General features: G+C 35.6%; 14 protein-coding genes, 1 long non-coding RNA gene and 3 pseudogenes across 17 annotated transcripts; 12 read left to right on the top strand and 6 right to left on the bottom strand.

The window, feature by feature from the left end:
• Positions 1-2,463: 2,463 nt before the first annotated feature.
• Positions 2,464-5,140, top strand: LOC120136331 (rRNA-processing protein FCF1 homolog). Its single transcript, XM_039152394.1, has 8 exons — positions 2,464-2,681; positions 2,772-2,837; positions 2,966-3,071; positions 3,283-3,325; positions 3,460-3,532; positions 3,829-3,916; positions 4,616-4,751; positions 4,834-5,140. The coding sequence occupies exons 1-8, from the start codon at positions 2,611-2,613 to the stop codon at positions 4,845-4,847; spliced, it is 597 nt and encodes a 198-aa protein (XP_039008325.1). The 5' UTR covers positions 2,464-2,610; the 3' UTR covers positions 4,848-5,140.
• A 5,548-nt stretch (positions 5,141-10,688) lies between these two features.
• Positions 10,689-12,331, top strand: LOC120136308 (annotated as a pseudogene).
• A 1,283-nt stretch (positions 12,332-13,614) lies between these two features.
• Positions 13,615-15,258, bottom strand: LOC120136330 (delta(8)-fatty-acid desaturase 2-like). Of its 3 annotated transcripts, none has more exons than XM_039152393.1 (2): positions 14,580-15,254; positions 13,618-14,411 (listed from the first exon to the last, which is right to left on the bottom strand). In XM_039152393.1, the coding sequence occupies exons 1-2, from the start codon at positions 15,121-15,123 to the stop codon at positions 13,777-13,779; spliced, it is 1,179 nt and encodes a 392-aa protein (XP_039008324.1). In that variant the 5' UTR covers positions 15,124-15,254; the 3' UTR covers positions 13,618-13,776. The 3 variants fall into 3 exon arrangements, with proteins under 3 accessions (XP_039008322.1, XP_039008324.1, XP_039008323.1); XM_039152392.1 differs by having other exon boundaries at positions 13,618-14,416; positions 14,585-15,254; XM_039152391.1 differs by having other exon boundaries at positions 13,615-15,258.
• Positions 15,259-17,176: 1,918 nt separating this feature from the next.
• LOC120136307 lies at positions 17,177-20,647 on the top strand (annotated as a pseudogene).
• An 18,934-nt stretch (positions 20,648-39,581) lies between these two features.
• Positions 39,582-40,562, top strand: LOC120136305 (uncharacterized protein At2g29880-like). Its single transcript, XM_039152375.1, has 2 exons — positions 39,582-39,953; positions 40,050-40,562. Exons 1-2 carry the CDS (start codon positions 39,582-39,584, stop codon positions 40,560-40,562), a joined length of 885 nt encoding a protein of 294 aa, XP_039008306.1.
• Positions 40,563-43,475: 2,913 nt separating this feature from the next.
• LOC120136315 (late embryogenesis abundant protein Lea14-A-like) lies at positions 43,476-44,080 on the bottom strand. The gene is made up of 2 exons (XM_039152380.1): positions 43,803-44,080; positions 43,476-43,728 (listed from the first exon to the last, which is right to left on the bottom strand). The coding sequence occupies exons 1-2, from the start codon at positions 44,006-44,008 to the stop codon at positions 43,479-43,481; spliced, it is 456 nt and encodes a 151-aa protein (XP_039008311.1). The 5' UTR covers positions 44,009-44,080; the 3' UTR covers positions 43,476-43,478.
• A 17,543-nt stretch (positions 44,081-61,623) lies between these two features.
• Positions 61,624-63,599, bottom strand: LOC120136316 (probable WRKY transcription factor 43). Its single transcript, XM_039152381.1, has 2 exons — positions 63,103-63,599; positions 61,624-61,919 (listed from the first exon to the last, which is right to left on the bottom strand). The coding sequence occupies exons 1-2, from the start codon at positions 63,504-63,506 to the stop codon at positions 61,742-61,744; spliced, it is 582 nt and encodes a 193-aa protein (XP_039008312.1). The 5' UTR covers positions 63,507-63,599; the 3' UTR covers positions 61,624-61,741.
• A 953-nt stretch (positions 63,600-64,552) lies between these two features.
• LOC120136317 (pentatricopeptide repeat-containing protein At3g61520, mitochondrial-like) lies at positions 64,553-65,450 on the top strand. The gene is made up of 2 exons (XM_039152382.1): positions 64,553-64,812; positions 64,961-65,450. The coding sequence occupies exon 2, from the start codon at positions 65,057-65,059 to the stop codon at positions 65,432-65,434; it is 378 nt and encodes a 125-aa protein (XP_039008313.1). The 5' UTR covers positions 64,553-64,812; positions 64,961-65,056; the 3' UTR covers positions 65,435-65,450.
• Positions 65,451-65,795: 345 nt separating this feature from the next.
• Positions 65,796-67,326, bottom strand: LOC120136298 (WRKY transcription factor 22-like). Its single transcript, XM_039152369.1, has 3 exons — positions 66,796-67,326; positions 66,581-66,691; positions 65,796-66,476 (listed from the first exon to the last, which is right to left on the bottom strand). The coding sequence occupies exons 1-3, from the start codon at positions 67,209-67,211 to the stop codon at positions 65,999-66,001; spliced, it is 1,005 nt and encodes a 334-aa protein (XP_039008300.1). The 5' UTR covers positions 67,212-67,326; the 3' UTR covers positions 65,796-65,998.
• Positions 67,327-78,771: 11,445 nt separating this feature from the next.
• Positions 78,772-80,644, top strand: LOC120136326 (uncharacterized protein At1g01500-like). Its single transcript, XM_039152388.1, has 2 exons — positions 78,772-79,527; positions 80,243-80,644. The coding sequence occupies exons 1-2, from the start codon at positions 78,859-78,861 to the stop codon at positions 80,471-80,473; spliced, it is 900 nt and encodes a 299-aa protein (XP_039008319.1). The 5' UTR covers positions 78,772-78,858; the 3' UTR covers positions 80,474-80,644.
• A 2,260-nt stretch (positions 80,645-82,904) lies between these two features.
• LOC120136304 (C-terminal binding protein AN-like) lies at positions 82,905-85,797 on the top strand. The gene is made up of 7 exons (XM_039152374.1): positions 82,905-83,261; positions 83,355-83,485; positions 84,051-84,372; positions 84,414-84,481; positions 84,539-84,586; positions 85,169-85,282; positions 85,654-85,797. The coding sequence occupies exons 1-7, from the start codon at positions 83,147-83,149 to the stop codon at positions 85,726-85,728; spliced, it is 873 nt and encodes a 290-aa protein (XP_039008305.1). The 5' UTR covers positions 82,905-83,146; the 3' UTR covers positions 85,729-85,797.
• Positions 85,798-86,418: 621 nt separating this feature from the next.
• Positions 86,419-92,739, bottom strand: LOC120136328. Its single transcript, XM_039152389.1, has 12 exons — positions 92,534-92,739; positions 92,280-92,345; positions 91,918-92,141; positions 91,719-91,817; positions 91,419-91,615; positions 90,984-91,177; positions 90,681-90,789; positions 90,255-90,553; positions 89,068-89,409; positions 88,735-88,816; positions 87,042-88,631; positions 86,419-86,757 (listed from the first exon to the last, which is right to left on the bottom strand). The coding sequence occupies exons 3-12, from the start codon at positions 91,983-91,985 to the stop codon at positions 86,591-86,593; spliced, it is 3,147 nt and encodes a 1,048-aa protein (XP_039008320.1). The 5' UTR covers positions 91,986-92,141; positions 92,280-92,345; positions 92,534-92,739; the 3' UTR covers positions 86,419-86,590.
• A 1,086-nt stretch (positions 92,740-93,825) lies between these two features.
• On the top strand, positions 93,826-98,692 carry LOC120136329 (CAAX prenyl protease 1 homolog). Its single transcript, XM_039152390.1, has 14 exons — positions 93,826-93,904; positions 94,583-94,730; positions 94,844-94,928; positions 95,006-95,101; positions 95,201-95,266; positions 95,415-95,513; positions 95,662-95,775; positions 95,883-95,993; positions 96,347-96,409; positions 97,015-97,107; positions 97,705-97,818; positions 98,003-98,074; positions 98,168-98,233; positions 98,414-98,692. The coding sequence occupies exons 1-14, from the start codon at positions 93,874-93,876 to the stop codon at positions 98,528-98,530; spliced, it is 1,275 nt and encodes a 424-aa protein (XP_039008321.1). The 5' UTR covers positions 93,826-93,873; the 3' UTR covers positions 98,531-98,692.
• A 24-nt stretch (positions 98,693-98,716) lies between these two features.
• On the top strand, positions 98,717-101,613 carry LOC120136303 (probable serine/threonine-protein kinase At1g01540). Its single transcript, XM_039152373.1, has 7 exons — positions 98,717-98,724; positions 99,593-99,904; positions 99,995-100,117; positions 100,242-100,412; positions 100,488-100,594; positions 101,241-101,263; positions 101,350-101,613. The coding sequence occupies exons 1-7, from the start codon at positions 98,717-98,719 to the stop codon at positions 101,593-101,595; spliced, it is 990 nt and encodes a 329-aa protein (XP_039008304.1). The 3' UTR covers positions 101,596-101,613.
• Positions 101,614-106,984: 5,371 nt separating this feature from the next.
• LOC120136327 lies at positions 106,985-108,511 on the top strand (annotated as a pseudogene).
• Positions 108,512-113,250: 4,739 nt separating this feature from the next.
• LOC120136301 lies at positions 113,251-115,992 on the top strand. The gene is made up of 3 exons (XM_039152372.1): positions 113,251-114,195; positions 115,125-115,667; positions 115,749-115,992. Exons 1-3 carry the CDS (start codon positions 113,689-113,691, stop codon positions 115,851-115,853), a joined length of 1,155 nt encoding a protein of 384 aa, XP_039008303.1. The 5' UTR covers positions 113,251-113,688; the 3' UTR covers positions 115,854-115,992.
• A 6,092-nt stretch (positions 115,993-122,084) lies between these two features.
• LOC120136319 (ferric reduction oxidase 2-like) lies at positions 122,085-125,747 on the top strand. Its single transcript, XM_039152383.1, has 7 exons — positions 122,085-122,244; positions 122,330-122,624; positions 122,704-122,938; positions 123,966-124,293; positions 124,374-125,315; positions 125,416-125,578; positions 125,616-125,747. The coding sequence occupies exons 1-6, from the start codon at positions 122,085-122,087 to the stop codon at positions 125,553-125,555; spliced, it is 2,100 nt and encodes a 699-aa protein (XP_039008314.1). The 3' UTR covers positions 125,556-125,578; positions 125,616-125,747.
• Positions 125,748-140,592: 14,845 nt separating this feature from the next.
• On the bottom strand, positions 140,593-141,333 carry LOC120136299. Its single transcript, XR_005517329.1, has 3 exons — positions 141,236-141,333; positions 140,855-140,919; positions 140,593-140,645 (listed from the first exon to the last, which is right to left on the bottom strand). It is a non-coding gene; the product is annotated as an uncharacterized LOC120136299 (long non-coding RNA).
• Positions 141,334-143,294: the final 1,961 nt, after the last annotated feature.

Below are 143,294 nucleotides of genomic sequence, written 5' to 3'. Positions count from 1 at the left end.
ATTCAAGAGGGAATAATTGAAACAAAGTATGTGAAGACAATGAATCAGCAGGCAGACATTCTAACAAAAGCTTTGGGAGTTCAACAACATGAATATTTGTGTTTCAAGTTGGGGTTAATTAATATCTTTAACCACCAACTTGAGGGGGAGTGTTAGTTGTCAGATATTTAGTTAGTTAAGCTGTTGGTAATTAGTTAGATTGCTGTTGTTAATTAGTTAGTTTGTTAGTGAGGTTAGTAACTGTTAGTGGCTGTATATAAAGGCTTTAGTTTTGTAAACTGATTATTATGATGAATAAAATAGTTGGAGCACGTTTTCTTTAAATATGCCTTTTTAACAATAAACATATATTGTTTTATAACTAATATTTCAAATGATAATTATGAATTCAATTAATGGGTACGGTTATAATTTTTTGTTTTGTAAATATTATTAGTGGCTGTTGCAATCAAGGTGTATAGATTTTGTTAACGATGCAACCATATTGTGGATCCAATTAAATGACGAATTAATTGTTGCGGAGATAAGCTCCATTGCATGTCTCGAACTGGACGACATAATTTCCACTGCTATGCGATACCCTACCCTTGCCGACAGTGATATCGGTTCAACTGTCACCATTTTATTTATTAATTTATCGATCAATTTTCCTCTAAATACCAATGTCCAGTTCACAAGTAATCTGCTTTTTTTCTCTCTCTTTCGTATTTTTCCCTTTTTTTCTCTCATATAAATAATTTTTATTTTGAGTATATATAAATCTAAATGAATTGTATTAATTTTAAGAGATAACACAATGTTTATTTTTTGATTACATCAATTAAATCAAAATTAATTTTAAAATAATAACTATAATCATAATACAATAAATATATTTTATATTTTTAAACATTTTTTACTAATTAATTGTAATGTGTTTGTTTTACATCAATATCTGCGACATAACATTCTTATTTCATTCGGGTAATACTTTTATTTGAAAACGATGGGATTTAATTCAGACAATGGCAAAATGGATGGTTGAAAGAGAAGTTAGATGAACATTGCTAAGTTCAAAAAGTTCGATAATTAGATGAAGCATTGCCGTTAAGAAAGATACGTAAACAGAGGGATTGGCGCAAAAACCGGAGATTTCTGAGCGACAGAGACAAACAGCGCCGTATCGACAGTTTCCGCAGATCAGACACCATAATATCAAGACAAGAAAATTTAAAACCAATAAAGAAAATATAATTAAAAAAATGATTTTAAAACCGATATCTGATTGGTTGCTCAGAGCCTTCACTAATCGGTTCTGGGTAAATAATACTACTGTTGTTTTACAACTGTTTAGCAGACGCGAATCAGTCAGAAAAAAATGGAGGAAGCCCACGTCGTAGTCCGTGCCGATTTGGCCACATGCAAATACTGACCTTGACTTGATACTATGCCATTGCCGTTTGCCAGCTTGCTCCGAGTTTTACCGAAGTTGCTAAACTGTCATTTGTTCATTTACTAGCTGCCTACAAATTGACACCAGCCTTCTTGTTATTGGTGCAAACTGCTATCTACTGCCGCTGCGCCAGTGCTGACTGCCGAGGCCCGAGGAAGGGAGGAACTAGCTTTGGGCACTTACCTCGGTTACCAGCCGATACCTCAAATGAGATCAACTGGAATGTTACCAAGTGTCCGATATTGTCACACGTCGAATGAGATAGTTCTCAGCTAGCATATGGGCTTGATCACTCCATTTTATTACTCTGTTCAAGGCCATTGCCACAAACCCAACGACCCAAGACCTCTTAAACATTTGTTACTCTTGATGGGAATAAAAAAGTTATAGTGGTTATTCACGGTTAATTTTCTTTGATTTCGAAAGAAAATCGTAACTGATTATTTAGTGACCAATCGTTGTTTGAACTTTTTATCTCTATAAGGAGAAAAAAGAGGAATGAGTAATTTTTTTTCTTCTAAATTTTTCTCTTAATCTTGGTCGAAAGATTTTATAATAATTTTTAATGTTGGTGTCAATTGTATGATCATGATGACTACTCATAAATTGGTAGATCTAATAGATACAAACGATTGAAAATATATTTTGACTCTGACAGATCCAATAATCATGTCAAAGATAATGTAAAGAGATCGCAACTTCTTGAAAAGTATCAAGCTGGTAAGTCTCTATGTTTTGAGATATTATCATGAGCTTCAACTACGTTTACGTATGAATTCTCCAGAGGTTTGAGCCCTTTCTGCCTTCTTCTTCTTTATCAATTTATTAAAAAAAATTAAACAGAAACTACCTTATAATCACATGTGTATATATATATATATATTAATATTTGAAAAATTAAAACCATTTATCCGTTGCCATTTCCCGTTACCTAAAAGCCCAAACGGCCGAACTCAACCCAAGTTGAATACAAAAGAGAAAGAAAACCCCCGATTGTCGACGTAGCCCAAAATCGATTTATTCTTATAAACCCAAAACCAGCACTGTGCCCTTGCCGCCTTCTTCTATATCAGTTTTCAGCCTCCTTTGCGGGAATTCTCTGAATTGTGCTGAAGGGTTGCCATTCAGCTTCGAGGTTTCTGGGCGCCTTTTGTTTTTACGATCCTTGATTCGCAGCAATGGGAAGAGCAAAAAAAGCACCTAAAGTTGCTCGCATGAAGAAGATGGTCACTCAAAAAGCTATTAAAAAGCAAGTTTTTTAATCCTCTTTTGTTTCTCTATTTTGCTTTAATAAACGTTTTAAATCATGAGAATCAACTGTTTTTATGTAAAATTTCAGCTACAAGGAGCAAGTTTTGAACCCAAACAGGAAAGACCTGACCAAGGAAAAGCTCCCCAGAAACGTGTAAGCTTTACTTATATTGTTTTATGCTGTTTCTAGTTCTTCTCTACATTTTTTTGTTATGGTTTTGTTTTAAAGTTTTAACACTTTATGGATTCCTTACCAATTTCGTTAATTGATATTTGAACCAGGCCGAATGTTTCTTCTGCCCTTTTCTTTACACACAATACCTCCTTGGGACCGCCTTATCGTGTTTTGGTTGACACCAACTTCATCAATTTCTCCATTCAGAACAAAGTAAGTGTTCTAGTTGTTGTCCGCTTCAATTTACTGTACTGTTTAATTTTATATGATAATGGAAAACATGGATATTTTATATAACGTTTATAATCCTCTTCCAAAGTAAAAAGAAATTGTAATGCTAATTTAATCTGCCTGCCCTTTTCTTATGATTGCTTTTGTGTTGTCATTGTAACTTCTTAACATCTTTTTTTTTTTCCTTTGGTAGTTGGACCTGGACAAGGGAATGATGGACTGCTTATATGCGAAATGTGAGTTATGGAGTCGATTTTCGTTTGAACATTACTTTGAATACATGTTCTATTTTTCTTTATTGCTGATTCTGTCCTTTTTACAAAATTGTTCCTTGTTTATTTCTGAAGCTGTATATTCTTTGAATATGAAGGTACTCCTTGCATCACAGATTGTGTGATGGCTGAGCTTGAAAAGTTGGGCACCAAATACCGGGTGGCTCTGAGGTAAAGTCTCCATTCCTTTATTATGCAATACCCCTTTGCAGGTTTATCTGACCAAATGCATCTAAATATTAACACACAGACACACACACTCTCTCTCTCTTAAATTTGGCCCTAATATTTGAAACCTTGATTCATTATTTTCTACTGCAGTATGTGACTTATTTACAGTTATTTCTGAGCTTCTTTTGTTGAATATTTTGTTTTATTTAGATAATGTCAATGTCTATCTCTTTGAATTCGCCACTCTTATTTTCCGTTGTATTAGCTAATATATGTTCTAACTCTGTCTCTTTCAGGATTGCTAAGGATCCTCGTTTTGAAAGATTGCCGTGTATTCATAAAGGAACTTATGCTGATGACTGTATTGTTGAGAGAGTTACACAGGCATGAACTTCGAGCATAATTCCATTCTCACCATGGGGCATTTGTTATCCAAAAAAAAGAGAGAGAGAGAGAGAGAGAAATCAGTAGATTTGTTTGATATGTGTCCATGAAATGTATACTTGATGTTTTGCCCTATAAACACAGGGCACTGCAGTTTTGCATCATGGATAGTTAGAACTTATAACAAATCAAGAATGACTCCTACCAACCATTTTAGGGGAAAAAATGATCTGAAGTATCTCTATCTTACTTTGGAACTATGGACTTTTTAGGATGTAAACTTCTGGACTTGTCCTCAAAGTATCTTCCTGTCATTTGTAGCTAGTGCAACTGATAGTCTATCTACATGAAAACTTTAGCGGTAAGACTGATTATTAACGATGGTTTGCCATAACATCTTGGGACCTCTGGTATCTTGTATATGACATAACTTCAAGTCTGCTGCATACTTACTGTTCATAGTTATATTCCAGAAGTTTGTCTGGCTAAGCATAGTACTTTTTCATGTTTCATTCATTTATTATTTTCAGTAAAGGTTTGGATCTGGAATTATGTTAATAAGACATGCATTTTGTTATTTGAATTTATAACTATTTTCCTTTCCTCTTTGTTTTTTTTTATTTGTATTTTCTTTAAATCTGAAGTTTATTCATTCTGCATATTGTTATTTTTATCAACTAAATGTTTCAATGGAAACAGCACAAATGCTTTATTGTTGCTACATGTGATCGGGACTTGAAGCGAAGGATTCGTAAGGTTCCTGGTGTGCCGATCATGTATATCACTCAGCACAAGTATTCAATAGAACGACTTCCTGAAGCAACTATTGGTGGAGGTAGGCTACATAAATACTGTTTTCATTATGATTTTCTTCTTTTATATGTTACTTATTTTTGGGATTTCTATTTTATTTGCAGCTCCAAGATTTTGACATTATAGTAGCAGTGGTCTCCGAATTCTATTTTGTACGAGATGTCAGGCTTCAAGATAGTTGATCCTATGTAGCAAGCACTACTCCCAGTGTTTCATTTATCTTTTTTCCTTTTTAACATAGTGCATGCCTTTGGTAGTTGATTTTAATGGGTGATAGTATGAGAGGTGTTTACAATTCTAGCTTTTTTAATGACAATTGTATCTGAGTTTGCTAATGTCCCCACATTCTTCATCCACCTCTCAAAAACTCATTTTAATCTTCAGTAAAACAGGCTTAATTATTCTCCTTTCTCTCGCGGTAATCCTTGGATTAATCTTACCCTGGTCCGGCCTGTGCCGATCAATGTTCTCTAACTCGAAAATGACATCTTCCCTCTCCACATGGTGGGACTATTCTTTGGCCCCGCTTTTTCATTGCCAAAAATGGTGCCATAATTGTCTGTGCCGTCAGCCAACCCTGCCTTTTCTCAACAATTGGTGGATCAGTATTACCAGACAAAAGCACCAAATGCAAGTCCTTTTAATAGCTGAGGATTATGATACTCTTTGTGACTTAGATGAACATTTGTCGGATTTCAATCAGATCCGGATCGGTTTTTATCCGATTCGGTTTTTTCTCATAGAAAAAAAAACCGGTTTATAAAATAACCGGTTCGGTTTTTAACCGGTTTGGAGGGCCAGATATCCTAACCGGTGTAACCGGTTTCGGTTTTAAAAAAACCGGTTATAAAAAAACCGATTTTAATATTCCAGATTGCTCATAGGGAATCGATTCCCCCCAAGGGGGTACCGATTCCTCACTGAATGGTTTGGCTCCGAGATTTCCAGAATGCTCGGAGGGAACCGATTCCCCCATAGGGGGTACCGATTCCCCCCTATTCAACGGTCGAAATATTTGAATTTTACACTTAGGGAACCGATTCCTTATGAGAGGAAACCGATTCCCTATGAGAGGGTACCGATTCCCCCACGCTCCAAGCATTTTTATTAAATGTTTTCACACTTAAACGGCTATATTATCTTCATTAATTATCACTAACGTTCAGAAGTGATTCAAGGTGTATTTAAGCAAGCTTAGAAGCCATTGATCAAAGACAAGAAACATCAAGCAACTAGAATCAAGAGAGAATCAAAGAGAAAGCATCAAACATCAAGTTCGATAAATTCAAATACTTAATTGAAATACTTAATTAACTCAACATAATTGAAATACTTAAATACTTCCAAGTTTGATAAATTCAAATACTTAAAAACTTCCAAGTTCGATAAATTCAAATACTTAAAAACTTCAAGTTCGATAATTGAAACAAAGTTTACGATAATTGAAATAAAGTTATAAAATAAACTACATTGCCATCTCTTCTTCATCATCTTCGCCTTCTTCGTTTGGAGGGGATATTCCAAGTTCGACTTCTTCAATGTGTAAGTTTGCTTCCAAATCGGTATCAATTGCATCTTCTAGGGTGGTGATATGTTGCTTACGAGCCGCTCCATCCAAATAATCCTTTAAACAAATGCATACTTCCACCGACTCGGGACTTAGTCTTGATCTCCGTTGCGATATAACCCTGCCACTAACAGAAAAAGCGGATTCCGAAGCTACCGTAGAAGCTTGGACGGTTAGTAAATCACGGGCCATGGCGGCTAGAATCGGAAACTGTGCTTCCTTTTCTTTCCACCAAGCCAAAATATCCAAACTTTCAAACTCTTCAAATGTCATTTTTGATAGAAAATCGCATGACATGTAATTTCTCAACTCGCTACTTGGGGTGGTAGTACGTGATCGTTTGGATTGGGAATTTACAAGAGTGTTAAAAAGATTCAAATTTATGTTACTTGGACGTCTACTAGATGATTCTGCATTCATTCTCATTTGATCGTGTATTACACTACTTGATCCGTATTTAGTTAAATAAATTGCAAACATGTCTCGAAAACATTTGTTAAAATAATTTATTTGGTTTTGGACAAAGTTGGGTTCATCATCGGTTAGATTAAAAGCAAACGCAATTTGTTCAATTAATGTTTCAACCCCACCAACATTTAACGTTGGGTTTAAAGCGGCGGCACAAGTAAAAATGGGGGGAATCTCCTCAAAATATTTTAAAAGTTTTTCCTTCATTGCAAAGCCAATTTCTTGAAAAACTTCGGTTTCAAATTCAAAGTCATTTAGTCGGGTAGCCAACAAAAATATTTGATTAAGAACCAACGGGCTAGTAGGGTAATAAACACCGGATAAAAAAGTTGTTGCATTTTTAAAAACCTCAAGCAAATCGGTTATTTTGGCTATAGTTTCCCAACTCGAATCCGGATAAATGTTTGGGACATGACCCCTCTCGAAAAGCCGATCGTGAAATGTTTGCAATGTTTCCCTTTGCCTCAAGGCAGTATGCATCATCATCCAAGTTGAGTTCCAACGAGTTGGACAATCCAAATTAGGACCCAAAGCTTTTTTATTAACGGACTTACAAAATCGTTTATAATCATTTAGTCTTTTGTTGTTGTTACAAAGAACCGATTTTATCATTGTTTTAAATTCTAATCTAATCGGCTCAAAAACCTCCAAACCGGCTTGCACGGATAAATTAATTATGTGTACAACGCAACGGGTATGAAAAAACGCACCGTCTAAAATCGGTGAAAGTAATATTTTCAATCTTGGAACCGCGTTTGTATTATTCGATGCATTATCAAATGATATAGAAAAAACTTTATTTTCTAATTTATAAAGACAAATTACCCTTTTTAAAAGTGTAAATAAATTAGCACCGGTATGCGGCTCACCGAATAATTCAAACGCGATTGTTCTTTTCATCATTTGCCAATTATCTTGATCTAACCAATGTGACGTAACGGCTAAAAAAGAATTTCCGGTATTATGAGGAGAACTCCAAACGTCACATGTAAGCGACACACCATAACGGTGTTCTTGGAATCCTAAAATCATTTTTTCCCTCGCCGTATGCCACATTTTTATAGCATCTCTTCTAAGGGTAGTACGACTTACTTGAGTATAAAGTGGTTGCATTAGTTGTTGAATTGTTATCGTGAAATCTTCATCATCAAAGTGGTCGAACGGCAATGCTTTTGTAATCACGAACTTTGTAAACGCTTCTCGTAATTTTTCGTTGTCGTAAACAAAAACACCACCTTGCGGTGTAAGATTCGATTGACTATGATCTGATCTTGAGCGAAGTGCCTTGCATGATTTTGTCAAATGGTTCTTCAACGTTGTGTTTCCTTCCGATGCAAGAAACTTTAGACAAAGTTTACAACGCGCCCTCCTCGAGCCATTTGACATCTCACATAAATCGTAGTGATCCCAAATGTCTTTGTTTCGAGTGTGTTCGATCACTCTCACGACTTCAAGGTTTTCCCCGACGGAAGATTCAGCCGTGTTACTCATGATGAACAAAAAATTACAAAAGTAAGATTTGAGAGATGTTTAAGTGTTGTGTAATAAGATTTGAGAAATTTGTAATCAACCAAATACATCCCCAACCTATTTATACATGTTTAGGGTGGTAAAATGGTAATTTTTTAAAGAAAAAAACGGTCACAAAACCCTCCCAACGGCTATATTAACGGCTAGTTTTTTAAACCCAGACCGGTTTTTTTTTCCGGATAAAAACCAGTTTTTTAACCGGTTTTTTTCAAACCGGTTTTTTATCCGGTAAAAAAACCGGTCTAGGTTTTTTTCTCCAAACCGGTTAAAATAACCGGTTTTAAAAAAATCCGATCCGATTAAAAAAAAACCGGTTTTTCCCAAATCCGGTTTCGGATATTTTTTTCGTAAAATCGGATATTCGGATTTTTTGTGCCCCTCTAATTGTGAGGTTGATGAAAAAGGCCACTCGATTCACAATTGGAAAACCTTTATCACTTCTAACCTGCAGAACAAAGTAGAACCCCAATGTTCATATGCTTCTATGGTCTCAGATGGCACATGGTTTAATTAGAAGATGACCATTTCTTCATCAATCAGAGCAAGGTCAAATTAGAATGGGCTTTTGCAAACGTGGTCAATCAAGTTTTTGTCACAATTTTCAATTTTGCCTTGAGATTGTGCAAATAGAATGCTTGTTGTTGTGTAGAGTCCGTGTTTGTAATCTATGCGTTTGTGGATGGGGCAGAAAAAAAGGCTAAATAGTACTTTTGCGTTAGCCAGGAATCGATCCTGGGTCTATTGCTTAAAGACAATTATCTTAACCGTTGGATTAGAAAGAGTATAGGCTGAAGTCCAAATTTATATGTTTTATTCTCAAAATTATTTCTCGATAAACACTGTAAATAAATGTCGGACAATAGTGAACAAACGGGACTTAATCATATTATTATGTTAAAGTCACTAATAAATTTATTTATCGGTTGTGATGACTGATGGATTTCATTATATATAAAAAACGAAATAGTAGAATCATATTTGATTGAACATTCCTGCTGCTAATAAATGAATTATTTTTTAATATTTTATTGTCTCGTTTTTTGCTCTTCAAGAAGCTAGATTACATCTATTGAATGAGCACGGTTGTTGTTTTCATCTTCTTTGTGGCTTTTTTGCAGATGTTTTTACCATGTTCAGTGATGGACACATCCCCAGATTCCTTCTTGGATGGTAGAGATCATTTGGTATTTAGAGAATTGAGATACTTGAAAGAGATGGGTGGGTTGGATTTTGGTGAAGATGTCATTTTGGAACCCTGTAAGCTTTTACAGAGATTTCAGAGAGAAAATAAACAAGTGAATTTGGAATCTTCATCTGCTCTCAACTGTAGCCAACACCTGTTCCAATATAAAGCCTCAACTTGTATTGGTTAGTGAAAATAATTCTTTCATTTTTTTTGTTATTTGATTTTTTCCCATGCTCTGCTATTTATGATATATGTTTTCAAAAATTTTACTCGAAGGTGTTTGCTATCTATCGGTTGATCCACAATATTTGCTAACGGATAATATTTGTTTATTGGCAGGTTCCCGGTGTGCCGATTATGTATATCACTCTGACTCAGCACAAGTATTCGATAGAACGACTTCCCGAAGCAACCATTGGTGGAGGTAGGCTACATAATACTGTTGCCATTTCTTTTATAGGTTACTTATTTTTGGGATTTTTATTTTATTTGCAGCTCCAAGATTTTGACATTATAGTAGCAGTGATCTCCGAATTCTATTTTGATACGAGATGTCAAAGGCTTCAAGATAGTTGATCTTATGTTGCAAGCACCTACTCCCAGCGTTTTATTTATCTTTTCCCTTTTTATATTAACAAAGTGCAGGTCTTTGATAGTTGATCTTAATGGGTGATACTATGAGAGGTGTTCACCATTCTAACTTTTTTTAATGACAATTGTAGTCAAGTTTCTTACTAAGATAATCTGAGTTTTCTAATCTCCCCACATTCTTCATCGAGCTCTCAAACACTCATTTCAATCTTCAGTAAAACAGGCGTAATTATTCTCCTGTCTCGTGGTAATCCTTGGATTATTCTTACCCTTGGCCGGCATGCCCCAGTCCATGTTCCCTCTCCACTTGGCAGGACTATTCTTTGGCCGAAGCCACTTTGTTCGTTGCCAAAAATGCTACCATAATTATCTGTGCCGTCAGCCAACCTTACTTGTCTTTTCTCAACTATCGGTTGATCAGTATTACAAGACAAAAGCACCAAGAGCAAACAATGTTCATTTCTTCACCTCTATCAATCAGATCAAAGTCAAAGTATAATGGGTTTTCACAAATGTGATCAATCAAGTTTTTGTCACACTTTTCAATTTTTCCTTGAGATTACAGACAAATAGAATGCCTGTTGTTGTGTAAAGTCTGTTTTGTAATAGATTCGTAGATGGATGGGGCAGAAAAATGGGTAGTGATAGTGTTAAGTGGTTGTGTAAAAAATAACACGAAAGCATAACTTGCGTTTGCCGGGAGTCGAACCCGGATCTATTGCTTGAAGGCAATAACGAACTACAAACGCTGTTGCTTGGTTTCCAAATTAATAGAATATATTGTTAGAACTTGTTCTCGATAAACACTGCAGATAAATGTCGGGCAATCGTGAACAAACTGATCTTAATCACCCTTAGCATATTATTATATTAAAGTCATTAATAAATTATTTTTTGGTTTTGATACTGAAGGATTTTATTTTAAATTTATAGAAAAAATAGAATCAGATTCGATTGAACCAGTGATTCTCCATCCTGCTATTTATGATACGTATATTTCAAAAAATTTACTCGAAGGTGTTCGCTGATCTATTGGTCGATCTACAACAATTGCTAATGGTGACCATTGCAAATGCATTGAGAGAGACTGGTTGTGAAATTCATGTAAAATAAATAGCACTAAGCCCTGGAAACTTCATCATATGTGAGTTCAACTGTTTTCTTTTTTAGTTTTTATATTACAATTCTGGTCGTTACTAGATATCTACAGTGGTTAACTTAGTGCTTATTGATGTTTGGAGAGTAATAACAGTGACTATAACAAAACCTTAATGTGTTCTATTTTTTTCCTTGGAAGGTCTACTACCTTGAAGATGGTCCTCTGCACAATGTATGTGAAAACATTGGAGTTCCGGTCACCATTCTTAATCACGATAAGATTGGTGTCGATTGGCTCAAGTAAGTTGGTTTTTTTTTGTAATCTCAGTCGATTACACTTTCAGTATCTAATTATGCCATTTGATGTATCAATCTGCAGCTATGGTGGCATACTTGTTGGCTCTGTTTAGGCCAGGAGTGTTTTTCCAAAGGTAAGATATGTTCTATTTCATCTGCAAGAAAAACTTCCTCTTACCTAATTCATCTTATGTTTTCCCTCTTCCCTAATCCATTCTCTTCCAGTTTTCCCTGTAGATTCTTCTTAGTCTCGGTGAAGAAGACTGTTTTACTATAGCTACAAACAAACTGCAATTGTTTTTAAGTACATGTTTGAATTTTGGCTGCTGTTCAGATAAAATACTTGTTTTTAAAATTTTCATTTGGCTACACCTTTTATGTACTGCTTTCAGAAGTTTAAGAATGCTTCAGCGTATGCTGAAGACACAAATATTCTTTGTTTGATCTATGCTGGAGACACAAATATGCTTTGTTTGATCCTTTTACTATGATAATTTTACTTATTTCACCGGAAATGTTACTTGTCTGAGTCAATTCACATGAACGAGTTTACTTGTTATAGTTTTATGCAGGAACCTTTTAAATCTCTTCCACTTATATGGAACATGCATGAAAGAGCTCCTGCTGATCGTTAAAGACAATACGCTTCAGCAGGGCAGATTGAGCTTCTGAACGAATGGAAAAAAGTTTTCAATGGTGCTACCGTTGTTGTCTTCCCATACTATGCCTTAAGGACATAGTTTTCTAGCTTCTCTCAATCCATTCCACATGGGGAAGTAACCGACCTTCTGATAAATGGGCTCGTTCCTTGAGGAGCCATCATTTCCAGAAATTTTGATAGAAGCCATGTCCCATGGAGAACCAATTGTAGCACCAGATCTCACCAATATCAGGAAATATGTAAGCTTCTAATGCTCTTTATGCAAATTACCCATTTTGTGTTGACAATAACAATCAGGACGATAACAGGGTAAAAATATCTTTTCCCTAAGGAGAATATTAGTTTTCTGACGCATCATATTGCAAATGATATCGTAGGCAAAATTATCGCCATTGGCACTGAATGTTGGTTCAATAGGGAGAGGAACTGAAAACATGAATATTAGTGTTCTGCTGGAAAATGTTCTGAAGCTTCCATTAGAAGTTGCACCTCTTAAAGCTGTCATGGAACTTCCTATTTATGAAGTTGCGGAGACATCATTGTTAGGCACCGTCGAAAAGTGCGGGTATGGTAATGCTCTATACTTTTGGGCTCAAATGGTTACAGATCCAAGAAACAGCTTGGAGCAGGACTTCTGGTCATTTTGTGATGCTATCTATAAATGCTGGAAATTGCAAACAAGAGCTTTAAAGTTTATCAATAATTTCAAATGCAAATGCATGGAATTGTACAAATTACATAAATATATTTACTGTACTGGCATATTTGCTTGCCTCATTTACCATTCCATTGCAGATTTGCATTCTCTATACTCTTGAGAGGATGAAATTTGAATTTTTTGCCAGAAGATGGAGGCACGGGGTCTGTCATGCGGAGTTGGGCTGTTCCGACAAAGTCCTTTCTCGAGTTTGTTATGTTTTCATGGTAATATTTGTTGCACAATTAATGGTTGTCTGCATAAGCTGTTTAAACAATGCCAAATTTTTTAGCTGTCTCCTTTGCAGGATGTTTGTGAATGCATTAGATGCCCAAATGTATGACGAGCATCATCAAAGTATAAATTAAATGTGTTATTAAAATTAATCTCAAATCACTAGGCGAGGTTATGGCCGATTCTTAGCACCCAAAAAAACAATGGTTATGGCCATCAACAGGTGAGGTCTGGCAAGGTGTACTCGATCGAGAGAGAAACCTTCACAACCGACAGAAAGAGAAGGAAGCAAAAAAAAGTAAGGATAAACAAGAAAAGAGGCATAAACACCGTCAAAAGGCATTAGGAAAGTATGTGAATCCCCTTCCAGAAGAAGAAATGGAATAAATTCAATACTAGTAACATAAAAATAACTTCACATGGTAGTATTTTTTTTAATTAGCGTTAAGCTTCTGGTCATTGTATCTTCATTTCTGTCTCAAATTGTATGCTAATGTTATCTGGTGGAGATACAGAAAACCAAGGTAGAAAAGCTGGATTGGTATGAATAAGATTATATATTTATTTTTATAAAATAAAAGCAGAGCACAAATCAAGCTTGGTTGGTTGTCTAAAAAGCAAGGATTTTTCACCCTAAACACAGCAAACAAAAAGAAAATTTTGAGTTTCAGACCGAGAAAAATATCCCCTCTGCAAGAAACTAATCCACCTCAAGCCCTCAACCATGAGTATTGACAGCTTCCCACAACAAATTTTTCGGAGCCGGGTTGCTTAGGTCCCTCGCCTGCAGGGCCGCAGTTCTCAAAGTCCTTATCGTCGACACATTCGCATCCCAAAACGACAAGCTCCTGTAAGGCAAATTATGCTTCTTGCAAAGTTCCTTCACCACTGGAGAAACCTTCCTTAATTGGCATCGAGGCAACCTGGGGAACAAATGATGCTCCAACTGGAATTGCAAACCACCAAAGAACCAATCCATCCAGGAAGAGCAAGCAATGTCCAATGTCCCACTCGTTTGCTTCTCGAACCAGTCGTTTCCACTTGGAGGTCCAACATATACATTTGCAGAGAAATGATTCAAACAGAATTGGATATGTTGAATGGATGTAACAGCGAAGCTTGCGAGGACGAACATGATCCGTTCTGGCCAATTGGGTAGATAAGAAACCAAGAGAGGGAACCAAGTCCAAAACACAAGGATCCCCATTATGTTTAAAGCTCTATCCGGGACTTGCCGGCTTGGTGAAAACAATAGCAATAATGTTTGCAAATATAAGTTCACCCTCGCCACACACGTAACAGGGTAAAACGTCCAATGCTGATAACTGATGAGAAACCTTGCCAGCGGATCGAAATTCAACTTCCTTCCGTAAAAGCAAGACCATAAGGAATTGAAAAACGTCGAAGAGACTGCGAAAACCGGGATATGTTGAAGGTCGGGATCGTAATCGAGGCTGTTGCAGGCAATGTGGTGAGCATTGTGAGTCCATTTCCACCAGGCAATGCTGATTCCGGTCAAACAATTCCCGGTGATTATCTGAGCGAGCTTGTTGTAACCACGGCTAGCCATTACCTGATAATGACCGGAATCATGACCGACGTACGTACTTTGCATCCACAGCATACCCAAAACCATAGCCGAACCCAGATGAGCCCACACGCTTTCGCATATCAAAACGCCGTAAAGAACAACGACAAACATTATAGCTACGGATGCTAATGAACAAAACGCCACATGCCCTTTCTTTTCGAACATACCCGCTTTGGAAAACTCGGAGACGAGCCTTCTGTAATCCTTGGACACCTCCGAGACCTTGAAATCTTCGAGATAATACCCAGTGAAGAACTTATCGAGATATTGCCAAGCGGTTCCAGGGTGATAAGCTATGAACGCATCAGTAACATCCTGGCCAGCCAGATTCAGAAGCGGGATCTCACCGCCGGGATGTTCTTTAGCCCAATCGGATACATTGTAAACTTTACCCTGGATTGAGATCCACAAATCTCCAGGCTTGCTGTGTTGTTTCAGCTCGTCGGCGGTAATGTACATTCTGTCAGCCTCCATTGATCTTGAAAAAGAAACCCCAGAATGCAAATCAAAAATAAAAAGAAGGGATTAACAAAAGGTATCGAATTGTTTCGAACGAAACAGCCCCATTGACAGGGGATTCAGAATCGGTTTTTTTATCTAAACCCTCCTAACCCAATGCTTCAACCGATTCTGGTTTATAAAAACAAATTAATGGGGCAATTTATAGAGTCTTTTCTTTTCTTTTGACAGCGAAGGCCACGCTGTTGAGGGCTAAATACGATAAAGCATTTGAATCCTTAGTGATTTACAGTTTTACCATCATCAGAATTGTAACTAGTCCAGAATTTTGTTTTTCCAGGGACAAGATTTGTGGGCCATGTTGGTGTTATTGAACGGCTGTGATCCGCTTTGGTGATGTGAAGATATTTTGGGGAGCGGTGAGATGGAGTGCTTTGGGCCTCGCAGCTTTTTGAAGAAATTTACTGTCCTTTTCCCTGTCATTGTTGCACAATTGATAGACAATATTTCTTGTTTTCTTACAAACTTTTAAAAAAGCAAACAGAAAATAAGTACTATTATTATAATATTTTATCAGACTATATATATGTGTCTGGTCTAACTAGTAATTTATGTGGTTAACTTTTTATTATACATTATTTTTTGCTTAATATTTTACACATTTTGTTTTAATTTTTATATTTAAACATTTTTGCTAAATTATTTTTAAAAAAATAAATTAGTTGAAATATAAAAAAATAATAATCATATTTTAAAATTAAAATTAATTATTTTATCATTTCTTATCACATCATTAATAAATTTTTAAAAAATATCTTATCCTTATTTAAATGTTATTATCATCTTTTATTTTTATAGATTTTAATATATATTTTTATTATTTTATAACGTGACTGAAAATAATGAAAAGAGCATCAATATTTTAACAAAAATAAAATAAAGTGGTTATTCTATAATATTTTGATCATTTAAAAAAGTCAGAGATAAAAAATACACGATAAAAATTTAAAAAATTACTATTAAACTTATAAAGTTTGTGGCATATTGTGTTTTATAATTAACTACTGATATCTAATTTATCTATTGATTAATCTAAATCGAATTTTATGGAGACTTATTATAAGGGTGACTTTCTAAACTAATTTATTAGAATTAAAATCTCTAGTCTTAAGAAATTTAGCGTCTTATCCTAAATTACCAACATATTAGTTTATGTTATATTATTTATTAGTTGGTTTTGGTAAACATGTAAGGTGAAAGCAAAGTAAAGAAGCATAGTAGCTTTAAAAAAAGTTTATTTTTTTGTTTGTTTTGGAGAAAAAAAAAAGAAACGAGGCGCGTCAGTAGGGTGTCGGGGCAGCAGATTACGGTAAGGGAGGGAAGGCGGGAGATGAGAGGCTTAGAAACTAGAAAGATGTGGTAGTGCCTCCGACTACACGTAACTACTAATTTTGGTTTAGATCAAAGGGAAAGGAATAGTGGTGAACCGACAGTGTTGTCATTTTGGTTTTTAACAAGGGTAAAACGTGAGGATCTTACATTATTAGTCAGAGTCGGGTCATAGCAATCTTGATAACCGCGCGCTCTGAAGATGGACCACTCCTGCTCTACCCCTAAACCACTCCCACTCCACAACCACTCTCAATCCCATCGCCTTTAACCAACACACCGTTTTTGTAATGGCGCAATAACCTCCGCTACATGTGGCTGCTCAATAACATGCATAAAACCAATGAACCCCTTCACCAATGATCCATTACCATTGCGCAGGATTTGCACTTAAGCCCCCCCGCATGGGGTTTATCCCAACCATTTAAACTCACATTACCAGGTACCGGATCCTGCTGTACACGCTCAAGAGTCCTACTAACTGAACTATCCTATCAACCTCCTGCGAACATGGTACATTTCAAGAGTAGATGCTCCAAATAATCACTCGCAACCTTCAATTTTCTTCTGAAATTGTTATGCTTCGAGAGGCAGAGTGAAACAAATTCAGAGAGAACATTAATATTTTATCTAAAGTCCAGGGGTTAAAATAAAAATTAATACACACAAGTATAATGTCATGCTTATTGGAGCTGATATGGCTATGTACATATTTAATTTTAGTACGTTTTCATGGGTTTTTATGTTATATTCGTTATGTGCATACAAATTTCATTAGTTTGTTAGTGACTGCTACTTACTTGATTGTGTCCTTATATTTTGTAGTGTTTGGGAGGCAGAGAATAATTTTCATTAAAAGAATATGCATAAGCTCTTTTCTCTGTTCTTCTTTCACCTTTGAGTTCTATTGTCATATATTCTTAATCTGTTTAGCGTTGACAGAGCTTTACTGAGTTGAGCAAAATAAGCAATGAACTGAATGACAACATAAAAGATATAAGACATCCAAAAGGAGTTGAATAGACTGGAGGATATGAAAGATTGATTGCCACATCGGAGAAGGAAAATGCTCATTTTAAGGTTGGCACTTGCCTTGTTAAATTTGTTGCCATTGTTTTTGTCAATGAAAAATACATTGATCTTTGATATTAAAATCCTTAATTCACTTCCTCTTAATTCCTCTTATAGATGGAGAGGAATGAATTAGAGGCTGCTCTGAAAAGTAGCAAGAAATCTTCAACTGACAATAATGATCCCATTCCTTCCGAAACTCTGGTAAATATCGAGCTTGATATGCATGGGATATATGCTGTGCAAGTTCTTTCTTTCATTTCTTCCTTCCTCGCCTTCTTTCTTTCTTTTGCATGCACCCACATGTTGCAGTGGCAGAATTTGATCCATGTAGAAATTTGGTATTGTTGCTATTTTTGTGCCATTTTACCGGAGTATTGGAGGAAGGTAGATTCAACTGAAAGTTTTCCCGGAAAGAAAGAGATGGAACTGTCGCTGCAGAAATTGGAAAAAGATTTGAAAGAAACACGCCGTGAAAAGGACAAAGCTTTTCAAGAATCGACTCGACTTAAGCAGCATTTGTTAGAAAAGGTTGCAGGTCCCTGAACTTTATGGAACTTGTGGTGGAAATTTAACCTTATACATCTACAAGTTGCTTATGTATGACCTTTACCAAAGTGTATATCATAGAGCTAGCATATTCATTGCTTAATCTTGTTCCTCATGACTGGTTGATATTACCATACTTCATTCCCCCATCCTCGTTGGGAGAAAAGTGGAAGAAGAAAAGAAGAATTCTTGACATCTGATTCTTGTAAGTTAAATGTTCTAGTCTTGATTTTGGACATCTGATTCTTGTATGTTAAAGATTCTAGTTTTGATTTTTTAACTTCTTTCTTGATGTTATATTTTGTGATAGTTTTAGTTGAATAAGGGTATGGCTGCTTGCTATTATAAGAAAATACAAAAAAAAGAAAAGAATTACCAGCGTGGTTGTCTAACATTCCATCTTTCTTTAGGATCGACTTCTACTTTCTATTCCATGTTCTAAAGTTTATGAGGATCATGTATCGTATACGTAGTTTCTTACAATTTCTGCAGTCAAAATTGAGGATCGATTCTTTTGATGCAATATTTTCTAGGAATCTGAGGTATCAGAAAAAAAATGGATGAAGATGGCAAAATTATAGAAGAACTTCGTGAAAGCAATGAATATCAAAGAGCTCAAATTGCACATTTGGAGGAAGTAAAGCTGATGAACAACACTGAAATTCAGAAGTCAAAGGAAATTATTGATGATCTGAATAAGGAACTTACTAACTGTAATAGAACCATAGTTGCAAAAAATGTTAAGCTACTGAATCTCGAAACTGCCCTTGGCCGGTACTATGCTGAAATTGAAGCAAAGGTAAGAAATATCCTTGGTATTGTGAGTGCATAAACTTTCTCAAAATCTGTGGGTGAATGGATAGAACTCTGATCTTAATGCCCCAATTATTCTGTTACAGGAGCATTTGGATCGAGATTTGGCTCTGGCAAGATAAAAATCAGCTAGACTGACAGGTCTTCTGAAAGTATTGTCTGCCCTCCTTTTCTTGTTAATTACTTCTCTACATAAATGGATTCAGTAAAAAATGGGGTTACATATTTTTGCCTGTTTGATGGCATGGCATCTTCTTATTCTGTATTCAAATGTCAAAAGCCAAATGTGTTGATGTCAGAAAGCTCTTCCCTACTTTTCCTTTCTGGTTACCTATGCCTTCTCCAGGATGCAGATGAACGTGCAGAATTCTCAAAGAAGGAAAAGGAAGAAATTCTAGCGAAGCTTTCACAAACTGAAAGAATGATAGCAGAAGGTAAAACCAGAGTAAACAAGCTTCAGGAAGATAATGGAAAACTAAGGCGTGCTCTTGAGCAGAGCATGACAAGGCTTAACAGAATGTGGACTCTGATTATCTTGTTGACAGGTTAGACATTCTACTATAAAACCTGCTTAACTATAAATATAGCTGTTAACTGATACTAACTAATTTCACTACTTAATATCATTGGTTTATCATATTATCTTATATACATATATAATTTGTGTCACTGAATGATTGGACCGTAACTTTTTTCCCTCTATTTTTTGAGTTTGAAACTGCTATTTTCTCTAAATAATTAATTGTTTTTGGAGGCGTATTGTGATCAAACTACTCGTGACCTACTTCCAGAGAAACCACAGCAAAGAGGTATAATGGTTCAAGTTTTGTAAAAGAACTAGAAAACCAAATTTCCCTGCTCAAAATCCTTGGTTCTAATGCTGGAAAATAATTGCTCGCGGGTTAAAATAGATTCCTTCTCCTGCTCTGATATGAATTCTAGGTTCTGGATCTTATGGTTCGGATGCTGGGGTTCTCAGATGAAGACAAGCAAAGGATAGGTGTTGCTCAACATGGTGCTGGAAAAGTTGTTGTTCGGGGTGTTTTGGGTCTACCTGGAGGTTTGCTTGGTGGCATTTTGGGCGGAAGTTCGGCTAATGTACCTGCAAATATAGCCCCTGATAACAAGGTTTTTTTCTTTGGCACTTAGTTAGAACTGATTGATTTCTTTGAACAAATAATCTTTTCTATTTAGCTGTTTCGATCATTAGTGAAAGTGGTTGAAATTTGGTTTCGCCCTGCACGTATTAATATGATCACGCTCCAAGTTAAGAGCACTGTGACCTAATATGTCAACCAGTGGTTCCCTGAAAACCCATTGCAATTTCCACGATCCATGACACATGAAAATCACCATTGTATTCAAAGTCATCCATGATTATGATTAATATACTTGGAAAATCCAAGAGTTTCAACCATCTTTTTCTCCTCAGTCTATTGCAGATCTGTGGGTTGATTTTCTGCTCAAGGAAGCCGAAGAAAGAGAAGTGAGGGGATCGGCAGAAGATGCTAGTAGATCCAGCTTAAGACCTTAATGAAAGAATTCCCAATGCTGCGGGGCCTAGTTCATCTGTATCCGACCAAACAACTGCTGGTTCTGATTTCTCGAGGACTGATTTTCGGCAACCTGAACACTCGGATTTAGAATTCTCAACCTTTCCCCTCACATCATCACAGAGAGTACTAGCCGTCTATCAATACTATTACCAAGACACTAGAGTTTGTCAGATGATGTAATTATTTTTTGTCGATAATATGTAGCCATGCATGATAAAATTCACTTGCATCAATTCTTTCATATACCTTTATTATAAAATAAAATCATATACTTGAAATGGGAAGATATTCTTCCATTATTCAGTATTTCATGCATGTTCATAAAGGCCAAATTTATTTGAAAATGGATCTTTGCGACGGCCTGACGGGTAATTCGGTTGGTTAAAAAGAACACAAACATGGCTGCAAATTATTCATTTCAAAATTTGAGTTAGCACCCTAAACTAAATTCGTGTTTTGCAAATAAAGCTCCCGACAATTAGGCAATTTTACTTAAAAATCACCCTAAAAATCAAATATCCTCAATCTAACACCCATTCCCCATTATTTTCCAAACCAACACCCTTTCTCACAGTGTGGACCGAAGGCGAGTTACCGGGGGTGCGCCTTCACGGGATTTGCCGATGTGAAGGGAAGGTACGTTTCAGGAGGCGCCTTCCGGGGGATTCAACTGATGTGGCACCACGGTAGAAAGCACGTTACAGGGATGTGCCTTCCAAAGGCGTGTTTGGGGGCACACGCTTTTGCTCTGGTTCAAAGTGGTTTTATACATTTTAGGGTTTAGGGTTGACATATGGTTTAGGGGTTTTAGGGGTTTAAGGTTAGTGGTTTTTGGTTTGATTTTCTTTTAGGGTTTTTGAAATTCATAGGATCAAGGGTCTTTTAATGTTTTTTAGGTTGGAGTGATTTAAGGTTTTTTTATGTTAAAGTGGTTTAGGGTCTTTTAGGTGAGAGTGGTTTAGGGTCTTTTAGGTTACTATGGTTTAGGGTTTTTAGGTTAAAGTGGTTTTGGGGTTTAGGATAAAGTGGTTTTGGGTTTAAGGTTAAATTAAAATGAAAATGTTAATCACATGAAGAAAAAGGTAACTGCAATTTTTTTTAGAAAATACACATACATTGAAAAATATTAGAAAATACAATTACATTGAAATATTAGAAACAAGCACATACATTGAAATATTAGAAAAACACATACATTAAAATAGTAGAAAAACACGTACAATATTGAAATATTAGAAAAGCACAAGTATAGAAAATACAATTACATAAGTAAGGGTTAAATGTTAAGTGATGATAAAAGATCTGGACAATTTTTCCTATTGTGGCCTAGGTTTCTGCAATGACCACATCTTTTATGTTCTCTTGAGCTCTCCCGAATATCTATATCACAATGAATTCAAGTGAGTTTTGGACGACCTAAGTCCCTCAATAGTAACAGATCTGATACAATTGCAAGCCAAGTTTAAATCTCATCTGGGTCTTTTTCGTTACCTATGGGGGGAGACTCAAATTTATATATCTTGAATACTTGTGAAAGTTGGTATACGGGATCAACATAACTTTTGTAGTCCAAATGAGAATGTGAGCAAGCTGCTATCACATGAGAGCATGGATATTTGAGTGCTTGAAAGAAACCATAATCTGAAAGAGTTAGCTTCAATCCCTTGAAAAGGATGTGACATTTCTGTAACATGAAATAATTCACGAGTGTGAGAAATATTTGTTACCAACATCCTATTTGATACTATAACTTTTTTCTATAAATCTGCTACTGCTCTTGGGTGATAAATATGATCGTTCTGCATTCAAGTAAGAGCTTGTCCCTGAGCTTTGCAAATAGTTGACCCAAATAAAAATAAGTCATTTTGACCAATGCCTTGACTGGTAAATGATGTGCCCCCTTTAAGGTTGAATTCATAGTTTCAACCAAGTTGGTTTTCATTTTACCATATCGATACCCTCTGTCATAAGCATTTTTCCACATTTCTTTGTTGATGTCTATAATGTGCTCGCACTCTTTCTTGTTTAGCCAAACATTTATTGTAGCATAGACTCAAACCTTTGAGGTAAGAGTTCGTAACCTAAGCCATAAGACATATGCAATAGTTAGTGTGAAGTAGAAATAAATAAAATGAAAATGAATGAAAAACAAAATTGAAAAAAGTTAACATACCCATCCGCACGACTAATTGACTTTTATCATTCTTCTTGTATTTTATGTAGTAGTTTGCAGTAATATGCCAGACACAATAATGATGTTGAACATGTGGGGGTTTCCATATTGGACCCAAAGAGTTCATTGCTGCTTTGATCCCAACTTCTTGGTCTGAAATGATGCATATGTGTTCCATTGTGACAACATGTAAACGTAAATTTTTAGGATAAAAGCCCAAGATTAAGTGTTTTTTCCTTTAACGAGGACAAACACAACAAGAAGAATATTGTGGTTACCATCTTGGATAACAACCAATAATAAAACTTGCTTGTATTTTCCATACAAGTGCCATCAATTTGGACAACTAGTTTGCAATATTTCATCGCATTAATACACTGAAGGTAACTCCAAAAAACACGATAGAATTGGCATCGATCTCGAACCACCAGATCATTCTCGTAATGATGTTAAATTTCGAACTCAACTATTGTCCCATGATTCAGTCTTTGTATAACTTTAAACCAACTGGGTAGCTTGCTGTAAGAGGAATCTCACTCGCCATGAAACTTGACAATGGAATGACAAACTATTGTCAATGGGGAACTGTTCACGTAAACATCTATTATGTTTGATGGGACGAGAAACTATGGCATGGCAGAGATTATTTGACAATGGTGAAAGCACTTTTTGTATGACGCGCCTTCCCTTTTCCCTAGAGATTTTCTGTATTTTTAAGTTAATAATAACCATAAATGATGTTCCCCGTCGGGGAATTATTCACGTCAACACCTATTATGTTTGATAGAACGAGACATTATGTCATGGCAGAGATTAACTGACAAAGGTATAAGCGCTTCTAGGATATGTCTTCCCTTTTCGTCAAAGATTCTCTACATTTTTTAGTTAATAATAACCTTAAATGATGTTCCCCGTCGGGGAACTATTCATGTCAAAATATATTATGTTTGTGGTCCTAATCTTCTCTTTTCGCCAGAGTTTCTCTTATCACATCGCCTCAAAATAAAAACGGTAAAATAATAATATACAATTTGAGATAATTTGGCCAGAAGAGTTTCCACACACACACACACACACACACACACACACACACACACACACACACACACACACACACACACACACACACACACACACACACACATATATATATATATATAAGATTATGTTTCTGGTCTTAACTTTCTAAAGTCCTCATTGTGTTTCTGGTTCTAACTTTCAAAATTCTCATTTTGTTTGTGGTCATCACTTCCCAACTTTTCATTAAGTTTATTTGGACCAAAACTAATATCAGTATGTCATCCAATATATGCTTATCTGATCTCCCAAATGACATATTGTCTGAGATTTTACGATGCGCTGTCGGGAATGATATTGACGATTTCTTATATATTCGCTTAACTTGGTGGGATTTTTGTTTGGCTAAAAAGTCCAACTTAGTTTTTGCAAAATCTAAATTGTATTCGTACCCATTAAAACCTTTGGATCGTTCGCAACACTTGTTTTTACAAAAAGCTTTTATTTTAAAAAAATTCTCATGCACTTTATAGAGAAGGTATATTTGAGTGTTCTACGAAATATTATGTGAATGTTCACGTTGGTTGTAAGATTTTGAAAGAAGCATCTACGATGGGTACAACAGAGGCAACATATGTATTGGGAATACAATTGCTTCATTTAGAGGGGAGGTTTCGAGAATGATATAAGATGTTAGAGAATCTTCTTCCAATGCATGATATGCAGAACCAAGAAGCATTGGAATATTATCGAAAAATCACTTTAACGATGATTAGCAAAATTCCCTCAATTGCAACCATCATTAAGGATGAGACACATATATGCAAATGTTTTGCAATTGTTAAGGGTTGTTTTTTTTTTTGGAAAAATGAAAGTAATATGATAATTGATTTTGTTAATCGTATGATTAGAAGAAATGTAATTTAAGTTTCTATTGTAATGTCAATTTCAATGTACATTTTAATTTGAATATAAATTTTAATTAGGAGCAATGTATTTTAATGTTCCTGATAATGCTTCTAAAGTAAGGTAATGTATTGTAATATCATATAATTAACATTTAACAAACACAAATACACTTATTTCAAAATAAAAAAAAATTAAACATTTAACAACCATAAAGACAAATTAAAAATAAAAAAATCATTAAATATTTAACAAATATAAACAAATATTAAAAACATTACATAAAAATATTAACGTTCAAATGGATCAAGAGTTCCACAGGGCGGTGGTTGTCTATTTCACTGAGGATTTCTTCGTAAAACTTCATGTTGACTCTCCCCATCTTCACTATCATCATCATCATCGATATTTTCTTGATTTGACACAGATGACGATGAAGGCCCTCTGTAAAATAACGACCCCGGAGGAGTATTATTAACTATCCCACTACTCAAAGAAAATTGTGAAAATTGCGAAAACATTGACATCGATGTCTACGATCCATACGGAGGTGGAGGTGTTTGTGAATGAGGATCACCACCCGCCAAATAAGAAACATATGAACCATATGTTGGATCAGTAAGCATAGCCATATAAAATCCTCCATGGGGTGTCATAAAATCATGCGGGCTTGGCATGTATCCCTGTGGTAGTGGCATATGAACTGTTGGGTTGGGCATGTACCCCTGCGACAGTGGCATATGAACTAGTGGTTGGGCATATACCCATGTAGGCTCATAATCAGTGGAGATAATGTATGTTGTGATTGTTCTGGTGGTGCTATTGATGCCAAACCGAAAACGTATGCTCTCCATCCATGAGTTAAGGGATAGTGAGATTGTCACAATGGACGTCTATCTCAACATCGATAAATTCTCACCCCTCGTGCTTCCTCAAGAATGAAGAATGACTTTCCGTTTTCATTAAACCACTCCACATAGTCATTTGAAAACCATATAACTATTTTTAACGTAAAACTATCGATGGAGCAAGTGTTGATACCTGTTCTCCCAAATCGCAATCCAGTCTCTATGCTTCATCACCAGTGGACCTCTTATTTTCATCGTATGTCTATGTTATGCATATTGTCCAAATTCATAGATGCTCCAGGAATATATTGACAAAACTGATGGAGCACACGATCAATTGGATGTAACTCGACAATTACATAACATATAAGAGGCGCAACTAACATCCATATATCTAATGGCCCAATCAAGTGAGGTAAGTTACATGCCTTTATTTCATCACTCACATATAGTATCCATTGAAACTAAAACATAAATATATATTTCTTTTCAAAATAATATTCTCATTATATAAAGCAAATTAAATAAAATTATTCAAATTTAAAGACGTTTCTCTAACCCAGTTTTTTTATCACTAAGTAAATGAATATCTTCTAGTTCACTACGGATATCTCTGTGATTCTTTCTTTTTACCGAACATCTATTTAATATAATATAAATATTATTTCATTATTTACTTAAAAATATTTAAATCAAAATTTAATATTGAAATTACCTTAATAATAGCGGGAATACATATGACTCACTCACGATCGGGCATAAAAAAGGCATGCGAAACTACGCCAATGATTGGAGAAGCAGGAGACAATCACCGATAGTAGTTTTACTATAATTTGTTGCACAACACATTTCTCTAAAGAGAAAAGCTAAAAGTGCGGAGCCCTAAATTTATTTGTTTGTTTCTTCAAAATCAATAAGGTGACGTAATCACATACAATGCACTTGGTTGCCAGATTTGTTGGACATTAATATTCCTCCAATTATTTGTAGTATATATGCCCGATCACATACTTTTACTTCATCCTCATAAGCATTTTCATTTAAATATTCAAAATTGGCTTTTAGCCATGATAATGATATCTGACCACCATTGAACTCTACCAGAGAAACTCCAAGATATTCCATGCATAATGAATGTCAATCACCATTGGCCACACCACACATACTATTTCTATCAACAGGGAGCCCGAAATGCATTGACATAACCTCCAGTGTAATGGTGCACTCTCTGCGTGGAAGACGGAATGTGCGTCTCCGATCTCCACCTCTCAATTATTGTGGAAATTAGGGTGGGTTCGAGTTTGCAATCTCCAACTACTTTCGCAATATAACCAATGCCGACATCAGACAAGTACGACCAAATACATCTTGGTGTCGTCATCTTCGTATTTCGAATAAATGGTTCCAATATACGATCATTTTCCTAATTAATAAACTTTCAACGAATTTAAATTTAAAATAATATAAAATAAATTTCAATTAATAAAATATTAAACATTTACATATATAAATATATGAATAAAAAATTATCATATCGCCAAAATGTATTGATAAATGGTTAGTATTCAATTGCAACTAATTAATAAAATATTTTTAATAAAATATAATATTATTTATAATAAAATATTTAATAAAAAACACTTGAAAATATTTTTATAATAAAATATACTAATTAATAAAAAAAATATTTACCTAATAATAAAAGAGAATTAGCTCAGATAAGATATATATTTGAGTTATATTAGAGAGAAAGAAGAAATTTTGGTGTGAGGATGAAAGGGGTGAAAGGGATTTATATAGGGGAGGGGAGGGTAGGGTGTTTGGGCGGGAAATCAAGCGGATATTCGGGCGGGAGTGTTGGGCGAGAAGGAAAGGTATGCCCCCGGAAACGCGCTTTTTGACTTGGCATCGTTTCCCCACGAAGGCGCGCTCCCTGAAACGTGCTTTTACCCCATGTCGCCAGCTAAGCAGAAACCTTGGACGGCACGTCCCCTAGAATGCGAATTACCCACCATGGCGCCCAGTCAAAAAAAACCTCGTGAAGACACGAGCCCGATAACGCATCTTCGTTCCACATTGTAAGAAATGATGTTAGTTTGAAAAATAATGGAGAATGAGTGATAGATTGGAGATATTTGATTTTTAGGGTGATAACTTTGGCTACGGGTGTCGGAATTGTGCATAAGACCCCAATTCAAAAAGCCCTTTTCAACGCGCACGCTGTTCACATTGAACAAGGCTCCATGTGACATTTTTTTCGACCTCAAATTCTGTCGTTTTCCCCTCCGAATCACTAATTTTTTTTCTATTTATGGTAATATTTCGCTTGTCAGTTAGGAAGTCAATTTAAATCCGATATGGGCCGAATTTTTTGCAGATTGTTTATTTTATTTCGAATTTCAATTTAGAGTGATTTTTCGAGATTTTTCTATTTTTGGTAAAATTCAGATAAACATGATTTTTAGCTATAACAGTCCGGCTTGTAGACTGATTTTTGCATTGTTTAATTTTATAATATTTCGTTAAACCCTAAAGACTTGTTTTCTCTGGTTTTGGATGAATTTTCTCTTGTGAATCATCTGTTGGAACCAGCTATAGGATAATCGATATCCTGTCCGACGTCACTTCTTGTTTCCCCCAAGAGTTATCTACTCCTTCTATCGGTAAAAAAATGAAATACTGACACGACTTCCGACAACCAACTGAAAGTGACCTCGGAAACGGCGAGTTCTGACAAAGGAGACAAGACTCGTTGAGTTTCAACCAAGCATCGATGTAAAAGACATGGAAATAATTTATATACTCGGACATTATCCCCGCATCTCTGAATCCTTGTACTCACACAAGAAAATCAAGGACGTTATATTCAAGTTATTAGATTTCATGGCAGCCGACTCTAATATTGATATGGGACTTTGGATAAGAATTTAAAATGGCCTTATCGAGTCCGACAATAATGCTTTCATTGTCTTCACTTTTGGTGAAGAAAATGAATCTCAGGACTATGATTCCATCGAAGTTGGCAACGGTAGCATTAGGATTAGAAGAGAAAGCGTGAGTTGAAACAGAGGAATAGAAATAAGAACAACTAATAGAGTCGATTCTTTTGATACCATTTAAGTAAAATTTTAAGTTTTTTTGTATTTAGAAAATCTCTTTCGAGAGACTTACTCATTTAAATATAAATAGTTTAATATCACTTAAGAAAAATTTTAAATTCGAATATTTATGTATGTAAAAAATACATATTAAAAGATTTACTCATCAAAATTAAGTGTGCAATATGAAGCGATCCAAATTAGTTAAGACGAAATTTTGAAATCGAAAGAAAAAAACAATTAATAACATATTCACATATACTTATAATTTTCATGTGGGCATTTGTATTATTAATATAAAACTTTACACAAATAAAATTTTAAAATAAATATTACCTATAAAATAAACTATTAATATAAAAAAATTAAATTTTAAACTGAATATGTATCCACCACCTAATTTAAAATTTTTAAAGTGAACGTGAACATGTGTCCAATTCAAATTTTAAAGTGAAATTTCTGTTGGTTTTTTGGAAAAATCCCACATTGGTTGTGTATAAGGAGGAGGGAAAATTCTTTTGTTATAAATAGAGCCCTCTTCCTCATTAGTTTAGCATCCCACAAATATAAGATTTCTTCACTATTAAAGGCTATTTGTACTCTTTCTCTCTTTGTAATATTTCCTCTATTAGTGAAATATTATTTTAGTAGTGTTCGAGGAGTTAAACATAATTTTGGCCTAACCTCATTAAATTTTGGTGTTCTCTTTATGTCTATTTAATAGCTATTGTCGGATATAGTTATTGTTAATTATTGTCCTATTAAAATTACTTTTCTTGGTAGTTTTGTCTAAGGAAAGTGGATTTTAAGAGGGACCATTGTGACTCCTCCTCTTTCATGGGAATCTACCTTGGGGTGATTTTTAGTACACTCGTTTTCACACTAATCACCTAGATAATATTTTTAAGGTGAATTTGTTATTATTGGAGGAAATTAACCTGAATTCCACAACAATTGGTATCAGAGCTCTTGGTTTATTTTAGTATGCTCTGTGGTTGCGGCTTAGGTTGATCTTTCATATCAGGAAAAAATTTTCTTGGGGTAATTGACATTCCGTATTGACAGCTATTAAATAGAATTTGTAGCAGAAATGGTAGACGACACAAAAACATCCGCAAGAAATGCTGTGACAAATGTTATATTTGCAATGTAGATTTTTTATGGCACCGGTCATTTCGGCATATGGCAAAGTGAGGTTCTAGATGCCCTATTTTAACAGGGTCTAGACATTGCTATTGAAGGAGAGAAACCAGATGATGTTGAGGAGAAAGAATGGAAGATGATCAATAGATTGACATGTGGTACTATTCGATCGTATCTTTCTAGAGAGCATAAGTATGCATTTTCTAGGGAAACTTCTGCAAGTAAATTGTGGAAGGCACTGGAGGAGAAATTTTTGAAGAAAAGCGGTCAGAACAAGCTCTACATGAAAAAGAGATTGTTCCGCTTCAACTATGTACCAGGTACCACTATGAATGATCACATTACTAGCTTTAATCAGCTGGTGATTGATCTGATGAATATGGACGTGACTTTTGAAGACGAAGATCTGGCTCTGATGTTTATGGGATCACTTCCTGATGAGTTTGAGTATCTTGAAACTACTCTACTTCATGGGAAGGTTGATGTGTCTCTCAGTGAAGTAAATGATGCCTTGTATAGTTATGAATTGAGAAAGAAAGACAAACAAGAAAATACAAGTGTCGAAGCAGAAGCTCTTGTTGTTAGAGGCCGTTCGAAGAGTCAGAATAAAGGAATAAGAGGGAGATCGAAGTCAAAGTCCAGATTGAGCAAAGATGAATGTGCCTTTTGTCGAGAAAAAGGGCACTGTAAGAAAGAATGTCCCAGGCTTAAGAATAAAGGCAAACCTGAAAGGGGAAAGGCTGTCTCAGAATCAAATGTGGTCGAGTATGATGATACAGATTCAAATTTCGCATTCGCTGCTACACCATCAACCAGCTGTTCCAGTTCATGGCTGTTAGATTCAGCTTGTAGCCACCATATGACCCCCAATAGAGAATAGTTCTTTGATTTTAAAGAACTAAAAGGTGGAATTATCTACACAACAAATAATTCCCCTCTTGACATACTTGGGATTGGTTAAATTCGCTTGAGGAATCAGGATGAATCAATCAGAACCTTAACAGGTGTCCATTATGTACAAGATTTAATGAGAAATCTCATCTCTGTGGGAACCTTAGAGTCAAAAGGTTTAGAAGTGAGGGAAAAAGATGGGATTATGAGGATTATCTATGGTGCACTGGTGGTAATGAAGAGAATCCGGAAAAGAAACAATGTGTATTACTTTCTGGGTAGTACAATTGTTGGGACAGTAGCAATGGCAGCTTCTACTGATGAACAGGAGTCAGAAGCAACCAGGTTATGGCATATGCGCTTGGGGCATGTTGGTGAAAAATCCTTGAAATTGCTGATAGATCAAGGATTATTGAAGGGTTCTCATGCTTGCAAATTATCTTTTGTGAGCATTGCATCAAAGGGAAGAAGACGAGGGTGAAATTTGGAACAACAATCCATGATACTAAAGGTATTTTGGATTATGTTCATTTAGATGTATGGGGGGCCTTCCAAGATAACTTCATTGGGAGGAACACACTATTATGTCACATTTGTTGATGATTTTCCTGGAGAGTTTGGGTGTATACAATGAAGACAAAGGATGAGGTGCTAGGATTTTTCCTTAAATGGAAAAAGATGGTGGAGACTCAAACAGGCAGAAGAATCAAACGTCTTCGTACAGACAATGGTGGAGAGTACAAAAATGATCCATTTCTGAAAGTCTGTGAAGAAGAATGTATTGTCAGGCATTTCACTGTCAGATCTACACCACAACAGAATGGGGTAGTAGAGCGTATGAACCAGACATTAGTGGAGAAGGTTTGGTGTATGTTGTCTAATGCTAGGTTAGGCAAAGAATTTTGGGCTGAGGCTTTGGTCTATGCTTGTCACCTTGTTAACCGCTTACCATCGACTACTATTGGTGGTAAAACACCTTTAGAGAAATGGTTTGGAAAACCTGCTACAGATTATGATTCCTTATATGTGTTTGGTTCCACTGCATACTACCATGTTAAGGAGTCAAAGTTGGATCAAAGAGCAAAGAAGGCGATCTTCATGGGGATCACCTCTGGTGTAAAAGGCTGTCGTCTTTGGTGTCCAGAAACAAAGAAAATAATCTTCAGCAGGGATGTTACCTTTGATGAATCTACCATGTTGAGAAAGGTGACTTCAGAAAAATTGGAGCAGACAGATGGAACTCCCAAACAGGTGGAGTTTGAATGAAGCAGAATTGACCCAGCCAGTAAAGAAACTGATGTTGACTCTCCTATGGTAGAAGAAGAGTCAGATGAAGAAGAGGTTCAGACCCAAGAACCTCCACAGCAACATGAATCAATTGCACTCAGAAAGGGAAAGAGGACCGTTAGACAACCTGCTCGTTATGCTGATATGGTCTCTTTTGCATCACCAATTGCAATTGATGACGTTCTTGCCACTTTTAATGAAGCAGTCCAAAGTTCAGAACATAAAAAGTGGAGGATCGCCATGAATGAAGAAATGCAATCCCTTCAAAAGAATCAGACGTGGAAACTAACTAGTCTTCCGAAGGGAAAGAAGGCAATTGGGTGCAAGTGGGTATATGCAAAGAAAAATGGATTTACTGACAAGAATAACATCCGCTACAAAGCAAGATTGGTGGCTAAAGGCTACGCTCAAACGGAGGGAGTTGATTATAATGAAGTATTTTCTCCAGTTGTAAAACATTCATCCATCAGAATTTTGTTGGCTTTGGTAGCACAGTTGGATTTGGAACTAGTTCAGATGGATGTAAAACTGCATTTTTACATGGAGACTTGGATGAGGAAATCTACATGACTCAGCCAGATGGATTCAAAGTTGCTGGAAAACAAGAAATGGTGTACAAATTAGAAAAATCGTTGTACGGATTGAAACAATCTCCAAGGCAGTGGTACAAGCGATTTGACAAGTTTATGATAGGGCAGAAGTACACAAGAAGCAAATATGATCATTGTGTGTATTTACGCAAGCTACAAGACGGATCCTATATATATCTTCTTCTTTATGTTGATGATATGCTGATAGCTTCCAGGAGTTGGACAGAAATTGCGAAACTAAAGACTTAATTGAACAGGGAGTTTGAGATGAATGATCTTGGTGAAGCGAAGAAGATTCTAGGCATGAAGATATCAAGGGATAAGAAATTGGGGAGGCTTTGTCTGTCTCAGAAAGAATATCTTAGGAAGGTACTAAAACGTTTTGGCATGAATGAGAAGTCAAAACTGGTTAGTACACCTCTTGCTCCTTATTTCAAGCTCGGTGCATCCATGTCACCTAAGGATGATACAGAACGGGAATACATGTCAAAGATTTCGTATGCAAGTGTTGTTGGTAGCTTGATGTATGCAATAGTGTGTACAAGACCCGATATTTCACAGGTAGTTGAGGTTGTGAGTATATATATGCATGATCCTGGAAAGGAGCATTGGCAAGTTGTTAAATGGATTATGCGGTATATTCTGAACACCGTAGATGTTGTTTTGGTCTTTTAGCAGGACAAACAAGATGATCAGTGTGTAGTTGGGTATTGTGATTCAGACTATGCAGGTGATTTGGACAAGCATCGATCAACTACTGGTTATGTGTTTACATTTACAAAGGCACCAGTCAGTTGAAAGTCCACCTTACAGTCAACAGTGGCTTTGTCTATTACAGAGGCAGAGTATATGGCAGTTACAGAGACTGTGAAGGAGGCAATTTGGCTTCATGGGTTGCTTGGTGAATTGAGAATAGAACAGAAGCACATCAAAGTGCATTGTGACAGTCATAGTGATATTCATTTAGCAAAGAACCATATTTACCATGCAAGGACGAAGCACATCGATGTTCGATATCACTTTGTACGAGAGATTCTAGAAGAAGATGGAGTCATAATCCAGAAGATTCGGACCACTGAGAATCCTGCTGATATGTTGACAAAAGTGGATTAAAACTACTTGTCTTGGTATAGTTGTTATTAATTATTGTTCTATTAAAATTAAAATTACTTGTCTTGTTAGTTCTATCTAAGGAAAGTGGATTTTAAAAGGGATCATTGTGACCCCTCATCTTTCTTAGAAATCTACCTTGGGGTGATTTTTAGTACAATCGTTTTCACACTAGTCACCTAGATAATAGGTTTCAAGGTGAATTTGTTATTATTGGTGAAAATTAATACGAATTCCACAACAATATCCACCTAGAATACATGAACATCATAAACCTAGAAAACGATTAAAACTAAATGAAAATATATGTACAAAAAAGGGAAGAATGATGGATGTAAAAACAAAATATAATGAAAAGGACGACGAGATAACCGACGGTGGTGGTGGAAAAGATAACTGACGGCACTGATCATCAAGTAGCCGAGTCCTAGGTTAGTGAGATAGGTAGGGGAGGTGTACAAAATTTGAGAAGGTAGGGGAAGGAGTGAGTGTACATGGAATGATTCATCTAATGAAGCAGATGGAAAGAAAAAAGGACGAGGGGATGGACGTTACATTTACAGCCCGTTTGGTTCACGGTATAATGCATTCCTTCCAGGAATGTTTTTTTCCCAGATAGATATACCCACGTTTGGATGGGGGCATATTACCAAATACCGGTTAAAAACTAATACCAACAGTAAATTTTGTCCTGTTTTCCGGGGAATGTCTATCCCTTATCTTCCTTAGGTATTTTATAATTCCCGTCCCTGTTGTCTAAAATAACCTTCTGCCTTTGTTTTGTTTGATTCTGTGAAATTCCCACCGTGGTCGCTCCTCATCCTTGATTCTGTGGAAAGCTGAAAACAATCAAACAAGGATGTAAGTTTACATATCTACTTTTTCTTTGTTTAATCTTTAATTTCTTTGATGTTTCTTCTATGTTTCATCTTCCCCAATTTCTGTTTATTTTCTGATTATCATTCAATCTTGTTCCTGGGTTTCCCCTTTATTGATGATCAATTGTTTTGCTCTTTGGTTTTTCTTTTGACTTGTTTATCTTCATCCTTAGTTGATTTGTTGGTCTGGGTTTTGTTTCTTGCTTGAAGCTTGTTGTTATTTTGCTTGAACTTAAGTTATAATTGATGGTTTACATATCTTTTATCTTTTATCTTTTATGAAATTTTCTACTATAATTTTTTTATCTTTTATTTTGAAATAAAAGAAAATCAGTCTTGCTAAAAGTTCATTGTCCATAGTTCATACGTGATACCTTGCTAACAATAATAATAACAAATCGGAAACAAGGTGAAAAAGAAATAAAGATACAAAGAGAAGTGCAAGTGTAAGCCTGAGATTTAAGGTCTGCACAATCTATAGCTTAAACTACAGTCTTAATCTAAATGAGCAAAGTATCATTTAGAGAGTGCATAAATACTTCTGGACTGCTTCAAATCTCTCTGACATCAAAATTTAAGGCGATCTGGTCCGAAAGACATGTAACATTGCCCCTCCATATTAGTTCATCAACCCCCTCATCCCTTCTCTTTTGGCAAACTCCCAATTATCATAAAAATGAATATAGAAACATGAAATTTATATGAGTACTGCTAGAACAACATTCAATGGTTCAATAACTTACAAAGACATCCTTTTCCTTGGTTCCTTCATCCAAAGTCCTTGAAAAGAACCTATACAAAAATGAAGGTTAATGTCAATTAAACAAACCCGAGGCTGAAGCAGAAGTTATTTACCCGACTTTGTTTGGTTGAGTTTACTTGAACACATGGGAGTTATCTAAAAGATGTCTGCCATTTACTTTTCCCTGTAAAGCATTTTAAACTTGGTAAGTTAATTGTACAATGTCATTCCATATCAAGAGAAAGAAGAACCATATTGAAGGCAAGGGCCTTGGTGTGTTCATGAATTTTATTGTCTTATTTCTTGTCAAGAATATCATAGAAAACCTTTGGTTTTCTGTAATCTGTGATGCACAATGCCTAGAACCATAAATGTACTTTCAGACGTTATCGACCGGAATATATATAGGATTATTATCTGAGACACATCGATAAAAGTTCTTGACAAACGACCTACCTGCATTGCAAGAGCTATGTGCATTAAAGTGGGTTCTGACCATGGCTTCCCTATGAATTGAAGGCCAATTGGCAAACCAGCTTTATCATAGCCAACCTATGTAAGCATGGAGGATTTGATATCAGTAGACGGTAAACAACAACATAAAAACTTCTATGATTAGTAGTGGTAAGTTAATTACGGGAACGGTGATCGCAGGTAGTCCCAGAACATTTTCGGCGAATAATTTTAGTTGAAATGACAGTAATATGGTCAGCTTCTTTTGTCATGAATATTTAGACATGAATGCATACTTGAAAATGTGTTGGAATTTCATTACCTCCGTTTATGTAGTCAAGTTCACTAGTTTTTAGAGCAGCTTTGGATATGGGGTATGTTGTCATACTGTTTTGAAAAGGAACTGGGTAAATATAAGGAATGCAAAGTTTAAGTTAAAGGCTGGAGGTGAAAAAAGTACAAAAAAAAGTAAAAGACAGAAGAACAGATGCAAGCTGTGGCGGTGAAAAAGAATCTACCCTGTTGTTGGAGTGACTATGACTTCTGCCTTGGTGAATATTTTGTTATGAATCTGCATATGGCGGTACCTGCACATTCGTGGTCAAGCACCTTAGTTTAAACCATTTCACGATAAGTGGAGAGGACTGATTTTAATATAAAATTGTTGATTGGAAAAATTAGGTTGTAGCAGATTTTGGCGATACATTTCTTTTTGGTTTGAGTAAATTTGTCATTTCCGAAGCAAAGTGTAGTGTGGAACCAACGTTTTTTTCTTTTTCATTGCGTCAGTTTTGGTTGTTTTTTCCAAAGCAATTGGTTTTATTAAATGCTTTCAAAATAGGTGGGGCTCTTGGTTTTTGTTTCCCAGATTATTAAGTTTTGGTGGTCTGCGCATGGTTCTTCCTTTCTATGTAGTGGATGCTCATTTTTCTTGGAGGATATGAGTAGGGTGCACATGGGGCGCACGGTTATGTCCACTTTGAGGGACTTTCAATATGTGTTTTGCGTTGATACATAGGACATCTGGTTTCCTGTTTGCACATGCCCGTTATCTCGTTTGGTCCACTCAAATACAAAGTGCTTGTTTTCTTCTTAATATGGCTGTAAATCAGGGTCGGTTATGGTTGAGCATACCGATATGTTCCTTTACGGTATTTTCCGTGTCAATGTTTCCATCTCCGGTGATGGGTGGGAAGATGTTGTTGATAGTGGATTCTGCCATGTGGTCTTTGTCCATGGTAGTTGTGGTATGTTGGTGCTGTAATTACTGGGTTTGTTGGTTTTTTCAGTGGAGTGGTTGATTGGTTGGGTATTGTTGGTTTTTTCAGAATGTATTATCTAGAAGGTTGGTGCCTTCAAATAGAGCTTAGTGTTGGATTGCTGATTGCTTCTTGTATCTTGTTTGGTAGCGAGATCCTCATCAAGGCCTCTCTTTGGTTGTTCGCTCGAGAGCTTTTGAATATACTTCTGCTGCCTCTGTTCGTTTTTGGTAACTCTGTATGCGTAGACGTTGTCGAGGGAGCCTGTTCGGTTGGATCTGTTATGTTGTTTTTTAGTTTTTGTACGATTATATGCAGCATATGGCTGCAGTTTCTTGTTCATTTTGGTCGGTAGTGATAGTTGCTTTTAAATTGTTTTTTTAGGTGATGGTGATCTTTGTTGGTCTGGCTTTCGTTTCTTGTCTGTTTTGTGTGTTTTGTTCTCTTATGTAGTGCTCTTTTCCTCCAACTAGTTTAGGAAGGTTTTTAATGAGGCTCATAAGTTGTACGTTCTCTTGATTTTAATAATCAGAAGTAATTTAGAGAACATCATCTTATAGAAACCTAAAAGAAGCTCATTCTTTTTACAGAAGAATGCAATAAAGATAAATATAAATTTCCAGTTTCTAGAAATTGTATAATATAAATTTTATTACAATTTTCTAGGCTTGAGAGTTAGCTTATCTTTGGTGATCGACTGATCTTACTTTCACGAGTTTTCTGCAAATAAGAATCACTTTTTTTCTTTACATGCTTGAATTCTTGATGCTTGAAATAGAAATTTGGTGGTTACATTACTGGTTTTTGCTTGATCCCATTCGATTTTATCTTTTCTAATCTCATGTTAAATTAGTTTTCATTTATTTTTAATGTGATGACACACAATTGTTCTTGTTCAATATTATTATGTTCTAATATTAAAATGTTTGTTCATAATAACAGTTATGGCTCGTTTACCGATGCGAAAGAAGATGCATATCGCCACAATTCTTATTTTACAACTACAAATGATGGAGATTGTGTGTCATATGCTTATGGTTATTTCAGTTATTCTTAGAAAATATAAAAATAGACCTAAAATAAGTTATGCACATGAAAGACTTCATAGACATAATATTAGATCACTTAATTTACATAAAATTATATTTGAAAGTGATAGACAAAGTGTTGATAATTGTCGAATGGATAGGAGAGCATTTCTCAAATTGTGTCACTTATTACAAAGTCAATGTGGGTTAAAAGAGAGTCGATCTATGTCTATAGAAGAAATGGTTATTACTTTCCTTCATATTATATCCCACCATATTAAGATTAGAGTTCTAAAACGCCAAACAGTAAGATCTGGTGAAACAATTAGTAGAGTTCTCCATACAGTGTTAGCTTCAGTCTTGAAACTGCATCCGATTCTTTTTAGAAAACCAGAACCGATACAAGATAATTCAACAGATGATAGATGGAAATGGTTTAAGGTATTGTATCATAATTCTGAACTTTCTTTTAAGTTAATTAGTAATACTTAATACATAAATGGATAGTAAAAATGTAATTTAACTTTATTTGATGAATATAGGGATGTTTGGGTGCTCTAGATGGAACGTATATTAAGGTCAATGTAGCTGCAATCGATAAACCTAGATACAGGACAAGAAAAAATGAAATTGCGACAAATGTACTTGGTGTTTGCACACCAAACATGCAATTCATTTATGTTTTACCTGGGTGGGAAGGTTCTGCAGCTGATGGTAGAATACTCAGAGATGCCATTAGTAGAAGAAATGGTTTAAATGTTCCACAAGGTAAATTATTAGGTCATATATATATATATATATATATATATATATATATATATATATATAAGAATGTAAAATTCTTACAAGTTTTGTATATTAATTTACTTTTTAAATTAAAATAATATAGGGTGTTACTACTTATGTGATGCTGGATACACGAATGGAGAGGGATTTCTTGCACCATATAGAGGTCAAAGATACCACTTGAATGATTGGAGAGAAGGACACCAACCTACCACCCCTCAAGAATATTTCAACATGAAACATTCTCAAGCTAGGAATTGCATTGAGAGATGCTTTGGCATATTGAAAGCGAGATGGGCAATTTTAAGGGAAAAATCATTTTATCCAGTGAAAACACAATGTAGACTCATTTCAGCTTGTTGTATTCTCCATAATTTCATAAGATCTGAGATGCCAATCGATCCTATTGAATCTGACTATACTGAAGATAGTAGGCATGTTGAAGAGATTATTGAAGTAGAAATGATCAGACATTGTGAGCCAAGCAGTGCTTGGACTGAGTGGAGAGACAAATTAGCAGAAGATATGTTTACTAGTTGGTTGGCGTCACGTACTTTAGGATAGATGTTATTTTATGTTATGTATGACTTTCACCTTCTATTTTATCTAATGTTAGTGGTCATTACTTTCATGTATTTGACATCTTTATATTTTATGGCATAAACTTTATTAAATTTTCTGTATTTCTCTTCTATAAAATTCAAATTTTATTTGTTATGGACATTCATTACTTATGTCATTCACTACAGTTGATTTATATTATGTTACTATTTTAAATTTCATTTATGATTAGTATTGACAATGATGACATGTTTTATGTTATGTTATACATTTTTTATATACATCTTCTTAGATTGTTTCGAAGAGAAATATGTCAAAATCAAATATGGAATCTCAAAGGGGGGAAAAACCACCGACATCTAGAAAGGTTAAGTCTTTAGTAACTAAAAGGACATGGACTAAAGAGGAGGATGCTGCACTTGTTGAATGTTTACACATTTTGGCTGAAGACCCACATTGGAAAGCTGATAATGGAACATTTAGATCAGGTTATCTATCTAATCTTGAAAAGATGTTAGAAATCAAGCTTCCAACATCACAAATTAGGGCCCATCCTCATATTGAATCTAGAGTGAAGCTACTCAAAAGACAATACAATGCTTTATCTGAAATGTTGAATATTGGAAGTGGATTCGGTTGGAATGAAGAAGAAAAATGTTTAACTGCACCAAAGGATGTGTTTGATGATTGGGTTAGAGTAAGTATTTTAATTGAATTTATCTCATTTCTATACTCTTTGTTATCTACTTAGCTTTGTAAGATTTATTAAATTTGTGATTTTATTATATTGTAGAGTCATCCAACTGTTGCTGGATTGAGAAACAAGTCATTTCCATTCTTTGATGACTTTGTTCATATATTTGGAAAAGAAAGAGCTACAGGAATAGCAGCAGAGACAGCATCTGATGCAATGGAACATATTGATGTTGAAGACAATGCATTTATAGATGCATTACTTGAAGAAGAGGGAGTAAGAGATTCTGAATCAAGAGAGGATGTTGGTGCTTCAACTTGCCAAACATCTGATGCTACTGCCTCTACCCCTACAAAGAAAAAAGTAGCTAGCAAGAAAAGGTCTCGAAGTGATGATGGGTTAACTGAGCTTGTACAGGAGATAAGTAAGTTCGGTGCTGCATACCGAGAAACTGCCAAAGAAATTAAGGATATTATTGCTTTATTGAAAAAGGAGGCAGAAGGAAATGATCGAAGAATGTCGATTTTCAATGAAATCATGAAATTGAAGGACTGTCCACTGATGAAATGCTTACTGCAGGAGAGTATATTAGCAAAGATGCGCACAAGGTAGATTTCTTCTTTTCTTTGCCAAAAGAATTCAAGCAAGATTATGTGATTAAGCAATTGGTTGAATGCCGTCAATTTAGACCATCATTTTAACTGTCGTCCTTCTACAATTATGTCGATCTCTTTTTGATTATGATTTTAGAATATGGTCCCAACTTTTTTGTGTAGCTTAGCCAAGTATATGTCAATATTTTGACTTGAAGAATTTTGTGTGTATATAATATAGCCAACATATATGATTACGTTTAAAATGTCATGGCAATTATCTTTTGTAAGTCTGAACATTGTATAATCTTTTGATGGTTAATGTTATACTTCTTTTTGTTATGTAGTATATGAGTTGCAAGTAATGTTCTAGTTTTCGAATATGTTAATTACTTTTGATAGTTTTTGTTATGTAGTAAAAACCTTGTCTTTGATAGTTAAGAGTTATCGCTTTCTTGTGTGTCGCAACTTATCGGTAGTGAATATTGGAAGTCTTTGATAGATGGTGTTACATAGACAAGTAGAGCAGCGTACTGGATCAGCCACTGAAATACGACTTCGTATATACTGTATATTCAGATACGAGGATGAATAGATAGCATCTATGGAAGAATTTAGAGAACTAAATATGCCCGGGTATATATTGAATATGAATATTTCAAGGAAAATGGAGAAGAATAACATAACAACAGCACAACCAGTAAACAGAACTACTATGGCTTTTCTTCATTGATGCAACATACCGACCTTTTAGAAGAACTGCATAAAGTAATGATTAAGAGGGGAGGATGTTGAGGAAGGGCCAAATAATGTATGAAAGTCTAAAGGGCTATCATTGATAAACAAAGCTGTGAAAATTTCAGATAGATATACAAGTTGCTTGAAACATCACCCACGAAAATCTTAATTCTCCATGTTTACCCAAACTTTGTTTCCCAACTTTGAAAGAGGCTGATTGATCGCCATGTGCCCATGAAAGAAATAAATGCTGGCTTATGTTTTGCTGCATTTCCAAAAAATCAAATTCAAGTTAGGGTGCCATTGTGCAAATATGGTCCAAGTATGTTTAAATTGTCTATGGAAATGCATGCAGCTAATATACATCTGCAGCACATGTATTGAATGAAAATACTACTGCACCGTGCAAATCTAAGTGCCATCATAAGAACATAGCTCTGATAATATGCTTAATGAGTCGACAAGCCATAAGCTTCAACTATAATTTTTCAAACACTATAACGGGAAATCATTAGAAGCTCCTATAATCTTTCTACTTCAACAAATTTTCGGAAACTTACCGAACTCCATCTACCTCATCTTTTAATACCAGAGTTTTACATTCACTAAGCTCAAAGAACTAGCATCACATACATTCAAAAGTTTCCACCTTTGTACTTGATACACATGAAATATTGGTTCTCACCACCTTAACCCCGCAAGATTGACTACCAACATAGTTGGACTCTTCGAAAGACATACAAACTAGAAGCATAGAACATATAAATGCATTGTTGCAAATAATAATAATATAGGCCTTGTTCAATATAATGTGTTGATCGAGAAGTTAACTAAAGCTAAAAACAAACAAAATAAATCTAGTTAACTTTGTCTAGAATGTACCTTCTTCGCTTAGTATATTGGGTTGATCAACCCAAAGTTGGTGAAGTGCACCCAGATCACCGAAACTGCAAATCAAGGAAACATAACAATTACAAAGCCATGACTTAAAGAATGTTGTAAAGTAATTCCCTTCTTTTAGGAAGTTAAATAAATTTATTTTAACAAACCAAGAATCAAGTGAACAAAAACTCATATCTTCATGTGGGAAAGGATAAATAACAGAATAAGCACAAAATAAGTGGAAATAAGCTCTTGATATTTTATTGCATGGAATTAGGATTATGAACTTTCATTACACTGTATTTGTCATCTTGTTCAACCGAATAAATTCATGTGAACACTTTTATATAATCATAATTCCTCAAAATAAAGATACAAAGTTTAAACTTTAATTTACATTTGTATTCTTACTTAAGTATTATCTCATTTATTACATAACAAAAACTCATTTTAATATATTTTTACATAAATTATGTAAAATTTAATATTAATTAAAATTAAAATAATACATGATATATTTAAATACTCAAGTAATATATTATTAAAAATAGAATTTTTTTATAAATAATTTTTATTTAAATATTTAGAATTTCATTTGTTAAAAAAACATAGAACAAAGACAATTTAGTAAAATATACATTTCAGTAATCTTTTATTCCTTCAACCAAACACTATAATCTTACATTCCTGTCAAACTAACCAAACACAGTAATGTAACATTCCCAGTAATCCTATTCCCAGGTAATCTTTTATTCCCACTGGTAATCTTACATTCCGTGAACCAAACGCACCCTTAATACTCACCAGCGTTATTGTAATTATTGAATAATTATAAGATAATATTTGTTATAAAAAATTAATTATTGGTGAAGCATATTATTTATAGTATAGGAACTAATTTTTTTAAAAAAAATTAAAATGAAAAAAAATCACAAATTGGAACGGACTTGAGAAAAAAATACTTGTATTTGATATGTAAGATGTGCTGAGGTCTGAGGATGCTATTAATTAGAGCAGACTTCAGAGAAACTGCCTTTTGATGAAGAGAATATTACAAATTACAGTCGGCCAATTACCAAACCCCATGGCCATGGGGATTTCATGTTCCTAATCAAGCTTCTACATGATGATTTTATCCATTAACACAAGCAGAAAAACTTACTCTCCTACCGGAAAAACTAGGCAAAACAAAAGGGTAAAAGACATCGTATTAAAAAAAACATAACATTTCGACATGTGCTTCATATTACAGCATAACTAAGGGGAAAACAAACAAGTTTGTGAGCAAATTATACGATTACAAAAGAGAAACAATTCAAAAGATGTCACTGAGAGTAGGAAGCTTGATCTCTCCTTTCTTAGAAAGAGGGATAGTAAAGTTCCCTAAGATAGGAAGATCAATGGTAAGATCAACTCCCAATTCATAGTCCATATCCCAATCTCCACCAATATCCTTTGCCAAGCTCACCAGTATGTTATACGGCACCTTCATCGGCAAGTCCAACATCGTCGTGTCGTTAGCTTTCAACGACCCCGGGTCGGGTATCTTCCCGGATGCAATCTCTCTGTTTCCAACACATAATCAATAACCCATAAATTTAAAATACTTAAAGAAAGAAGAAAAAGGCATCGAACAAACCTTCCGGCGCTTTTGAAAGTGTAGAAGATCTCACAAATGGGGATTGAATGGCTGTAGGGGTTGTTCACAGAGACTTTAGCCTCGTACTCGATGTTCTGGCGGCTCACGTGTTTCAGATCAACGTCGGTAACATCGGCCTCCGGCTTCTTGACGTTGGCCAAATTCTCGACCACGAAGTTCTTAGCTTTGTCCACCAACTGCGACATTCCGTACCAAGCGAAGTAGAATTTGATGAGGGATTTAAGATTGTCTAAAGAAGTAATTAGTGTAAGATCATGTTGCTGTTTTGTTTTATTTTTATAGGGGTGGAGGAGGCATCTGGGTTCATGCCACGTGTAAGAATTGCTGGATCAGTTTGCTGGAAACACGTACATAAGATTAGAAACAAAAAGCCGTGTACAGTCGGTGTGTTTTCCGTGTAATGAGTTTTTCTTTTACTTTCTTTACACATGTCACGCATTTTGTGAGAGGCCACTTTCAATAGAGATAAGCATGAAAAATAAATATTTAAATTATATATTCCATTTATACTAGATGTTTAAATTTTTAAATTAAAGTAGATATTCTGTGTTTCTTTTATTAGTATTTAATGTATTTAAAGGTTTATTATTATTTATAAGTTATCTTATCAACTATAGTTAAAAAATAAGTTAAATAAAAATCATTTAACATATTATTTTAATTTTTTATTAATATTATTTTTAAATTAAAAGAACGCTAATTTTAAATTTCCCTTAAAAGTATAAATTTTAAAAAAAAATTAATTTCAAAATCTCCAAATGTCAGATCTCATTGAAGAGGTGTATTTCCCGAAAAATCACCGATGATTGGTATATTTATCGATCTAACACCGATCAGATTATATTTTTTGATCTAACACCCGTAGCAGTAAAGCATGTCCCTGTCCCGTGCTATATGATGATTTGGCACCACGTGGAGTATAGCGCGCCTCCTGTACCGCGCTATACGCTGACATGGGTTACACGTGTGTATAACGCCCCCTGATCCGTGCTATATGCCACGTAGGGGTATAGTGCGGATCAGGGGCCGCGCTATACCCATAATTACCCCTATACCCCCAACGCTTCACACCCCCAATCCTCCCTATAAATACCCCCATCCTCAATCACTTTCATCACACCAAATTCTCTCAAATTCTCTCAAATACTCTCTCTGTTTAAGGTATATTTTATAATATTTTTAATATTATGTATTTAATTTATTTATTTTATTATTTTATTTTATTTAATATTTTACTAATATAATTCTTTTTCAGATATATAATGAAAGGCAGTCTACTTCGCTTAGATGGAAATCATATATATCTCGACACTTTGCTGATACGGTAACATTTTAACGTTTTAATTTAATTTAAATTATTAGTAATAATTAGTTGATTTATTTAATGCATGATTATTAGATTAAGAATTAATTTTTATAATTATTTATTTTTAGGAGAATGACCGTGTATTAGATCATTTTATTAGGAATCTTAAGTTAGTGATACCTAGCCGTGTCTTGTCGTATTTAGTATAGGCTAGATTTGGTTACATAGGTAGATATCAGGGTCACTGTAAGATAGAACCAGACCTTATTTTTTGTCTTATTAGTGCGGTGGAGGCCGGAGACCCACACATTCCATCTTCCGTGCGGAGAGTGCACGATCACGCTTGAGGACGTTTCTATACACCTGGGGCTTCCGGTGGATGGAGATGTGATATCAGGGATAACTTCCGGTTCTTGGACTACTTTGTGTCTGGATAATCTAGGACGTGTCCCGGAAAGTTTTATCGGAGGTAAGATACCGTTAAATTGGTTAGATGCCAATTTTCGGGAGTTGAGCGTAGACGCCTTTGAGGATGAGGTTAATATGTATGCACGTGCATGCATATTGCAATTGATAGGAGGGTTGCTGATGCCGGACAAATCGCGCAACCTAGTTCACTGCATGTGGTTGCGACATCTTAGTAACTTTCGTCTCGCCGGATCATTCAGTTGGGGCTCGGCAGTTTTTGCTTTGTTGTACAGGGAGATGTTTGGAGCCACTGACTACAGGCGTAATGCTATCGGCAGATGTCTCGTACTGTTGCAGTCTTGGGCATGGTATCGATTGCCCTTTTTATGTCCCGTTGTGAAGAACTCATTCGTATTTCCACTACTTCTAAGGTAATTATAAAACTGATTTTGTATATTAATAATTTTATACAGCATATAATAATTTTTTTCCTTGAATAGGTGGTCTACTGATAGGAAAAATCATCAGGAGCTACCTGATGATTTAGAAAATATTAGGGTGCTAATCGATCAGAAGGCTGACACACATGTATGAATTTTAATGTTTAAAAATCGATTTTAGATTATAGTTATATAATTAGATTATTATTTTGATAAAAATTATATATTATTTGTTTTAGTTTGAATGGGTGCCATATTCTACTGATGACATGAGGACGGTGATCCCATCTGAGTTGAGGGGTCCATCAGATGTTTGGATGGCGATGGTCTCTCTGATCTTTTATGCGACCGTCGAGTGGCACTCCACTGATCGCGTGCTCTGGCAGTTTGGTTGTTTTCAACCAATTCTGGAAGCACCTCGCAATATGGATGAGTTGCATAGCTTAGATAGACGCGGCAAGACAGATACAGATTGGCTGGTGAGGCATCATGAGTGGGTCGTGTTGTGGGAGGATCGACATCGGCGCCTTCCATGTAGAGAGCCAATTTTTACTGACTTCTTGATGTATGCTGAGGATTATTATGAGTGGTTCAACAGTAACGGGAAACTGTTTCTACTTCCCGAGGATGCACGAGGGTAGACCTTTCCACGATGTCGATAGAGACGTTCACCGACAAAGCACCATCGTCCCCCGGCTCGTGGACGAAGAGCAGGTGCTTCTGGTTCATCCTCAGTTGCACCAGCAGGACCTTCACAGCAGCCACCGCAGCCATTTATGATGTCACAGCCATATATGATGCCACCATCACCTTTCCATTACCAGATGCCGCCGCTGCCGCCTTTACCTGGTTTATGACCCATCACCCATGGCCGCAGCATAGACACCTCCTGTACAGTTTTCACACTCAGCGATGTCTGGGTTTTCCCAGTTTTCCCAATTTTTCCAGTTTTCGTAGGCCGGTGGGATAGTCATTCATACACCTCCAGGGTCCTTATTCTATGGAGGTACTTCATCGTCATCAGCTCCTCATCAACCTAATGTACCTGCTCAGGACGACGATGACGACGACGACGATGATGACAGTGAGGAGTCAGAACCAGTGATACGAAGAAATCCTCCTCGAGACCGACAACCACCGCCCTACGGAACACATTCGCGACGCATACATCAATATTTTTTTTATTATATTTTTATTTACTTTATTTTGTTTAATTGTAATTTTTTATTATTTCTCATTTAATACTTACTTTATTTTGTTAAATTTGTTGGACTTTTTTTTAATATATTTCAGTTAATTTTGTTTATTACCATTTAATATCAGTTATTATAATTTGGTTCTCATTTACCATTTAATTCTTATTGTAAGTTTGTTGTATTTAAATACCAAATTGTTATTATTTTGATAAATTTTAATGATTGTGTTCGTTTTTTTAATTTTCATCAGCGATTATCGAATGACATTAACTTGAAGTAAATACAAATTAAAATACAAGAATTATTATTTGATAAATAAATACATCATTTCCTCATTATTTTTACTTGATGACAACAGAAGTGGATATGTTTTTCTAGTGTGTCCTGGGTTTCTACAATGACCACATCTTCTGTCTTGTCTAGATCTTTCTCGAATATCCATATCGCAATGAATTCGATTGGATTTTGGATGACCACGCTCCCTCAATAAACTCGGATTTGGTACAATCGGAAGCTAATCTTGAACCTCATCAGGGTCTTTGTCATTACCTATGGGGGAAACTCAAATTCGTATATCTTAAAAACTTCAGATAGTATGTATACGGGATCCACAAAATGGTTATAGTCTTGACGTGTATGCGAGCAAGTTGCTATCACATGAGAGCATGAATACTTCAGAGCTTGAAAAAACCCGCAATCACACGTTCTGTCCCTTAGATTTACTCTTAACGACACAACTTCAATCCCTTGAAGAGGTCGCAGCAACTCTGTGACACGAAACATTTCATACCTTCTAGAGAAGCTTGTTACAGACATTCCATTTGATGCAACAATTTTTTTCTGTAGATCTGCAACTAATCTAGGGTGATAGACATGACCGCCTTGCATCCAGGTTTGATCTTGTCCCCCGAGCTTCGCAAAAAGCACCCCCAAACGAAAATATATAGTTTTTACCAAAGCCGCTACAAGTAAGTGTCGTGCACCCTTTAAGGTTGAATTGATTGTCTCAGCCAAGTTGGTCGTTATGTGTCCATATCGATATCCACCATCATATGCGTTCGTCCACATTTTTTTATCGATGAGGCTGATGTAATCGTATCCTTCCTCGTTCTTCGCCCATAAATCTTGAAGCATTGATTCAAACGTTCGAGAAAGTAGTTCGTAACCTGATCAAAAAATGTATAACTTACTAACTTGCTTTCTTTGCAAAATTAAAATGATCAAAAAATGTATAACTTACTAACTTGCTTTCATTTACCCATGCGCACAATTAATTGACGCTCATCATTCTTCTTGTACCTTCCATGATAGTTCGCAGCAATATGTCGGAGACAATACCTATGTTGGACAAAGGGTGGTTGCCACATTGGACCCAAAGACTCCATTGTTGCTTTGATCCCAGCTCCGCTATATGAAATGACACAAATGTTTTCCCTCGTGATAACATGTGCACGTAAATTTCGGAGGAAAAAAACCCAAGAATTTGTATCTTCTCATTCGACAAGAGTAAAAACAACTGGAAGAATGTTGCGATTGTCATCTTGGACAACTGCCAATAATAAAACTTGCTTGTATTTTTCATACAAGAAAGTCCCGTCGATCTGGACCACAGGCTTGCAGTATTTGGCAGTATTAATGCACTGTGGGTAACTCCCAAAAACTCGGTAGAATTGGCTTCGATCGCGAAGAACTCGATCATTATGGTATGTATAGGAGGTATCAAAGTCCACAATTATCCCAAGATTCAACGTCCGCACCAGCCTAAACCAACCTGGAAGTTCGTTGTAAGATGCATCCCATTCGCCATGAAGTTTGACAATGGCATTTTATTTTGCCAACCAAGCTTTTTTATAGGAGACATTGTACCCATACTGCGATTGTATAGCTGAAATCAACACTGCATCAGCTATATAAGAGCTTGCTTTTACCATGGGCATGATGGCTTGGCATATCACTTCAGAGTCCAAGTTGGGATGATCTTGGTTGACCTCTCCAGCACAACATGTGTGAGGACTGTTGTATATTGTTAGTTCTCATATGTTGTTTTTCCTCTTCCTTTTTGATACGCGAACTATCCAATTGCATCCGTTTTCACGTCGGGCACAGTAGTATACATATTTTTCGGTCGTGTATCGGTTGACTCTGGACTGAACAGAATTACGGATATTGTAATTTTTTATAGCCATCACAACTTCTTCTTTGCTTGAGAACTCCATGCCTAAAGATAACTCACCATTATTTATTGATGAGTAATATCCATAGTCACCGAGATTAGGCATATCCGCAAATTTTGGCTCGTACATTGCACCATAATCAACTTCATACATGTGTGCAGGAGGGTCAGTTTATGCCATATTTCCTGGAACTTCATCATCATCGGAGTTGAATTACGGTGATTCTGGGTGAATAAATAGTCCAGTCTCAGCACCATCGGCAACAGGCTCATGAAGTGGTTCTTCTGGTGGAGATGATTATTCCTCTATGCTCTCCACATTTAGGTCGAAGAACCTACTACTTGCACGCCTTTCATTTGAACTGGAAGGCATATCGACATTGAGATCGAAAAAGCTCGTAGTCGAATGCCTCCTTTGGAGCTTGAAGCCATCGTGTCAAATGGAAACTGCACAGATGGTTGCGTCGATGGCATCTCCATATGGTCAAAGAAATTTGCAGATGAATGCCTTCCCCTTGAACTGGACGCGGTGTTGCCATACGGATTGTTCGTGGACCCACCTCGGTACATATCGTAAGGAGTTGCGGATGAATGTCTCCCCATTATGGCATTAAAATCATTACATATTACTGTAGTCAGGCTATCAACTTGATCAACTTGTTCAGCGAGCCCATAGTGTGAGCTTAAAGATTGACCCCAAACAGCACGCACTTGAACAAAATGTGCATGCATCTCAATAGCGACGTCTGAATAATTACTTTGAGCTTCAACCATCATTTGAACATCATCATTGTTCGAAAGTTCGAACGCTGTATAAGTAAATAGCAACAATGATGTTGGAAATCTGTACTGCAACGACGATATTCTTCTACTACTTCCAACATGAATCTTCCTCAAAATCTTCGTTATCAGCTTCTCAAGAGTTATGTTTCTCTTGAATGATATTTTAACACACTCATTTGATACGAAAACAACGCTGGTTTCATCTTCTCGAATTTCACCATCATAATAAACAATAGCTGAAAGTCGCACCATTCTTTGAGTTTAAAAGTGCGGCAATATTATATCTGCAAAAAAAACTGAAACAAACCTGATTAAATAAATTATGTATGAACGAAAATATAACACAATAAATTTTTTACACATCAACGTAAATAATTTAAATAATATAATTTTATATTATTACATGCACCGTAAAACTATTTCGACGTATGCTCCCGCTTTTCAATTTTACAAACATAAAAATTAATTGAAAATAATTAGTATAATATTTTTTCAAATAATGATAATAAACAATAAGTATAATTAAAAAATTATAACAAAATTACCTTATAACGAAAAATCGCACGAACTTCTAAATCAAATATGAGAAGATTGCCAGAATTATTACTCGTTGACGAAATTGTTGTATTAATTTATAAGTTGAGAGGAGAGATGCGAGGAGATGTGAAAAACTTAACCGGCGAATGACTTATTTATAACCATATAAGGCGCGGTACCTGCACCGCACTATATGTAATTATTCAGATAAAAGATATAGCACGGACAAGGGACCGCGTTAAATATAATTCACCCCTACGTGGCGTATAGCGCGCGCCCTGATCCGCGCTATACCCCTATGTGGCGTATAGCACGGATCAGGGGGGCGCTATATACACGTGTAATCCATATCAGCGTATAGCACGGTGCAGGGGGCGCACTATACCCCACGTGGCGCCAAATCAACATATAGCGCGGTTCAGGTGGCGCGCTTTACTGCTACGGGTGTTAGATCGGGAAATATAATCTGACCGGTGTTAGATTAGTAAATATAATCGAAGGATAAGGTGATGGTGTGGGATTATTGACAACGACAAATAAACGATAGTTGGATAAAATAATAATCTTGTAAAATAGAGGGATGACGTGTGGCAACAGATGATTTTCGATAGAGAAAATAACCTCAGTGACCAAAAATGTCTTATAATATACGATTTTAACCAACTTTTTTGGATTTGCCAAAATGACCAACTAAATCGCAATGCGATCGATAATTCGCAACGCGATCTCCGGTATCGTAAATCAGTTTCCAGATTCACAACGCGATTCTGACTATCGCATTACGATTTTCCAAATTTGCGTTGCGATTTTCCGACTATCGCAATGCGAATATGTAAATCGCAATACGAATATGTAAATCCCAATGCGAATATGTAAATCGCAATGCGATTATGACTATCGCAATGCGATTCTGACTATCGCAACGCGATTCTGACTATCGCAACGCGATTCTGACTGTTGCAACACTGAATTTCAAATTTGCAACAGGTTTTAGTTTTGCAACACAAATGTTTTGGGTATATAACTACGTAGCAGAAGCAACTCATAACCTAAATCCCTAAATCGCAACTCATTCCATCTCCATCTATCACTCTCTCCGGCGACATCCGTTCCTATATCCAACGACATCATTCCCCATCCGGTAACATGTTTTAGTTTCGCAGCTCGTTTGTTTAGTAAATTAATTTACAATAATGAAATCATCTAATGTTGATCATGTTTGGATAGATTTGTGTTTTGGATGGTCATGGGAGAATGTTCATGGTATTTTACAATATATGTCTTTACCCATGAATCTTCAACTAAAACTGTCATTAAAAAAGTTAACTTATGAAACTCTAATGTTACGTGTTACAAATAAATTGAATTTAGAGCCCTTAAGTGGATTTAGGCTATCTTATCAAAGAAAAGGTAAAGTTTATTTGTTAACCGACAATGGAGATATTGAACGATTCATTGCTTACATTAGTGCTTCGCAAGATAATGTTACATTGTATGTTGTTGAACCTAGAAGTAGTGAAGTTGGGTCAGTAGCGGGTAGTAATCAACTAAGTTTTTCAACCCCAGTTTATGGTGCTCAAAATTTAATGGTTCCACCACAATTTCATCACCAAGCAAATTTTTTTTCACCACATTTCCAATACCAAACACAATCTCAAAACCCACAACCTTTCCCTAATCCAAATCCCAATCAACTTTCAGCACCAAATTCCAGTTTTCGTATTAACCAGTTAGACGATGATTAGCCAACAGAAAAAATTGTGAGTACTAGTCGGTATTCGAAATTTGATCTTGGTCAATACCCGGACTTTGATCTTGGTAAATACTCGGATTTTGATGATGTTTCAGAAGAAGAAATAGACCATGCATGTAATGATTTTGATTTTGATCAATACCCGAATTTTGATGATGAAACAGCCGCTGCCGAGGAAGATGTTATTGATGATAAAGAGGAGGAAGTTATGACTATGAATGAACATGTTGAACATCTATTCTGTAATTCATATAACCCTGAAGAAGAAAAAGAAAAAGAAGAAATCCCCGAAGAAAATGCCACGGGAGTATAACTGGAATATGCCAGAATTACTTCAGATACCAGAAGAAGAGTTGGTAAAAATAGCAGTTGATTGTTACACAAAAATTATTCGTATCAAGAAAGATGATTGTTTTGATACAAAGGAATACTTGAAGATAGCTTTGTATACGAAATGTGTGGAAGATGGCTATCAACTAAAAGTTAACAAATCAAGCAAAGATCGTTTCGAAACAAGGTGTATGATTGACAAAAACTGTACGTGGCGTATGATTACAAAGAGGATAAAAGATTGCGAAATGTTTCAAGTTAGGACTTTTATTGATAAACATACATGTTCAAGAACCCAAGTTTTTCCTCACCATAGACAGGAAAACAAAAAGGTGTTGGGTGGTTTTCTGGCTGAGTTAATGTTTTTGAATGGCAGGGTATATCGGGGACATGAAATTATGACTGATATGAATGCTCGGTTCAAGATTAGTATCTCATATTCTCAAGCTTGGAGAGCCAAATGTTATGCCTTGGAATTGTTGAGGGGGTCGCCAGAAGCATCGTTTACCCAACTGTCAGCTTATTGTCACAATTTAAAGCTGAAAAATCCTGGGTCGGTAACTCATATCAAAACAGATAGAGATGGACGCTTTGAGTTGCTGTTTATCGCCATTGGTGCTGCAGTTAGTAAATCAATATAATTTTGTTGACTCATTTTTGTTAGTTACATGCATTTCACATTTAAATGATTATATTTCTTGTGTATATGATTTTGTAGATTCGTTCGTTTATTACTTGCATACGCCCAGTTATTATAGTTGACGGAGCACATTTAAAAGGTCGATACCTTGGAGTAAACTTATTAGCAGCAGCCATAGATGCTAACAATGGGATATTGCCAATAGCTTACGGGGTTGGCAAATCTAAAATCTCTTATTCATGGACATGGTTTATGGGGCATCTTAGGGATTGCATAGGTCCTATTAGCAATCTGACAATCATATCCGATAGGGCAAACTCAATTGACAACGCTGTTAAAAGGTGTTTCCCAGATGCTTTTCATGGACTTTGTGGTGTTCATTTATATAGAAATCTAAAATCAAGGTCTACTGGCATAAAAAATCACAAATGGACATACTGGAAGGCTGTAAAAACTTATCGGGAAGTGGATTTTAATAAGCATATAAATTGTTTAAGACGTGTTTTGCCTCAGTGTGCTCAAACACTAGAAGATGTCGGGTTTGAAAGATGGTCAAGAGTACATCAACTCGGAGCAAGATATGGTTTCATGACGTCTAATAGTGCAGAATCAATCAACGCTCTACGTCGTCATTACCGGAAATTACCCATTACTATGTTAATGGAGTTTTTTCGAGCCTCTATTCAACAGTGGTACTACAAGAAAAGAAACCATGCATGTATTATTTCTTTAAATTCGCAACTTATCATATATTTTACTAAGTATTATTTATTTAAATTTACAGGAACATTAGAATATCGTGTTACACCATGGACTGAAAAAAAGATAACGAAACGTGTTGTGACGTCAACGTCATGGAGAGTTGAACCATGTTCAAACACTTTGTTTGAAGTACTGGATAATAACTTAAATGGGCTTGTCGATCTAAATGCAAAGACGTGTAGTTGTATGAAATGGTAAACATCTGGTTATCCGTGTGGGCATGTTATAAAAGTTACTCTTCATCTAAACCAAGATGATTCAAGCGCATACGCTATGGATTGCTACACTACAGAAGTATATCGACAGACTTATGTCGAGATTATCTACCCTATTCCACATCCTTCTGAGTGGGACATACCAGATGACTTACAAACAGTTTTGCCACCAGCCATGGACAGAAGGCTACCTGGCCGACCAAAAATTCACAATCGTATACCGTCTAAGGGTGAAGACAAGAAGAGATCGACATGTAGTCGGTGCAAGGAAAGTGGTCATACAAGGTTGATATGTGGATCACAAGTGTCATCGTAATCATCTTTTCCTCTACCAAAATATGGATCCTAATCAAAATCCAAAGCTCATAAAGTGTCAAGAAAAAGACAATCAAAATTAAAATCCCAATCACAACCGGCTTCACCTTTTGGGACTATTAACTTAGGTGCTTTTTAAATGCAAACATTGTATTATGTGTAAACTTTTAACATTTTCAGTTAGTCATGTATTAGTAACTTGAGTTTGAACATTGCTATGATCTGTTCAGTTGTTATCACTTATTACAAATTCATTTGAATATCGCAACGCGAATTTGACTATTATGTGTATTTTATGTGTAAACTTTTAACATTTTCAGTTAGGCAGTATTAGTAACTTGAGTTTGAACATTGATATGATATGTTCAGTTGTTATCACTTATTACACATTCATTTGAATATCGCAACGCGAATTTGACTATCACAACGCGAATTTGATTATTGCAACGTGAATTTGACTATCGCAACACGAATATGACTATCATAACGCAAAAATCGCAACGCGAATTTGTCTATCGCAACGCGAATTTGACTATCGCAACGCGAATTTAATTATCGCAACGGGTATTTGACTATCGCAACGAGAAAATCGCAATGCGAATTTGACTATCGCAATGCGAATTTGATTATCGCAACGGGTATTTGACTATTGCAACGAGAAAATCGCAAAGCGTATTAGACTATCGCAACGCGAATTGACTTTCGCGTTGCGATTTTGGCTTTTGCATTGCGATTTTGAGTTTAGTGTTGCAAAAGTGTACCTCCAACAGGTCTTTTACCTTCAATATGATGCAGATTGAAATCAAAAAATCAACTTTTACATTTCAATCAATTAAACAAGCACAAATAAGAATTATTTACACATCAATATTAAACAAATCGACTTTTACAAATCAATTTTTATAAATCAATTAAACAAGCAAAAAATGATAATAATTCTTATTTTCCTCATCAATTAAACAAATCAGACTTTTAAGAATCAATTAAACAATAAAAAAAGTGTGCCCCATACAGTTTTTTATGCACCCATACATCAATTTCATGCATCTCACTTCAGGATTAACATGCAGAAACCAAACATTTGCTCAAATAACACTTTCTACACATCTAAAACCAACAAACAACAAATTATTATTGAATTCTAGGTACTTAACAACACTTGCATTTGACTTACAAATTGTTTATGGACACTTTCATAACGCGGATGCAAGTAGGCAGCGTCTCGCATATATCGCTCTAGCCATAAAATACCGAAACCACAAGCCTACTGCACCTCTATCTCTATTGGTGGGAGGTAGAAACTGTGTACTTCCTGTCGTCAAACGCTCCAAGCACATGCATACGAGAGGACCACAATCCCCTCTGGCTTCCGGCGTTTGTTGTGGCGCGGTCTCGTCTCTGATAACTGTAACATTGAACTTCTTTGGCTTCTTGTTTCCAGAATAAGTCCAATAATTAACCGCATCAAAGAATTTAGCCAATGAGAGCTCCATCCCTTAATAATATCTCTCAAATCAGACAATGATATGTAATTTATCATGATGTCATATACTATTATCTTTAGGGATGGGAGATGAAGCTCGACGAAAAGCCAATGAGTACGTTTCAAAACAGGGATAAACACTTGTATCGAAATGTAATAATTTAAATTGCGCACTTATTTATGAACACCTTTAAAATATTTAAACAAATAAATACTAACCTTATCGACCTCCCACCATGCAGGATAAAGTTTAGCTTGTCCATTAGCCAACATATATGATTCTTGTCGTTGATTCTTCAAGTGAACTACGTGAAAAGACGTCGGCATAATTGTATATCGCGTATTTTTTTATTTTTCTTCAATTTCCTTACTATTAGAAGACGTGACACCCATGCATCAATATTCTGTTTTACAAAAAAAGACATATATTAGTGAATTACATAAATTTAAAAAAAATTATTCAAAATGAAATATAAGAAGAAATAAGACTTACCCCCCATCGAAATAGCCATTGTCTTCAACCCCTAATAACACACCCCACCAAGACCGTTCAATCAACAAATGCATATCATCGTTGAGTTTGTATATGTCAGCGTAAAACCCTTGGCTCCGTTCATGTAGATAAAAATCAACTGCGGCCTTAGCCCAAAGGGTATTATCCATAATTGTTTCCGGTAGTTGTTTCCTCTCCACTTCATCTGCCGGAATGGTACTGGTCGGTAACTTATACGAAAGCCAACAGTCATCCATCATGTCTGGCACGTGAGGGGGTTTCTCAATAATTCAATATATTACGCCATGTGAATCGGGCTCTAGAATATTGGGAGGGACCTCTTCAATGATGACAGTGGCCTCTTGAACGGTGAGAGGGGACTCTTGAGGGATGATAGGGGCCTCTTGAACGATAGGGGAGGCCTCTTGAACGATGACATGTGAGTCGGGCTTTTTCTTACGGATTCTTTGCACTATTGGGGTGAACGGAGACGTAATGGCATGTGCACGCCGTCTGATGCGTGAACTCCGTCTTGCAAGAAAAACCCGACGTAGAGCATCTACCTTAACGGGCTGCTAAAAATAAATTAATACATAAATCAGTAAATAAACAGACATGATATTAAACAGTGAAAATAAAGACAAATATATTTCAAACTTGCACGGTATTCACCCAAGTCATTATTCTATCATTGTTCACAAAATGCATCAGATAACATTCCAGAAGTAATCACTTATATAAACATTTAAAAGGACAACATATAGGTTTAGTGTAGGTTCAATGACAACATAAAGAGTAGTAGTTTATTCTTGAAACTTAAATTTACAACACTGTGAAGTTAGTATTTGTCTTTGTCTTTTGGTTGAAGTAATGCAATTCATTCAAGTTTCAATTTGCAGAAGAAGAATAGAATCTGAAACTTAAAATTGCAACACGAATGACTATCGCAACGCGAAAATGACTATCGCAAAACGAAAATGACTATCGCAACGCGAATTTGACTATCGCAACGAATGAAATTACGAGTAAACAAATACTAACTTCACAGGGTTAAAGAATAAATAGTTTAGCAGTATTGGTAGCAACCGAATGAATTTACTAAGCAATCTAAGTGAAATGGTTAATCTAAGTGAAATGGTTAATCTAAGTGAAATTACGAGTAAATTTATCATCAAGTTAAATATGAAAAATATTAAACTTACCTCGTTGCGTAGAGTATGAACCTCATTCTGCAACGATGCTGCCATCTCACGTAGAGCGGCTACCTCACCACGTAAAGTAGACACCTCAACACACCATGCACCATTGTCATCGCGTAAAGTACCGACCTTCTCACGCAAGGCATTGACCTCATCACGTAACTCCCCTAACTCATCCCGTGAAGGTGGAGGTGGAGAACAGGGAGATAAACGTCGTGGCATCTTTGTCGGTCGCCTATCATGAGGTGATGGTGGAGAAGAGGCTCGATGATGTGACAGAATAGGTGATGGCTCTCGTTGTGGAGGTGTATAGTCGGGTTGATCAGGTGATGGCTCTGGGTAAGGTGATGGCTCTCGAAGTGGAGGTTGCTTATCATCCGTGCCATCAAAAAAATGCTTACTAGCTTGCCACCAATCAGTGGCAAGCTCAGCTTCCGTGGGTGTCAGCCTATGTAATGGAGTGTTGGCCTCCTAACAATATAAAAGCTCAAACAAAGTTAAACGTGTACTAGTAATAACTTGTTTATAAACATACGGTAGTATTTGTGTTAACTTACATTATTTATTGTCGTATACGGTAGTAAATCTTCCCATTGTTGCAAGGTCTGTTTCCTCTTCCAGGAAATAACCCTAGGAATATCATTAGAAGTTTTTAATGCATATGTCTGCATGGCGGGAAAGGCCTCAAATATCCAAATCTACAAACAATATAATAACAAACATTAGTAATTGTTAAATAATTAATTATAATTTTGGAAACATTATATAAAAATTCTTACCTTAAAGGCCCAAATAAAGCATGACAAAGTGTATTTGGAACCATCGCCACGCAAACTTTTTCGATCATCAAAGGCAAACGACAACTTATTCCATGTAGCTTTCCATAGATACGAACCACACGGAAATAGGTTCCATGCTTTTAGGTCCTCTACCAATTTAATTAGATCATTAGGAATAGGTTGTCTGGCCTCTCTGCCTAAAAAGCTGGCATGCAAAAGTATTAGAAGGCATACTCGGACAACATCGACGTCATCCATCCGAGTAAAACCATCTTTCTTATTCAATAATCTCGTCAAGTCTTCCACGTGTAAATTCGGCTTCTCCATTGACAGCTCATGAAAAACTCGGGATAACCACGATAGGCGGGTAATATGTCTAGTGTACCGACCTACATCATCGTGTCCGAAGCGTAGACCGGTGATTAAGCAAAACTTCTCCCGCCCAAAACACGTATACGCCGGTGGAAAATCAAACCATATCTCTTCATCACGATGTTGTATAGTCTCTGGTAGATCGCTAGTCATGGTTTGAAGAAACAGATGGGTCAACATAGCATCTCCACCCGGATGTTGTACTTTCAGCCATGGCCCGAAGCAAGTATCCTCAAATATTTTTCTTTGTGCAGGTGAAAGCTTCGACGTAATTGTTTTGGCCAGGCTTACTTTATTTCTTAAGGTCAATTGAGTCGAATAAAAGTTCTACAAAAATAATAAACATACCAAGTTAGATATACCAAAAACTACACTGTGAAGATATACCAAGAACAATAAACATAAAGAGTAGTAGTTTATTCTTCAAACTTAAATTTGCAACACTGTGAATTTAGTATTTGTCTTTGTTTTTTTGTTGAAGTAATGCAATTCATTTAAGTTTCAATTTACAGAAGAAGAATAGTTTCTGAAACTTAAAATCGCAACACGAAAATGAAAATCGCAACACGAAAATGACTATCGCAACGCGAAACTAAAATCGCATTGCGATTCTGTCGTTGCGATTCTCAGTTTCAAATACTAAAATTGAAACTTGAATGGATTGCATTACTTCAACCAAAAGACAAAACAAAGACAAATACTAAATTCACAGGGTTTAAATACTAAACAGTTTAGCAGTATTGGCAGCAATCGAATGAATTTAATAAGCAATCTAAATGAAATGGTTAATCTATTATTGAAATTACCATTAAACTTATCATCAATTTCAATATGAAAAACCTAATAATAATGCAAAATTTTCAAAATAAAAATAATTAAAAAAACTAACCCTCGGTGGTTGATTTGGTTGATTTTCCATTTCTGACCGTGAATGATTGTGAGGGTGGCTCTGAGAGATGGAGATAGACGGATTTCGTCGGAGATGGTGACTGATTTCGTTAGAGATGGGGACGGATGTCGCCTTAGAGAGTGAGAGATGGAGATGAGATTGAGTTGTGATTTAGGGTTTTAGGTTATGAGTTGCGATTACGGGATATACTGTGGACGGTTCAGTGTTCCGATATATTAATATTCGTGTTTGGAATTTGAAAAAAAAATACGCATTGCGATAATAATGGCGCTTTGAAAATCCCATTGCGATAGTCAGCATCGCGTTGTGATAGTCAGCATCGCGTTGCGATAGTCAGAATCGCGTTGCGATAGTCATAATCGCATTGCGATTTATATATTCGCATTGTGATAGTCAGAAAATCGCAACGCGAATTTGGAAAATCGCAATGCGATAGTCAGAATCGCGTTGCGAATCTGGAAACTGATTTGCGATACCGAAGATCGCGTTGCGAATTATCGATCGCATTGCGATTTAGTTGGTCATTTTGGCAAATCCAAAAATAGTTGATTAAATCGTATATTATAAGGCATTTTGGGTCACTGAGGTTATTTTATCTTTTGGATAATGACGTGTGATAGTAAGAGAGTGACTGATCAATGTGAATCCAACAATAGAAGGGATGATCAATGGTGGCTAATTCGACGAGGATATATGAGATTTAAAGATTTGATATAAAATATTTAGGGTCGTTTGGTTCACGACATACATCATTATCGGGAGAATGGAATCCTCATTCTCCCGTTTGGTTGGCTGGTAATTTTATTTTCGGTAATCTTTTATTACCAATAGTGAATTTTTTGGGTGTATTACCGGGAATGTGATTATCCCATTCCCTTAGGTATTGTTGGATTATCGGCGTTTTAGACTAAAATGCCCTTAATTTTTTTTTCAAAATTATTCTTTTTCTGTCATTGAATAATAAAAATTCTACGAATGTTAAATTACAAATTTATCCTTAAATTATTTTAGATTTACAAAAAAATCCATAATTATAATTTTATTTGAAGTTCAGGGGTTAAAATAAAATTTTACCCTTTCATTAAACCTATTTATCTTATCAATTTTGTAAAAAAAATATAAATTTTTAGAATTTAAATTTTTTAAATAAAATATATAAATTAATTATAATAATATTATAGTAGAATTCAACTTGTTAAAAAACAAATATATAATAAGGACAATTTAATAAAATATACATTCCAATAATTTTTTATTCCTTGAACCAAACACAAAATACAACATTCATTGATAATCTTTTATTCCCATTGGTAATCTTACATTCCTTGAACCAAACGCACCCTTAAGGGAATTCGGATAATTTGTAAATTTTAGGGGTTTAAAAAAGTAATACTTTTAGTTTGTTTAAAATAAAATTAAAAACATAAGTAACATATCAAGCTTTCATTGAATATAGATATTTAATAGTCATTAATAACGACCTTAAATGATAATTTTAGTAACGTTAAACATCCATTTTAACTAAAAGACTTTTAAAATACCTAATATCAATAAGAGATATTATTCATGCTCTTATTTTTCAGTTAAACTAATTTATTAATAAATGAAAAAAACAAACACGAATTCAAACCACAATAAACAATATTAGAGTGAAACATAACATAAAACAAGCTGATAATAAGATTGTATATGATATTGCAGTCCACATTTTACAGGCAAATAAGAATGGGACAAGGAGAGTATAAGTAACACGTGTATGGGAAGAAGAGAAGGTCCAATTATTTGATGTGCTGTTTGAACCTAGTAATTGCAAACATAAAAGACTTAAAACCTAGAGAGGAACTGCATTTGCTTGAGAAGAGGAGCCAGGGTTTCCATTAGCTTCTCACAGGGATGGTTGTGAATGCCTTCATATGTCGTCACCAGCATGCTGGTGTCCTTGGAAAGCCTTTGTATCTGTTTCTTCACATCGCATGTGTGATGCGTGCACCGGTAGTAGCTCCTTCATTCATTAAAATCAATTTCTATAACCTAACCAACCAAATATTCAAATATACTGCATAGTGGAAATTCAAATATACCATAACCATGAATATATATGCATACTATCAACACAATATGTATATGAGGATTCAGACGAAGAGAATGATAATATGGTGGGTGAGTAGATAGATGTGAAAGAAATCCGATCATGTTAGATTGGATGAATATATGATATTATTTTAAAATATTACATCATATTTTAAAATACTAGTATATCATCAATTAAATTAATTTTATAAACTTAACATTTTTCAATTATAAAAAGTCATTTTACTTATTTTTCAATGTATATAAACCTTTTTGTGCTCATTTTAAAATTATAGACCAAAATACATTTCACACTATAATATATATATATATATATAAGGAATTGTACGATATGTTTATAAATTTCAAAAATAAATTAACCGGGTTTAACTAAATAATTTTTACTTGACGCACTACTATAATTTATAGAGGGCTAATGATCTATAAGATGTCATCTCTTTAAGATTTTCTTAAAAGTCAAATGGGTTAATATAATAACTCAAATATTGGTACTTAATAAATTGAAACAATCTAGGTTAATATCCTTAAATAACATAAAAATAAAATATAAATAAACTTTCATTTATATGACATTTATTAGGTTCAAACGACAAATTACTAAAAAAATATTGAAATTTTCTTTGTGATTGAAGTGTCATCTTATATTCATTAACAATTTATATAATATTAATACATTAAATAAAATATATATTGTCTTTATATTTGATATAATAATAACATATATTTTTATGCAGGTGCATTAAACTATATGATAGCATATCATTCAAAAATTTCATAATTAAATTAATATTATTTTATTATAATAATATATTATCATGTAATTCATTAATAATACATAATGTTATATAAAACATCAAATATTAGCTCGTAAAAATCATTGTGTTCCTAATTAAGTTGATAAATGAATTCCTCGTTTCAATTCAGAAAATGGAGTAGCACATAAATGCTTATAACCTAATTAGGTATAATACATTCGATCTTAATTAAGTGTGTATATAGATAAATAAGCATACAAATACACGCATTAAAAGTTAAGAACACAGTGTTACGAATTAACATGCATGCCATGCAACGTACAGATAAGAGATACAAACCTTGGATATATGCTATTCTTAACAGATTTCTGACCATACTTTCTCCACCTGTAACCATCGTCCAAAATGTCATCTTCACTCCTGGTTTGGAAAGCAAATCTGGGCCGGCTTGTCTTTTTCATCCTACTACTACCTTTCCTCTTATGACCTTTATCATCCTGTTGAATTTGATAACCGCCTCCATTTTCAGACATCATAGTACTAGAACCACTCCCAATCATTACCTGGTTCTCCTGTCCTAGACCAGAGAGGAGGCTGATCCAATCGATATCGGGGAGAATATTCTGACGACTTTCCAAAGGAGGGTTCAACGAGGAAGATGGAAAGAGGAAAGGAACGTTAAGGGGTGATAGTAAGGGCGGCGGCGGCAGGAGAGGCGGCGGGGTACTTTCATGGCCATCCATGTGTGGATGAAGGGTTCCGGGAGAGAATATGGAAAGAGAAAGGAAGTGAGAATGATGAAGAAAAGAGGGGAAGAAAGTGGTGGAAGGTAAAGAGGTTGGACTGTCGAAGAGAGAGATAAGAGGGAGGGTGTTTTAATTCCTTTCTCTTGCAACCTTGGTGAACCCAACAATATCTCAACTACTTCTGTTCAACTGCTTCTGGTCGTCAAGTAATAGGCGAGACACGTTAACTTCAAAGCATGCGATGAACTCATATATGTATATATAATTCCTCGATAATTAATTCAAGTGTTAACTCGGAGCTCCATTTTCCTTTTCCTCTCATGTTTTGTGTAGTTTGGTCACTCACTGTAGATGACAGTGAAAACTTGTATATTAACATTCTATCCAGTAGGTCGGCTTCTTTGAGAGCCACAGTCGGCCAATTGAATAGACTTCATGTTCAAGTTCCACAATAACTTCGAGTTAATGTATGTTATTGTCAAAGAAGGATACAAAATTTTATATTAAAGACTGAACTTATAAAATTTTAGAAGATAAAGATAAATTATTAATAATATATATATATATATTATGATAATTTAAAATTCGTACGAAAGGGTATTTTCCACTCACCTTTCAATCTATCGGGCGTGCCTATGCCTGGGAAGGAGAGTCCTGATTAGGTCACCCATTAATTTCCAAAAACTTGACTCCTTGCTCTAATGTTCTATCGTCTTATGTCAGCTTGAATTTTTGCCAAAAACTTCCAACTTCGCTTAATTAAATTACCATGAACAACTCTCTAGTCTTAATGAAATTGAACACCTATCACCTCTGTGACTTGAAAAGGCCATGGTACGAGGAATGAAACTCGGAACACATTTCTTTATCTCTATAAAACCTAATTTAATGTAGGTCTATTTTACTTAATAAAATTTAAACAAATAAAAGCTTTATTACAAAATAACTTTTAATATATATATTTTTTAACTTCAAATACTTAAATTACTGCTAAAATTAGAAGAATGATGTATTGGAGGCGGGAAAATAGGGAAATGGGGTTGGTGAAGAGATATAGAAAATGGGTGAACTTGATCGAGGACGAACTCATTGAGTTGGTTTTGCTACTTGGGACACATGGTGTTTTTCCAAATACAAATTGGTTAGTCCTTTTGATTTCTAAGTTATGTAGAAGTGGGAAACTCAACCAAGCTTGCAATTTGTTGCATAAACCGCTGACACTGCAAGCGCCTCTTGAAGATCCTCCTTTCAATGCACTTTTGATCGGTATAGGGGGGCGTAGAGAAGTTAAAGGAATGATTCCTTGAGCAACATCAGGAGTTCGAATCATAAGGTTTGTGAATGTAAACAAATTGGATTGGGATGGTCATCCTCTTAATGTGCCTCTGCAAAATACGATTTGAAATAGTCTATCAATGGATCAGATAATCGCGGTTAAACCAAAAAAAAAAAGTTGACTGAAATGAAGGAGAGTGATATTAAGCAGATGTTGTAACTTCGGGATTCTTATTAAACAATTATGTAAGTGGCTTAGTACTGGCGATGCAATGGAGGTGTACAACAAAATCAGTGAAGGAAGAGGGAATGATGATCTTTCAATTGAGGCCGATGTTGTATATAATACTTTGATTGATGGACTTTGTAAAGTAGAGAGAGTTGAAGAAGCGCTGCAGTTGATGGAACAGATGAAGTCCACAAAGGGTTTGGCTCCTGATATGGTTACTTATACTTGCTTGATCAATGGATTTTGTAAAGTTGGAGAGATTGAGAGAGGGAAGGAGCTGTTTGATCGGATGATTGAAGAAGTGGTGTTGCCTGATGTTGTATCTCTTAATATATTGGTGGATGGCATGTGCAAACATGAGAGGATCAATAGTGCAATTGTGCTCTTCAATGACATGCAGGGGAATTGGGAAAAGAACTAAAGGGCAATGCGGTTACTTATACATTGATTGCTTATTTTTGCATAAGTGGGAATTCTGGTGCTGGTGAATTGGAAAAAATTAAGAGCTCCAAACAAGGAACAAGGTTTCTACCTCGACTACATAAAGTGACTGCAAGATGAAGGTCGTGTTATCGGATTATTTAGTGCGATGAATTGATCATAATGGTCGGGACATGGAAGAAAACAGAAAATTGCTCTGGTTTTTTGCAGCCTGCAGTTTTTGTTTTTGTTAATTTAATAATTTATATTATTTTATCTGTAACTGAGAAATCAAGAACCTATACAAGAAAGGTGATCGAAGAGGTAATGATCCTCTGATAAATTAATGACAATTTCTCACTTCAGTTGTATCAGAAAAATACTAAAAAAAAAAGGTTCCTAGAAATAATACTTCTCCCAACTCTGTAGCTAACTTTACCAGAAACAGGAAACTATTTTCCTCGACTCGTTACCGGAATCCCAGATCCTAGCAAAAGGTTATAATCCAATTCCCTCAACCTTTTGAAATGTATGGCATATCAAAAGCAATGTTCCAGGGCCATTTCTAAATGCCACCGGCGGCAGTAGCTGCATGTCTACCAATCCAAGGTAGGTCAACACTCGGCTGTAAACGATCAGAAAAGCAATTTCCGGTGACCATGTCGGCGATTCCTTCTAAACCCTCGAAGAAATCATCACTCACCGCCGTGTCCGACATCCAGGGATCATCTTCCCCTTCCCTTTCGTCTTCAACCAAATCCTCTCTGCTCTCAACCTTTGTACTGCTTTGAACCACAAGCTCTTCCTCCACGGAGGTCGTCAGAGACGAGCTGCTGGCGGGTTTGACGGAATCTCCTGCGGTGACTGTTTCTGGGTTCCAAGGCTTCTGACGAGTGCTTACGGCGAGTGAATTGCGGTGCGCTGGAGCAGGGTGGTTGTGCTCAGCTGTGTATGTGACTATGAACATAGACGGGTTGGATCTGTTTCGTTCCACTTGTTTTCTCGCCAGACATCCCTTTGAAGTGCTACATCTGTAATATCCCCTGTTGTTTCATCAAAGAGACAAAGAACCAAAGCTTCAATGAAAATATCCAATCAAAAAGACCAAAAACATGAAAAGAGACAAATCCACATGATTTCTTTTTACCTTGGATAAGGGGAGCCTTTGATGGGTTTCTGACCATATTTTCTCCATGCCCACACATCTGAAGACAGCCCTTCTGCTGGGACTTGGCAAACCTTTTTTAGCTGATTCTTTCTGCTAAAAAGGAAAATTAAACAACTTTAATAAGATGGGGGAAAAAACTGGGAAATTTCCGAGATGGGTTTCCAAAAACATTTACTTTTTAGTTTTTAAATTACCTTCTTTTAGATCGAGAATTATGGGAATTGGCTGTTGCAGCTTTTTCACTGGCTGCAGTAATAACTCTAGTAGCAGAGCCAGCGTGAGACTGCTTCCGTTGTTGCTGTTGTTCTTTGGACAAGCTGATAGAAGAAAACGAAGATAAAGGTGCGCTCTCTGGGGAAAGTGGATGAGATTTGGGGAAGAAAGACTTGTAAAGCTCATGGAGATCTTCCATGGAACTTCTAGCTTCAATTTGATTCGAAGACAACAAAGCATGAGCCTGAAAAGCTTTTTCTTGACCACCAAACGAAGACAAACAAGACTGAGGACACAAGTCCGCCTTGAAATAACCAGTTGATGCAGCGCCGGTGCTGGTTGATGCAAAGGCGGCGCAACCTCTGACCACCGCATGCAAATCCCAATCAACATCCATTAGACCAATATCGTTTTTCTCCCTATATCTGAATCTGCAGCTCAGCCGATATCTCCGCCGAGAAACTGTTGGAGAAAAACTGAGAGAAAAAGAAGACAAAACAAGGCGCTGACTTTTTAAGGAGAAAGGAAAAAAATAATATGGAGATTCTATCAGAGTGGGGTTTCTTCAATTATATAATAATTAAGATACAAAAGGGAGGGAGAGAGAGGTGGTATTTTTGGTTAGCGGAATTGGGAATCTCAAAGCTTTTTATCTTGTCATTTTCCCTTTTTAAAACCACTACTGGTTTTGGTGTTGACTTCTGTACGATATCAATGGAGAATTTGATTGATTTGAAGATAAAGTCAAAACGGCGTGTCGTCTCTTGTGTTTTTTTAATAAAATACACTAAAGATTTATTATAATAGAAAATCATATCAATATCGTAATTTTTTAGCTTGTATAAATTGTAACTAAAAATATTATCTTTTTCGTAATATTTATATTTTCAATTGTATACTCAAAATCTTTCGTAATATATTTTATTATTATAATCTAAAATATTATAAATTTATATAACATTTTAAGTTGAATATTATAATATTTTAACTTGAATTCATATTTAATGAACATTAAATTAGACTGTCACATAATAAAATTATCCTCCTTTTATAATTGAGTGGAGTGCAAATTATACAGTTAAATTAGACTATCCCACAACAAAATTATCCTCCTTTTATTTCTTAAGTTATCCTCCTTTCATATTTAAAAATTATTTCTTAAATGATATTTATTTTTATTAATTTTAAAATTATATTTATTATCAATTGAATATGTCACATAAAATAGAAATAATTTAATTAATTATGTCTTTTTTTTGTACATAAAAGTTTAGGTTATGGGTATTCCCCTGGTCCAAGGTCAGGGCGTACCTAAAACCCAATTGGAATTTACATATTGTCCATCAAGAGTGACTGTAGTAGGATTCGAATTTGACTTTACAAGCTCAAATTCCTGAATCCCAATAACTTGTGTCAACATGTTGACATTAATTATATCTTTTAAAAAGATATTTGATCAAACATTTTTCATAAATTAAATGTTAAATATGTTATAATGATGACGATTAGAAATACATAATATTATCTAATGTTTCTTTAAATATGTTTTCATTTGATCAAAGGTACTCTTGAAATATGTTCAATTATTGTAAAAAAACAATGTTTAATTGTATATATCTTTATTTAGCTAACATGTCTATCTAACAAAAGATATTATTTTAAAAATTAATTGCAAATGAGTTTCAATTTTAAAAATATTTTTTGAGATACTATTATTTTAGTGAAAATAAGATAATTTTAAAATTTAAACTTAATTTAAATATACGAGAATGAAAGTCACTATCACTTGAATTTTTTTGACAAGCACTATCACTTTTTAAGCATTGTTATTATATTTACTTCTAATTAGAATGAAAAAAATATACTCAAATCTATTTGATATTAATTATTTTTATTAATATATTTAAAAAATCAAGAATTCAAGGATGTTCAAGTGTATAAAAAGTATTTTTTATATGTTCGCACGAGAACAGCCCTTTCCCCGCTCGTGACTGACACGTGGAGAGTATCACTATTGTGAGCCTTTATTCTTTTACTAAAGAAAACATATTTCTCTTTCTCCACTCACATTCCATTCCCATTGGTGGATTCCCACTTGACTCAGCGAAAACGAATAAGATGCCAACAGCATCAATCTCGGATGTCCACGTGTTCGTAACCAATTGAGATTTGACTAGTCTCCTTCATCGACGGTTGAAAATGGAAGCTTGATTGCTCAAGTTAACACACGAGAAGATCCTGGTTAGCGCGTGGCGGTGAAATGAGATAAGGTGAGTTGGCATTGACAAATAAGAAGCTCCGAGATTTTGTTGGTGGGCCCATATTCTTTTTCTTTTTTTCTTCTTCTTATTTTTAATCGTTACAACTGGCGTGGAGTGGCTCGTGAGTTTAAATTGTAACCCGTTTGTTTTTTTTTTTTTTTTTTGGTTTCAAGAGAATCCTATGCTATGAGTTGTGATGGATGATCGGACGGTCGATGATGGTTGTAAATGGTTGATGAAATAGGTGACTGTAAGAAAAATGTTCCTTTACGGCTTCCCTTTCTTGTTTTTCTTTAGATTTTGTTTGGTGGTCGGCCTGTGAGCATGTTTTTCTTGCAGGTCTCAGTTGCTGCAGGCAAAGCTACTTGACAATGGCGATGATGGCGTTCTTACGCTCCTTTCGTTTGAGGTACTTCCCATTTGGTTTGTGCCAAGTACCCTCATTGTCATTTGAGTTGGCTCTACCATTAGAAAAATAATGGTTTAATTGAATAAAATTGATGCTATTTATAATAAATTATGTCACTTAGTGAATAGACTTATTATAATAAGCCATGTCACTTGGTGAATGGACTTAATTTTTAGTTGTATCCATTCAATTATGCTTATTAACTTTTCAACAATTCTTTTTATAAAATTTTTTATCTATTCATCAAAAGATCCTAACCTTTTGATTCATATCCCCTCACCTATAAATAGGTTAGTTAATGCACAATTTTAGACACAACATAAGTTGCAACACAAAAGTTCAGAACTTTGGAATAGGAAACACTTAGAAAATTCCTTTTAAATTTGTTCTTTCCGAAGATAGAGAAATGTAAGATTGTGTTCGACTGATCACTACGGTTATACTTACTGTTGTGATCGTTTGTTGTTGTATCCTGGGAGACCGACGTCCAACGTTACTTAAAGCACCTAGGAGACAACGAATTTGTATTCAAGAAACTGTTCATACATGCCTCAACAATATATCGTTCTTCGATTTATTTTATTCTACTCATCTGATTCAGTATCTAAATATGAGTAAACCAATCTCTTACCTTTACTTTAAGCTTTACTTATTTTGCTTTGTTTGATTATATAATAATATTTATTATTATTATTTTTTATATAGGATTAACCATTTTCTAACAATCTTAAGACAGATTATGATATTTTTTATTATAATCCGAAACGCACAAGCAAATTACTTTTGAGTTTAAGATCAAACATATTACCGGTACATACGAAGAATCAAACGATGACGTTTGAGTAGACCGTGTATGAATGATACCCAAAAAAAAAGAATATTGGAGACTATTTGTAGGTTCGAATACAACTTGCAGATTCCAAAAGGAAAATTGCATGTCATTAGGAGGAATCACACCAAAGCGAAATTTCCAAACTATTTGTCGTTTTGATTTGGAGATCGAATATACAATGGTGTGTGTGTACTGCTTTTTCCTTATTGATTAATACTTTATCTAGGCAATTGTTGCCTTCCATTAATGAAATTATTTCTTGAAAAGAGAATTAGAGGTTTATTAGAGATTGAGTGAACATTCCAAATGAATTTACGTTAAGAAAAAATTGCCTACTAACTTTTGTGCAGTAAAGAACTTTTATTTTGATTTGCCTATAAGCCATTCACTGCACGTTTATTTTGATTTGTCTATATCTAGTAGAGAAATTGAGAATGGAAAGGAGGCAGTAGAACAAATGACAAAAAGTTCAATCTGCAATTCTAGAAATTGGATAAGGATTACGTTGTATCAAGCGTGAAAAGGTACGACTTGCGCACCAAGCCTTATTGGATTATAATGTTCTTTGTTGGATTAAATTTCTTCAATTCAAGTTTAGCATTAGCCTTGTCCTTTGTGGTTGTGTTTCGCTTTAACCCGAAGGTTTATTGTTAAATTCTAGTTGGGAATATTAGAATTTCGATCAAGAAATTGAAAAGATATGTGTAATCATTCAATATTTCTTTTATAATATTTATACATTGAGATTACTATTTTTTTCGGATTTTATTAAATTCCCACCGATCAATAGAAGTTAGTTCTGTTTCGAGAATTAATTTATTAAATTCTCATCGTTCAACAGAAATTGATTATGTTTCATGTTTTAATCCCATTGTCCAACAGAAGTTGGTTTGTTTCGGATTTTAGTTTTACTAAATCTTGACCTTTAATAGATTCAACAAAGATATTGTTGATTGTGAATTTCTGTTTCGGGATTTTAATTTTACAAAATTCTCGTCGTTTAACATAAATTACTCAATTGTTGGATTTTAGTTTTGACTAAAATTCATAGCGATAAATAAGGTACCGAACAAAATTATGATATGTCTATGGAAAAAAATCGGGCCTATAATTATGTTTCAGGATTTTAATCCTGTTGTTCAACAAAATTTATTTGATTTATTGTTCATAATATAAATCGTTTAGAGGTAACAACATTGTTACAAATTTTGTTTTAGAATTTTAATTTCTAATTAAATTTTGTTGTTTAACAGAAACAAATGGTACAATAAACTGAATTAACTTTCAATTTATTGTTGGAATATTTACAAATTATGGTTACATGTTTTAAACGAAACAATGGTAACCCCACTGATTCACCTAACTCGTGATTTGAAATGTTGATTCATATTTTGACTTTGAATGAAATTCAACGATGTCAATGTTTGTGAGCCACAACGAGAAGCATGTGAAATTCATGGATATAATTTCAAGACATAAGATGTTATAATTAATCATGTTGAATATGATCAAATATAGGATGATTCTTCTATTCATAGAGAGGATGAGATAGACATTGTTGTCATTAAAGCTTGAAATCATTCTAAGTTTCTATGTCGGAATTACATCTTGAATGGATTGTCAGATACACCATATTATGAATGACATTTAGCCATGTCCGGAGTTGTCATAAAACATGTGAAGGAAGCTATTTTATAATCAAATTACCTTTAAATAAGGTAACTTACAAGAAAATAGGTGAAACATCATATGAGTTATGAAAATGTAAAAAAAAAATTCCTACAATTACATCAAAGTGTGGGGTGCCTTGTATAAGTATAATGGTAAATCGAGACACATACGTCGTCGACATAATATCAGTAAACAATTGATCTCAACTAGAGTTATCTATATTGATTTTGTAAGATCAAAAAATAACATTGTGGATCCGTTAAACGATGAGTTGAATCGAGATCAAACTGATAAACATCGAAAGGAATGTGACTAAAGCCTATTAATATTTAAGGCGCCATGAGAAGGAAAACCCAACCTAGTTGATTGGAGATTCCAATATCTAGGTTAAATGGGACAACCTACTTGCATAGACCTTGTGAGGTCATTTTAGGGGTCTTTATCCCAAGTTCATTAATATGATGAAAACAGTGACTAAAATGTGGAAAAGGTTAAGCAATGCTTTTAATGATCACTATGTGTTTGGGTAAGTCGAACAACATAAGTCACCTATGTGAGAGTGAAATGGAGCCGCTTCAAAGAGACTATCGGGGAATAGTTCTCTAAACTCTTGCATAACTAGGAGATGTAACATCCCAAAATACGGGTTACTGATTAAATTATAAAACTTCAGAGTTTGGTGATCGAAGTAGGATATTTGAATAGTTTAATGATTTGTTCAGAAATATTTCCTGAAAGTTATTAGTAATTATTAAAGGAATTAAAGGGCAAAATGGTCATTTAACCATTAAATGAATTAAAATGGGATATATACGGGGGAATGGATAAGAAGAAATATCTAGAGATTTTCTTATTCTTCTCATTTGTTCTTCCATACGAGAGAGAGACATCAAAGGTGAGTTTTCTATTTTGTTAATTAATTGTTGATTTTAAGGTTAGGTTTTGATCATTAGATGATAACTAAGCTTAAGGAAAGCTTAAGTTGTCTTATAATCAAAAGATGAAGAAGTTATAAGAGATTTAAGAAAACGAGTTTTTATATGAAATCATGGAAAAGAGTTGATAAGTTAAATTTGACTTGTCATCATGCTAATTAAGGAATATGAAGTGTTAGAATTGTATTTAGAACATATTGAAATTTGAGTATGATTCTTGAATTACATATGAAGAATAGGATTTTGAAGTTATAGATGATTTTCATGGATATAAGTTGGTTTAAGTAATGGTAGTTGAGTTTAATGATATGATAGGGGGTTTAAAATAGAAGAATTAAGTGAAGAATTGATGATTTTCGGGCTTAAAGTACAATTTCTGGGCAGAGGGAACATATACCTATGAAGGGTTCCCCTTCTTGAACGAAAAAAATTCCAGTATGTTCAGGGGGTATCGATTCCCCCAGGAAAAATGAAGTTTGGTTCAATAATCTGGCTTAAGATGTTAACATCAAGTTTAAGGTTTAGGCTTCCGATAGTTGTTTTGAAATGTTATATTTATGTAGATATTGAGCCTAAACAAGCTTTGGAATAATCAAGGGATTATAATTGATTCAAATCAAACAAGGCTAAGGTGAGTGCAATTTTAATTGAACTTATATTATTGAACGAACATTGGCTTGCGATGAGCCAATGATGGAGTTACTATGGTAAGAAGTGACTCCTAAAATGTTATTTGATATGTGATTCTTATATGTACATAAATACATGATATGCATAAACATAAGATACATGTGATATGATATGATATACATGACTATATGCATATGTGATATATGCTATGAGATATGACCAATGTGAAATGAAATAAGCTATGTGAAATATGAAATGACATATGAATATGCAATACGTGATACATGTGATATGATATGAAATACATGGTTACACATACATGTGGTATGTGACAGAAGAGAAAGAACAAGTGATGAGAAATATATTCATAATAAATGCCCATAGTATATGATACGAAAGTTATAGGTATAGTTGGCATGCCAAGAGTCGAGGGTTACATATGTCTTATAAGACATATGATAGGTCCTACGGGACACAGATTACATCCTTCAGGATGACAGGTCATTCGGGACACAGATGGCATCCTTCGGGATGATAGGTCCTTCAGGACATTTGTACGAGCTGTGGTGACAGCATAAGTGTGCACAACCTCAGTGTACTCGCATACCTCTATTCTCAATAATATACATGGGCAATACAATTGCAAGATAAATTAAAGTGAAAGTGATACAAGAATGTAAGTTTCACATGTGCATGACATGATTTATATATATGTCATATTGAAATATATACATGCATATTGAAATGTTATGATTAAATGGTAAGAATGCATATTCGTGAAATTATTGTTACATGTTTATTTATTGCCTCACTAAGTCTATGACTTAGAGTGTAAGTGATTTACACGTAGGTACCAAGAAACGAGAATAGCAAGACTAGAAGTGGCAAGGACAGTATTATTACTAGAAGATCAGATCAGAAGTAATCGACAAAGTATGTATTTTGGTGTGTATAGAGTGTTGGCATGTAATAAGTCGTTAATTACGAGTACTCTGATGGAGTTTGTATTTTGTGGTCATTTTTATGTAAATTAACGTATTTTGCTTTAAACAAAGTTTTAAATTTCTCTGTTTTTCAAAAGAGTCAAACTTTGAAAAGTCAATGTGACACCTCGGACTTGTATTCGGGTCGGGTACGGGTTGGGGTGTTACAGGAGATGTCCACGGCTATATGGACATAACGATGAGAACCAAATTCTTGTCAGTGAGATATTTGTGTGATGTATGGCATCGCTTACACCAACGACAGGATAGTTCAAGGACATCACGCCTACATATCCTATGCAAATATCGAACGTAAAATCTATCACCATATCGAGTCAGTGTTTGAAATCATCAATTTTAGTCATATGAGGGATTGTTGGAAAAATAATGGTTTAATTGAATAAAATTGATACTATTTATAATAACTGGTGTCACTTGGTGAATAGACTTATTATAATAAGTCATGTCACTTGGTGAATATACTTAATTTTTAGTTGCATCCATTCAACTATACTTATTAGTTTTTCAACAATTCTTTTTATGAAATGTTTTAACTATTCATCAAAAGATCCTAACATTTTGATTCATATCCACTCACCTATAAATAAGTTAGTTGAGGCAAAATCTTATACACAACATAAGTTACAAGACACAACACACAAGTTACAAGACATAAGTTCAGAACTTTGGATTAGGAAAACACTTAGAAAATTAACTTCAAATTTGTTTTTTCCGGTGATAGAGAAAGGCAAGATTGTGTTCGACTAATCACTACGGTTGTGCTTACTGTTGTGATCATTTGTTGTTGTATCCTGAGAGATCAACGTCCAACATTACTCGAAACACCTAGGAGAGGACGATTACGTCTTTAGGAAATTGTTCATACATGTCTCAACAAATATCCTTCTTCGATTTATTTTACTCTATTCATCCAATTCAGTTTCTAAATATGAGTAAACCAATTTATTGCCTCTACTTTAAGCTTTATTTATTTTGCTTTGTTCAATTATATAATAATATTTATTATTATTATTATTATTTAATCTCAGGTAAACGTTTTTTCTAACATCTACTACTGGTAGTCATAATGCTAGATCAAATTATAATATATGCTATGCAAGTAAGTTGATTTTTATCTGTTTAATGGTATTTAAGATCTTTAATTTTATTTATAAAAGAGTAGCATAAATCCCGAATTATTTTTATATTTAATATAGTTTTTATATTAAAAAAATTAAAACGACCTTTTAATCTATAAAAATAATTGTTGACCAACTATTATATTAAATTATGCTGACATGATATATTAGCATATTATATATTGCCGTTTAATGTAGGATTAGAAGCTGACTTGACATTTTTACTCAATTTCCATTTTTATACCAATATGCATGTTGGTATAAACACCAATATCGATTTGGCTTTCTCTTTGGTATAATAATAACCTAGTTAATCCAATTAATGTTTTGGGTTAACTATTGACGACATGTTAATTTCGCTCTAAACAAACAAACCAAAAATAAATAAATAAAAATGGAAGCAAATGTGGTGGTTTCAAAGCGTCAAGTAGATCCCGTCATTGCCAAATACAAACTGGTATACCTTGTATACTAGAATCTGGCATCAACAAGAGCAAAGTAAAACAATGATTGGGATTATTTGGTAGGCCAATAAATGAAGCTGCCGACGTCGTAAAGCCAGTCTATATATCGTTTTCTATCTTTACGCATCGTGATATGGAATTGCATAACAAAAGGCTTTTTAAAGATACGGTTTGGTTGGTGCCAGACCAACAGATCTTCAGCTTGGTCAAATCTTTCCACTCCCACAAAACCATTTTTTTCCAATATTTGTTAGGCATCCGAGTATTGTAACAATGCATTTGGAAGCAGTGACCGATCTATGTATATTTTAAAGTAGATATGTGTATATTTTGAAATTTAAATTCTTTTATATTAATTATTTATTTTACTAATGATGTTTACCTTAAAATTTTATTTATGTCCATCTCATACAAAAAACTTATATTAATAATATATATATATATATTCTGAAAATATTTATGAATCTACTACTATTTTAAAGATTTTTTTTTTCAAGTTTAACATGAATGAAAAAGGGGTAGTTTCGATAGAGACATGGACAAAACTACTACTTAAATAATTTCCCAAAAAATGCAACTATTGAATATAAAAAAAATTAGCTGGCCTTATTCCAATATGTAATGGGGTAAGGAGAGGTAGGATAATAGGCTGCCCCCAACGTCAGGTTGAGAGCAGCTTCCATGGGAGACCTCCGAAAATTCGAACTATTGAATATAAAAAGATTTAGGAATTGATCCAATTCCTGGATTAAGAGAGAGAGAGAACAGTGGTAAATGAATAAATTGGGCCCCTTAAAATCTGGGTAAGAAAGATAAGGTTCCAGTTGAAGTGATGTCGCGAAAAACAAAGCCCAAATCAACCACTTTTAGAGGATATTTTCCTGTTTTTCTCGAGGGGAGAAAAAACAAACAGACAAAGCTTCACATTCCTTTCTAGAATTATAGTCTCTCTCTTCTTTGATCTTTTGGTATCCAGAGAGCAAAACGATCGGAGTGTTTATTCTCGAAGAAAATATAGACGCCTTCCCTAAACCCTAACCCTGATTATAATCCAATGCCGATTCATTTCATTCATGCTCGTCTTTTTCTTTTTTAAATACCACTCTCTGTTTTCGTAAATTTCGTATATTGTCATTTCAATTTCCTGTAGCTTTTTCTGTTTTTTTGCGATCGAAGAATTTAAACACTTAATCCGGAAATTACGTTTTTGCAATGGAAAGATTAGGACATACCATCCGTAAAGCAGTCTCGAAATCTACATGGAAACCTTTCCATGTCGCCCGCAACGGTATCCCATTATCCCATCTTTTCTTTGCTAGCTCAACAGTGCATCACCTTTAATATAAAATTAAAAAATAAATTATCGGTTTTATTATTATTTAAATAATAAAACTAATAAAAAATTATTTTTAACTAAAACATCAATATTTTTTAATATTTCCGATAAAATATCTAACAATAACAAAATCGGTAACGTTTTATCGGTTAATATACAATTAAAAAAAGTATTATCGGTTTTGTTATTATTTAAATAATAAAACTGATAAAAAAATTACCTAAAACATTATTATTTTTAACTAAAACATCAATATTTTTTAACATTTCCGGTAAAATATCCAACAATAACAAAATCGGTAGCGCTTTATCGGTTTTATTAACAAAACCGGTAAAACACCTAATAAAAATAAAATCGATAGAAATAATAATGTTTTCGATAATTTTTTATCGGTTTTATTATTTAAATAATAACAAAATCGATAATGTTTTTTTTAACCGTATATTATGACAGTCGCATATGATTATTTCCCACGACCTCATACTCTACGCCAAGGCAGACACTGAATAAGCAAACTTAATATCCTCAATCCTCTCCGATTATGATTTATACTCGGGCCACAAGGTAAACTCTCGCAAAACCCAAATCTATTTCTTCCCAAATACCGAACACGAAACAAGAGATGCCATATGCAAATCAATGGGATTTCAACAAGTTGACACTTGACACACTGGGAAAGTACCTGAGAGTCCCAGTCATACACCAACGCATCATATGCTCTGATTATGACTTCATCCTCGATAAAATACGCTCAAATCGGCGACAACTCTATAAATGGCAGGCCGCATAACGCTTGCTAAATCAGTATTGACGGTAATACCAACATACTTCATGCAAACTGCCAAGCTACCAAACCAAACCAAACCTGTGCAGAAATAGATAAAATCATAAGAAGGTTCATCTGGGGGAAATACCATTAGTTAACTGGAAAACATGCCAACCCTTGGCAAATGGCGGTCTCGGTTTCCATCAATCACTAGAACATAACAGAGCTTTCATCCTCAAAATCGCCTTTGCAATCGTAGCACAACCCATTGATTCACATGTTCCATCAAAATAATGCTGAAATACACGTGTCTACAACCTATTTTTCTCTCCATCTAAGCTTCCCGAAGGCAGAGAGGTTTCTCTCTGACTCGGTTCCTTGTTTTGCTCTCGGCCATTGCTATTGCCAAATTATTAAGTTCACGTTCACAACAAATCTCCCAAATAAAATTAAAAAATAGAAAAAGATCGTTTTCTTTTCTTCCCAAACCCTAAATCTTACCCGATTAAATCTCGTTTCTTTATCGTTTCTTTATTCATGGTTATCCCCAAATTTCATCACTTTTGATATCCCCAATCATTTACCATACCCTCTTGCTCCATCTCTAAATTTTATGTCATGGGTCATCAACAGCATGATCTTTCACCGATTCTAACTCAGAAACCTTCGAATCCCTACGATCTCATAAACCGGTACTCGGTATGGCTCGAAATCCGTCTCTTCTACGTAAGGATCGCGCCGTGCGTTGTCGATAGCGTCCCCGACCACCTCACCCTCTTCCACCTCCGACGCGAGATCGGTGTCTCCCTCGAAATCAATGGCTCTCGTGTCCCGGCCTCTGATTCCGCCGCCCTTACCCTTCGGCGCGATCGTCTCAACCGGGAAGCGTTAGAGGTCACTTATTTGAGCACCGATAGCGTCCGCGTCACGGGCGGGTTTGAATTCGAGGCGTACGAGGATGAGAAGAAGGTGTTGTTGTGTGGGTCGTTGGAAAGGATGGAAGGAGAGTGGAGCATGGACTGTTATCTGGCGGCAGTTGCTACGGAGCCTGGGAATTCGGCTTTTTTTCAGCCCAAGATGGGTGTTTCAGCGCCGGGGATTGAAGTTTATATCGCGGGCTGCTGTTCTGGTACGCCTGTGATATTGACCAAGAATATACTTGTGAGCCCTAAGAAGAATGGCGTGCCCAGACTTAAATGGATGTTGGACGCAATTCCTGAGGATGAGGAGCTCGGGAAAGGGGATGATAAGGGGGGGAAGGGGTTGATTAGACAGCGGAAAATGAAGGTAAATTATAATTTGTTTTAATGTCAAATTTTAAAATTTGATCGCTATTCATAATATAGATGTAAATTCAAGCATGGTAGAAGAAGATTGTCATTGCGTGAGAAGTGTTGATTGTTTAAAAAGGTTACTTCTGGTCTTAGCGTACGAAGATAATTTATTGATTATAATTCGATTATGTAAAATGCCATGTTTGTGTTGTCTATATTTGATGGAAAGACTATCTTCATTCCATATGGAAGGCACCAGGTATATATGTATCCAGATGGTTGTAGGGGTGTAACTATGTTCTACCTGTTTTCTTTGTTGTTGTTATGAGGATTGGATCCTTGGGGCCGTTTATCAGAGTGATTTTGGGTATTGTCAGCTGTTTTGAGTTCAACTTTTAGGGTGAAAATATGATCATGTCGAGTTTTGTAGGAATAGTTTGTTCTGATTTCTGTACTTTCCCATCCAAATTTGTCTCCTGGACTCACTTTTAGGGTGAAAACATTATCTTGTCAAATTCTGCTGGCATAAGAACAACTGTTACATCTCATGACGACACAGCTCTGTAAATGACAATTGGAATAATGAAATGTGCTTGTTTAGTGCGTTCAAGAAAATTCACACAAGCTTCTATTTTATTTTTCTCTTGCAAGCCAAATTGTTTATAATTCGATGTCTTGTTATCACTTTTTTTACTAGAAGGTAAAATAATCATTATGGTGCTGTACAGGTTATAGATGCTGAAGTTGAAAATTATGTTTCTGATGGGAAAATTGGACATAGTTACCATGCTGAAGAAATGTATGCTGGTGAGGATGGCCAACTTTCATGGTTTAATGCCGGTGTTAGAGTTGGTGTTGGAATTGGCCTTGGAGTGTGCCTTGGGGTTGGAGTCGGAGTTGGACTGCTAATGCGATCGTATCAAGCAACTACACGGAATATCAGGAGGAGGTTTTTCTAAGATGGATCTCTTCACCTATCGGTGCGATATGTTTTATATATAAAGGAGAAGGATATATTCCAGGATTTTGATAGCAGTCTGGAAAATATCAAGTTTGCTGGCCAGAAACTAACGAAAAGCTCCACAATAGCAACTCAAAACTTATAAATGTGAGGTACTGATGGGTTCTGGTAAATTGATGGAACTTATTTGCTTAGCTTTTTCAGATATGAAATTGCTCGAGAATCTGCTAACAGCTATAGTATATACATACCTAGACTAAAGATTGTAAATGTATCGTTTTTTTAAGTATACCTTGAGGCTGCTGACGTTTATGTACTTGTTCAGCAGATGGTTTGGTGCGAGGCTTTCAGTTGTCATCCACGAAACACTATCTAGGTTATCTATATCCTGTAGAAATTTGGATTTGGATGGTCTGTGAGACGGTCATATGCTTGTTGTCATTGTAGGTATTATAGAAGGTCTATGTTATGTGTAAAGTTTCAGCAATTCTTGGATTCAATTTATGAGTTGCTAGCTTGTGAGCTGTCTGCTGCTTTCTGAGAAGTAAATAAAGCATATTTTTTAGCCCATTTTATATAAACATTGATTAAAGATAAAAGACTTGATCGAGCCATGTTTGCTTCAATAAGTAGGGGATGTTTGTTATTAATTCCTACTTTTTGATAATATATGCACAAAAGAAAATTTGGAAGCCCTTCACGATCTCTATTACCTTGGGTGATCAAACAGGGGGAAAACCGTTCCAGTTAAACTTGGGGAAAAATACAATTTAATTTCTGCATTATAGACCTGAGTAGTTTAATTATTGCACAATCTTCTAAATGCTCTTTTTTTATATAAAAAAATTCAGTTAAAGCTGTTGTGGTTAACCGAAAGTTTATCAAATTAAAATTTGATTTTTTTTTATAAAAATTATGCATTGAATTTCTCTTTAATGAAGAGGAGTTTATTAAAATGAAGAAAACAATCTTGAATCGTTATGTAAACGTATTCGAGATTCAGAATCCCCAAGGGCAAACACATAAGCCACTTGCAAAAAGAGCATTTAGAATCTAATGTCAAAAATTCATAGCATAGTCTAGTACAAATCTAATGCGATAGGTTGACTTAATTTTTTTAAAATAATTTGATGATTTAAAATCTTTTTTAATCGTTTATAATGCATACATCTTATAGACGTAATTACTTGAATTAATAACTTAAGAGAGAACAATACTCTTTTAAAGTATATATATATTTTTTAAGTTTGAAAAAGGAATAGTAATTAAAATAACAATACAAATGAAAGAGGCCACTTGAAACGAAACAAAGGAAAATTAGAAACACCCAAATCTTCCCTGAAGGAGAAAGCTTTAAACGAGTGATGTTCAACCGTAGGAGGGAAATTCCTGTAAGGATCTAAGGAGCTACAACTAACAACCACGATAACACGAGATGCTTATGCAGTCCATTTCCCGAAACTTTGGCCCCGCCAAATCCCCAAAATTACACCCGTAAAACCTATCCACTAACCTCTAACCCCCAAATCACAATAGGATTAGGACTGTAAATAAGACGAGACAGATAACGAATTACTCTAGATCAGTTCGATCAAGGTTCGATAAATATTCGGATTGAGTGGACTCGGCTCGAATTCTTAACGAGCCGAAACGAACTATTCGATATTCGACTTGAAAAACTCGTTAGCAGCTCGAAAATATAATATATTAAGATTTATTTTTTTAAAATAAATTATTAATAATATTAATATTTATGTATCGATTTTTTTTAAAAAATACAGTAAGATTTTCATGTATTTAAGTTCATGTATTTAAGGTTAATGTTCGAGTTTGAGTTTAAGACTTTAATCGAGTTAAGTTTAAGAATTTTTTTTTTCATTTCTAGCATTTTCGAGCTGCTCACGAACTTTAAGTCAGGATTTAGAGTTCGAGTCGAACTTGAAAATTTTAAACTCGTGAGTTTTCAAGTCAAGTCGAGCTTCATTTCAAAGTTTTCGAGTCGAGTCGATTTCAGTAATACTCGAGCTCGACTCGGCTCGTTTACACCCCCTTAGGATGGACATCACCTCCAACGCTACGACCTCGTCTATGCTCAGAGCCACTCCGGAATGTGTCACCGCAACAACCCTGCGCCTCTCCCTCTGGTCGTTTCCCTCAACTGTGTCGAAGCACTAATAATAACTTACTCTCTTATCTACTCTGGGTTGAAGCTTTGTGATAATTGTTTCAGAATTTGTCATCGGAGTGCATCTCAAAATGAACACTGCCACAAATAGCTTAAGCAATTTTTTTTTATTGAACTATGAAAGAGTGAAGCACAATATATAACTGCATTGCAAATTCCTGATGTAAAGATCTTAAAGTTATAGTCTCTTGTAACATATTATTCAGTTGTATCTTATTAGGTAAACTGAAGGAGGATAACGGATCTGTTGCAAAATGAGCTTCATTAATGTTTTTAGTGGTATATATGCATGCCTTATGTTGTGTACAAGGTCTGTTAATTCAAAGGCACACCTTTTGGGTTTTACTAGTTAGCGATTTATTTGTTTGCCTGTCATTCTGTTAGATTGATTTTCCATCAGAATGAAATTCCCTCTGAATATTGTTTTCACAGGAGAATGGAAAAGTAAGTTGGTCTTCTGTAACATTCCCACCAGCTGTCCGTAGAATGGATACGCTTAATGATTTACTAGCTGTAAGTGACCTTATATCGTTTCACTGTGATTTAACAAATGAAACCATTCAGATTATCAACGATGAATGTTTGCAGCATATTAAACCTGGTACATTTGCTTTCAGTTTTTGTTTCAGAAATTTATGATTCCTTCTCTTTTCCTTTGTATGAATTCGTTTCCTTTTGGGATAATTGCCTTTAGGTGCTTTTCTTGTGAATACGGGTAGCAGTCAGCTCTTGGATGATTGTGCATTGAAGCAGCTTCTGATTGATGGCACTTTAGCTGGTTGTGCCCTGGATGGTGTTGAAGGGCCTCAGTGGATGGAAGCTTGGGTATGATAAAATGTCTTATGCTATGAATTTAGGTTTTCCTGTGCTATGTTGTTTCCATAGGAAGGTAGTGGTTACTTAAAAATGTGTGCATAGGCCAAATTGGTTTTTGTGCTTTGGAACAGTGAAAAGCTATTTGCGCTTGTTGTCAGGTTACAAGGCCAGCCCTCTAAATGAGATCATCTTTGCAATAGGTTTTTGTTTCTGTTCTGAGATATACCCGATTCCTTCCATTTGCCATAATCTGTCATTTAAGTAGACTTCTGTTCCAGTACATGCAAATTCCAAGCGTGTAGTTGGTTATGGTTATATTACAATTGGTTGGAAAGGGCATTAGAGAGGGAGTGGAAGTGTGGGGAGTGATAGAGAATGCTCAGATGAATCTTTTATAGTTCTGCTTCTCTTTCTCTCCTTTACCATCTTCATCTAAGATAAAAGAGTATTTTTCAGTTTGTGATTTGAAGATTCAATTTCAACTGTGTTGAGGAAGTATATTTTAATTTTATATTGCACAACTAAGATTACTGAAGATGTAACTAATCAAATTAGCATAACATCTTTACTTCAGTTGAAGGAGATGCCCAATGTATTGATACTTCCTCGAAGTGCTGATTATAGTGAAGAAGCGTGGATGGAGATAAGGGAGAAGGCTATTTCTATGTTACAAACATTCTTTTGTGATGGGTTTATACCAAAGGATGCAGTTTCTGATGAGGATGAGGAAGAAAGTGAAATAGTTGATGAAAAAGGACAGTTTAGCATACAAGAGAAGGAAAGTGCTTTGCAGGGATGTGGTGAACAATTGATTGATGATATTCAACAAAGTCCTGAAAGTTCCCGTAAAAAGGATACCAACCAATCTAAGGATTATCCTAATCAAAACCAGCACAGTTCCTTGTCAAATGATAATTTCTTTTGTGGTGGTTGTGCCTAGATACCATGTCAAATGTAACTAAAAGAGATCCTGCAGCACAGTTCCTTGTTGTCTACAGAAACATGGTTTGTTGAGAGGAATTTATCTTTTTTCCAGTTGAAAGTTTTATGCAATTTTTCCAGGACACTGTTGGTCTGCGTTCTTTTGCTGCTGGTGGGAAGTTGCTGCAGGAAACTTTACATAAATTTAGGGAGTGTCTTTCTAAGCTTGACTTCACTAAAAATCTTGATCTATCTTTTGATCGATTCTTAGCTCAAAAACCTAAGTGAATTGGTTTCATAAATTTGTTGTAAATAGTCTTTATATTTTTAAGGTCCCCGTGCAATTAATTTTTTTTGGGGGGTGAAATTCTCTAATTTATTCTACTGTAGTTGGTTTATGTTTTCTTTGAATTGGTGCTATGTAATATTTCTCAGTAATTCTTCTAACCTTGCTACCAATACCAGAGTAGTTATGCTGTAGCTTTATTTTTGGTCCCCAAAAGAGCATACTTGTAATTCTGTTGCAGTTCCCTTTAAATACAAAGTTGTAAGATCAAAAGCCACATCTTACCTGAAGAAAATAGACATTTCAAAAGGCAAAAAAATAGATAGATTCGGTGTCGATATATCTCAAAGAACGTTGCATCTTTGAGATACTAATTAAGTATGCTACCTGAGGCAGTTGTGCAGTGAGAATTCTTTATTTCTAATCCATTCCAAGTTTCTGCTTTTGATAAAGTTAAATTTTAATGCTCCACATTCTCATGTCAGATTAATAGAAGAATGGAATTCGTCTTTGCTAGTCACAGCTTTGATGTTTGGGAGAGTTGGACAGTGCAAGGTCCTTTAGAGGAATGTAGGCTGGTCAATTGCAGAAATCCTTCAGTATCTTCCTATCATTTCTGTAATCTTCAATCATTGTGCTGTCAGTTACGTATTGGGTGGCATCTATGAATCCTGCTGGGTTTTTAGTTTTAATTATTCGGAGCATTTGAGAAGGATTCCCAAAGTGGCCAGGCATCTGTGTACTGACTATAGCATATGATTGCCTTAATCATTAGCTATATCCCGCATTTGAAAGTGAGAGTCATATACCGTACACACACACATTCAACGCATTGTATTACACACACACAACACATTGTATCATTTAATAAGGGAAAAAAGAAGATATTTACATTTGAATGTCTTTCCATAGGTTGTTCTCCTTGTTATCTTCTTTCATTTTGATTTGGCTCCTTCACTTGAAATGGCAGGCAGTTTTGGATGTACGCATAGAGATTCTGGTAGCTGTGGGGGAGGATGATGGGATAACTCGGTGGCTCGATTAGGATGTCAACAGAATTAGGAGGCTAACTTTTCTATTGCCCACTTTCTATCTTTCCTTGTTTTGCTTAATCTTCCGAGGTTTTATTTCCCACAAATTCTCCAGGACAGACTGTAAAGCTTTCTATACTAATTTATTTCTTCTTTATTTTATCTTATTTATTTGTTTTCGGGTGGGGGAAGCATCAGCAGCATTGAAAATATTATTTATTTGGTGCAAGATAAAACTAAAATCTACGAGAAATAGATCAGAAATGAAGATTGAATAAATTGAGAAAGAGATAGCAGCATCACGGGGAAGAAGACTCGAGAGAATTTCATCCCAAACATTCCATAACCATCCCAAGGCAAAGGGAAGGATTTTAACACCAAATTCAAAACAATGACGTCTAAGCATTAAACCTTAAAACGACACCGTTGTACAAAATGAAAAACGGCACGTATCCCTGAACAAACCCGGCATAAACGAACGTGCGGGTGGGGGTTGCAAAATCCAGTTCTAAAGCAGGTAAAGAAATGAACCGTGAAGTCTTTCACATCTGGTATATGACACATTATTCTCTATATTTTGCTTTTCTTTTTAGTTCTTACCCTAATTTTGTTTCAACTGGAGCAACTAGAAAGTTCAACTTGGTTCAATCCTTCAGTTTGTTAAGAACTTGCTTAGAAGAATACACCAGACAGAGAAAACAAAAGAAAAAACAAAGGGGCAATTGCAACCAAAATGCCAATTTTAAGTGTGATAATGATCATTTTAAATACAGTGGGCCAGAGAAATCCCTCCAGAAATAAGAACATCAAACCCGTAATCACTTCTCGGAGAGAAACAATCCATTGGGAATAAGCCAAAACCACAACTAAGAGCCATTACCTATACTGAAAACCCATATCTAGCTCGTGACCATAAATCCCTTGGCCTTGGCTACGCCCGGATGCACCAAAAGGGCTAATCTGCTTTGACTTTGATCTGAGTTCCATCTCAATAAGCCTCTGCAATGCCTCCGGATGATGACTCCCACTGCCAACGTCATGACCTGGAATAATAAACAGACAATAATGTACATAATACAAGCTACCCACAATAGACTGCAGACAATTTCTGTTCGTTTTTTCAACAGAATTGGGGGATCCTGGATGAAGTAAACTTTTTGTCAAGTGCTAAAAGTTTAGACGTGGTAAGATCGAACTTCTTATATTACCTTATGCCTAAAAACATTAGGCAACATTTACTGTAGGCTTTTCCGAGAATAAAATGGGTTAGGTTTTCCAAATTTGAAATTGGCAAGGATGTGAAAGAAACAAGACATTAAATGATTACCCGGAGGCATCTCAGGACCAGCAAAGTTGGGTTGGTGCTGCCGGTGACCATGCCCCAATGGAAAACCATGCATCGGATTTAATTCTGGTAGCATACCAGTCATCCCATTATTTGAATGAGGTGGCAGCTGTGCAACACCAGGAAATCCTCGTTGCAGATTCGGTGGAGGGAGGTTTTCAGGCATCTGCATTTGCTGTAACATAGTATGATGTATTGGAGGATCAAATCCCGTTAGTCCACTGCTAGGGTGATGGACAGGACGAAGCATAGTTGCAGGAAATTGATGATTTAGTGGGGCATCATGATGGATGATGCCTTGTGGAGCCATGAACTTCATCTGAGAACCGATGTTAGAAGGATGTGAATCTAATGAATGAAACAAAGGACCTCCATGATTCAACTGAGGATGAATGTGTGGAGAAGACGCATGAATATTTTGGTTACGAAATGGAATATCTGGCTCCTTCATATCATAGGGCCCGGGAAGAAAAGGTGGACCTTCTTTCCCTCCTTCAACAAGTCTGTCATCCTGGAAGACGGCCTTTAAAGCTGCTAGTTTCTCAGCTACACCATTAGATGTATCTTGGGAGGGAAATAACTTTGCTTTTACACTACCAGTCAGGAAATTCTGGAGTTCCACGGGTTTACTGACACCAAGCAAATCATCCTCTTTGGGAAGCCCAATTTCAGATGATCCGTCAAAGCCACCAAGTTTAGATCCTAATCCAGCTCGGAGATGTGACGAATCCACTGCAGATGGATCACCATTAAAGCCTAACAAATGCCCTTCAATTCCATGAGATTTCATTTGTTCTATTTGAGTAAATGGGAAAACATTTTTTTCAAAATTAGTTCTGTTTGACCCAATGTTATCAGTGGAAGGAAGGAGACTATCATCTGCGACATTAAGGGGAAGCCTGTTAGATTCGAATACATCAACTCTTGCAGACTCTATTGAACCCCTCTGAACAGAAGGTGGTGCTCCAACTGATTGCAGTTCCTTCATGAAAGCACTTCCAAAAAGTGCTTCAAGAGTTAGACTCTTCCCTGAACCAGAAGCATTTTCTGCATTTGTGTCTATCGAATGACAAGGTGCCATGTCACCAGTCGGTGTTTCAGTAGCTTGCACCCTTTCTGAAGATCTGATGTCATGATTGGCAGATGATACTATAGTGTTCGTACTGGTTTTATTTTGTAATAATGAAAGAAGGTGCTGGGATGCATGATTGTTGACATTAACTTCTTGCTTCTCACATTCGGCATCAGGAATTTTCCATCTTTCAACAGGAGGCGAACTCGGATTATTTTCAGTGCTTTCCGACAGAATTGACTTTTCAAGATCCTCACATGTAAGTACTGCTGGAACCACTGCTGAGTTATTGACATCATTAATATTCCATGATTGCTCAGAGTTCACAACTCCTGTAGACGTCAAAATTGATCTAACATGCCTGTCCCCAAGTTCACAGATTTGAAATGGAACATGCTTAGTAACCATCCTATCATTAGAACTACCTTTCTCACTACCCTGAATTAATGAGAGCAAGTCTTTTGGCCTGTGAGGAGAGAGATCATCCATTGATTTCTTCTCTGCGAAGACAAGATCAAAACAAGAATATTAGATCCTAGTTTTTACTTGAGAACTAATCAGATTCACTTAAAGCCAGATTACATGTAAAAAACACCAACAAACCTTCATCAAGAAACAAATGAGCAAACTTAGAAGAATGGGAACTGTCAAGGGACCATGTCTCATCAGCATTGCTATCATTAGGCTGAAGATCAAGAGATATCAAAGGTCGTTAAATATTTCATCAAAGAAAACTAGAAGTGAAGGGTTTAAAATAAAGTTTCTAAAGAAACTACATGTAAATAAGATGTATAGGTCATTGATCAACCTAGTTTAAGTTACATTAAGGCTCAAGCAAGGGAATTAGAAATGAACATTCAACTGAAATAATTCAATGTTGATGTCTTCTATTTATGTGTTCGAATTTGAATGTGTCTCCCAAAACCAAAACAGTACCTCAGTGAAATTAGTTGAGCCACCTCCATCTGCTATTACAGCACTGCCAAAAATCTTGTTTAGGATTGAAGTTGAACCACCTTGGCTGGTTTCAGTCAACATTTTATCTGCTAGCAGCTTCTTGGAATCAAGTTCAGTAACTCCAATGTTTTCTGGGGGTGTAAAAACTTCTGAAAGACTAGAACTCTTGTATATATGAGAATCCTTGCTTATTGTCTCATTAAGTTTATCTAAAGCTGATGAGAAATTCAGAGCCTTTGCACTCTTATTATTGTCCAAAAGGTGAATGTTTTTACTTTCAAGCCTCTGCTCACTTGAAGTTTCCTCTTCACGCTGTTTAGACTGTTTGGCTGGAAGATCATCGGATATCCCATTAAAGAGAAGGCTACCTTTGGACTCCGAAAGGTGTCCCTCAATCTCAGAACTCCCAACCTATAGAAGCATAACAGAACATATATTGCTAATCAAGTAACAGCAAAGAACGTATGTGATAAATATGAAACACATCAGTCAGTATAATTGAAACATGTTTTTTCCTAACAAAATCATCTGTGTTACAAATATGAGAAGTACAACTACTGAATGAAAACCACATGCAAGCTCTGTCCAATCAGTATATTAACATATAGGCCAAAACAAGGAACAGAAAAATAACGTCACTTCAAAGTAGAGCACAATGCAACCTTTGTCAAATCTATACTTCCATTAAGTGACTAGAAAAAATAAATCATCTCTGTTATGTCTCAGTTATGCATGTGTACCGTTGCTGTCATACAGACATCTACTAAGTATAAAGCAACAAGTCTTTTCCAGTCAAATCCAAATTAATAGGGAAAATGTCCCAAAAATTCCCACTAATTTTAGTTATATATGGTCAATTTCATGTGCTGATCTCAAGTGATAAATTTGTCTCTCCCCATTCCAACCAAAATAATGGAAAATTCAAAATTGCCTCTATATCTTCAACCGATTCCCAAGTTTATTCCTGTTATGTTATAACTAGGGAAGCTGCCAGTACATGAAGATCAAATAGTTGATTCGATGTTGCAATTAAAGATCAAGTGATAGCAAAAAAGACGAAAACTTTGAAAACCAATTATTGACACTTACAATCAAAATTACATGCCAAAAGGTAAAAAGAGAACATAATAGGTGTTTTAAATTCCGAAAACCAAAGTGATACTTACCTGGGAAGAACGGGGGTGCATTGAAGTTTTTGTTCCAAAGTTCTTCTCCAAACCTGTACTTGCAAAACCAGGTGGTACAAGTGGTCTGGAAGCAGGAGTTTGTATGGGAAGAGACGATTTTTCAGAAACAATATTTGATGCCAGAATAGGTTCATCTGATTCCATGCTTCTGTTTGCAGGTCCATCTTTGGAGTCCACTAGCAATTCAGAAATATCAAAGTCATCTTTACGTCTTTCTGGATTAATCTTCTTCTCCTGGGATGCCTTTCGTTGTTCCTTCCTCCATGACTCAAAGGAAGCTAAGAGGGAAAGTCATAATGCTTTAGCTTTTATTATTTGAAAACAAAACCAGAGAAGTGGTAGAAGATAAAACACGTACAAAATAAACTACAATCAGCAGAGTTCTCCAGAACAGAGAGAACCTACCTCTTCTTTTTCTTTCCTCTTCTGCCCTATCTTCACTAGTGTACTCGGCGGAGCCAAATGTTTCATCATTAAACGAGTCATTAGTTTCCCTCCTTGAATGAGGTACAGCCTGGAAAAATATCAGCACATAAATAACATCTATTAAAATCATATTATAATTGCTACTGGATCATCTTACAATTCCAGGCAGATATTATTTAAGCAGAATACTTGAGATATATTTTAATGCTAAATTGAAAGAAACAGCCATCAAGATACCAGTCTCAATATTGTCTGCAAATGATAACAAAGACAAACAAGTACCTTATAAGGGCGGGGTGGATGGTATGGCTCATTACTTCTATTCAAATGGTATTGATCATTAGCTCGAAACTTTGGTGCAGAAGCTCCTGCTGTAAATCCAGATGGTCGAGGAAAAGAACCACTCCCCAGAAGCCCATCATGCTCAGGACCTTGCCAAGAACGCCGAGATTGACTACCATGGCGTCGTCCATGATCTATATACCATTAGAATCATTCAATTTCTAATGTAATAGAATTTATTGATTCTGTAAGCAATACATAAATGAAGTGGATAAAAACCCCAACTACAAGAATAGTTTTACCAAGCAACGTTGAGGTTGAGGCGATAGAGTGAATCACCACATGTATTAACAGAAAATGAAATGCAAAGTAGTCCATATACACAGTAAACACAAAATAGTACTGTTGATAGAACAAAAGAACTATAAACATTACCAGAGTCCAAATCAGATTGGGTATCACTGTCTCTATCACTCTTTCCACTAGAGCGACTGTCCCACCGTCCATGAAGACCCCGGGAATAATTAACCGATTCCCCTCTTGTAGGTGGTGATGAACTATATTCATTACGCCTGTAACCTGAGAAGGTGCCAGGAATTCTTTGCCGATCTTGTGATGTATCCTCAAAGTCACTGTTCGAACCACAAAATAACCAATGAATACTAAAAAGATCTAAGTTCGCCTTCTTCATCTTCATAATTAAATGAAGTCCATAATCCATGACCACAATCTCACCTCAAAATTGATTTATCGAATCCTGGGGGTAACTTTTTGCAAACATCCAGCTCACTCAATGATAGCAAAAATTCTCTGGTATATGAAATTCTATATTTCCTGAATCATTAACGAACAAATTGAATATCAGTGTCAATCAACCGAAAACATATGCAAAACATTAAACAAAAATTAATTATTCAGTAGAAAAAGTTATTACTTTCGAAATTCCTTGCTGGCATCGACAGGCGGACCTAATGAAGGTTGTTCTTCATTTTTTAAGCTCATTTCTACACAAATTCAAAGATGAGTATATACAGAATACTCTTTAAAACAGTTTAGCTCTAGCTGCCTCTCCAAGAAACTCACTGCTCAAGAACTCAAAATTTTGAATCTGCTAATCAATTCCCATACATCTTATCCCAAATGCTCCATAATCACAGCCTCGCCAAATCCAAAGTAAAAATAAAAATAAAAAATCAGCTAGTTTAAATGAAGATAAAGCTGATATTAAGCTACACCATTCTTTTATCAAAATAAATCTACAAATAAAACCCCCAAATACTTAAAACAAAATATTACAATATCACGGCCACCAGAACTTCTCTCCAGTAATTCCCGAGATCAAACACGATCAATCTTTTCGATCTGGATCAACAGGATATTCACGCAAAAGTCAGCACATCGTGAATATACATATCATTCCAAACATCGAACCCAATTAAAGCTCCTAACTAAAACCGAAATGAGAAATTATAGGGTTTTGTGCTAAGCTACAGGAGAAAGCTGGGATTTTGTTCTTCGCGTCGAAAATTTTAAAATTGAAGTCGAGCTACCTGGATCGAAGGAAGTGTGTGAGTGGAGAGAGCGCGAAAAAATCAGGGTTTGGATCTGTAAATTTCTCCTTTTTAGTTTTTTTTCCTATCCTTTTTCTTTTCAATTGATCGACGGAAAAGGAGAGAAAGCAATTTGCGTGTTTTTTGGGATGAAGAGAGAAAGTTTTGACTTTTGGGAGAGATCAGTGACCGGCAATGCTTCTCTCTCTCTCTCTCTGGCAATTTACTAAGCTAATACAAAACAAACGAACAAAATTAACGTAATCTCGTGATCTACACGCTCCAACTTCTTCACTGTATCATCTCACAAACAAGTAGTTTAGCTTACCGGTTATGGCGCGTGGAGAGATAAACTTATAAAAATGAAATTTATAACTAAAACATCATATGGATCGTGTTTTATATTAATCAGTTTTTGTTATTCTCAGGTATTAAAAATAAGTTTTTAGTATAAAAAATCAATTTATAAATTGTGTTTAATAGAATATAGGTATTTTAAATTTTCTAATATATGCTAAACCTATATTCCTAATATAAAATCTTGCTGTCAATTTTTTTTTTGTTGGACCTCAATGTCCTTCCATATTGCCACGTCGTTGATTGCTATGTTTTTTATTCCCCTCCTTAAAAGGCCAAACGCTAGGTTGATTGCTCGGTTTTGGTTGTTATAATCATTGTGCGACCATGCATCTTCTCTACATGCAAGAAGCTCTAGGTTGGTAGCTACTATTGTTATGCTTAAAAAGACATAAAAGGCATGTTTGTCGGAGCAAATGTAGCCCATGATGCAGAAAAAACCTGAACAAGAGGTTATATGCTATGTTATTTTATATTTATAATTCTTTTTAACGATTCAAAGTGATTATAATATAATATATTTATATTTTTTTAATTATTGACAATGTATATATCTTACATAAGTAGTTGATCGAACTCATAATCTCAATAGAAAACATCACTCACTTTAACTATGTTTTTTTGGTATATTTAACACGTATTTTGTATTTTATTTACGTTATATAAAAAATTATAAACATGTTTATAATTTTGAATAAAGTAACACCATAAGTCACTGAACAATGTTGGAATGACTGTTTAATAGTTTTTAAAAGTTTTGTGAGGAAAATGATCATTTTAGCGTAGTTTAATGACTTATGGTATATTTTATCCTATAATTATTTTTTGTGAGATTACAAAACGGAGAGTGGTAGTCGGGTCGAACGCGGGTATTAAAAACTGTAAGCGTAAGAGACCATTTATACATCGAAGAGACTAAAACCATAGCACAAACCCCTCCTATCGTCCTCTCTTTGGATTTGTGGATTCTTCATCAATACGACATGGCGTTTACGTGCATGGAAGCTGTTGTTGGTAAGCTTTTCTCCTCTTCTTTTTTCTTGTTTTTGTTTGAGCTCGAATCCATTTCTTCTGGTTGGTGAAATGAACTACGAAGCTCTTCTTTTTTATTTATATATAATTTTGAACAGATTAGTTAAAATATACTTTTTTCCCAGTTTCAATTAGTATCCATGCATATGAATGTGTTTTCTTGATTGACGGTGATTGAAAAAAATCTAGTTTTGAAATTAGCTTTTAGGCATCTTTCAAGTTTCTTTCTTTCTTTCTTCCTTTCTCTTCCCGTTTCACATCTATAAAAGATAAAGAAAATATCAAATATGTGGAAATGAGTTGCAGGTACTTCTAGAGATCTTGTTGGTGGAAACTGGAAACTGTTGGTTGAACTGAATATACCTTATTGGTTTTAGGGTCCAATGCTTTTTAAGATAAAGATTTTGAATCTCTGAATGTATGTATTTTTCTCTCTTTTGCATTTCACTGAAATTCAACTTGTTTGGGTTTCACTTTTTTATGTTTATTAAGGAATGTTTTGTGAAAAAGTACATGATACAGATTCTGGGACTGTTAATCACTCAGTTGTTAATGTTCTTAAAGAAAGTTTTGATCTTGATACTTGGAGTTTGTATGGTATGGTAACTATCAGTGTTCTGTTCTTTGTTTTCTCCCAGACTTACCCTCTATTATTTACAGGTTTTATGCTATTAATGTACCTCTTTGAAACTTATCTGGACTTCCGGCAACATGCTGCTCTCAAATTGCCAACTCTTCCGAAAACATTGCAGGGAGTAATCAGCCAAGAGAAATTTAAAAAGTCTCGAGCCTATTGTCTTGATAAGAGGTTGGTTTTGTTGTTTCTGTTGACCATTTACAGGAGTACATCATTAGGGACCAATCAAGCTTCTTTTTCACTTGATCCGATATTACCCTTAATGCATCTCTTTTACTTTCCAGCCATTTCCATTTTGTTCATGAGTTTGTGACAATCTTGATAGACGCTGCAATTTTATTCTTTGGCATATTGCCTTGGTTTTGGAAGGTGAGTTGTTTGGTGTTTAATTAGTGGATCCTTCTTTTTGTTGATTTTCACTATTATTTAATTGTTATTTATTGCAGAAATCTGGAAATTTCTTGCCTTTAGCTGGTCTAAACAAAGAGAATGAAATACTGCACACTCTTTCGTTTTTGGCTGGTGTTATGATATGGTCACAGGTTAATTCAAAATAATTCCTTTGACTTCTGGATTCATTATACAACCATCACATTGAATAAGATAGCATTGATCGTTTATTCTGTGATTTTATAATGCAGGTCACTGACCTACCTTTTTCTCTTTATTCAACTTTTGTGATTGAGGCCCGTCATGGTTTCAATAAAGTATGTATTCTTAATCACTAAACCTCTTTTCTATACCATTTTTCCATTGTTTCCTTTTTTTTTTGAAAAAAAAAATTCTGGGAACATTTGTTATTTTTAGATTACACTTATCTTTCTGTTCCTGACTATTTTCTCATCTCTTTGTCAGCAGACAATATGGTTGTTCATTAGGGACCTTATCAAAGGAATGTGTCTTGCTATTGTTCTTGGTCCACCCTTCGTTTCTGCTATTATTTGGATAGTACAGGTAAATTGTGCAAATTGCTGGTCCGTTGCTATAATAATCAGACAATTGTTATCTTAACAACAAGCCTTTATGATTTTATTCACTCTCTAATTTTTGATATTATGTCACCCTTCTCTCACCATGATGATTCTTAATTCTGAGATTGCAGGAAGGAGGTCCATATCTGGCTGTCTATCTTTGGTCATTTTTGTTTGTCCTTTCTCTTGTGATGATGACAATTTACCCTATTTTGATAGCTCCACTCTTTAACAATTTCACCCCTGTGAGTACTTCATAACCATCGTTTCATAGTTTCATTCAAGCTCCTTCTTTTCCCCAAGTCTTAATTTGTTTGTTTGTTTGTTCTTGGTACGGCACTGTGGGAAATAGCTTCCTGATGGAGAGCTCAGGCTTAAGATTGAGAAGCTTGCTTCCTCCCTCAATTTTCCTTTAAAGAAATTGTTTGTTGTTGATGGATCCACAAGATCAAGCCATAGCAATGTACGTGTCATCGGTTGGTTCACTCTGTTGTGTTTGTAAACGTTTTCATATTCCATCATTTAGGATTATGTTGTCTTTTTCTGCAAAACAATTTGTGTAAAGGTTTGAACTATAGTCTAATACTAATTACTTCTATCATCTTACTTTAAAGAGTCATGGCTGCTATGAGTGTGTGATATATACACACACTAGGAAAATTATTGTCATGAATTGTTTAATCTGGTGGATCATTGAGAATAAGCAAACTGTGTCTGTTTTCAGTTTGATACTATTTGTTACTTATTCACATTTAGACTGATTGTAGAAGTTGCTTTTCATCCCACTTATGATTTAATGTTTTCAACATCATGCAGGCCTATCTGTATGGATTCTTCAAGAACAAGCGTATTGTCCTTTATGACACATTGATTCAGAAGGTCTGGATCTAATACTAAGTAAAAGTTTCTTCACCTCTTGCGTGTTTGTCCTTTTCCTTAAGAATTTTTTATTGAACAAAGAATAGATGCAAAACATCTTTGTTTTTATTCAGTGGAAGAGTTGATACTATTGTCTGTGTGCATTCATCATCGTCTTCACTGTGAGGCACACAGGGCATCCTAGTAAAATGTATTAGGTCTTCATTTTAAACCTAGTAATGATGTTTTTCTATCAAAGCTATTTTCAGTGATTACAAAGTTAGTTGAAATCCCTGTCTTCTAATCTTTAGTTCAGAATCAATCAATTTTCAATCTTCTAACCTTATTTATTTATTCAACTATTGGGCATATGACAGTAACTTGTGCCTTTTTCATAATGCATATTTTACTTGCATAATAGGCACATTGTGTGCCAATCTCTGGAGGCTTTGAATTTGTCACAAATCTGGTCTAATGTTATGCTAGTAGATTTCTCTCTTAGCAAACAATCTTATTGCTTATATAGGAACTTGTACATAAGTTCATTCTATTTATCTTGTTTTTGAGGCTTTGGAGGCTTGCTCAACACTTTGGAAAAGTCTAATTTATTCGGTTTTATTTTGCAGTGCAAAAATGATGAGGAAATTGTTGCTGTTATTGCTCATGAACTGGGGCACTGGAAGCTAAATCATACCATGTACTCATTTATTGCCGTGCATGTAAGCTATGGTTGTTCTCTTGCGAGATTTTTTTCTCTCTCTGGAGATAAAAAAAAGGAAAAGAAAAACATACTCAGTCTTCTTTTATTTATTCTCTGAATAAATGATCACCATGCTGTGACTATATTATGGTTCATGGCTCTCGATTTTATGATATGGAGACGTAGCTGGGGATGTCATTAAACATGGTAGGCTATAATAATTTTCTGTTAGAAAATAATAATTTGTTTTGTAGGTCTAAAAGAGAAGTTATTGAGGTGTTTTGCTTACTCAGGTATAGTTTCTTTGGGCAGTCAGACCTTATGAAATGATAGTGCTCACTGAGCAAGATAATCATAATCCCATATCCTCCATCACTATAAAATATAAGGAAGAAGATGAAACCAAAAGCATGCGAGTGAGTCACGCAAACAGCCTAACCCTGTGAAAATAGCAATTTATTCTATTTAACATTTAGAACATCACCTGTTTATGTCATCATATTACGTCTGCCCGGTTTCTCCAGTTGGAAGCAGATGTGTCCAATTTCTGGCTTCAGTAACTAGGTCCATGCCTTTATTTTGATGTTTGATTTATTTTTCTTCCTTCCATATGCAGATTCTTACGTCTTTTCAATTCGGAGGTTATACACTGGTCAGGAACTCAACAGATATTTTCCGAAGTTTTGGGTTTGACACACAGCCTGTACTAATTGGCCTTATCATATTTCAGGTACTAAAATATCAATGTACTAGCAGTTGAAATATGTAGTCTAACAATGGGATGTACTATAATACAAGTATAACTAAGCTAAGTCAAGGCTGCAGACACCTTTTTTAATCTGTTTGATTATAGGTATTCATTGATGGAAAGGATCTGTTAAGTATTTAACAATTTTTTACCATGTCTTATGCAGCATACTGTAATACCTTTTCAACACCTTGTAAGCTTTGGTCTCAATCTTGTAAGCAGATCGTTTGAATTTCAGGTAACCTTTTTTTCTGCTGTAAATGCTCTGATGATTTTTTAGTTGTAACCTTATAGATTGATCTTAATGTTTCGTATTTATTGTTTTACGTAGGCTGATGCCTTTGCAAAGAAGCTTGGCTACAGGTCTTCTTTGCGTGCCTGTCTAGTGAAGCTGCAGGTGAATTTCTAGTCATTTTTACTTGGTGGTTTGAATCTGGATCTACTATGTCGTTTCGAATATGAACACTGCTTCACTGTTGTTAACTACTAAAGGCAAAACAGTTCACCTCTTTGGTGCATGTTACTGGTGTGACTATACGTGTTACTGAGTTGAGAGTTTTGGGTGCATAACTTTCAGGAGGAAAGTCTATCGGCTATGAATACGGATTGGTGGTACTCTGCTTATCACTATTCTTATCCTCCACTCGTCGAAAGATTGGTTGCACTTGACGAAGCGGACAAGAAGGAAGAGTGAGATAGGGGAGGCGGAGAATACAAAAGCTGGGGTTGAATTACTTCATTTGATTGTAATATTTTTGTTCGTTGATCTGTATCGAGTTGCATGGCCTCCTCAAGTTGTCACTATTTCAGGCACTTGAGAAGAAAAAGAGGCACACTTAGGCAGAAACCTAGTTCAATAGGAAGGAACTAAACAGCACATATGGAAGAGTAGACGAAAGTATTGAATGCAACGAAACTTTTATCGACCATTAACTTGTACTGAACTACTAATGGTTACACTGTGTACTGCAACTCCAGCTACAAATATAAGATAAGATCTCATTAAAAAAATTAAAATATGTATCAAATTTCAGATCATTTCTCATTCAATCAATTAACAAAACAGTTGTTCAGCAATTGGTGACAAACACTTGACTATTCCCAAATCAAAATTTTATTAGAATTTCAACTTGACTTGTAAAATATATTGTACTGAGATTCCTAAACAAGGTTTTTTTTATTAGTTGTGTTGTCAAATTTAAAGGGGGATAATATCATGATATTGTTGTTGTTGTTGTAATTAGAGAGTGCTTAAGATTTGTGTGACGCAATTCAGCAGAAGGCTGCTGTGTTTTGTCAATTAGCTGCGGTTTCAATTTTAATAGCTTTTTATGTTGAAGCTGAATATGAAAATGAAATTATTGTTTTTAATAATAATATATTAACGAGATTCACTGAAATTCTCATCAATCATCAGCCGGAGTTTTTTTTTTCTTTTATAAATATATAAATAAAATAAAATTGAGAGGTGAGATTGAGACTTAGTCTTCTTAAGCTTTGCTTAATCAGTCTCACCTCACCTCACCTCGCCGGATTATCCCATTGCATCACACTTTGACTGGGGACGTTGCTATGCAATCTTATTATCATCTCCCTCCCGTAGCTAGGGACGATTATAAAATCGTATTTTAATAGTAGTATGTTTATCGCAATTACAGTGATTATTATAAGTATCGTAGTCGTACAATAATAATTTTAAATGATTTTATTATCCTTATATAAAAGCAATTATTATAACTACGAGTGCATGCGCCAGCGACACGGCCTCGTTGGGGAGTGGAAGCGTGGGGCAGGAAGTGTCTCATCTCGGTTGGGGGAGATGGTATACTCTGAGGGAACTTGAGCTCGCTACGAACGGATTGTGTGAAGAGAATGTGATCGACGAAGGTGGCTACGGAATCGTTTATCGCGGCTTTTTAACCAACGGAGCTAAAGTTGCTGTTAAGAATCTACTTAATAACAGGGGTCAAGCTGAGAAAGAATTCAAGGTGGAGGTCGAAGCAATCGGCCGAGCACGACACAAGAATCTCGTGAGATTGCAAGGATATTGTGTTGAAGGAGCATATAGGTACTGCAATTCTATGAAAGCAAAGGCTCGTTTCCCTTTTCCTGAAATGTGTGAATATAAGTGACTTATTATCTGTTTTTTTATGCTCAGGATGCTTGTATATGAATATGTCGGCAATGGCAATTTAGAACAGTGGCTCCACGGTGATGTCGGAGATGTCAGTCCTCTTACATGGGATATTCCGATGAACGTCGTACTCGGAACAGCAAAAGGGTACATTGCTTTGAATTCTGTATTTTTTTTATATAGTGTAATTATAAGGTAATATCTTGAATTATGTATTTCACTTACTATGGTTCTTGTTTGTTCAGAGTATTTATTGCACTACTTTTTGCAGTTTGGCCTACCTTCATGAGGGTCTTGAACCAAAGGTCATTCACCGGGACGTAAAAGCTAGCAACATCTTACTCGACCGCCAGTGGAACCCTAAGGTTTCCGATTTCGGCCTTGCTAAACTCTTGTGTTCCGAAAGGACTTACGCGACGACTCGAGTGATGGGAAAGTTCGAGTTGGTTGATTTCCATTTCCGGTCTTGCAAAAAATCAATATTAGTACATATTATGAATGCATATGTGTATTTCAGCTATGTTGCTCCAGAATATGCTTGTACCGGAATGCTGAACGAGAAGAGTGATGTCTATAGCTTTGGAGTACTAATTATGGGGATTATTTCCGGAAGATGTCCCATGGACTATGTGATGCAGGGGGATCCGAGACAGATGATGCTGAGCTGTCAGATTGCACCTTGATGGCGCCGAGATACCATGAGTTGGCAGATCAGCGCAAAGGCGGGAGTTGATTGTGATATGTTTCTCATTAGGGCCGTTTTGAGTGTGTTTCAGTCTTTTAGCCATAACTTTGGCTACGGGTTTCGGAATCGCGCATAAGACCCCAATTTGGAAAGCCCCTTTTGACGCGCACGCTGTCCACATTGAGCATGGCTCTATGTGGCATTTTTTTCGACCTCAAATTCTGCCGTTTTCTCCTCCGAATCACTATTTTTATTTATTTTTTACTATTTATGGTAATATTTCGCTTGTCAGTTAGGAAGTCAATTTAAATACGATTTTGGCCGGATTTTTTTTACAGATTGTTTATTTCATTTCGAATTTCAATTTAGAGTGATTTTCGGGATTTTGCTATTTTTGGTAAAATTCGGATAAACATGATTTTTTGACTATAACAGTCCGGCTTGTGGACTGATTTTGGCATTGTTTGATTTTATAATATTTCGTTAAACCCTAGAGACTGGTTTTCTCTGGTTTTAGGTGAATTTTCTCTTGTGAATCATCTGTTGGAACCAGCCTACAAGATAATCGCTATCCTGTCCGGCGTCACTATGGCCGACCGCAAGGAGAGGTTAGACTTTTCTAAATTTCATCATCGACTAGTCTAGAATCACAGCTCCTAATGTTGCCAAGTTGAAAATGACTCAACTACTGCAGGTGAATTTGGTGGAATGGTTAAAAACCATGGTCGGAAACAGAAAATCTAAGGAAGTAGTCGATCCTAAACTACCTCAGATGCCGGCTTCAAAAGCGCTTAAACGCGTACTACTAGTTGCTCTTCGATGCGTTGATCCTGATGCATCGAAGAGACCGAAAATGGGACATATTATCCACATGCTCGAGTCTGATGATCTGCTATTCCACGATGTAGGCACCATTTTTGCTGCATACTATATAGACTAACATTCATGGCATCCAAAAAGGGAGGTTTGATGTTATTTTTCTTTGCAGGAACGTCGGATTGCGAACGATCAATCCAATGAACAGCAAACAAATTGCCATGCCACGAAATTCGGTGATAGACCATTTGACGGTACCTCTGCTTCTCATACATGTGAAGTCGATAGCGGAAGGAACCATCACCACCAGCCAGCTAGGCAGAGATAATGCTTCACTAAGCAAAACAATGATATGCATTTATCCTATGTCTTTGTATATAAGATACAACTCTGCATTTGTATAAATGGATGAACTCATAAAATTCTTATACAGATTGTATATGATTATCTTCATTAATTTATAGCAACAAAAAAAAAGTTGGTTTGGTATTTTCTTTGGCTTGAAGAGTATTATATCCCTTTAGATTTCTTCATAAATTATACTTTCGTTATTAGTTCTGCCTATCAAAGTTTTTGGAGTTCCAATAAATTTTACGGAGTCCAATATTTAATAGATCATTGATTGACTCACATAATTTGTTAGAATCAAATCTATTACTGACAATAATATATACAAATTTTGTCAGCTTACGAATAATCATCATGACTCTAAGTCTGACACTAATATTAAGGGTCAAGTCACCAAACATGATTGAGAAAGAGATTCCGAACTCTCTCTCAACTAAATCACTATTCGTCACTTTCTTTAATATGTCTGAAACAATAATCATGATTATTTACTTAAATCAGAAAGAATGAATCGTGTAAAACCATTGTAATTATCATGTTCCTACCAACAAGGATGAATTTGTATTTTCCATAATTCTTTGTAAATAGCAATGCCTGAAATGAGATGAGGAATTGGTGGTGGACCATTTATAGATAGATTATGCATCAACATCAAGTGAGAAATGGACCCAACAGCCAGATAATTTGATGGAAACGACCATCTTAATTCATATGGCTTCTTTTTCTTATCTGTGTTGCCTTGTCGGAAATGAAGCATCTCGCCAAGAGACAATAGGACGATTGTGTTTGCTTTGTTTCCACCGTTAATGCAAAAAAACATGCTTAGGGGGCATGCAGCCTAACGTCGACATTAGGCATGCTACAACTTTACTTGCTTCTGCATTTTTGAGTGACAATTTAGGTTTCCTACTTAATGTTCAATACGATAATAATTCATAATGTTTAGGGAAAGAGATAATTATCAAACAAGTATCAAGTACTTTTAAGATTACTTTAACATATCATTTACACATAATTTATAAATACAATAATTAATAATTTATCATTGCTATTAATACATTAAATAAAAGTATATGTAACCCTTAACATGTTATCACTTATAATCCAATTAAGGGCGCTTAATAAGAGTTGAGCAATTCGAACTTTACTCAATCAAAATTCGATCAATGCTTAATTCAAGTTAACTCAAATAGATTTACGATTTGTTAAACTTTTATACATTTTTAGTAGTTACACTACAAAAGTTATTCCACTACAAAAAAGAAATTCTGATTAATAATTACTAATTTGCTAGTATATGATAAGAAATATGTTAAATTACTAATTTGCTAGTATATAATAAGAAATATGTTAAATTACTAATTAACAATTATTATTTGTGGATTATTATTTTGGTTGTAATATGTTAATTTTGTGTATTTATGCATTGTATCTTGAATTTTAGACTTTAAAATTGCTTCATACATTTTTTTTTATTAAATTTGTTAATTCATTTTATATTAAGCTCTATATAGCACTATTAGATTTTACGTATAGTTAAAAAAAGGTAAATTTTTTGACGAGCTCAATAAACAATGAATCGAGCAATAATTTTTTTAACAAACACGAGTTTAACATCTCTCAACTCGTGATCAACTCCTTCAATAAACACCCTAAACCCAATCTTCAAACCACTTATATATATTATTAATATAGGGTACGTACAAGATATTATATGTTTAAAGATAACTGTCAATATTTTGAGTTTGAACATTCGTACCCGTGACATTCATGATACTTTAAGTCGGAAACTTAAAAAATAACAATGATTACTTTACCATCGAAGTCGTTAGGATTCGTGCTTATTAATTAATTTAAAAAGTTAAAGTAAATGTGTTTTATAGATGTTGTAAAGGTTATATTTTCTCTCCATTTTCTCTTAATGAATAGATATTTCATCATACTTACGTCTTGAACTTTTTATATATAACTATAGAAACTAATATTATAATAAAATTGATCTTTATTGTTTAAAATTTATTATAAATAAATTTTTGAGAATTTTATTTTGAAGTTTTTTTAATTAAAATATGTATTTTATAAAATTATTTTAATTAATTATAAACAAAATTTAGAAATTTTGACCACTAGAATTCAACAAATAATCAATTTAGTGGGATATATGAAGTAGGTCATATAATCTAACATATTTGTTGATATGATTAAATTTTATAAGATGATTAATTTAAGAAAATAAACATGATAAATACGGATGATTTATTTTAAGAGATTTTTATTTGTTGCTTCATATCTTGTTCTATGGGATCTTGGATTCCACTCGTACGAAAATTCGTGTGCGGTAACATAAAGCAATATAGTCGGCAAAACTGTCGGATTTTGCTAACAAGGGGAAGAAAAAGTAGAAACAACGCGCGGCAATGCTGACCATTTCTGAAAATGAAAGGGGTAAACTAAAATCATTAAATTGCCGTGCTTTAACGGCAATGTTTTGTTTTTGGAACGAAGAACCGTATTCCAGCCGTCAAGCTTCGCTTTTTTATTTTGACTATATGCGTTTCTCATTTGCCGTGCTTTAATGATAATATTTAGTATTTTATAACCAATTGATATTTTATTTATTAGGGTAAACTATACTTATAGTCACTGGTTTCTAGGATATTCTACTTTGGTCATTAAACCTTTAAAATTTATACTATAGTCATTAAATTTTTATTTCACTTTCATTATGGTTATTGTCTTTTAACTGTCATTAAAAGCTGCTTATGTGGCACGTTAAAACTGTTTTATATAAAAATATTCTAAGGTTCTAAATTTGCTACCAGCTCCAAGGTTAAATTTTCGATGAACGGAATGGTCGATGGAAAGAAAAAGAAAAAAAATAGGAGATTGAAAAGTTTTTTGATGAGTTTGAATCAAATGAAAGAAATAGAAAAGGAAGATGATGATGAATAGTTTATTGATCTTTTCAATCATAGAAACCATCGAACAATGATAAAAATGACAACGAAAGGAGGCATCGATCTAATAAAAAATAAAAGCTATTTTTTAATCCATCATTATTAACTTTCAAATCAATTTAAATTCGAACTATGTTAATTTTTTATTCAAACAGAGCCTTCCTACGGTTAAAATTATCCGAATACCTCTCTATTCATCAAAAACTTAATATATGTAACATTTAACAATTTGGAAAAAAATATTAAGAAGAAGACCTTAATGTGACATATTAATATTTCTTAACGGTGATGAACGCGATAAAAACAAGTTAAAAAGTTTAACGATTATAATAGGTCAATATTTTGACGAATGGAATTGTCGCTTATCAATCTCAATGGTGTGAAGGATCCGCTTGGTCAAAAGTTTAACATAATTCGATTTCAAATTGATTAAAATTATAATGGTGAATCAAAAGGTTTTAGCTTTTAGTTTCTATTGGAATGTCGCCTTCTTTCGTCGTCGTTTATGTCGCCATTTGGTGGTTTCTTTCATAAAAAAGATCACCAAACTACCCATCCTTTTATTTTATTTGATTCTAACTCATCGAACTTTCTTTCGATTTCCTCAAATGTCAGTTAAAATTAAAAGTTAAAACCTTTTGATCTATCACTATCCACCATTGAATCAATTTGAAATCAAATTATGTTAATCTTTTGGCCAAATGAACGTTTCACGTTATTAAGATTATTAACGATCGCTTTGCTCATTAGAAATTTAGCTTATGACTAAAAATTTAGAAGCTTTGGGTCTTTTGGAGAAAATAATTTAACATGTTATCTTAGTATTTCTTAATGGTAACGACAATAATGAAAACGAATTAAAATTTTATTGATTATATTACAAATATTAAAAGTTTAGTAACTTTAATACAAATTTCAAAAGTGTAGTGACCAAATTGAAAGTAAACTAAAAGTTTACTGATTACTATTAAATTTACCCTAAAATGAAATACTTAATTACAAATTTTCGTGATAAGGAGAAAAATGTAGTACTAAACACAGTGGTCGTTGCTTGGAAACATACAGCTGGCACGGCAGCCCATTTGTACCCGTTGATTTTCGTAATATACTGAACGTTTTTGGTTGGTAGAGCTGACGTGTGGCTATGACCTATTGAAAAAAAAAAATCCAGCCGACGGACTTTTTATAAATCAAAATACGACAATAGCCTCCGCTATTCATAATAATATCTCCATTCTTGCTCAATGATTGTCCTCCACGTATGTATTCTGTGATGGAATACTAGTGACAGGCGGTGGGATAATCAACACTCTCATCCACGACTACCACACAAAATAAAATAAGAGATAATACCACATATTTCAAAGGCGAAATTTCAAACAAAGATCAAATACAATACGCGTTGGAAGGTTTCATAGAAATTTCCCGGTCACGAAGTACTAAATCAGGTACGATTTCCTCTTTTGATTTTATTTGCGTTTATTTTTCCTAAGATTGTTTCAATTATCTCTTCTCTATGTGCGATTGAGAAGAAACGCAATTTTTTTTTTCATTTTTTCTGTAGAAGATTGTTTTGTTTAGGTTATGATTTACTTCTGCTCATTTCTTTTTAATTAACCGATCTTTGTGCGATTCTGAAGAAACATAATTTCTTCCCAAAATTTTGTAGTTGAAGACTCTTAGTTTTAGGTTGTGATTTTTAAGCTTCAGTTCCTAACAAAGCCCTATCAATCTGTTGATAATTTTCTACTTCTGTTCGGATTTAAGGATCTAATACCAGGTAAGGATTTATATATTTAATTGGTTTATATACTTTTAGATTTATTTGGCTTCATTTTTGTGGATGTCTTTGTGTTTGCTTTTGTTAGACCTGGCTTTAGTTTACGTATTTATGACTTTCGTCGTTAAAGATTTGTGTTTAAGTATGTGATTTTAGTGTTTTCTTAGAATTTCATCCTAAGAATGAATTCATTTTGTGTAGAAATAACGTGGATGTTTCTCTTAATATTCAGGGAAAGAACTACCTAGAATTTAAAGCAAAGATTGCGTGGATAAGCATGAAGGAAATGAAGGCAATCAAGGAGATCTTGGTTTACTAGTTACTACCTTGATTGCTTTCAAAGTCTCCTTGATGTATTGTTTCACCATATCTTACACATCATGATTTTGGTATAAAATGATTGGACTTTACCACTGTCGATGTTTGTCTTAATCCACAGAATTCAGTTTATCTAATTGAATGTTTATGAGGTGTTATGGTGGTTAGATCTGCTGAATATAGTCTTGAAAACGGGTTCAAGTTATTTTTCCTTTTGATTGGAAATGAGTGGCAGGTTTTGGGAGTAACACCTTTATTGTTGTGTCCTGGAAGTAATGGTTTGTTTTTGCTATGGAGATTATGGCTTTAACACCCTCAAGTGATAGAATTTTTTTCTTTTATGTTTTGCAGTTAATACATAAAGATGAGTCGTCCTCGGGAACCAAATCACCCTTTTTTCCATTTTGGGAATCCTTTCCGTATGTTATCACCTAGGGGTTCTCAGTTGTCTCCAAGACTTCTTTCTTTACTGAACACTTTTGAAGCCACGTTATCAGAGAGGCTGAAAAAACTTGTCCCTAAAGACAAGGGTGACATCCTCAGCTTGTCATGGATGAAACTAGCAATGGAGTCACTTTCGGAGATTCATTGCGACATAAAAAACCTGATAACTGAGCTTGACCTCCCTGTGACTGATTGGGATGAGAAATGGATGGAAGTGTACCTGGATATCAGTGTGAAGCTGCTTGATATTAGTAATGCTTTTACCTCTGAGCTTACACGGGTCAACCAAGGCCATCTCATGCTTCAATATGTCTTGCATAAGTTGGAGTCTGACACCCAGATCAGTACACACGGGCCTCTTCCTTACTTGATAACTGGAAACAGCATATTAGCTCCAAAAATCCCAGACTTGAGAGTTGTCGGCCAATACTCAACCTTGTGGAATCACTAAACTTTCCAAAGGTTAAGAACTCATCTAAGGGAAAGGTGTTGATGCAAGCTATGTATGGAGCTAAGGTGGCAACTACATATATATGTAGTGTCTTCACTGCAGCTTTCTCTGGTTCTTCCAAGTTTTTGTTAGACTTAACTGTTCCTAATACACTACCATGGGCTCAAGTGTTTTCGGATGTCCAAACTATCATGAACGTAGAAATCAGAAATATATTTTCTTGCGGAAAATTTACAGTTCTAAGAGAACTGGAGGATGTTGATGCATGTGTCAAGACATTGTCTCTTTTGCTTCAAGAGGGGGTGGGTCCTAGTGAAAGGGAGTCATTCAAGAATTGTGTTTCGGATTTGAGAACAACGGAAGAGAAACTAGCACAAGGGCTGGATAATCTTTCAAAGGTAGTAGATAGCTTTTTCAAGATAGTTTTGATGGGGCGTAACGCTTTGATTTGTAATCTTAGAATTGCCGATGCCGCTGCCCCAAATTCAATGATAGGGAAAAATGTGAAAGAGCAACTCGTGAGGTGAATCCTATGAATGTAATGAAGCAAAACCCTTCCGTATACAGTTGGTGTAGGTATGAGGCCTTCTGTTTCCTAACTTGTTGACATATATGACCGTTGGGTTATACTAGTATGAGTTGTGCGAGTTGTAAGGTGGTGTCTTATGATAGTAATCATTTGGTTGTACATGTATCCTTGTCCTATATTAAAATTTATATAAAAGGCTCATTTCTTTGCAAATGTTCAGTACTTCACATATATTTTCGTTTGCAATTCTAACCGATTTTGCCTGCAGTTTTTAGGTAATTCTTAACATGCGTACTGTATAACTTTCTGAGTCGTGAATTTTTAGTGCAGTTCTAAATTTGTAATGTATATGATCCCGCCATGAATTTCATCGAATGTTAGAACATCTAATCTCTGTATGATTTAGGGATATGACGCAGGAATTGATGAAGGCAATTTTAAATTAGCTTTCTGAGATGAACCCACGTGTTGCCGGAATGGCAATACAAACAATTTAAGGTAGCACGGTTAGGCTCAATGTAATTAGGGGTGCATAAAAAATCTGAATATCCGATTTTACGAAAAAAATATCCGAAACCGGATTTGAGAAAAATCGTTTTTTTTAACCGGATCGGATTTTTTTAAATCGGTTATTTTAACCGGTTTGGGAAAAAAAACCTAGACCGGTTTTTTTACCGGATAAAAAATCGATTAAAAAATCGGTTTTTATCCGAAAAAAAATCACTTTGGGTTTAAAAAATTAGCCGTTAATATAGTCGTTGGGGGGTTTTGTGACCGTTTTTGACCGTTTTTTTCTTTAAAAAATTACCATTTTATCACCCTAAACATGTATAAATAAGTTGGGGATGTATTTGGTTGATTACAACTTTCTCAAATCTTATTACACAATACCTAAACATCTCTCAAATCTTATTTTTGTAATTTTTTGTTCATCATGAGTAACACGGCTGAATCTTCCGTCGGGGGAAACCTTGAAGTCGTGAGAGTGATCGAACACACTCGAAACAAAGATATTTGGGATCACTACGATTTATGTGAGATGTCAAATGGCTCGAGGAGGGCGCGTTGTAAACTTTGTCTAAAGTTGCTTGCATCGGAAGGAAACACAACGTTGAAGAACCATTTGACAAAATCATGCAAGGCACTTCGCTCAAGATCGGATCCTAGTCAATCGAATCTTACACCGCAAGGTGGTGTTTTTGTTTACGACAACGAAAAATTACGAGAAGCGTTTACAAAGTTCGTGATTACAAAAGTATTGCCGTTCGACCACTTTGATGATGAAGATTTCACGACAACAATTCAACAACTAATGCAACCACGTTATACTCAAGTAAGTCGTACTACCCTTAGAAGAGATGCTATAAAAATGTGGCGTACGGCGAGGGAAAAAATGATTTTAGGATTCCAAGAACACCGTTATGATGTGTCGCTTACATGTGACGTTTGGAGTTCCCCTCATAATACCGGAAATTCTTTTTTAGCCGTTACGTCACATTGGTTAGATCAAGATAATTGACAAATGATGAAAAGAACAATCGCGTTTGAATTATTCGGTGAGCCGCATGCCGGTGCTAATTTATTTACACTTTTAAAAAGGGTAATTTGTCTTTATAAATTAGAAAATAAAGCTTTTTCTATATCCTTTGATAATGCATCGAATAATACAAACGCGGTTCCAAGATTGAAAATATTACTTTCACCGATTTTAGACGGTGCGTTTTTTCATAACCGTTGCATTGCACACATAATTAATTTATCCGTGCAAGCCGGTTTGAAGGTTATTGAGTCGATTAGATTAGAATTTAAAACAATGATAAAATCGGTTCTTTGTAACAACAACAAAAGACTAAATGATTATAAACGATTTTGTAAGTCCGTTAATAAAAAAGCTTTGGATCCTAATTTGGATTGTCCAACTCGTTGGAACTCAACTTGGATGATGATGCATACTGCCTTAAGGCAAAGGGAAACATTGCAAACATTTCACGATCGGCTTTTCGAGAGGGGTCATGTCCCAAACATTTATCCGGATTCGAGTTGGGAAATTATAGCCAAAATAACTGATTTGCTTGGGGTTTTTAAAAATGCAACAACTTTTTTATCTGGTGTTTATTACCCTACTAGCCCGTTGGTTCTTAATCAAATATTTTTGTTGGCTACCCGACTAAATGACTTTGAATTTGAAACCGAAGTTTTTTCAAGAAATTGGCTTTGCAATGAAGGAAAAACTTTTAAAATATTTTAAGGAGATTCCCCCCATTTTTACTTGTGCCGCCGCTTTAAACCCAACGTTAAATGTTGGCGGGGTTGAAACACTAATTGAACAAATTGCGTTTGCTTTTAATCTAACCGATGATGAACCCAACTTTGTCCAAAACCAAATAAATTATTTTAACAAATGTTTTCGAGACATGTTTGCAATTTATTTAACTAAATACGGATCAAGTAGTGTAATACACGATCAAATGAGAATGAATGCGGAATCATCTAGTAGACGTCAAAGTAACATAAATTTGAATCTTTTTAACACTTGTAAATTCCCAATCCAAACGATCACGTACTACCACCCCAAGTAGCAAGTTGAGAAATTACATGTCATGCGATTTTCTATCAAAAATGGCATTTGAAGAGTTTGAAAGTTTGGATATTTTGGCTTGGTGGAAAGAAAATGAAGCACAATTTCCGATTCTAGCCGTCATGGCCCGTAATTTACTAACCGTCCAAGCTTCTACGGTAGCTTCGGAATCCGCTTTTTCTGTTAGTGGCAAGGTTATATCGCAACGGAGATCAATACTAAATCCCGAGTCGGTGGAAGTATGCATTTGTTTAAAGGATTATTTGGATGGAGCGGCTCGTAAGCAACATATCACCACCCTAGAAGATGCAATTGATGTCGATTTGGAAGCAAACTTACACATTGAAGAAGTCGAACTTGGAATATCCCCTCCAAACAAAGAAGGCGAAGATGATGAAGAAGAGATGGCAATGTAGTTTATTTTTAAACTTTTTTTCAATTATCGTAAACTTTGTTTCAATTATCGAACTTGAAGTTTTTAAGTATTTGAATTTATCGAACTTGGAAGTTTTTAAGTATTTGAATTTATCAAACTTGAAAGTATTTAAGTATTTCAATTATCGTAAACTTTATTGCAATTGATGACGAAAAAACCGGTTACTCCGGTTAGGATATCCGGCCCTCCAAACCGGTTAGAAACCGAACCGGTTATTTTATAAACCAATTTTTTTTCTATGGGAAAAAATCGGATCGGATAAAAACCGATCCGGATCATATTGAAATCCGACTTCTGTGCAACCCTAATGTCAACGGTGCTTTCTGCCATGAGGAAAGATTGGGTGGAGTAGGAGTGATTGCCGGGGACAAAGAGGGGTTTGTTTTGGGAGGTGTGCACAGGCCATTAGATTATTTGATACTGGATTTGGTGGAGAGCAGTGCTATCACTATCGAGTTGAAGTTCGCTATGTTCAGAGGTTTTTCGGACATCATTATCGAAGGTGATGCATATCAGGTGATTGCCAACCTGAAGCACTACAGACTAAGCCATTCGGCACTGAGTTTCTTGAGGCTAGGAATTTTCAGCGGATTCTAGTTTTGCTTCATCAATTGTAATGACAAACCCAAAAGTTGAATAATGCACATCACATGTAATTCATCCTAAAGGTACAACTTTTGAGAACCACTTGATCAATGGACAGAGGCTCTGCCGAAAAGTCGCAAGCCATGGGTTTCTCTGGCGATCCGGTAATAGTCCACATGTACAAGGACTTACACCACTCGTGATCCCATCAATGTCGGTGCAAGTCAACGGCACGTTCTTAGCCTTTGCAGTCATTCCAATCGTGACATTGGATATCCAGATTCGAGTAAAAGGGTCACCTTCGATCCCTTCCAACCTAGCCACCATCAACACATTATTCGTCACGACGTCTCTATAATTGATCCCTTGAATCACCGGCAACGCATTTGGATCGTAGTGGTTATCAACGTGTGTTTTGTAGTTCCCTTCATCCAAAACACCCATTTCATGGTATGCAAAGTCAATTCTCTTCACGAATCCGCCTCTTCCTCTAGCAGTCTCTTCCTCTGGCTCCCAGTGAGCCAGTCTGTCTAGCAGGAACATAAAGCTGAGCGCCGCCATCGGAAGCGTACTGGCTCAGATGATTGATTAACTGCATCTTTGAAATGCTTTAGTTTTTACCATAAGACTACTATGCAACTCATAGCTGTGTACTCAAAGGCCTCCAATACCCTTCATTTCCTGGCCTCAGCGCCTCTTGGACCCAATATTAAAGCCCCAAGCACAAGGACTATGGCTATCCAGGATCACCTGCTAGCTCAACAAGGCAAAGTAAGTACACATCGTATGTATAAAGAACAGAAAATCATTTGTTTTTGTTTGTAAATGAATGACTCATCATTACCAGCTCCATTGTCGGAAAATCATCATTACAAAATGGTGTATTATATATCTCATGAGCTTCTTGCCACTCCTGCCTCCACGCCCACCGCCATTGCCGACCAAAACATGAAACACCAATTTTTTGTTGAAAATTTTAAAATAAAGACGTTATTTATCTTAAAATTTCAAAATATAAATAAATTAATATTTTCAAAACAAATTATTTTTTGATAAAATATATTTAAAAAATGTGAATTTTCTAAATGCTTTTTATAATTATTGGATTTCTATTTTTTTTGGATTTTTTAAAAAGGAGATAAATAAACGAAGAGGATACCATTATCTTATGAAAATAAACGAAAAAGAACATGGAAAGCGTGTTCGACAACGAAAAGGCAAAGAAAATTGTATTAAACGATTGACCTCTTTTGAGAAGCGATGCCGTTTTCACTTCTGTGTCAGCCATTTCAGATTCACTATATAAACCCATCTATTGCTGCCTTTATTTGAACAGTTGGATGAAAACAAACTCTCTGTTGAAAGCGCACATCCTATTTGATTTTTCTCAGCCTTCAACCATTATTCTGATTAAGCCCCGAGTCCAGACCATGAAAAACCATCGGAAGGATGAAGAAAGCTTTCAATGGGATCAAACCACGAAAAAACATTCTTCTATTGCCCGAACTTTCCCCAGATTAGTAGTTTCTTCAATCTTTTTTATTTCAACTCTCAGCCTCTTCTACACACTACGCTTCTCCAATGCTTCAAATTCCTCTAATAACCAATTCAACATCAGCAGAACCATTCGAGTAAACGACCAAGAGCTGCCCCCGCCGGTTTCTTCCCCACAAAAACTCAACCCCCCCCGTGAAAACAAACCTCCACCACATCGTTTTCGGCATTGCCGCCTCGGCTCGGTTCTGGGAACAACGCAAAAAGTACATAAAACTCTGGTGGAAGCCCCAGCAAATGCGTGGCGTCGTCTGGTTAGACAAGGCCGTGAAGAATGGGTCTTCCGACGAGGACCGTCTTTTACCGCCGGTGAAGATCTCCGGTGACACATCCAAGTTAAAGTATAAGAACCCCAAAGGTCACCGGTCTGCCATAAGGATATCCCGCATAGTTTCGGAGACTCTGCGACTGGGGTTTGAAGACGTGAGATGGTTCGTAATGGGGGACGATGATACCTTCTTTGTGCCGGAGAATTTGGTTAGGGTTTTGTCGAAGTACGATCATAATCAGCTGTATTACATCGGGAGTTCTTCGGAGAGTCATTTGCAGAACATTAACTTCTCTTATGGTATGGCTTATGGCGGTGGTGGGTTTGCCATTAGTTACCCTTTGGCTAAAGCTCTTGCGAAAATGCAAGACCGATGCATACAGAGATATCCAGGATTGTACGGCTCCGATGACCGGATTCACGCTTGTATGGCTGAGATGGGAGTTCCCCTCACCAAGGAACCGGGATTCCACCAGGTTTGTCTGCACTTTTTATGTATTTATTTACTTTTCTTTATATTCGTCCATTTTTACTGAAATTTAAGAAAGAAATTGAATAATTCAAATGATTTAAGATTTTGGATTATCTTCTGGGTCGAAACTCGTGATTGTTTTTGATTCTTCCATGGTGAAAACCCTTGATTTTTTTCCTTTTTTTAAAGAAGGAAAATTATGTAAAAACAAACCATTTACAATTTTCTCGAGAATGTTAAATTTTGTTTTTTTAGGGGGTTTGCTCTAGGAGTGTAGGAATTAATTTTTTTAATAAAAAACAACCTTAATCTAGCCAGTAATGAAGTTATAGTCTTTCAGATTAGTTCATAAATTTTAATTAATTTAAAATATGGTTAAACACAATCATATATTTTTCTGGGCATAATTTCTGGGAATTGATCTTAAATAAGTTGGTCAATTCATCTTATTTTATTCTAAAAATTATCAACATTCAATGATAAATCGTTTTTTTTATCTAGGAGAGTATTTAAACATAAATAAGTATTATTTACAGATGACATTTAACTACGTGCCTCCAAGTTATGGCGCGTCGCATATATCACGGCATTGATATCCACAACTTCTGAAATTTGGACCTCATCGCTACACTTGTCGCTTCTTCTTTTGATGTTCCTCTTCCGGTCTGTCGTAATAAATCTGTTTCCCGTCTCTTTAAATTCCCAATTATGGGGTCCTCACAACGTGTCTCGATCTTGGTCTAACTCAATATCTTGGATATGGACACGCGTTTCATTTTATTGACTCGGTGGATGACCCATTCAACATCTTTCACAACTAATTGATGCCACTCTTCGCGCTCATCTTTTCTTTATTAATTTCTCTGATTCCCAGCTGTTAATAAATGGGTTTCAAACTAACTGTATTTTTTGTTAATAATTGTTTTTTGTCAGTACGATGTTTACGGTAGTCTATTGGGCCTGCTATCGGCGCACCCTGTTGCTCCATTAATCAGCATCCACCATCTCGACGTGGTCGAGCCCATATTCCCGAATGTGAACCGGGTTCAAGCCCTTCAACGTCTAAAGGTCCCAATAAATCTGGACTCGGCTGCAATAATGCAACAGTCTGTTTGCTACGACAAAACCCGAAGCTGGACGGTCTCGGTCAGTTGGGGCTATGCGGTTCAAATATACCGTGGTATATTTTCGGTTCGAGAACTGGAAATGCCGGCCAGAACATTCTTGAACTGGCATAAGAGAGCCGATTACACCGGCTTCTCTTTCAACACACGTCCCGTTGCCAAACATGCTTGCCAGAGACCGTTTGTGTTCTACTTGTCTAATGCTTTGTATAACAAGAACACGAATCAGACGGCTAGCGAGTATGCTCAGCACCGAATTCCAAGATCCGAGTGCAATTGGAAGATGGCGGATCCATCGCGGATTGAGAAAGTCCACGTTTATAAAAAGCTTGATCCCCATTTGTGGGACAAGGTAACGTATGTTATTATTTTGGCTGGTCGAATTGAAGATAACAGTTATACGTTTGGTAATTGGTGTAAACTGTGTGGGCAGGCTCCGCGAAGGAATTGCTGCAGAGTGTTGCAGACAAAGAAGAAAGGCACGATGGTTGTTGATGTAAGAGTTTGCGGAGAAGAAGATGTGATTGAATTGCGATGAGAGGGTTTCAGTGTTGCTCCATAATTTAAATTAATTACTCCCTTGGTCCTTCAGTGTAGTTTCGGTGACATGATACATTTGATAATGTATGTTGAAGAGCTGGTTATATCAAGGAGAGCGTCGTACTCTATTTTTTTAATAACCTACTGTTAAATTCCTAAAAAAAAATTTCTTTTGTAAGTATTTTGCATTATTCCAAAAGAAAGTACTCAAAACCACTAAATCATAGTGTTCTCCATGTAAAGTTTGAGTTCGAATTCGAACAATTATATTTATAAAGTGTATACTCAAAACCGCTTAATCAAAACCAACGTTAGTGGGCGTTGTAGCATAATTATTAATGAAAAGGGATGAAGGGATACTTGTAGTTTATATAAGCAAGATATGTAGTCTATATAGAAATGTAAGAGTGAATGAATAATGACATAATATTTTCATTGATGTTAGGAGATATAAATAAGCTTACACGAGAATTAGTTTGTTACAACAAAAAGATTTCTATACTAAAACTAATAACTAAAGAATAATAAGAATAAATCAATATTGTTAGATATGAATTGAATATCCTATATTTTAGGAGAATGAGATAAATACAATTAAATATATTAATTTAATTCTCTATTATGCCCCCGCAAGTTGGAGCACCTTGAGTTGAGACAAATCTTGTTCAATAAATCATGAAAACGTGTACGGGGTAATGGTTTGGTGAGTGCATCGGCAAGTTGATCCATTGAAGATACATGAGTGACTCGTAAGATGCCATCTTAAACTTGTTCGCGAATGAAGTGAAAGTCAAGAGCCACATATTTCATGCGAGAATGGAAGACTGGATTGGAGCAGAGGTTTGTTGCACCCACATTATCACAATAGATTACCGGTTGTTGTGAGGATGGAAATCCAAGTTCACTAAGAAGAGATGTTATCCATCTCACCTCAGCAGCTGTTGATGCAATAGATCGATACCCGACTTCAGTCGAGGAGCGAGCTACGGTTCGTTGCTTCTTCGAACTCCAGGATATCGGGTTGCGTCCTAGGTAGACGATATAAGCACTGGTGGAGGTGAAGTCATCTTTGTTACTAGCCTAGTCGACATTGAGTAAGCATGTAGGGCTAGAGGTGACTGGCGATGTAACATGATGCCATGATCAATGGTGCCGCACAAATATCGAAGAAGTCGCTTGACAGCATTCCAGTGTTCGGTAGTCGGACGATGCATATATTGAGACAGTTTGTTGACTACATAGGCAATGTCTGGACGAGTAAGTGAGGGATATTGAAGACTACCAACCATAGCTCGAAATTGAGTTAGGTTAAGTGTTGTCCCAGACTGAAGAGTGAGGATGTGAGAGGTGGCAAGTGGAGTGGCGACTGGTCGAGCATCAATCATCTTTGTTTGAACCAACAAGTCGACAATGTATCTTCGTTGTGAGAGGAGAAGACCGTGAGGGCGAGGAACAACTTCAATACCAAGAAAGTAGTGAAGAGTGTCGAGGTCTTTAAGCGAGAAGCGACGAGCAAGAACCGAGATGAAGTCCTTGACTGATGCTGCATTGTTACCTGTGATGATGATGTCGTCAACATAAACAAGTAACATGATAGTTATACCTTTGTCATTAATAATAAACAAAGAGGTGTCGGCAACTAAGTTCAGGAAGTGAGATGCAAGTAGAAACTGGCGAAGTTTATTGTACCAAGCTCTAGGAGCTTGTTTGAGACCATATATTGCCTTTCGCAATTTGCATACATGGTTTGGATGGTCAGCATCAATAAAACCTTGAGGTTGGTTCATGAAGACATCTTGAGTGAGTGTGCCTTGGAGAAAGACATTGTTGACATCGCGTTGTCGAAGAACCCAACCTTGGCTGACAGGAAGTGAGAGGACAACACGAACTTTGGTTGGTTTTACAACTGGACTAAACGTCTCATGGTAGTGCACTCCGGGTCGTTGGTGAAACCCCTTTTCCACTAGGCGAGCCTTGTGCCTAGCAATAAAACCATCAGGTAAACGTTTAAGTCAAAAAATCCATTTGCACCCCTACAATATTTTACACACCAATGAGAGGAACCAGTTCCCAAGTGCCATTTCGAACCAAGACATCAAATTCTTCGGACATCGTCTGTCGCCATTGGCCATCTTTGAAGGTATGAGTTACACATGTAGGTTCAATTTTGGAGGCAAGTTGGGCTGAGAGGCTGAGTTTGGTGATTGGTTTGTGGATATTGTTTCGGGAACGGGTGACGATAGGTGAGGTGCAGACGAAGGGTGGAAGTGATGGGATTTCTGATACTTGATTAGGAGCAGGTGGAGGTAAAGCCAAAGGGATAGGTGGAGACGTGCTAGGAGCAGGTATTGGGGTGGGTAGTAGGGGTGGTACGGTGTTTGGAGAAGTAGGCGAAGTGTGAGGTGAGTCTGGAAAGGGAAGAGAGAGGGGTAGAGGCAAGTCTTGTTGATCTACCATATCCGTTTGTGCGTTGGAGTCGACTGGCAAAGAGCCACTAGAACTAACTTCGGATGATGTGTATGAAACCGAGAGAATAACATATCGAGGAAGCCATGTGTCATATGTCAAGTCATCAGGACGAGGAAGATGCGGATCAACTTTAGACATAGGGAACTCAGATTCAACAAATCGAACATGACGTGAGATGTAGACCTTTTGAGTACTTGGATCAAGACATATATAAGCACTCTGAGTGAGGGAATAACCAAGAAAGACACAAGGCGTAGATCGACTGGCAAGTTTGTGGGGAGAGTAAGGACGAAGCTAAGGATAGCACAGACAACCAAATGCTCGAAGCTTGGAATAGTTGGGTGGCGACTCAAAGAGTTTATGATAGGGAGAGATCATATGAAGAGTGGCTGTTGGAAGATAATTTATGAGATAGACGGCAGTGGATAAGGCATATGACCAAAAGGTTAGTGGTAAGGAAGCTTGAGAGAGAAGAGAAAGACATGTTTAAACAATATAACGATGTCTACGTTCTGAGAAACCATTATGTTATGGAGTGTAAGGTGGCAAGGTAAGGTGTAAAATGCCATGTGTGGATAAGTATGTGACAAGACCAGTGGATTTGGCGAGACCCATGTATTCCCCCCCATTGTCAGAGTAAAATGTGACTATTTTCTTTTGGAAGAAGTTTTCAACAAGTGCTTTAAAATGAGGGAAAATAGTGGCAACATCAGATTTACGTTTGAGATGGTAAAGCCATATGTAGTGTGTGAAGTGATCCACAAAAATGACATAGTATTTGTAACCATGAACAGAATAAATAAGCGAGGTCCATGCATCAGAATAAATATGTTGGAGAGGAGAATTAGACACAATAGATGACTGAGAAAAAGGTAATTTGTGACTTTTATTGTAGAAACAATCTTTACAATGGAAATGCTTAGAGCTAGAGAAATCGGAAGGTAAACCAAACCTAGAGACGATATGACGTTGGATTGACTTGGATGGGTGACCAAGACGATGATGCTAGGCACAAGATGACACTTTGGTACTGGTGAAAACTGAAGGACGAGAAGTTAGGTGCAAAATCAGTAATTCATACACACCACCTTTAGGTTGCCCTTCTAGCAATGTGGCCCCTGTCAGTAGATCCTTCACACGAAAAGAAGATGGTAAGAACTCAATCGAAGTATTATTGGTTTTGCAAAACTGAGATATGGAGATCAAGTTTCTTTTCATGGCAGGAACAAATAAAACATCATTTAATTGAAAAGTGTGAGAGGGTGTTTTAATAGAAGTAAAATCAATTTTGGAAATGTGTAACCCAGTTTCATCACCGATTTCGGTGTCATCAGGCCCATCGTATGGAGCATGAAGTAAGAGGTTACCGAGGTCAGCCGTGACATGGTGAGAGGCACCACTGTCGAGAAGCCAGGCCGGGGTTTCGATACCTGAGATTGTGGTGACATGCGCTTTTGGGTGCCACTGAGATTAAGTGGACGAGGAGCGAGTAGCACTGTGCGAGGGGGCGGGTACTAGCTGAAAGAGGGAACATTGAGCAACAGTGTGGCCCTGTTGGCGACATCCTTGACAGTTGCCAAGATATGGCCTTTGGTGACGAGTCGTGGCCTGCGGAGGCTGAGATGGTTGTTGTCGAGGAGTAGAGTGTGGAGGTTGCATCCGGTTCGACGAGAAGCGATGTGAACGATTAGACCTGGTCGAGGCAACATTTATCGTGACGAGATGCAGGAATGAAGCAGATTGCGTCTGCTGAATAGTCAGTTCCTTGTTGATGAGTTTCTCATGAGGCTCATCAAATGAGATGTGAGTGTCCCTACCTTCCACTATATCTGCAATGTGACGATAGTCATCATCAAGACCCTCTAAGATCTTCTCAATGATGTCTTCATGGTCCATCGATTTACCGAGTGCAGCAAGTTGATCAGTTCGGCACTTGATATACTGCATGTAGTCTGAGATGGACTGAGATCCCTTCGTGGCTTTCTTGATATGGTCCTTGATTTTCTTTATGTAACCACGAGTCGGGTGAGCATAAGTGTTGGCTAGAATTTGCCATGCTTCGCGGGAGGTGGCTGATTGTTGGATGAGTGGAACGAGAGAGGAGGATAGAATCGACAAGTGCGCCAAACAACAATTTATCTTGTCGAATCCATGGGAGGAAAGCCGGGTTTGGAGCTTCAACATTGTTGGGTGGTGATGGTGCGAGGAGGACATGGATGAGTGTTGTCGATGTATTTGTAAAGGTCATAGCCGATGAGAATGGCTTCAATCTGGAGTTTCCAGACAAGATAATTTGAGGAGGTTAATTTGATGATGGATGGATGGGAGATGTTTATGAGTTGAAGAGTTTGGGTATGATTTTCTGGGTTGGGGATGGTAATAAGTTGAGGTTCAGTGGCCATGGTGATGTTGTTGGTAGGATTGGCGGAAGAGTGGTGAGCAAGGTTGAGGATCGACTTCAGCGTGATACCATATAGAAACGTAAGAGTGAATGAATAATGTCATAATATTTTCATTGATGTTAGGAGATATAAATAAGCTTACACGAGAATCAGTTTGTTACAACAAAAAGATTTCTATACTAAACTAATAACTAAAGAATAATAAGAATAGATCAATATTGTTAGATATGAACTGAATATCCTATATTTTAGGAGAATGAGATAAGTACAATTAAATATATTAATTTAATTCTCTATTAGTCTATACCTTAAATTTTAATCAAAATAATTTTAAATTTGTTAATTTTATAAAAAATAATTATAATTCTTAAATTTGTATTTGAAATTTTATTAATTCGTTAATATTATTATTGATATGTTATATAGAAAATTTATAATTAAACATATTTAAATATTTTTTTCTATTTAGAAATTAGGAGATATAACAATATTAGAGGAGTTGTATAAAAATAAAGATGTTATAGGTCAGCAACTTGGCACACAAAAACCATACACAAAACACATGGCCACCAATGTAATTACCCGTACGGGCACGAGATTTGATGCATTATATTTTGTGTTACATTCTTTCACCACATTTCACTATAACCATCCAACAGTCAAACAAATGTTACGCATTTTCGTTTCTTCAATGTTCTTGGCGGCAAAATATATGGGATTTTTTCCTCTAAATTTCTCGATTTGGGTTCAGATACAGATGCTTAAGTCAGTGCATGCACATTTCATTTATTGCTTTTTGATATAAATATAATATATATATATATATATTAAACCCCTTTTAGGTATACTTAAAAATAAGCAAAGTTAAACAAAATCTGCCTTTTCAACTGTAATTATTGGCTCCTTGTCTCTTCCGAATCATACTTACATGGATATCTTACTGGTAATAAGTATATTTTACATGTAATCTTTACTTCAAATGCGTAAGCTCAATTAGGCTCTTAATATAATACTCTTGTGTTGCATGAAACTTGCAATTGGAGGGACGTAGATTCATCCACGTGCCTCAGAGTTGACTTTTTGTCACCTTCAACTTCCTCCTCACACCCTGATTTTTGCCACACCAAAAAAAAATCTCTTAAAAAATAAATTCCAATCTTTCTTACAATTCCCAAGACGTGAATCATGCCTTTTTTGGCATTTCCTTATATTTTAATGCTCTCTAATTCCCTTTTGTAATCTTTTATAATTATTTAATTATATATACATTCCAACCTATATAAATCACAATTCCATTAATATTCTCCTCAGATATTCTCCCAACATAGACTAAACCCTCACTTTCTGTCTCTAAACCAATGGATTCCAGATTTGTAAGAGCAATAATCAGACATCTCTTGACTGTAATCTTTCTGGGAATTTGTATGATGTGGATTATGGCACCAACAAACACTTACAAGCAAAAATGGAAGCCTGCCATCTCCGAAAAGGTTGTTTCCACATATTTTGGAAAACAAGGTAATTTGTCTGATAGATATACACATATTATTTGAAGACAAGGTAATTTGTTTTACATTGTTGTAATGTTGTCTTATTATTACAGCTCCTAATATGCTGGTTTGGACTTTCCCTGTCCTATTCGTTGCTGCTTTGGGATCTTTGTATCTTCACTTGGGAAAGAAAAACTCCGACCAAAACGTGCACCGTGATGAAAGAAAACGGTGGCTGGCGCTATGGAGGAGGCCCGTTTTAGTGAAAGGTCCTTTAGGGATCGTTTCAGGGATAGAATTATCCTTCTTCCTCATGTTTATCGCACTGCTGGCTTGGACACTGGGGACTTATTTACACAGGCTGCCTACCCTCACTGCAAAAGTGGCGGCGGCAGATGGGATCAAAGTGTAAGCTTAAACTGATTCGATTTGATTAAAATAAACCACAAATGATACATTATGGGTGCGGTGTGTTTGGGTTGGGCAGGTGGCAATTGAAGTTAGTGGAGTCTGCCCTGTGGATAGGGCTTACCGGGAATGTATGTTTAGCGTTTCTGTTCTACCCCGTGGCTCGGGGATCGTCGGTGCTGCCGGTGTTGGGTCTAACGTCGGAGGGGAGCATCAAGTACCATATATGGCTGGGACACTTGACCATGCTTCTTTTCACTGCGCACGGCGTTTGCTTCATTGTTTTCTGGGCAGCTATTGGGAAGATATCCGAGGTAATTAGTGTTCTTTATCACCTAATAACTATAAAAAGATTTAAACGGGGAATTAGATGTTATCTTCTTTTATTCCATTTTTCATTATTTGTTTTAAAACTGGACGTAAGAAGGGTTTAAGAAACTTCTCTTAGGGGAGAGAGAATCCCACTTCAACGTGAGATGATGATTACAATATGACACACAACCGAAAATAAAAACAAAATAAATTCAATTAATATTCGTTATAATTATAAGTTCAGTTTTCATAGATCCTAAATCCAGTGGTCCACATCACAAAGAAGAAGAAGAAGAACCATAATTTTTCCTCCCAAGAAAAATAGAAAAAAGACGTATCCAGCGTCGCCGTATGATAGCTTATAGTGGAGCACTAAAAATACTTCTAGCTTTTTCCTCTGCTCTACGGATAGGTTATAGGGACAGGTATTTGACCAAATATTAGGATTGTTCCAATTTATAATTTGAAATTTTTTCAGATTCAGATAAAATTTTACTATTTTTTTTAAAGTATGATGTTAGATTTTATTAAGTTAAAGTTTAACGGGGAAAATATCTAGTCTAATTCTAGAATATTATAATTATCTTTTAGATATTAGATATAATTAAAATTATGTTCCTCATTATATTTTTTTTCAATTAGATCTATATTTATCTAATAAATAAATTATATATGTGTGTATTGAATCAAATCAAATTAGATAAGATCTTATACGGATTTTTTATCTTAAAATCAAATCAAATTTTAAATTGAGTGATAGAATAAAAATATGTAATATTCAAATCGAATTTGGATAAGTGGATCCTACTCAATATTTATCCCTATAAGATATCACAAGGGTGAAACATAAATTATGTTTTAAACTTGATTTACTTTACAATTTAGTCGTTAGAAGACTCCCGATTTCACATTTAATATGTACATTTTTTTGAAGTATCTAAATTTATGCTTAAACTATATCTTTCCTTTTAATTTTACCCCTAAAGAAACTTGAATCTTGGTCCTTCCATGTTGATGTGAATATTTCAGATGCTAAAGTGGAGTTATTCCGATATTTCAAATGTGGCCGGAGAGATATCATTGATTGGTGGCCTAGGCTTGTGGGCAGCAACCTTGCCTCAAATCAGGCGAAAATTTTTCGAGCTTTTCTTTTACACCCATCATCTCTACATCATCTTCGTCTTCTTCTTCGTCCTCCATGTTGGAATTGGTTACACTTTCATCATGCTTCCTGGGTTTTACCTCTTCATCATCGACCGTTACCTCCGATTCTTACAATCTCGATGCTCCGTTCGCTTACTTTCAGCTCGAGTTTTGCCCTGTAACGTTCTGGAGCTTAATTTCGCAAAATCCCACGGTAATAATTAATAACTTTGTTTCAGCTTAACCCTTTTTTTTACCCCACTTAATTTGCTAATATGGTTGCTTAAAATCCAGGTTTGACCTATAATCCGACGAGTATCATGTTCGTGAATGTGCCCGGGATTTCTAAGCTGCAATGGCATCCGTTTACAGTTAGTTCAAATAGTAATATGGAGCCTGATAGGCTCAGTGTGATCATTAAGAGTGAAGGAAGTTGGTCGACTAATCTGTATCGGATGCTTTCGTCTTCAATTGAACGTCTCAATGTTTCCATTGAAGGACCTTATGGACCTGCATCAAACCATTTCCTAAGGCATGACACGGTTGTGATGGTGAGTGGAGGCAGTGGGATTACTCCTTTTATATCCATAATCCGAGAGCTGATTTTCATGAGCAAATTATCTCAATGCAAGACACCAGATATAATCTTAATTGCTATATTCAAGAGCTCTTTGGATCTCACCATGCTAGACCTCTTGCTACCTATGACCGGTTCACCATCCGAGCTTTCTAACCTGAAGCTCCGGATTGAAGCTTACGTGACAAAGGAGAAAGAACCCGTAATCGATAACTCGAAACGAGTTCGGTCCATATGGTTCAAGCCCCTTCCAACAGATAAGCCTATAGCTGCCATTTTAGGACCCAACAGCTGGCTCTGGCTTGGTGCCATAATATCGTCTTCGTTCATCATGTTTCTTATCTTAATTGGGATCATCACACGGTTTTACATTTACCCAAAGGCTCACGATAAGAACGAATTCTCGACCTCGAAACAAGCTGTGTTGAATATATTGGCAATATGTGTTTCCATAGCTGCAACGGCGAGTGCAGCGGTTTTTTGGAACAAGAGAAGGTATGCTAGGGAAGCAATGCAGGTGCAGAACATGGAAGGACAAACACCAGAAGGATCACCAAGCATTATGGCTTATAATGGTGAGAGAGAATTGGAAAGCCTCCCTCACCAGTCTCTTGCAGAAGCTACCAAAATTCACTATGGAGGGAGACCCGACTTGAAGAGTAAGTTATTTAGATTTGTCTAATGGTATTCAAGTATTAACTAGTTCCTGTTCTACAGCAACTAGAATTCACATTTTTTATGGTTTGGATTTGGATGCAGGATTGATATTTGAATGTAAAGGTGAGAGTATTGGAGTTCTTGCTAGCGGTCCAACGAAATTGAGGCACGACGTCGCAGCAATCTGTTCGTCCGGTCTGGTGGATAATCTTCATTTCGAATCAATCAGTTTCAGCTGGTGATTACTCTTCAGAAACTAGGAAGTGTGCAGCAGTGCGAGAATGGTTTTGTCTTGGGGAAAGGATCCCTGGCTGTTGTAGTTTTTTTTTCTTCTAAAATTGTGTGTTTCTTTCTAGTACATGAATGGTCAATCATGTTTGATGTTTTCTAGCTACATAAGAGTATGAGATCGTACATTAAGTTGTTAAATAAAACTGATCGATCTGACTGGTACTTTTACACCTTTGAATTGTCAGGGCTTAGAGTAATTAATCGTCTCATCTTATCCGCTTTGTCAAATACCATCACATGTTTTCCTCTGACTTCACAGAATAGGCTGAATTGTAATAATCTAAAAACTAGGAACAAGTACGGAGATGTATAATTGTGAAAAAAGGACACGAGAGTGGATGAAAACCACAAAGAGTGGGGTTTGCAAGTGGGAGAGATCCAAATGAACAGTCAAAAAGCAAGTGGAAGTTGAAAAGATAATAATGGAGGTTGGCGAGCATGAATGAAATCTGATCATGCATATGTTTATTGTCGTCTGTAAGATAAGTGAGCAAAACATAAATCAAACATGGTTTGCTTAAGCTTTAACCATTGTTTTCTATCCCTTTTGTTTAAAATAAATAAAATATATTGTTGAGAAGAGATATGTGTGAAAATAACTTGAGAGACAGTTGGGCCATGGATGTAGGGATGTACATAAGAAGTTGGGGATTTGCAACGATAATTGGGTCTCCGGCCTCACCCTTTCGAGAAGACCAATCATGATATCATGTTGGTTCGAGTCCTGCCACCCACCATTTTGTTTTTTATTAATGTCTCCTTTCCTATGCCGGCCATACCGTCCATGGACAGGCCCCTTCTCAAATAAACCAATCTCATATAACAAATAATTCTTATTTCCTACTAAAACTTCCAAATACTTTTTTTTTAATTTAATTCAATGCTGAATTTACTAATGATGATTGCTGATTAGTGTCTTTTCCATGACTTGTTAATATAAAATTAAGAAATGATAGAAATCGATTGCAATAAAAAAATTTAAAAACTTAATTTTATAAGTTAAATACGTTACATTCTTTGTAATATCTTCAATTAAAACTCTAAACCTCGTAATATAATTTTTCAATTACACATAATAACATTTAAGTTAAAATCATTTTATATTAACTTTATATTAGAGTGTGGCGCAACACAACTATCCTCTTCACCTCATATTTCCGTTTACTACTAATTTCACCCGCAACCCTTCCATCACCCTCCAATCACAACCATCCATCTATATGTCACAGCCAGAGACCGAATCACTCACAGTTTAGAAATTAGTATATTTATTTCCATACCAACCATTATAGCTGAAATCAGGGCGATTTTCTCGATAAATCATCCTATGCGCCTTTATTTCCACTCGATCTAACATCATTATAGAAATGCGCACCCCTTAAAGTACGGTTTACGTTGATCTGGAGTCATGTGGGGTAAGACGTCCCCTAAAGCGCACCTTATGCTGAATTGGATACACGTGGCTAAAGCGCGGCCCCTGGGGCGCGCCTTACGCCACGTAGGGCTATAGCGCGGTGCAGGGCCGAGCCTTTTAATTATCACACATGCATAATGCAAGGCGCGGTCCCTGCACCGCGCCTTACATAATTTCATCCGTACTTCTCGACTTTAAAGCATCTTTAAAGCATCGTCTCTCCGTTATAAGTAGCCCTCTCCACCGTAAACTCTCTCACAACTCCCTCTGAATTGAGAAATTAATACAACAATCCTTTCAATCAGTAAATAACACCTGACAATCCTCTTATATTGATTCAGAAGTTCGTTCGATCTTTCGTTATAAGATAATTTTGTTATAATATTTTTATAATTATACATGATTATTTGAAAAAAAATATTATACTAATTGTTTTCAATTAATTTCCGTGTTTGTGAAATTAGAAAGCGGGAGCATACGTCGAATATTTTTGCGGTGCAGGTAATAATATAAAATTATATTATTTAAATAATTTACGTTTATGTGTAAAAATTTTATTGTGTTATATTTTCGTTCACATATTATTTATTTAATTAGGTTTGTTTCAGTTGTTTCTTTTTTTGCAGATAAAATATTGTCGCACTTTTAAACTCTAAAAATGACGCGAATTTCAGCTATTGTTTATTATGATGGAGAAATTAGAGAAGATGAAACCGGCGTTGTTTTCGTATCAAATGAGCGTATTAATATCATTCAAGAGAAACATAACTCTTGAGGAGTTGATAACAAGATTTCGAGGAAGGTTCATGTTGGAAGTAATAGAAGAATGTCGTCGTTGCAGTACAGATTTCCAACATAATGTTGCCATTAGCTTATGCAACGTTCGAACTATCGAACAATGATGATGTTGAAATGATGGTTGATTCTCAAAGTAATTATTCAGACGCCGATATTGAGATGTATGAAAAGTTTGTTCAAGTGCGTGCTGTTCGGGGTCAGTCATTAAGCTCTTACTATGGGCTGGCTTAACAAGTTGATCAAGTTGACAGCCCGACTACAGTAATGTGTAATGATTTTAATGTCATAATGGGAAATCCGCATCATGGTGCCGGCCCATCAACTTCAATGGGGAGATATTCATCAGTAACTCCTTACGATATGTACCGAGGTGGGTCCACGAAAATTCGTATAGCAACTTCACATCCAGTTCAAGGGGAAGACATCTCTGCCAATTTCTTTGACCTTAATATGGAGATGCCTTCGACGCAACAATCTGTGCAGTTTCCATTTGATACGATGACTTCAAGCTCAAGGGGGAGGCATTCGACTGCAAGCTTTTTCGATCTCAATGTCGATATGCCTTCTAGTTCAAGGGGAAAGTGTGCAAGTAGTAGGTTCTTCGACCTAAATGTGGAGAGCATGGAGGAACCATCATCTCCACCAGAAGAACGACTTCGTGAGCCAGGTGCGGATGGCGTTGAGACTGGACTATTCATGCACCCAGAATCACCATAATTCAACTCTGATGATGATGATGTAGACGAAGTTCCCTCAAATGAGGCACAAAATGACCCTCCAACACACATGTATGAAGCTGATTATGGTGCAATGTATGGGTCAGAATTTGCGGATATGCATCATCTCGGTGACTATGGATATTACTCATCAATAAATAATGGTGAGTTATCTTTAGGCATGGAGTTTTTTAAGCAAAGAGAAAGAGATGATGGCTATAAAAAATTACAATATCCGTAATTCTGTTCAATTCAGAGTCGACCGCTCCACGACAGAAAAATATGTATGTCATTGTGCCCGACGTGAAAACGGATGCAATTGGATGGTTTGCGTATCGAAGAGGAAGAGGAAAAACAATATATGTGAACTAACAATATACAAAGGTTCTTGTACATGTTGTGCTGGAGGATCAACCAAGATCATCCCAACTTAGACTCTGAAGTGATCTGCCAAGCCATCATGCCCATGGTAAAAGCAAGCTCTCATATAACTGTTGCTGTGTTGATTTCAACTATACAATCGCAGTATGGGTACACTGTCTCCTATAAAAAAAGCTTGGTTGGCAAAAAATGCCATTGTCAAACTTCATGGCGAATGAGATGCATCTTACAACGAACTTCCAGGTTGGTTTAGGCTGGTGCAAAGGTTGAATCCTGGACAACTATGGACTTCAAAACCTCTATGTATACCATAATGATCGAGTTCTTCTCGATCGATGTCAATTCTACCGGGTTTTTTGGACTTACCCACAGTGCGTTAATGCTGTCAAATACTACAAGCCTGTGGTCCAGATCGACGAGACTTTCTTGTATGGAAAATACAAGCAAGTTTTATTATTGACAGTTGTCCAATATGATAATCGCAACATTCTTCCAGTTGCTTTTGCTATTGTTAAAGGAGAAGATACAAATTCTTGGGCTTTTTTCCTCAGAAACTTACGTTCACATGTTATCACGAGGGGAAAATAGGTGTTAATTCAGATCGCGGAGCTGGGATCAAGGCAACAATTGAGTCTTTGGGCCCAATGTGACAACCACTGTTTGTCCAACATAGGTATTGTATCTGACATTGCTGCGAACTACCATAGAAGGTACAAGAAGAATGATGAGCGTCAATTACTTGTGCGCATGGGTAAGTGAAACTGATGTAGTTTGTTATCTTTCGATCATTTTAATTTTGCAAAGAAACAGAGTTAGTAAGCTCTATATTTTGATCAGGTTACGAACTACTTCCTCAAACATTTGAATCAATGTTTCAAGATTTGCAGGCGAAGAACGAGGAAGGATTCGATTACATCAGCCTCATCGATAAAGAAATGTGGACAAACGCATATGATGGTTGATATCAATATGGACACATGACGATCAACGTGGCTGAGGCAATCAATTCAACCTTAAAGGGTGCACATCACTTACCTGTAGCGGCTTTGGCAAAAACTACATATTTTCGTTTGGGGCGTTTTTTACGAAGCTCGGGGACAAGCTCAAACTTGGATGCAAGGAGGTCATGTCTATCTCCCTAGATTAGTTGCAGATCTACAAAAAATTTGTTGCATCAAATGGAATGTCTGTAACAAGCTACTCTAGAACACATTCATTGTTTCGTGTCACAGAGTTGTCGTGACCTCTTCAAGGGATTGAAGCTGTGTCGTTAAGAGTAAATCTATGGGACAGAACGTGCGACTGTGGGTTTTTCAAGCTCTGAAGTATCCATGCTCTCATATGATAGCAGCTTGCTCACATACCCTGTAACACCCATAACCCGTATAATTATACCTATATAGATTTTAGATGTCACCTGAATTTCTAAAACCATTTTACAATTCAAAAGCGATTTAAAATTTATTTTCTTAAAATGGTAAATGATATTATATAAATATCATATCATATGAAATGTGTTTCATTATAACAAATTTAAAACAAAAGATTTTTTATAAATAGTGAATAGTGAACAGTAACAGTGAACAATACCCCCGTGAACAATGAATAGTATACCGATGCACTGCTACAGTACGTGAACAGTGTACTGATGTACAAAAACATCGAATTATAATTATGTATCGATGCAGTGCTACAGTAACTGATACAGTATTTCCAAAATATATATATATAACTCATAAAAATTTAACCTTTCATCACTATAAAATTTACCATTTTGTTTCTAAATTTATTCAACAAAACAAATCGAACATTATTAATTAAATGTCACTATCTAAATCAAATTTCATCATAGGATGTTTTACTGATATTGAAATATACTCTCAATGCTTGATGTCTCTTTGAACTCTTTATTCCACTACTTGCTTTTTACCTACGCGTGAAAATTATCACACGCTAAGTATAAACTTAGTGAGGCAATTTAAAACAATAATCAGTGAAATACAATTCATGCATGATAATCAATGTCAAAATCAAAATGTCATTTATCATGTTACTAGCATATCCAATATTTTTCCATGATCAAATTAAGATAAAATCTCTTACCATTTATCCCATAAGCTCGTAAGCTTATTTTACCAAAATACTTACCATTTAATCCCATAAGCTTGTAAGCTTATTTTACCAATATACTTTCCATTATTCCATAAGCTCGTAAGCTTATTTTCCAGTTTATCATTTATTAACCAATAAACCATAAATCATAGCCCATAGTATAACTGTATGAGGAACCCGGTATAGGAGTCAAATATTGCACTTAAGTGATGAGGTCGAGCTTTGCTCACCTAATAATGCATCGTAGTGCTGAGGTCGGGATTTACCCACCTAGTACACCGTAGTGTTTGTATTGTGTCTTCACTAGACTCTAAGGTCTGCACTATGTGCCTTTTCTAGACACTCTAGTGCTATCTAATATGCAGCTACTAGACTCTATGGCATGCCATTAATACCACTGAACCTCAATAACATACTTGGGCATATAGTCAATTTTATTTGATCCATCCATGGCAAAGTATATCAATACTATTTAACATTAGGCAGTTCATACCCGCAATATCATTCCTGCAATATCATTCATGATAAAATCATATATGTTCATGATAACATCATATGCAAAAATCAGTGATCAATTCATTTTATATCAACCTTTGACATATTTAGAATATGTTAAATATATGATAAATGACATAATATCATGTTGTTATAAGTAAGGTTGACTTATCGCAAGTCTTCCTAATGATGTATAAAACATCCATGTATAATTTCATGCATGTATTGCACTCACCTTGACACTTTATAATTTTTCCAAATATTTGTGCCTCACTATTGTCCACAGTAAACCCTTTTTACACTTGACTTGCTTCACTTGTAATCAATCATAATCTGTATAAATCTCAAATTCATAATGATACATATGTTAGTATTGCACTAACATAAATGTATCCCAAAATAACTCCATAATATACTTGAACTCATTTTCTATCAAAATACTCACTACTTAATAATTCCTTTTAACATTGGAACCAAGTTTCCAATTTACAGAAAATGGTCCTTCACCATTTTACCACTAAAATTCTTAATACCAATAATTCCAACATTGAATATATTCTCATTCAAATGCTTTTACAAAATCATAATTACATTTAAGTACACCAACTATACAATTGTTGTACTTAAATCACTAATCTTTTCAAACTTCCAAAATATAGTTCACATTTAACACTCATTTCACTTCCAAAATAGCATTTTCCAGCAAAGTACATCAATTATAACACTTACACAACAACCCATCAATTTTCTATATTCAGACAACTCGTACTTCCTTTAAAGAATCAGTATTATGTATTGATATACACACTTTAATTTAATTCCATTCTTCCGTTAAAAACTAGACTCGAATAAGAAACCATCCATATAATAACTTCTTTTAATTCATTCTATACAATTTATGGTGAATTTTCAAAGTTGACCAACAGAATCTGTTTTGCAGAATCTGTTGTTCGATTTTTCTGACCTTTCCTTTGTTAAAAATTCATATTTTTTATATACACCTTGAAATTGATCTCCGTTTGTTTTAAACAAAACTAGATCGATATATGAACACATATATAAAATAACCTCAAAATTATTTTTCTATAATTTCTGGTGAATTTTAGAACCTACTGCCAGATTAAAAATCCAAACTGTTTCTTTTACTTCATTCTTAGGTTCTTCATCAATTCTTACAACCATTCTTTAAAATCTCTTAACTCTTCAAAACCCATAAACACAATAACCCCTTCATCAACTCAATATGAACTTGAACACTAACAATATTATCATGCAATATTGGTACCAAATGATAGTGTTTTTCGCATATAACAATTTTTTATTTTCAGCATACTCAAAATCCTAAGGAAATTGGTTGAAAATTGAATTGAAGCGTTCTCTTACCTTAGGAGAAACCCACGCAGCTTTGGAGAAGAATGAGCATGTGAAATGAAATTTTAGATACTTTTCATCTTAATTTACCTTTAATCTAACTTTAAATAAATAAAATATTCATTTAGTTGAGATAAGACCAAATCACCCTTAAGAATCTTCTTATTTACCATAAAACCATGACAACTCATCCTTATCATATTTCAAAGTCAAAGTTGAATTATTTGACTTTTATTTCTGAAAATTTCCCATGAATTTTCAAATCTTGTGGTTTAGTCACTAAATTCCATTGTTCGGTTGAATCTGAAAAATTATACATTTCCAAACCAAATTTCTCTGGTCCAAACTATTAAATAATATTCCCAACCAATTTATAATCCTTTAAATTTTTGTAAGACTCCAATTCGATCCGAATTACCAATTCCTTATCGGCTTTAACCCTTTCTTTTTTCTTTACTAAAATTTCAAATCAAAAAATATGATTTCTATAAAACCCCACTCTCAAGAGTAAGCTATCTTTTAATGGAATAAAATTCTTTTTAGGAAATGATCACTTAATTCCCTAAACTTTTCCTAATTTCCACTTTGACCATCAAACTTTCAAAATTTGCATTTTGGTCATTATCTAAAATTTTGGGGTATTACATACACGTCAAGACTATAACCATTTTTTGGATCCCGTATACCCTACTATCAGAAGTTTTTAAGGTATACGAATTTGAGTTCCCCCCATAGGTAATGACAAAGACCCTGATGAGGTTCAGAATTGGGTCCCGATTGTACCAAATCCGAGTTTATTGAGGGAGTGTCGTCGTCCAAAATCCACTCGAATTCATTGTGATATGGATATTCGAGATACATATAGACACGACAAAAAATGTGGGCATTGTAGAAACTCATGACACATTAGGAGAACATGTCCAGTTCTGTTGCCATCAAGTAACAATTAATGAGAAACTGATGTAGTTGTTTATCAAATAATAATTATTGTTCTTTAATTTGCATTTACTTAAAGTTAATGTCATTCGATAACCGCTGATGAAGATTAAAAAACGATATTGGACGTTGGCGTTATATTTGATTATATAAAAGATAATAAGTGACAAACTTAAGAAAGTTATCGAACAAATTATTAATTTTATCAAACTAATAATAATTTGGTATTTGAATAATTCTAAATACAACAACTTAAAATAAGTATTAAATAGTAAATAATAAACAAATTACAATAACTGATATTAAATGGTAATAAACAAAATTATCAAAATAAATTAACAAAAACTCCAACAAAATAAACAAAATAAATTTTAAAATTATCCAACCAAATTAACAAAATAAAGTAAGTATTTAATGATAATAAAAAAATTACAATAAAAAAAGTCCAATAACCAACTAAATACAAATATAAAAAAAAAAAAATCTATCGATGTCTGCGGTGCGAATGTGTTCCGCAAGGCGGTGGCTGTCGGTCTCGAGATGATTTCTTCATAACTGGTTGTGAGTCCTCGCTGTCATCATCACCATCATCATCATCGTCGTCATGAGAAAATACATTTTGTTGATGAGAAACTGATAACGATGTAGCACCTCCATAGAATAAGGACCCTGGAGGTGTATGACTTACTATCCCATCGCTCATAGATAACTGAAACTCATAAAACCCAGACATCCGTTATGTGAAAACTGTACAGGAAGTGTCCACGTGGCGGCCATAGGTGATGAGACTGCACCCGCCAAATAATCAGCATATAAACCCCAAGTCAGATCTACAAACATAGACCCATAATATCCTCCACGAGGGGTCATAACTTTGTGATTGTGGCGGCGGCGGGGTATAAAACTAGGTGACGTGGCGGCGGTGGCGACATTATATATGGCTGCGGTATGTAAGTCGTTGTAGACGGTGGCTGCTGTGAAGGTCCTACTGATGCAGCTAAGGATGAACCGGAATCACCTACTCTCTGTCCACGAGTCGGGGACGATGGTGTTATGACGGTGAATGTCTCTGTCGACGTCATTGAAAGATCCGCCCACGTACAACCTTAGAAAGCAGAAAACGGTTTCCCATTACTGTTGAACCACTCATAATAATCATCAACATCGTCAAGAGGTCATCATAAATGGACACTTTATGGGGTAGTCGATGTCGATCCTCCCACAACACGACCCACGCATGATGCTTCACCAGCCAATCTGTATCCGACTTGCCGCGTCGATCTGTGCTATGCAACTCGTCCATATTACGAGATGCTTTCGAAATTGGTTGAAAACAACTAAATTGCCAGAGCACGCGATCAATGGAGTGCCACTCGACGATCGCATAACAGATCAAAGGGACCATCACCATCCAAACATCTGATGGGCCCCTTAACTCAGGTGGGATCGCTATCCTCACATCATCATTAGAATATGACACCCATTCAAGCTAAAACAAATATATATATTTTTTATCAAAATAATAATCTAATAATATAACTATAATCTAAAATCGATTTTTAAACATTAAAATGCATACTTGTGTGTCAGCCTTCTGATTGATTAGCACCCTATTTTTTTTAAAATCATCAGGTAGCTCCCGATGATTTTTCCTGTCAGTAGACCACCTATTCAAGGAATTTTTTTTTATTACACTGTATAAAATGATTAATATACGAAATCAGTTTTATAATTACCTCAATAGTAGCGGAAATACAAATGAGTTCTTCACAACGGGACTTAAAAAGTGCAATCGATACCATGTCCAAGACTGCAGCAGAAGGAGACATCCGCTGATAGCATTTTTCCTGTAGTTAGTCGCTCGACACATCTCCCTATATAGGAAAACCAAAACTGTCGAGCCCCAACTGAGTGATCCGGCCAGATGAAAGTCGCCAAGATATCGCAACCACATACATTGAAATTGGTTGCGCGTTTTGTCTGGCATCAACAACCCTCCTATCAGTTGTAGTATGCATGCCCATGCATACATTTTAACTTCATCATCAGAGACGTCCTCACTCAACTCCCAAAAATTGACATCTAACCAATTTAACGGTATCTGACCACCGTTAAAACTTTCCGGGACACGTCCTAGATAATCTCGACACAAAGCAGTCCAGGAACCGTGCGCCATCCCTGATATCACATCTCTATCCACCGGAAGCCCCAGGTGCATAGAAACATCCTCAAGTGTAATCGTGCACTCTCCGCACGGAAGTTGGAATGTGTGGGTCTCCGGCCTCCACCTCTCCACTAAAATAGAAATAAGGTCTGGTTCTATCTTACAGTGACTTTCATATCTACCTATGTGACTGAATCCAACCTCTGCTAAATACGACCAGATACGGGTATGTATCACTAACTTAAGGTTCCTAATAAAATGATTTAATATACGGTCTCTCTCCTAAAATTAAATAATTACAAAAAATAATTTTTAAACTAATAATCATGCATTAAATAAATAAATAAATAAATAAATAAATTATTACTAATAATTTAAATTAAATTAAAACATTAAAATGTTATCGTATCAGCAAAATGTCGAGATATATGATTTTCATCCAAGCGAAGTAGATCGCCTTCCATTTTATATCTGTAAAAAAATAATTAAATAAAATTTTAAATATTTAAATAATTACTAACAAAATACTAATTATATAAATATACCTTAAACAGTTACAAGAGAATATAAGAGTATTTAAAAGAAGTTGGGAGGATTTGGTGTGATAAAGTGATTGAGAATGGAGGAACTTATAGAGAGGGGATGAGGTGTGAACGACTGGGTAGTTGGGTATTTAAACTTAAGGCGCGCTACAGGGGGCGAGCCTTTCTAACATGTGTCAGCATTAAAACTAAGGCGCGGCCCCTGTACCGCTCTAAAGCCCTACGTGGCATAAGGCACGCCCCAAGGGTCGCGTTTTATCCACGTGTATCACAACTCAGCATAAGGCGCACTTCAGGGGCGTGCCTTATCCCACGTGATGTCAAATCAACCTAAAACGTGATACAGGGTACATCTTTCTGCAAAAGGTGTTAGATCAAGAAATATAACGCTTTGGTTTCTGGGTTTCATCCACAATGTAATTGTCGCTCTTTCCAGCTACCTCGGACTATCCGATTTCCTTGAAACGAACACCGTCTGGCAAGATACCCGGACCCCAAGACCCAAGAACCCGCCCATATCGGCCCTCCTGATCCGGGAAATCCTCCCCGTTATAAAGTTCGACGAGCTATTCGTGGTGGGGGACCCGCCGGAGAGTTGCGCCGTTTGCTTGTATGAGTTCGAAGGAGGTGAATCAGGTGGTTGAGGAGCTGTCAACACATTTTCCATCGGGCTTGTTTGGACTGTTGGATGTACCATGATCAGAAAACTTGTCCGCTCTTTAGAACACTATCCGGCTCTGGGCTGTTTCCGGGGTCGGCGATCTACAGAGTGAGTACATTTCGGTTCCGGGGTTGTAAATTTGCTTTCCTTTATGAAATGAGTGGAAATTGTATATGTTTACATTACAATTTTATGGGGGCATTTTTGAACAAGTATATGCCCGTAAATGAACAGGAGAATGATATGTTCATGTTCGTTCATTTAACTTTAATCGAATAATGAACGAACACAAACATAACAAATAAAAAATTTATTGTTTGTGTTCGTTCGTTAATGAATGTAGTTTGTTCGTGTTCGTTCATATTCGTTCATTTAAATAATAAACGAACACAAATGAAAGAACATAAACGAATTAATGTAAACGAACACAATAAACTTAAAGGAACACAAAAGAACGAATGTAAACGAACACAATAAATGAATACAATGAATATACTAACATAAATGAATATAGATTTTTTTTCTTTCTTAACAATTTTAGGATTATATTTTATTTAATTGTTTTGAGGTTTTTTATTTATATTTAAAATTAATTTGAATTTTAAAATTTTATGAGTATCAGATTAAAATTTATTAAGCTTTAATATTTTAAATGAGTCTAGAGAGATTTGATTAAACATAAATGAATACACATAAACGAACGAACATAATGAACATATTACCGAACGTTCACGAACATAAATGAATGAACGAATCCTCTGTTCGTGTTCGTTCATTTAATTAAACGAACACAAAATCTATTCATATTCGTTTGTTTAATAAATAAACGAATATAAACAGATTTTCGTCGAACAACTCACGAACCTGAACGTTCGGTTCGTTAAGAGAAAGTATGAATTGCAGAAACATTGGTTGGTGCATTTAAAGGTTGATTTTGTTTTTCTTTCATATTGAACTTGGGTTCTGTCCCTCAGCTTTAAATCCCCAAGTTGCCCTGTTCCCTAAAAAACAGTGACATCAAAAAGGTTGTTGCTCTGGGATGTGAAAAATCAACATCAGGGGCTTCACTTTATTTCAATTAATTAATTGATTGATAATTTTTTTTTAAAAATAATGTAAATATTTCTAAAAAATTTATACTTGAATTTCATAAAGGTTTAAATATTTCAATTTTTTGACTCTGTCAGTGAAAGTGGATTTGTATTTGCTATTTGAGGTGGGAAGTAACAGGTTCAATAAGTTTTAAGTTTGGGCCGATACTACGTGCATAAATTCAGCTTTTTATTGTTGGAGTTAGATATACGTGAAGCGTTGATTTCACTTACTTGCGAGTTGCTTCATCCAATATTTCTAATAAATTACCCGCATTAAGTTCCATAGGGTCCTGATGAGCAACGTGGTTGTCTAAAGAGCCGAGGGGAACTGAGACCTCCAAAGCACAAAACCCACATCGGGTGGGGGAGAGATCCTTCCCCCGTACCACAGCGGTCGACGAAGGGCTCCACCCAAACAAACGAAAGAGACACAACAAGGGAGGGAGCTGAGCGGCGTCTAAGGATGAAATCCCCAACGAACAGGCCCATTCTCAGCAGCCTCCAAAGCTACAAGGGAGGGAGCTGAGCGGCGTCGGACAACCCCGGGCCCGTTGAAAAGAGTTTTTTGGGGCTTGTAAAATGAAAGGGAAAAGAAAACTAATCATAGGCTCTTTTCTCTCCTCATCCTCACAACTTTCATGTGAAGATAGCAGCAAAACAACACCACTTGTGCTTGCATTTGAAAATTTCCCGGATCCATCCACAGTCTTAGATGATGAACATCCTTGCCTTGGGTAAAAACACCTCGTGCGATTGTGCTCCATTTTTAAGACTGAATACACAATAGTGGTAAATGGTTTATGCTGATACTTTGAACTACTCTTGTCAGAACCATGGAACTCCCTGTTGTAGGATTTCCACGATTCCATGTGTCTGAAAGTGATGTATCCTCCTAACTGGAAACCAAGTTTTGATTGCTCCATCTTTCCCGATTTGTATGAAGAATGGCCAGGAGATTTCAGTCTCCTATTAATTATATACAAGAAGATTATTCTATTAGTTGAATTACGGATGCTCCTGTTTATCTAAGTGCTCTTACACATTACAAAATACAAATCCTCGCAGAATGGTCTATGGATTCGATTATGACCCTATCATCTTTGACACTGGATGGTGGACCAATTTTCCATAGCAGTAGCAGGAAATTGATCGGTAAGAAGGAAGCAGCTCCAATTTTCTGCAATTATCACCCATGCACACCATGGGTGATTCCATGATTCCACGATTCCACAAATGAGTCGAAATGGAAACCACCGCTTTTACTTCACTTAATACTTGTCAATATTGAAACATGCTCCTAATTTGAGTTCAACTGCATTATACCTTCCCATAACTATCATCAATACACATCCGAAATCTATCATTTGATGCATTGTTCGTTTATTAATGATTATCTCATTCCATAACATGATGAGTTAGCCTAGTTCCTATGCTCTATCAATTCATAATTACGTATCATATCAGTAGATTCCCGGTAAATTGCTTGTCGGCAAGAGATGGATTGAGAGGTGCTGCCGTGTTGGAGTGTGCAGTTGAAAAATGAAACCAAAGAAATTACAAAAACCGCCTTAGGTTTTGAGACATTGACTAACATAACCTCGTTTTGGTCCGCGAGAGTCACACCGTAAAATATCTCCTCTACTGCAAGTTGGCAGAGCAAATTCTAGTCTCACCCGCAACAAAACCCAACATCATAAAAAACAATACCCCCGACTAAACAACCCCTCGAAATTAAGTTACTTGATAATCTAAAACCCTAGAAGTAAAAAAAACAAAAAATACTTAAAATTATCAAATTCTTCACATTAGGGACTTTAACGTTCTCTTTTAATAGGTTTTCTCGTTCGTTTCTTGCCGCCACCATCCACGTTCTCCTCGTCATCCTCCTCATCACACGACATAATCAAATTCTTCATTATTGTCGAATTGCGAAGAAGACGACGACGGCATCGTATTGTTTTGAGTGGTGACAGCGCTGCTGTTGTTTTCAAATCTTTACCCTCGACAATAATTCTCCCTCATTTCGCTGTTGTTGCCGCCTCTCCTCCTCCACGACGGCCCGGACCCGAAATAATAGTATAATTCATACGGATTCGACGTCGACGACTGCCCTTTATTGGCCGCCCCGGCTCGTCCACGGCGGTTCCCGGCTTTCTTGCTTGTCAATGAGCTTGGATTATTCCCATTATCGTGGCAGCAAGATTTCAGTGAACAATTTTGCTTGGATCCCTTTCCTTCATCTTCGCAATGGGTGTGGAACCCGAATTGGTCACCTATTTTCGTCTCTTCCTCGTCGTCGATAATCGCGTTCGACTTTCATAATCGATTTATCTTCATTGTCCATCATCGACGCTACGCTGCGTATTTCGAGTAACAAACCATGACATATTTCAACACCCGTTGGGTAAACAATAAACAATATGGGTTTTCAATAACTCGCCAGCTCATCATGAAATTTGTGGATAATTATTCGACTATAGAGGACGAATAATAAAAACCCTAATAGAATATCACGACAGCAAATTCAATAAAAGCAATCAGATCGAAGAAATATGAAGAGGATTACCTCTCGACAGCGCCAATAGAATCGCCTAAGCTCCCATTTCCATTAAAGATATCTTCAGGTTCAAACTGGGGGTTTTTATAAAAAAAACAAGCAGTAAACGAAGCTAGCAACCAACTAAAAACTCGAACCAGAATTATAATACGCAGAAATGACGAACAACCATTAACCTAAATACACGATAGGAGAGAGAATTTAGGGTTTATCAAAACCCTAAAAGAGATATGACGGGCATATGAAAATGTCAGACGAAACATAAAATGGAGGCGAAGGGTAAAGAAGGAAACAAGGAGCAACTAGATCTGCCATGAGGGACGAACCAATTTATTCTGAAACAGCAAAGAAGAGAAATGAAAGAGAGAGATAAGCAAAGAGTTTGTGTACCCGGTGATGAAGATACGATGGGTATGGTTCTTGAGTGGAAGGAATCACATCCCATGGCGACTGGTTCAGCTCGCATACGTGCACACTCTTGGCCCTCGTCAAGTTGATCAGCGAAGACAGCTTCGCGTTCTTTCGAATCCTCATACTTTTATCGATATTGATTAAAAAATCACCCATAAACACGAAAGAGAGAAAGTAAGCAAATTGGAGGGAGATGGGAAGGATAAAAAGAATGAAAGGCAAGAGAAGGAAATGAAAAAATATTTAGACCCAAAAGGGTGTTTATTTTATGCCTTTTCTTTGTTTGTGTCCCACGGGAGAGGGGTTGGGGATTTGGTTTGGTAATGCTTTGCATATCTCACAGAACTTGATGATCAGGGTTTTCTCATCTTTCTTTTGCTTTCTCGGCCCTTCATATCATCATGTTTCTATTTGTTTTTTTTTTTTTTCTCATTTCTCCTTAGGTTTTTTATTTATTTTTCGAAAATGGCATCGAGAGGAAAAAAAGCTGCCGCTGTTACACGTCACGATAGTTGTCCAAAGTTTTTTTATTCTAATATATTGGACGTTAATGATCGTGTACACTTGATTCCACGTTGTTTTCCGGTGGGGTATCTGCAATGTTCCCATTATTCAATAATATTTTTCTCAATTTTTGTAAAAATGCTTTCTTTTTCTAAATTAGAGTTCATTCATTAGATGATTATTACCCAGAATAATTTAAATGTTTTAGGGGTATTATGGTCAATTGAGATTAGTTTTTAAAGAGAGGAGGAAGGAACAGAGTGAATCTTACCCGCTGCAAGGGGATGTGAGAGGGAGAGGAGAGTGGCGAACATGTGGCCCACAAAAAATGGATTTGATGAATGTACTTTGGTGGGTCCGGACTTAGATTGGAGGGATACGATTGAAGAGGCTAAACTCTTACAAGCAGAAGATGGGAATGGGATACCGCATGGCATAAATTTATTTAGCGGTAGGTTAGGTTATAATATATGAAAACTATAAATATCAGTATATTTGATCCCATCCGATTATCCTACGTGTCAAGCTACAACATATCGACAAATTAATTATACTAATCCTAACATTTTTTTAATAAGGGAAAATATTTAGGGTAAACTCCTCCAAGGTCACTAAACTATTGGTTTAATTTATTTTTACCATTAGACTAAATATTTATCAATTAGATCACTAAACTTTTAATTTGATTCTAATCAAGCTACCTACTGTTAATTGTTGGCGAAATTAATGACATGAAAAATAAATTTATATGTTAATTGTTTATTCCTCATTACTTATACATTCTATCAATTTGACCACCATCTTGTTGGAGAATTATATTTATTAATTTTTTATAGTTAAAATTAGAAACAAATTGATAGAATGTGTAAATAATAATGATCAAATGTGTTACCCTAATTTTGACCAATTTAATAGAACATATAAGTAATAAGGATCAAATGTATTATTATATAAATTTACTTAATTGTCATGTCAATATTTCCATTAACAGTTAATGGTCGGTGACTTGATAAAAATCAAATTGAAAGTTTAATGATCTAATTTACAATTTTTAGTTCAATGATCAAAATAGAATCAAGCTAATATATAATTACCTTGGGGAAATTTACCCAAAGAATGGAAATCAAGATTTCAATTCAATAAATTACTTTATCAAAACTAGTTTTTTTAGCTAAACGTATACACATAAATAATATTCATTTTCATAAAATGTTTGATCTTTTAAATAATTTATTTTTTAATAAAATTATCAAAGGTTTGCGTTTAAAGGTATAGTTTTAAACATTTGATTTGTTGAATAAAATATTTTGCAATGCTTTTAGGTGGATGATAAATATTTGTATATATAAAAATTGGTCATAGTTTGAATCTCAATTAATTAGTTTTAATATATTTTAAAAGATTATAACAGTATAAAAAGACAATAACACCCTTATAATGATATTTACTGCACTTTGTAAAAAGATATAATATTGTAATTTTTTATTTAATTAGGGATTAAGTTTAATTTTTAAATTTAATCACTTAATTTGAA

The sequence above is a fragment of the Hibiscus syriacus genome, unplaced genomic scaffold (assembly GCF_006381635.1).
Source record: "Hibiscus syriacus cultivar Baekdansim isolate YM2019G1 unplaced genomic scaffold, ASM638163v2 tig00110622_pilon, whole genome shotgun sequence".
Taxonomy (NCBI): domain Eukaryota; kingdom Viridiplantae; phylum Streptophyta; class Magnoliopsida; order Malvales; family Malvaceae; genus Hibiscus; species Hibiscus syriacus.
This window is presented reverse-complemented; position numbering and strand designations above follow the sequence as displayed.

Excerpts from the sequence above, each read along its gene's own strand:
- LOC120136331 (XM_039152394.1), top strand. The coding sequence starts at position 2,611 with ATGGGAAGAGCAAAAAAAGCACCTAAAGTTGCTCGCATGAAGAAGATG. Across the intron at positions 2,682-2,771 it reads ACTCAAAAAGCTATTAAAAA|CTACAAGGAGCAAGTTTTGA; the intron begins GCAAGTTTTTTA and ends GTAAAATTTCAG. Across the intron at positions 3,533-3,828 it reads AAATACCGGGTGGCTCTGAG|GATTGCTAAGGATCCTCGTT; the intron begins GTAAAGTCTCCA and ends TGTCTCTTTCAG.
- LOC120136330 (XM_039152391.1), bottom strand. The coding sequence starts at position 15,123 with ATGGAGGCTGACAGAATGTACATTACCGCCGACGAGCTGAAACAACAC.
- LOC120136305 (XM_039152375.1), top strand. The coding sequence starts at position 39,582 with ATGGAATCTCAAAGGGGGGAAAAACCACCGACATCTAGAAAGGTTAAG. Across the intron at positions 39,954-40,049 it reads TGTTTGATGATTGGGTTAGA|AGTCATCCAACTGTTGCTGG; the intron begins GTAAGTATTTTA and ends ATTATATTGTAG.
- LOC120136315 (XM_039152380.1), bottom strand. The coding sequence starts at position 44,008 with ATGTCGCAGTTGGTGGACAAAGCTAAGAACTTCGTGGTCGAGAATTTG. Across the intron at positions 43,729-43,802 it reads ACTTTCAAAAGCGCCGGAAG|AGAGATTGCATCCGGGAAGA; the intron begins GTTTGTTCGATG and ends TGTTGGAAACAG.
- LOC120136316 (XM_039152381.1), bottom strand. The coding sequence starts at position 63,506 with ATGGATGGCCATGAAAGTACCCCGCCGCCTCTCCTGCCGCCGCCGCCC. Across the intron at positions 61,920-63,102 it reads AAGAATAGCATATATCCAAG|GAGCTACTACCGGTGCACGC; the intron begins GTTTGTATCTCT and ends TAATGAATGAAG.
- LOC120136317 (XM_039152382.1), top strand. The coding sequence starts at position 65,057 with ATGGAGGTGTACAACAAAATCAGTGAAGGAAGAGGGAATGATGATCTT.
- LOC120136298 (XM_039152369.1), bottom strand. The coding sequence starts at position 67,211 with ATGGATGTTGATTGGGATTTGCATGCGGTGGTCAGAGGTTGCGCCGCC. Across the intron at positions 66,692-66,795 it reads AATTCTCGATCTAAAAGAAG|AAAGAATCAGCTAAAAAAGG; the intron begins GTAATTTAAAAA and ends CCTTTTTAGCAG. Across the intron at positions 66,477-66,580 it reads AAAGGCTCCCCTTATCCAAG|GGGATATTACAGATGTAGCA; the intron begins GTAAAAAGAAAT and ends ATGAAACAACAG.
- LOC120136326 (XM_039152388.1), top strand. The coding sequence starts at position 78,859 with ATGGGTCATCAACAGCATGATCTTTCACCGATTCTAACTCAGAAACCT. Across the intron at positions 79,528-80,242 it reads TTAGACAGCGGAAAATGAAG|GTTATAGATGCTGAAGTTGA; the intron begins GTAAATTATAAT and ends GGTGCTGTACAG.
- LOC120136304 (XM_039152374.1), top strand. The coding sequence starts at position 83,147 with ATGGATACGCTTAATGATTTACTAGCTGTAAGTGACCTTATATCGTTT. Across the intron at positions 84,587-85,168 it reads CTGGTGGGAAGTTGCTGCAG|ATTAATAGAAGAATGGAATT; the intron begins GAAACTTTACAT and ends TTCTCATGTCAG. Across the intron at positions 85,283-85,653 it reads TCAATTGCAGAAATCCTTCA|GCAGTTTTGGATGTACGCAT; the intron begins GTATCTTCCTAT and ends TTGAAATGGCAG.
- LOC120136328 (XM_039152389.1), bottom strand. The coding sequence starts at position 91,985 with ATGAGCTTAAAAAATGAAGAACAACCTTCATTAGGTCCGCCTGTCGAT. Across the intron at positions 90,790-90,983 it reads ATCCACCCCGCCCTTATAAG|GCTGTACCTCATTCAAGGAG; the intron begins GTACTTGTTTGT and ends ATATTTTTCCAG. Across the intron at positions 90,554-90,680 it reads AGAGGAAAGAAAAAGAAGAG|CTTCCTTTGAGTCATGGAGG; the intron begins GTAGGTTCTCTC and ends TTTCCCTCTTAG.
- LOC120136329 (XM_039152390.1), top strand. The coding sequence starts at position 93,874 with ATGGCGTTTACGTGCATGGAAGCTGTTGTTG. Across the intron at positions 95,514-95,661 it reads CTATTATTTGGATAGTACAG|GAAGGAGGTCCATATCTGGC; the intron begins GTAAATTGTGCA and ends CTGAGATTGCAG. Across the intron at positions 98,075-98,167 it reads GCAGATCGTTTGAATTTCAG|GCTGATGCCTTTGCAAAGAA; the intron begins GTAACCTTTTTT and ends TGTTTTACGTAG.
- LOC120136303 (XM_039152373.1), top strand. Across the intron at positions 100,118-100,241 it reads GTACTCGGAACAGCAAAAGG|TTTGGCCTACCTTCATGAGG; the intron begins GTACATTGCTTT and ends TACTTTTTGCAG. Across the intron at positions 101,264-101,349 it reads ATGGCCGACCGCAAGGAGAG|GTGAATTTGGTGGAATGGTT; the intron begins GTTAGACTTTTC and ends CAACTACTGCAG.
- LOC120136301 (XM_039152372.1), top strand. The coding sequence starts at position 113,689 with ATGCGTGGCGTCGTCTGGTTAGACAAGGCCGTGAAGAATGGGTCTTCC. Across the intron at positions 114,196-115,124 it reads AGGAACCGGGATTCCACCAG|TACGATGTTTACGGTAGTCT; the intron begins GTTTGTCTGCAC and ends GTTTTTTGTCAG. Across the intron at positions 115,668-115,748 it reads ATCCCCATTTGTGGGACAAG|GCTCCGCGAAGGAATTGCTG; the intron begins GTAACGTATGTT and ends CTGTGTGGGCAG.
- LOC120136319 (XM_039152383.1), top strand. The coding sequence starts at position 122,085 with ATGGATTCCAGATTTGTAAGAGCAATAATCAGACATCTCTTGACTGTA. Across the intron at positions 122,625-122,703 it reads GCGGCAGATGGGATCAAAGT|GTGGCAATTGAAGTTAGTGG; the intron begins GTAAGCTTAAAC and ends TGGGTTGGGCAG. Across the intron at positions 125,316-125,415 it reads AGGGAGACCCGACTTGAAGA|GATTGATATTTGAATGTAAA; the intron begins GTAAGTTATTTA and ends ATTTGGATGCAG.